The 144,179-nt window shown below is 42.2% G+C and overlaps 3 protein-coding genes and 1 long non-coding RNA gene across 5 annotated transcripts in view; 1 reads left to right on the forward strand and 3 right to left on the reverse strand.

Moving 5' to 3' along the window:
- Positions 1-12,480: 12,480 nt before the first annotated feature.
- On the reverse strand, positions 12,481-32,720 carry hspa9 (heat shock protein 9). Its single transcript, XM_072591154.1, has 17 exons — positions 32,489-32,720; positions 30,529-30,587; positions 28,972-29,059; positions 26,353-26,534; positions 26,126-26,250; positions 25,731-25,804; positions 25,221-25,327; positions 22,356-22,518; positions 17,971-18,063; positions 16,692-16,901; positions 16,221-16,448; positions 15,942-16,046; positions 14,995-15,112; positions 14,502-14,596; positions 14,059-14,151; positions 13,797-13,937; positions 12,481-13,607 (listed from the first exon to the last, which is right to left on the reverse strand). The coding sequence occupies exons 1-17, from the start codon at positions 32,552-32,554 to the stop codon at positions 13,533-13,535; spliced, it is 2,022 nt and encodes a 673-aa protein (XP_072447255.1). The 5' UTR covers positions 32,555-32,720; the 3' UTR covers positions 12,481-13,532.
- A 7-nt stretch (positions 32,721-32,727) lies between these two features.
- On the forward strand, positions 32,728-42,349 carry LOC140492240 (uncharacterized). Its single transcript, XR_011963521.1, has 2 exons — positions 32,728-32,940; positions 40,370-42,349. It is a non-coding gene; the product is annotated as an uncharacterized lncRNA (long non-coding RNA).
- sil1 (SIL1 nucleotide exchange factor) lies at positions 39,504-55,880 on the reverse strand. Its single transcript, XM_072591155.1, has 10 exons — positions 55,773-55,880; positions 53,097-53,201; positions 50,973-51,114; positions 49,577-49,697; positions 49,113-49,212; positions 47,756-47,947; positions 47,552-47,673; positions 42,515-42,611; positions 41,082-41,246; positions 39,504-40,637 (listed from the first exon to the last, which is right to left on the reverse strand). The coding sequence occupies exons 2-10, from the start codon at positions 53,181-53,183 to the stop codon at positions 40,284-40,286; spliced, it is 1,380 nt and encodes a 459-aa protein (XP_072447256.1). The 5' UTR covers positions 53,184-53,201; positions 55,773-55,880; the 3' UTR covers positions 39,504-40,283.
- A 35,851-nt stretch (positions 55,881-91,731) lies between these two features.
- The window catches only part of LOC140492241 (slit homolog 3 protein-like), a 670,939-nt gene continuing 618,491 nt past the window's right edge, over positions 91,732-144,179 (reverse strand). For both annotated transcript variants that reach the window (XM_072591156.1, XM_072591157.1), the window contains 9 exons: positions 142,880-143,019; positions 137,080-137,173; positions 134,927-135,064; positions 128,460-128,700; positions 124,229-124,359; positions 108,868-109,022; positions 102,917-103,202; positions 99,372-99,577; positions 91,732-96,939 (listed from right to left, as the gene is read on the reverse strand). In XM_072591156.1, the coding sequence (XP_072447257.1) occupies positions 96,698-96,939; positions 99,372-99,577; positions 102,917-103,202; positions 108,868-109,022; positions 124,229-124,359; positions 128,460-128,700; positions 134,927-135,064; positions 137,080-137,173; positions 142,880-143,019 (1,633 nt within the window). In that variant the 3' untranslated portion in view covers positions 91,732-96,697. The remainder of the gene's footprint in view (positions 96,940-99,371; positions 99,578-102,916; positions 103,203-108,867; positions 109,023-124,228; positions 124,360-128,459; positions 128,701-134,926; positions 135,065-137,079; positions 137,174-142,879; positions 143,020-144,179) is intronic.

The raw sequence follows: 144,179 nt of genomic DNA on the forward strand, positions 1-144,179 counted from the left end.
CAAGTAAGTACCAGGTCGAGCAGTGCCTCCTTTCTTGTTGGACTGAACATTTAGTGTGTAGGAAATTCTACCAAGCACAATCTAGGAACACTTGCCCCTTAGTGATCCTTATTTTACCACTATCCCAGTTGACTTATGAGCAATTGATCTCCCCCTGTTATAACTACTCTATAATATTTACACCCTCCACAATTTCCTCACAGATTCGGTCCTCTATATCTTTCCCACTGTTTGGTGGTCTACACAAAGGAATGTAACAGCACGTGCCTTGTTCCTTAACTCTAACCAAATTGATTCAGTCCTAGAGCTCTCTGAAACTCCATACCCTGTGCCTCGGAGTTCTTATCTTCCTGTGCTAGTTTGGAAGTTTATGCTTTTCAAAATGACTGGAATTGAAACACGCTCCCCCACGGTTGCAAACTCAGCCCCACTGTAACAGAATGTGCTCCCTTGCTGGTCTCCACATAAGAGTATTTGAAAAGCCTTGACGTTTCTTCACCTGCAGCCCAAGAACATGCTGTCTCTCAGATCCTAATCTTCTTGTCCCTGGAAGGTAAGGTGATAACAGTTAGACCATAAGACCAGTCAATTATAGCCTCAGTTGGGAGAACCAGTCTTAACATTTGCTGGAACAATAACAGAAATTGCTAGAGAAACTCAGCAGGTCCAACACAGCATCTGTGGAGAGAAAGCAGGGTTAACGTTTCGAGTCCAGTGACCCTTCTTCAGAAGTTTAGCCCTGATTAATTAAAAGACCCATTCCAGATACATTTTCACAAATTGCACAGAATTTATTTATGCTATCATAAATAAATGAAATGATACTTTATAAAAGCAGTTCTTTTTCTGTTACCAGTTTGGGGATACTTAGAACATAGAACAATACAGTGCAGAACAGGCCCTTCGGCCCTCGATGTTGTGCCGACCTGTGAACTATTCTCAGCTCATCCCCCTACACTATCCCATCATCATCCATGTGCTTATCCAAGGATTGTTTAAATCTCCCTTGCTCACACATCTCTTGCTTTTTTCTGTTGACTAAAGGTATCCTGTCCTTAGTCTCTCTTCCCTGTGCACCGAATCACAGCAAATCATCATTTATTTACCCTGTGCTAGTCACTACTCCCTGTGCATGAGCAGAGACATACTAAAGTTTAATTGGCTTGCCAATGCGTGAACATAAATGACCGATCTCAGAATGGCTAAACATTTTATGGCCAATTCCTAACTGGTTTCTTTAAAAGTGATGCCAATCATAATTACATTACTTCCTATTATTTCCTATGACATGCCAGTTGTTTTGTAAAATTGCCCCTTGATAAACAGTTGGTCTATATCAATCTACAGAAAGTAATCAAGAAGGTGAAGGGAACATTTGCCTTTATATCTGGAGGATTTGGTCGCCCAGTAAAAGGAAGGATATAATTTAGCTGAACAAGGTTCAGAAGAGATTTACCAGGGTTTTACTGGGTATTCAAGGTTTGAGTTATAAAGAAAGGCTGGATAAGCTGGGACTTCTTTCACTGGAACATGGGAGGTTGAGAAATAGCCTTATAGAAGTTTATAAAATCGTGTAGGGCATAGATTGGGTTAAAAAATAGTTGTATTTTTCCGAGGATGGGGGATTTTCAGATGAGGGGGGCATATTTTTAAGGTAAGAGGAGAGAAATTTTTAAGAGAATGAGAGGCAAACTTTATCATACAGAGGGTGGTTCACGTGTGGAATAAACTTTCTGAGGAAGTGGTGTATATGGGTATAATTACAGCATTTATTTGGAGAAGTAGAGACCTTGGAGTGCAGGCTCATAGCTCCTTGAAAGTGGAGTCGCAGGTAGATAGGATAGTAAAGAAAGCATTTGGTATGCTTTCCTTTATTGGTCAGAATATTGAGTACAGGAGCTGGGAGGTCATATTGCGGCTGTACAGGACATTGGCTAGGCCCTGTTGGAACATTGCGTGCAATTCTGGTCTCCTTCCTATCGGAAAGATGTTGTGAGACTTGAAAGGGTTCAGAAAAGATGTATAAGGATGTTGCCAAGATTGGAGGATTTGAGTTGTGGGGAGAGGTTGAACAGGCTGGGGCTGTTTTTCCTGGAGTGTCGGAGGCTGAGAGGTGACCTTATAGAGGTTTACAAAATTATGCAGGGCATGGATAGGATAAATAGACAAAGTATTTTCCCTGGGGTGGGAGAGTCCAGAACTAGAGGGCATAGGTTTAGGGTGAGAGGGGAAAGATGTAAAAAGGACCTAAGGGGCAACCTTTTCGCGCAGAGGGTGGTACGTGTATGGAATGAGCTGCCAGAGGAAGTGGTGGATTATTGCAACATTTAAAAGGCATCTGGATGGATGGGTATCTGAATAAGAAAGGTTTGGAGGGATATGGACCAGGTGGGACTAGATTGGGTTGGGATATCTGGTCGACATGGACAAGTTGGACCGAAAGGTCTGTTTCCATGCTATTGGTCTCGATGACTCTATGACTAAATGCATGAATAGGATATGGGCTCGAAGCAGGCAGCGGGGGACTAGTTTAGATTAGGATTATGTTCAGCATGAACAGGTTGAAGCAAAGGGTCCGTTTCCATTCTGTATGACGCTATGACTGGATTATAAGGATGCATATTCTGCTGCACTTTTACAAACCACAGTTAGACCCCACTTGGAGTACAGAGAGCAGATCTGGGCACCAGGACTTGGGAAGCATATTGGCCTTGGAGGAATGACAATGTACATTTACAAAAATGATATCTGGACTTGAGGAGAGGAGAGAAATCATACAAACTGGGCCTGTTTTCTCTAGAATTTAGAAGGTTAAGAGATAATCTGATTGAAGCATTCAAGATATCAACAGGTAAAAGCAACATAGGAAAATGGATTCCACTGATGGGGGATTCTAGATCCTGGGGTCATAGTCTAAACACTGGGGCCAGACCATTCAGGAGAGAGATTAGGAAGCACTTCTACACCCTAAAGTCTCTCGCACAAATGGCAGTTGATGCTCAATCAGTTGTTAATTTTAAACATGCGGTAGATTTTTTTGTTAAGCAAAGGGCAGCACAATGGCAAGGTCGGCACAGTGGTTAGCACTGCTGCTTCACAGCGCCAGGGACGCAGGTTCAATTCCACCCTCAGGTGACTGTGTCTGCATGAGTTTCCTCCCACAGTCAAAAGATGTGCAGGTCATGCTGAATTACCCATAGTGTTGGTTGCATTAGTCAGAGGGAAATAGGTCTGGGTGGATTATCCTTCGGAGAGTCGGTGTGGACTTGTTGGTCCGAAGGGCCTGTTTCCATATTGTAGGGAATCTAATCTAATATGAAGGAATATGGGCCAACGGCAGATACATGGGGTTATGCCACCGATCAGCCTTGACCTCATTGAATGGTGGATCAGGCTTGAAGGGGTGAATGGTCCCCTCCTGTTCAAATGCCCCTATGCCTACCTTTTGCATCTCGACTCATAATGTGGCGCCAGAAGAGCAATGTGTACATCTGCTCAGTGTGCATACGTCACCTCTGTGTGATTAACTATATCTCAAAAGTCTCAACTGATGTACCTAGGTACCATATCCTTTAACTAATAGGACGATGTGTGACTCCACAAAAACATGTTAATGTCTAAAACTCAAAATGACCATACGAAACTAATTAACAGAGGCATGCAACATACTTTATGTTACCAATCTAACTATTTTACAAAGTGAGCATTGGGAGACCTGCATGATTTAGAGATCACGGATACAATGCATGTACAAAGACTGACAAAAGTGGAACTGACTGGAGTCAACACGCTGTCTTATTAACAAAAGATATTTGTCCTGTGACCGTGTTTATTGGTTAACTTACCAACTGTAAATTATAGTGCATGCATTTTTTAATGAAGAGAAGGATGTTTGGTGGAATACAAGTGTATCCTGGTGTGCTAGCTGGTTTACCACAGTCATGTCGCTTCTACCTGCTGTAAGTGTCTTTGTGTGCAGCCACAAACTCACATCACTCGAGACACTCTGAAAACAGTTTGCAGAAAGTATTTCACAAGCTGACCTTCCCTATACCATGGCCTCATCACAACCGTTCTTAATCAGTGGGTATGTCTCAGGGCACAGTTAGGAAATGTTAGGCTAAAATATTCCTACTTACACGTCACTTCCTCATAGGGGAAAACCTGTTCCGGTCCAATCTGTGTAACACAGAATACACAACTAGTAAAGCAGTCTACTACTTGCTATTCAATCCAGCACTTGACATGTTTTCTTTGACCATCCATGGTCTGCAAATATGACATTGTTGTGTCAGCACTGATTGAATCAATATTAGCTGAGCAAAGATCTCACTGTTGGTGCAATCTCATTATTTTTAAACAACTGACCACCACAACGACCAGCCTTGCCTAGCTCTGAATCAAGGCTTCAATCAAAACCAGTCAAGGGGTGAAGCTCAAGGCCTCAACTGCCATTTATGCAGTACGCTGAATAAATTTCAAGCTTTTCAGACACCATCATGGGTCATAATATCTTGTTTTCTTGAGGAACATTCCTGAGATGCATAGATAGGGTTGACAGTCAGAATCTTTTACCAGAGTTGAAATGTCTAAGACTAAAGTGGCACACATTTAAGGTGAGAGGGGGAAAGTTCAAAGGAGATGTGAGGGGCAAGTTTTTGTTTTACACAGAGAGGTTGAACATGAGATGAAAAACTGTAAAAAAGTAAACAGCTTGAGAGGCTCTGGGTTTTTTTTTAATTAAAGGTTGGAACAAGTGAGGCAGCCTGGCTGGTTGTGTGGCCAGTTCTCACAGACTAGGCTTGCTAGTCTTTTTTTCGTTTTTAGGTTTAGCTTTAAGCTGCTGCAGTTGTGTGCTTGAAGAAACCGAAACTCATTTTTCCCTGCTACAGCTAGAAGCTGGGGTTTCTCCCTGCTGCTGGGTTACCTGGGAGACAAAACTAATTTTTAAAAAATTTTCCTTTCTTTTGCCAAGGGGGTATTTATGGGATGTTACTATATTGGAACATATAATTAGTAATAGTTACTGCGTCTATTATTTAGTTAAGTTTTCCAATACAGTTAAGTTCTTCAAAGTTCTGTCTTTTGCTCGTATTTGAAATAAAATTGTTTTGCTTAATGTCAAGAAGTTTGACGAGTCACATTGCATCCTGTACAAGACTTTACACATTTGTCTTAGAATTAAGAAGTTGGGGCGAGGCTACCTTTTTAAAATATTTTGAGCAAGTCTGGTCCAAAACAATAATGTAACAGAGAGGCATTTCAGATGCAAATGGTCAATCTTGGCTTGTCTACCTTCCTCTTTTTGGAGAGTATGTAGTGAGTGATGAGTCAACTGTAAAAACATTAATGCCTATTTTATCATAATAGGTTTTGAGGATTTCATTTGTCCAGCTAAAGCTGACAAAATGTAGGGAGTTAAGAAGCTTCTAGAAATTTAAAGGTGTCTTAGCCATTTTGTGAGCCTAGTAAGATTGCATATTGTTAAAAGAAACAGGATATAAGCCTGAAAAGATAAAAACACATCTGGGACTTCTCATGCCCACTAGTCCTGACCAAGTTCTCTCAACTATCTCACTCAACAACGCCCTGCCATTAATAATTCTTAGCTTTCTGTTTAGCCTTCGGCTAAAAAGTAAATGTTCTTTTGTTGATTCTTCTACATTCTTCAATCAGGTTTTGGGGAATACCTGAAGTCTTTTATTAGTCTGGACTGATTTAAACAGCTGTCCAATATGGCATGTAAAGTCTTTTTACCCCGTGATTTAGTTGCCTGACTTATTTAACCACACATTGTCTGGTGAGCTCAACTTTTGTTGCTCTCAAACCTTAAACTCTCTCATTCTGATGCTTATAACTTGGCAGGTTTCATCAAAGGTTGGTCAAGAAAATGAGCAGAAAAGACAAGCCCTAACATTTGACATTGCACAAATCACTAGCCTCACTTTTGTTACTTGGTAATAATTTTAAACATACTTGGTTAGGATATAGAGTCATAGTCATAGAGATGTATAACATGGAAATAGACCCTTCGGTCCAACTTGTCCATTCCGACCAGATATCCCAACTTAATCTAGTATCATCTGCCACGACCTGGCCCATATCCCTCCATACACTTCATATCTTCTTAAATGTTGCAATTGTACCAGCCTCCACCACTTCCTCTGGCAGCTCATTCCATACACGTACCACCCTCTGTGTGAAGAAGTTGGCCCTTTATATCTTTCCCCTCTCACCCGAAACCTATGCCCTCTAGTTCTGGACTCCCCGACCCCAGGGAAAAGACTTGGTCATTTACCCTATCCATGCCCCTCATAAAATCCTCTCATTGTCTCATAGGTCTCTCTGATGAATACTGACAAAGCAATCATTTAATATTTCCAAATTTTGCTGTTTAAGGACTTGAAAGAATTAAAGTTTCCAGTGATTGAGGGGACTAGTACAAGGGACACAGATGGAAAAGTATACGTTAGTTAGTGATTACAATATCTTGAACCTTAGCTCATGATGTTACACGTCAGCAAGAACCATTTTACAAGAATTTCAACTGTTTATAATCAGCATTTATTATAAATGTTAGAAATACCCTTTTCATGACTTGAAAAATGCAAATCAAATCTTAAACGACTCAAAAGAAACAAAAAATCAGTTCCCACTCATTAATTCAGAAGAGTTTAAACAAAAGGAAATTTGGCTGCAGAATCCGGATTTTTCTTATCTACCAACTGACTGGATTACAAATATAAAATGCTAGAGAAACCTCAGGCCTGGCAGCATCAATGAAAAAAAAGTTAATGTTGAGTCTGATGTGATTTACTCCAAATTAAAAGGGATTAGGAAATGGTAGATTTGAAACTTTTGACTGAAGCAGATGGTGTGAAGGTCCAGTTTAAGGTAAAGGAGTTGTTAATTGCAGTTAAAGAGAAATATGGATGCAATAAGAGTGTAAATTGAAGGTGCAAAAATGAGAAAATGGATTACAGAGGAACCACAATTATCCAAAGGACTCAGGTTGGGGAATATTTCGTTCAGTGAATTGAATGCTAGATAATCGAGGTTCCTCTGTATATCTGTTTACAGAAAAGTAAACAAGACACAATAAAGACAAAGCCAGAGGTGAGGCAAGGTGGGTAAGAGAGAATCCAAGAAAAATGAAGGACATCAGATGCAGGCACAGGTTGTGGAATTGAATACCAAATCCTAGACTAAAATGCCTAAATAGGAAATGTGCTAATCACAGAATCTCTAAAGTACACAGACAGGCCATTCAGCCCATCAAGTTCACACTGATCCTCCAAAGAGCATCCTACCCCATCCTCAAAATCACCCATTTCCCGTAACTAATCCTAGCCTGCAGAGCTTTGGACTGTAAGAGAAAACCAGAGCAACTAGAGGAAACCCACAGACACAAAGAAAAAGTTGCAAACTCCACACAGATAGTCACCAGAGGCTGGAATCGAGCTTGTGTCCCTGGTGGCTTGAGACAGCAGCGCTACCATGGACTGATCATGTTATTGCTCAAGCTCACATTGTACTTCATTGGAACAGTGTAGGAACCCCAAGACAGAAATATTAGTATTAGCTTTGCTTTTAACAAAATATTTTAACTGAATGGATTATATTCACTCAAATTTAGTCAAAGAGCTATTTGGCTACCAGTGCTCCTTTCAGCCATAAGACCATAAGACATAGGAGTGGAAGTAAGGCCATTCGGCCCATCGAGTCCACTCCGCCATTCAATCATGGCTGATGCGCATTTCAGCTCCACTTGCCAGCGTTCTCCCCGTAGCCCTTAATTCCTCTAGACAACAAGAACCTATCAATCTCGGCCTTGAAGACATTTAGCGTCCCGGCTTCCACTGCACTCCGTGGCAATGAATTCCACAGGCCCACCACTCTCTGGCTGAAGAAATGTCTCCGCATTTCCGTTCTGAAATGACCCCCTCTAATTCTAAGGCCGTGTCCACGGGTCCTAGTCTCCTCGCCTAACAGAAACAATTTTCTAGCATCCACCTTTTCAAAGCCATGTATTATTTTGTACGTCTCTATTAGATCTCCCCTTAATCTTCTAAACTCCAACGAATACAACCCCAGTATCCTCAGCCGTTCCTCATATGCTAGACCTGTCATTCCAGGGATCATCCGTGTGAATCTCCGCTGGACACGTTCCAGTGCCAGTATGTCCTTCCTGAGGTGTGGGGACCAAAACTGGACACAGTACTCCAAATGGGGCCTAACCAGAGCTTTATAAAGTCTTAGTAGTACATCTCTGCTTTTATATTCCAACCCTCTTGAGATAAGAGACAACATTGCATTCGCTTTCTTAATCACAGACTCAACCTGCATGTTTACCTTTAGAGAATCCTCGACTAGCACTCCCAGATCCCTTTGTGCTTTGGCTTTATTAAGTTTCTCACCATTTAGAAAGTAGTCCATTCCTATATTCTTTTTGCCAAAGTGCAAGACCTCGCACTTGCTCACATTAAATTCCATCAGCCATTTCCTGGACCACTCTCCCAACCTGTCTAGATCCTTCTGTAGCCTCCCCACTTCCTCAGTACTACCTGCCTGTCTACCTAACTTTGTATCATCGGCAAACTTCGCTAGAATGCCCCCGGTTCCCTCATCCAAATCATTAATATATAATGCGAACAGCTGTGGCCCCAGCACCGAACCCTGCGGGACACCGCTCGTCACCGGCTGCCATTCTGAAAAAGAACCTTTTATCCCAACTCTCTGCCTTCTGTTAGATAGCCAATCCTCAATCCATCCCAGCAGCTCACCTCGAACACCATGGGCCCTCACCTTGCTCAGCAGTCTCCCGTGTGGCACCTTATCAAAGGCCTTTTGAAAGTCCAGATAGACCACATCCACTGGGTTCCCCTGGTCTAACCTACTTGTTACCTCTTCAAAAAATTCCAACAGGTTTGTCAGGCATGACCTCCCTTTACTAAATCCATGTTGACTTGTTCTAATCAGACTCTGCTCTTCCAAGAATTTAGAAACCTCATCCTTAATGATGGATTCTAGAATTTTACCAACAACCGAGGTTAAGCTGATTGGCCTATAATTTTCCATCTTTTGCCTTGATCCTTTCTTGAACAAGGGGGTTACTACAGCCATCTTCCAATCGTCCGGGACCTTTCCTGACTCCAGTGACTCTTGAAAGATCTCAACCAATGCCTCTGCTATTTCCTCAGCAACCTCTCTCAGAACTCTAGGGTGTATCCCATCGGGGCCAGGAGATTTATCAATTTTAAGACTTTTTAACTTTTCTAGCACTATCTCTTTCGTAATGGCAACCATACTCAACTCAGCCCCGTGACACCCTTTAATTTTTGGGATATTACTCCTGTCTTCCACTGTGAAAACTGACGCAAAGTACTTGTTAAGTTCTCCTGCTATTTCCTTATCTCCCATCACTAGGCTCCCTGCATCAGTTTGAAGTGGCCCAATGTCTACTTTTGCCTGTCGTTTGTTTCTTATGTACTGAAAGAAACTTTTACTATTATTTCTAATATTACTGGCTAGCCTACCTTCATATTTGATCCTCTCATTTCTTATTACACTCTTTGTTATCCTCTGTTTGCTTTTGTATCCTTCCCAATCTTCTGATTTCCCACTGTTCTTAGCCACTTTATAGGATCTCTCTTTTTCTTTAATACATTTCCTGACTTCCTTTGTCAGCCAAGGTTGTCTAATCCCTCCCCGGTTAATCTTTCTTTTCTTGGGAATGAACCTCTGTACAGTGTCCTCAATTATACCTACAAACTCCTGCCATTTTTGCTCTAGTGTCTTCCCGGTTAGCCTCTGCTTCCAGTCTATTTTAGTCAGTTCCTCTCTCATGCCCTCATAATTACCTTTATTCAACTGTAACACCATTACATCAGATTTCGCCTTCTCCCTTTCAAACTCCAGACTGAACTCTACCATATTATGGTCGCTACTTCCTAAGGGTTCCCTTACTTTAAGATCTTTTATAGAGTCTGGTTCATTGCAAAGCACTAGGTCCAGAATAGCCTGCTCTCTTGTGGGCTCCATGACTAGCTGTTCCAAAAAGCCATCCTGTAAGCATTCCATGAATTCCCTTTCTTTAGATCCACTAGCAACATTATTTATCCAGTCCACCTGCATATTGAAGTCACCCATGATCAATGTAACCTTGCCTTTCTGACATGCCTTCTGTATTTCCCGGTACATGTTGCGTCCCTGGTCCTGACCACTGTTAGGAGGTCTGTACACAACTCCAATTATGGTTTTTTTGCCTTTGTGGTTCCTCAATTCCACCCACACAGACTCCACATCATCCGACGCTATGTCATTCAATACCATAGATTTAATTTTGTTCTTAACTAACAAGGCAACTCCACCCCCTCTGCCCACCTCTCTGTCTTTTCGATAAGTCGAAAAACCATGGAGGTTTAACTGCCAGTCCTGACCCCCCTGTAACCAAGTCTCTGTGATGCCTACTACATCATAATCATTCACTATTATCTGTGCCATTAATTCATCGGCTTTGTTATGAATGCTACGAGCATTCAGGTAAAGTGCCTTAATGCTAACTTCCTTATTAGAGATGTTGTAAGTCATATGTCCTAAGTTATCTTTGCTTTTTTCTGCATTCTCAGTCTGCCTCAATTTTAAATCCGCCTGGAAACATGCTATCCTGCTGCTTATCTTTCCATTTACCTCCATACTCCCTGTTGCTTTCACTTTCCCTTCCCCCCAACTCAGAAGTTTAAAGTCCTACTGACCACCCTATTTATCCTCTTCGCCAGAACATTGGTACCTGATCGGTTCAGGTGGAGACCGTCCCAACGGTACAGATCCCCCCTGTTCCAAAACTGATGCCAGTGCCCCATGAAGTGGAATCCCTCTTTCCCACACCAATCCCTTAGCCACGTGTTTACACTTCTAATTTTCTTGTCCCTATGCCAATTGGCACGTGGCTCGGGCAGTAATCCGGAGATTATGACCCTTGAGGACCTGTGCTTCAATTTCCTGCCTAGTGCTTCGTAATGCCCAAACAGGTCCTCCACCCTAGTCTTGCCTATGTTGTTGGTACCAACGTGGACCACAACAACTGGATCCTCCCCCTCCCGCTCCAATATCCTTTCAAGCCGGTCAGAGATGTCTCGCACCCTGGCACCGGGCAGGCAACACACCATGCGAGACTCCCGATCCGGCTTGCAAAGGATACTATCTGTCCCCCTAATTATAGAATCCCCTATAACCACTACCTGTCTATTAGCTCCCCCCTCTTGAATGGCCTTCTGCACCATGGTGCCTTGGTCAGTTGGCTCATCCTGTCCAGAGCCCTTTTCCTCATCCGAACAGGGAGCAAGAATCTCGTACCTGTTGGACAAGGTCAAGGGCTGAGGCTCCTCCACTCCTGAACTCTGGGTCCCCCTACCTGCCTCACTTACAGTCACACTCTTTTGTGCCTGATCACTAGCTGAGTGCGAATTAATTAATCTCCCAGGTGTGACTGCCTCCTGAAACAAAGCGTCCAGGTAACTCTCCCCCTCCCGGATATGCCGCAGTGTTTGAAGCTCAGATTCCAGATCATCAACTCTGATCCGGAGTTCTTCCAGCAACCAACACTTGCTGCAGATGTGGTCACTGCCGTTCACAATGGGATCAGCCAGCTCCCACATCATACAGCAACAGCACATCACCTGCCCAGCCATCTCTGCTTAGTTAGTTAATTACTTACTTATGTTGATGCCAACTTCTGTTCAATTGAATTACAATTCACTTTTTTTTGCGACAATGTAACACACACTAAATAATATCGGGTGTGGGGCTGAAAAAGCACAGCAAGGAGTAGGAAAATTGACATTTCGGGCAAAAGCCCTTCATCAAGAATGCAGGGCTTTTGCCCGAAACATCGATTTTCCCGATCCTCGAATGCTGCCTGACCTGCTGCACTTTTCCAGCACCATACTCTCTAATCTCCAGCATCTACAGTACTCACTTTCGCCTATGCACTAAATGCTTTCCACACACTTCCATCAAGAAACGCTGATGGACATAGATCTACAAATTAATTTCAGATTGTGGCTCCATATGGCACATCCCTGATGATGGCTGATGGAGGTAGATTTTATCCCAAGTACTGCAAATGGAGGGAGGTACAAATTCTTGTAAGTTGCTGCTTTGTTTTGGCACTTGTCTACGCAGTTTAGCAACATTGGTCTTCTCAGTTGTAGACAGCTGTGGAATGAGATGCGGTCCTTTCTCCCAATTATCACCTAGAGACTCCATATGGAGTAACTGACATCAATAAACTTCAGGTACAGATTGCAAACATCCTGGAAACAGCTTTGATTTCCTCCTGGTCTACTAAATAATATCAAGGTGATTTGGTTTAGAACATGGAAATACTGACTGTACATAAATCAGTGAAGTATCTCCATTTCAAATCAGGAAGACACCTGAATCAGAACAAATACAAAAAAAAGGTCACAAAAAGACAGATTGGACATTTCACCTTAAATTTTATTTAAAAAAGAAAAGCCCTCGGCTGAAATCATGACTGTTGTTTACTGGGGGAAATTTGGTTTAAAACGTTTCAACTCCATTAACTGGCAAGACAACCAGGAGTTCTCCTTCCCATCCAGTTTTCAACATGATTTTTATTCTGATTTATATTTTAAGTAAAATATAACTGCCAGAATGTGTCAAGAATTAGAAGTATATGCAGCTTACTGACAAGATCCATAAACTCAACTAATTGAACACATCTGCACCGTTACCATTTCAGTGCGATAAACAGGTAGCTGTTGCAACTTGGCGAGGCTTCAGTTCAAGATCCAGGTTCCACGTAACGACAGCTGCCTCCCAAAAACATCCTTCAAACAGGCCATCTAATTACCAGTAACAAATAAACAAAAACATGCTGCATCATGATATCTTCAGGTGATGACTATAGATGCAGTTTGATTCCTTTTCCTTTTTCTGTGCCTGCCAAAATCTGTTAGTTTAGCATTAGGTGGCAAAATAAGTGCTGGCAGCCATTTTACAGTTGCACTATAATCAAAGTATCACAATCACCAAAACTTCAGCTTTACACAGGAATTTACCCAGTAGAGAAAATTCACATCAGTGGATATCTTCTGTAAATTCTCTCAAACAAAGCTGAACAGAGAATTTATGATGACAACTCAGAGATAAATGAACTTCAATGTTCTTTTCAGGATCAAATACTCAATCTGAAACTTATATGTGCAATTACAATCAAATTTGGCTGCAAACCAAAAGTTTTATTTAATCGACCATAAAGTCTAGCTCTGTTGTATATCAGCAATTACACAAGGTGAATTACATTCGATGAAAGACAACAATTTCACAGAGTCTCAAATGGTAATATTTCTACTTTATAAAGAAAAACTATGTATAGAATACTGCAAAAATACAGTATGAGAACGACTATCGTGCAAATCCGCTCAGGAGAAAAACATTTCTTCTTGCTCTGCCACTCCCAAGCTTGTTATATCCCCCCCAGTTCATTAAACAATAATTGAGGCATTTTATTGTTTCTCCTCTTTCTTGTCTCCACTTTCTCCACTGTCTGTGCTGCCGGAACTCTCCCGCTCAGATGCCATCTGAAAAATCAACAAAAAACAGTTTGTTAGTGTGCATTCTTCAAGGTTCAGCTCAGAAGTCTGAACACCATTAAACCTGACCAACTACATATCTTAAGAAACAGACTGAATGTACAAGAATTACTAGATTACTGCTGAGTAGAAAATCCTCTAGCTTATTTGGCTGAATGTCATATACTAAGAATTCACCTTCTTGTATGCCATTTCAAAAAGTTTCAATGATGCCTGCTGTAAGTTGGATGCTGCTGCTTTGATGGCTTCACCCGTTTCAGTATCCTTTCGAGCCAACAGTTCCTTCAACTTTGTAACCTCATCACGCAATTTGTCACACTGGTGGAACAAAGCAAAGCAAAGAAAATGAAACTCACGTTGATGTCAAGACATCAGTTATCAATAACAAAACTGACTCCTTTCACCACCCAGAAATCATTCTTTCAACAATCTGTTATACCTCCTCTTTTGGAAGCTGATCCTTGAACTCCTCCATTTTGGACTCTGTGTCATGAATAATTCCTTCAGCACTGTTCACTGCTTCAACAGTTTCCTGTGGAGAGAGGGCAGAATTCCTTAAATCTGGCTATGCACAACACTACCCTTCAGTTAAGCAACTGCTACAATTTTAAGTATGGGAATGTGCTTTGTAAAAATAATTGCTTTAGTTACCAGAAAAATTTACAATAATAAGTTTTTAAAATGCAGTAATTCACTGCACTTTATAAATTTAAATAATTGAGAGTTGTTGCAAAGATTCTGAAATTTAAACAAAAGTGAACCATAGATTAGAAATTAAGTGCAAAACTAAGAAGTTGTTTTAAACAAAAACAAAGGCATTGAATTGGTCACATTTGTCCAATCTTTCTTTCCATGCACCTATGAATCTTATTGTTGTCATACCTTCTTCCTTCTGTCTGCTTCAGCATACTTTTCTGCATTTTTGATCATGTTCTCAATGTCATCCTTGCTCAGCCCCCCAGAAGACTGGATGACAACTAGAATTGAAAAGAATTTTCAAACCTTTGATGTTTCAATTAAATTCTAATCAGGAGCATTTAAAACAATGAAGATTCGTTTAGACAACCTAGCAGAAGTTCAAGTCAGCATTGAACCAGAGTCAATATTCCAGTTAATTAGGATCCCCCCCCCTTTATTTCTATACTCGATTCAAGTCTGCATGAAAACATTAAAATGTTTCACCTCTACACTCCTTGATAAAGTTACTAATTTTAAATCACCTGATGAAGGAGCAGTGCTCTAAAAGCTAGTGTGCATCCTACTGGACTATAACCTGCTGTTGTGTGATTTTTAACTAATTTTAAAAACTGCGATCAAATTACTTAATAAATGAGTGGAAATGCATGCAGTCACTACAGTTTAAGTCAGTACTTACTCTGCTGTTCACGACCTGTGCCTTTATCCCTTGCAGAAACATGAACAATACCATTGGCATCAATATCAAATGTAACTTCAATCTGTGGAACTCCACGGGGAGCTGGGGGCAGTCCAACCTAGCAAAGAACATAAATAACTTGAGGCTGTTTATTTATAAATCAAGTGAATGCAAGGTCACGAATCCCAACAATCCTAAAAATCCTTATTTTAAATTTTTTTATGTAATCTTACACAAAAGATTCTGATTCCAGGTGGGAACAACTCAATAGCTTTTTTTCCCCCTGCAGTTCTGTTCAGAACCTTTATAATTCTCAATCAAACTGGAGAACTTCAGAATGTCTGGCAGTACAAGTACACCCCCAATTGATTTTCACTTATATGAAAAAGATAACTGTTTCTTTACGCCATTTCTGCTTGAAAAAAATTTAATAGCAACGCTCAACTTTCGGATAGTGGGGGGAGACCTGTATCTGTTGGGAGAGAAACTGAGTTAATGTTTCAAGTTAGATATGACTTCTTCAGAATTGTTTTTTTCCTTCCACAGGTGATGTCAAACTGCCGAGATTCTCCAGCATTGTGTTTGCCTCAGGTTTTTCGCATCCATAAGATTTTGCTTTTATGACATTCAGACTTCTGGTAATGCAGCAATTACAACTTGGGTCACAGTAAAAATACACAGTATGTTTGAAATAAAATGCATACAAACTCTTGCATGAAAGTAAACTTAGAGTCAGATGTAAATCTGCACTGTATTTACAGGTATTTCAACAATTATTTTCAAAATACTATGCAAATTGGTGTGACCCATATGTTCTGGCTACAAAGTGGACATATAGAACATTTTAGTTTCATTTACTTAAGATGTTAAGATATGGATCAACGTCCCAATTAAAAAAAACAAAAATTGTGCAGTTAAGCAAGTTGATGGATTACAGCAGAACTCACCAATGTAAACTGTCCTAGAAGCTTGTTGTCAGTTGCCATCTCTCTCTCTCCTTGGAACACTTTGATTTCAACTTGCGTCTGTCCATCAGCAGCCGTAGAAAAGACCTGCCATTCATATGAGTCAATATACAATTCACCATGCATTTAAACTGGGAGCTTGATGTATTAAAGTCATGATATTAGCATAATTATCAAGAATGCCAACTTCAAAATACATTCAACATCAATTAACGAACACCATTCACGTGAAAACCTTGGTAAAATTACTGAACTCCACACCTGGCCTTTCTTTGTTGGAATTGTTGTATTTCGACCAATAAGTTTGGTGAAAACACCACCTAGGGTCTCGATACCTAGTGACAGTGGTGTAACGTCAAGAAGCAGCACATCTGTGACATCGCCAGCAAGCACTCCACCTTGAATAGCAGCACCGACAGCTACAGCCTCATCTGGATTCACCGACTTACTCGGGGAACGGCCAAATAGCTCCTGAACAGTTGCCTGGACCTACATACACAAATGCAGCAATCACGATAAAGTCACTCAAAATAAATTTTTAACTTAATTTGCATGAAACATCTGTTAAAAAGTTTGTACAAATTAAAACAACTACTCCCAAATCGTGCTCCTAGTGTTAATATCTAGAGGGATCATCTCAAACAGAACACAGCTTAACATTCTATGCTTCGTTTGTTTGCATCCTGTTTTTGCACTGCCAACACCAAAAGAGGCCAAAGCTGCACCACTTACCTTTGGCATTCTAGTCATTCCACCCACTAGGATGACCTCGCCAATGTCACTTTTGCTGACCTCTGCATCCTGCATGGCTTTCTGGCAGGGATTAATGGTCCTCTTAATGAGATCAGCAACTATGTTCTCAAACTGAGCACGAGTGATTTTCATATTCAGATGTTTTGGCCCAGAAGCATCCATTGTTAAGTAAGGAAGGTTAATGTCAGTCTGTAAAAATACAAGGTAACATTCAGCATAAGAATAAAGAACATTGCATAGTCTCATACCGTCTGTTTATCCATTATAAGATAGGTAAGTCAATGGGAAAAAATTAGGACGCAAGCCTAGCTGTAGGGCATTTTATTCCAAGGTAGATGTCAGACTACAAGTCAGAAAAGGTGCAATCAATTTTGATAGCCTTGTTTGAAGTATTAAGTGGCAAAGTAATGGTGAAAAATGGAATTCACAAACTGAACGTATATCATTGAAATAGCAACAAATATATTTTCTTATTTTGCTCTAACCAAATGTTAAAAATTCCCCCAACTCCATTTGGATGGCATTTTACACTTCCTACACCAATCAGACTGTAAACTGCTAACACAAAAGTTTGCATTACGTAGTCATGTCAACAAGATAGTTATCTTGGAAACTGAGTAGAATTTAATTCAACGTGGGAAAAACACACTCGTCAGCAAGAAAATCCGGTTTTCAAGATTATAAAAAAACTTATTCGGATCTTTGGAAGTAAACTTCACCCAATCGTTGAGTGAATATTTTTCAAGGGCATAGAAAAAGTATTGAACACATCCAAAAGCAGCATTCTGCTCTCTCATAGTTGCAAAACTGTATAGATGTCGTTCACTATTTGCAAGCTAATTCAATCCTTAACATGAGAAAGATAAGGGCTGTATTAGGTTCTGGTAATATCCACTCAAGTTTTTATCTGAGTTCTCCTTGCATTTAGAACCCTGTAAATGAGTTCCCAAAATTAACATTTCACATAATTCATATGTAAGAGACCGAATCATTATCACCCAAATGTATTAAGCCTGTATATGCAGTATAAAAATATACATTTAATTGAATTAACTTCACATCCATTAATTTGTAGATTCAAGTCATACTGTCCAGGAGGCATCTTCAAAGCCTTAGATATTTGTTATCATGCTTAACTACCAACAGCTAAGCCATCCTTTATACAATTTTGTTTGCAAAACAGATCAAAACTAGATTTAAAAAAGTAACAACTTTTGTAACAAGTCTGTATAACTATTCCACTGGAAAGCTTTCTCACCTGAAGGGATGAAGACAGTTCACACTTGGCTTTCTCAGCTGCTTCTCTCACTCGCTGTAGAGCCATGTTGTCCTTGGTAAGATCTACTCCAGACTGAAAATTAAGTTAAGACTTTAAAGAATGCAGCATTGCAGATAAGAAGCCAAACAAGTGAGATGTACAATGTTTGAATATTAAACTTTACAAACTTATGAGCGGAATATTAATAAGCCCAAAAGAACTTAAGACATGCAATAAAATTAAGACTTTTAATGCCCATACTACAGAAGATGCAGTGCTGGGTGTCTTGAAATGCATAAAAGTGGTTAAGTTCCCAGAACCTGATCAGGTGTACCCTAGAACTCTGTGGGAAGCTAGGGAAGTGATTGCTGGGCCCCTTGCTGAGATATTTGGATCATCCGACAGTCACAGACAAGGTGCCTAGGCAAAGTGAGGACTACAGATGCTAGAAAGCAGAGTCTAGATTAGAGTGATGCTGGAAAAGCAGGTCTGGGAGCATCAGAGGAGCAGGAAAATCGACATTTCGGGCAAAAGCCCTTCATTGCCTCCATTCTTGATGAAGGGCTTTTGCCCGAAACGCCAATTTTCCTGCTCCTTGGATGCTGCCTGGCCTGCGGTGCTTTTCCAGCACCACTCTAGACATAGGCAAGGTGCCAGCAGACTGGATGTTGGATAACATGGTGCCACTATTTAAGAAAGGTGGTAAGGAAAAGCCAGGGAACTACAGACCGGTGAGCCTGACATCAGTGGTGGGCAAGTTGTTGGTGGAAATCCGGAGGAGCAGGATTTACATGTATTTGGAAAGGCAAGGACTGATATGGGAGAGTCAGGATGGCTTTGCACGTGGGAAATCTGGTCTCACGAACTTGTTACTTCAAAAAATCTCAAACAAAGAATTGAGGAGGGCAGAGTAGTGGGCGTGATCTATACAGATTTCAGTAAGGCGCTCGACAAAGTTCTTCATGGGAAACTGGTTGGCAAGGTTAGATCTCATAGAATACAGGAAGAACTAGCCACTTAGAAACAGAACTGGCTCAAAAGGTAGGAAACAGGGAATGGTGGTGGTGGTGGAGAGTTGCTTTTCGGACTGGAGGCCTGTGACCAGTGGTGTGCCACAAGGATCAGTATTTTTCATCATTTATATAAAATGCTTTGGATGTGAACACAGGACGCATAATTAGTAAGTTTGCAGATGTCACCAAAATTGAAGGTGTAGTGGACAGCAAAGAAGGTTACCTCGGATTACAACAGGATCATGATCAGATGAGCCAATGGGCTGAGGCGTGGCAGATGGAGCTTAATTTAGATAAATGAGAGGTGCTATATCTTGGAAAAGCAAATCAGAATCATACGTATACACTTAATGGCAACATCATAGGGAGTGTTACTGAACAAAGAGACCTTGGAGTGCAGGCTCATAGTTCCTTAAAAGTAGTCGCAGGCAGAAAGGATAGTGAAAGCGGCATTTGGTATGCATTCCTTTATTGGTCAGAGCATTAATTATAGGAGTTGGGAGGTCATGTTGCAGCTGTACAGGACATTGGTTAGGCCATTTTTGGAATATTGCATGCAATTCTAGTCTCCTTCCTATCTGAAGGATGTTGCATAACTTTAGAGGGTTCAGAAAAGATGTACAAGGATGTTGCAAGGATTGAAGTATTAGAGCTATAGGGAGAGGCTGAATAGGCTGGGGTTTTCCCTGCAGCATCGGTGGCTGAGGGGTGACCTTAAGAGTTTTTTAAAATGAGGGGCATGGATAGGATAAATAGATACGGTCTTTTTTCTTGGGTGGGGAGTCCAGAACTAAAGGACATAGGTTTAAGGTGAGGGGGGAAAGATGTAAAAGGGACCTAAGGGGCAACTTTTTCATGCAGAAGGTGGGGTGTGTATGGAATGAGCTGCCACAGGAAGTCATGGAGACTAGTACAATTACAGCATTTAAAAGGCATCTGGATGGGTATAAGAATAGGAAGGGTTTGGAGGGATATGCGCCGAGTGCTGACAAATGGGACTAGATTAATTTAGGATATCTGGTCGGCATGGATGAGTTGGACTGAAGGGTCTGTTTCTGTGCTGTACAATTCTATGACTCTTTGTTTACAGGGAGGCACTGGGGAAAACTAGTGTCAGCACACCCATAAAAACATTAGGGAGGGAGTTACAGGATATTGACCCAATGATACTGAAGAAGCAGTGATATATTTTCAAGTCAAAATAGCTTGGAGGAAAGTCAGTGGTGATACCATGTATCTGCTGACTTTGTCCTTCTGAATGGTAGGTGTCCTGCATTTAGAAACTGCTGTCTAAGGAGCCTTGGTGAGTAATCTGAAGCGCATCTTGTAGACAAAATATACTGCTGCCACTTAGTGTTGTGATGAATGGAATTAATGTGTGTGGATACGATACCGATCAAGTGTACTGCTTTTTGATGACGTTAAGGTTAAATGTTTTTGGAACTGCACCCATTCAGAAAAGTGCAAACTATTCCGCCACAGTGACCTGTGCCTTGCAGATGGCTGAGAGCCTTTGGGGATTCAGATGGTCTTGCAGGATCCTTAGCTCAGACTTGTTTTCGTAGCATCAGTAATTATACTATTAGTTCAGTTCAGTTTCTGGTCAATGGTAACCTCCAGAATGATGGTAGTGACACCACAAGACATGGTAAAAGGCGTAGATCGTTTAGTACCCGGAGGCTGCTTTACCATTGAAGAGAATCAGGGCTGATCTGATATTCCTCATGACCTGCATTTTCCCCATAACCCTCGATTTCCCCAACTGATGAAAAATCTATGTTCTGCCCACAAAAAAAGACCGAGCTTCCAGTTGCTTGCCACTTCAAGCCACCATCCTGGTCCCCGGCCAACATCTCATCTCAGGCACGCTCCAGTGAAGCTCAGCACAAGCTGGAGAACAGTATCTTGTTTTCCACTTGGGACCGTGCAGTCCTCCAGACTTAATATCAAGTTCAATAATTTTAGGATCAGAACTCTTCCATTTCCTAGCCCCCAACTCCACACACTGGTCCTTATTATCACTGTCTGACATTACACACTAGCTATTGTTAGCCACTAAAAGTCTCCATTAACAGCTTTTCACTCCCCCAGCCAGATTACTATCCACTCCTTTGTCTAACTGTCCTTCTCGTTCTTTGGGCTCTACCCACACCTATCATTTACTCCTTACCCTCACCCTATCCTCTGTGCATAAAATGACGTTTTCCTCATTACCATCAGTTCTGAGGAAGGGTCACTGGACCAGAAATGTAAACTGATTTCTCTTTGCAAATGATGTCAGACCTGCTGAGCTTTTCCAGCAACTGCAGTTTTTGTTACTGACTTACAGCACCTACAGTTCTTTTGGTTTTTATTTAAGAATCTACCTACCTCAACCTTAAATTTACACATAGACTCTATCCCCCACAGTTCTGCTGCAATGAGTTACAAAGACTGTCAACCAGAGAAGTTCCTCCTTACTGAAGTCTTAAATTGGTGCCCCTTTATTCTGAGACTATGCCTTCAAGTTCTAGACTCACCCATAAAGGGGGGCATCCTTGCAGTATTCACCCTGTAAAGCCCCTTAATAATCCTACCCTTAATCCTTAATAATCATCTTTCATTCTTCTAGCCTTCAACAAATAGAGTCATATACCTGATGAAGGGCTTTTGCCCAAAACGTCGATTTTCCTGCTCCTCAGACGCTGCCTGACCTGCTGCGCTTTTCCAGCACCACTCTAATCTAAAAACTTTTGCCTAAAGTTGTATACTGTTTAGCCTTTGCTCATAAGGCAATCCCTCTATACCAGAGATTAGTAAATCTTTTCTACACACCTCCAATGAAATAATATCTTTCTTTAAACAAAGAGGCCAAAACTGCTCTCAGTATTCCAGATATGGTCTCACCAGTATCTTATAAAGTTACAGTCAGAATTCTCTATTCTTCAGCTCTCTTGAAATAAAGGATTAGCCTTCCTGGTTACCTGCTGCACCTGTGTGCTAGCTTTGTGTTTCACGTGCAAACCCCCCCAGTCCTTTTGTGTTGCAGCTTTCTGCAGTTTCTCTCCATATAAATAAACCTCCATGCTGAAGTGAAGGATTTGGTGATATTAATACCATTGAATGTCAAAGGATGATGGTTAGATTCTCTCTTTTGAAGATGACCATTTCTTAGCACTTGTGTGGCACTGAAGTTACTTGCTAGTTGTGAATTTAAACCTAGATATTTTCCAGGCCATGCTGTATTTTGAAATGCACTGCTTTAGTATCAGTAAAATAATTGTAATACTAGCAGTACTAATTCTTAGGTGAAAAAAATTATCGAAATTAAACAATGAAAGGCTAACTCAATCAATTTATTTTGTTAAATACCAAGGCAATGTCAATACGAACCTCTCTCTTGAATTCCTTAATGATGTGCTTGAGTAAGGCCTGGTCAAAGTCCTCACCTCCCAAGAAGGTATCGCCATTTGTGGATTTTACTTCAAAAACTCCTTTCTGAATTTCCAGCACAGAAATATCAAAGGTGCCACCACCCAGATCATAGACAGCAATGCTGTAAAGTTCAAATGAAACAAAAACTTCCCAGAGTTAGGTCTTATGATTTTACTATATGCAAATCAACAGAATTTGCAAGCATTACTTAAACTTGAGTGAGGAATAGAATGTGGAAATTTTAGCTATATTTTAACAAGATTTTAATGTAATTTACTATTTCTTTTAAAAAAAGACTGAAGTTGCATTGTATCAGCTATTCTAACACAAATTGTCTGATGTGTACCTGAGTTCCATGTATCAAAAACATTTTTCTTGTACCTTACCTAGCAAACTTCTATCCAGCCAAGTCTTGAAAGTTTAATTGACCTGATATCCACACCTTTTTTTTTGGACTGGTTTTAAATTTCCAACATCCTTTGTGAAGAAAAACTTCCTGTTTTACTCCACCAAGAACTAATACACCTCTACTTGCATAGAATTTACAGAATCAGGTGAGCTAGTGCAATAGATCAATGCAATGATCACGTAAGCTGCCTTCTACCCAAATAAATATATCCCACGTACCTTTTCTCCTTCATGTACATAACTAGTTTCTCTTCAAATGCACTAATACCATTTGCTTCAACCAATATTCCGCCTAAGCTGCGTGCATGCACAATCATAGCTGTGCAGTCAAATGATACAACAGCCACAGAATCTGTGAAGTGTTCAAGGCCAAACAAAGAAATCACCAGGTACAACACATTTACATTACAGTCTGCATGCAAGAACTTTGTATCATTGGCCTGACTTTCATATGTTAACAACAGAGTAAAGAAATTTTGTGTAATATTTTATTGTATAAGTAAACAAAAGATATTAATGGCCCATAGTTTTACACTGCCCCGAAGTCAAATAATCTTTTCCCTTATTTACCTTAACAAATTCATCATTTTACATGTCATCCCTTCTCTTGTAACAGCAAAGTATTCTAACTTGATAGTTACACTGGTGAAGGTTCGGGAATACCCAACTATAGGAGAATTTCTCTATATTTAGCCTCAACATTTTGAGGACTTCAATCCATCTCTTAATCTTCTAAGTACTTTAGGCCCTGGTAGTATTCTGGCTAATCTGCAGTGCATCCCTTTCCAAGATCATTCGCTTTTCCAGAAACTTGATGCCCAATCCAATCGAGGTGCTATGCAATTGAAATGTAATTTCCTCCCTGCTGAATCTGAAACTCCCATAATAAAAGGGCAGGACTGCATTTACTTCAAGTACGAGCATCAGTTTTTGATTGGTATATAGGGACATCTACATCTTGCTCCTCCATGACTGCTGGGCGCTTAACAATGAAAAAATATTCAGATTTGACTCTCATTCAAAGAGAACCTTCATTCACAATGAACTCCATTTCAGGCTATGTTTCTCTGCAACTTCATGTTACCTTCAATGTCAGGATTTACGACTATTTTCTCATCTAAATCTTTAATCTTTGTGCAAAACTGAAACCCCATACCAATCAGGGAATACATCCCTAATTCCTATTCTCCATCTCTACCAATTACTGCTATGTCCACAAGCTTACCTCCAATTCCGTATACAGAGGGACCCTGTATCTGTGGGTCTGGTTACCATGGTTTCACTTACCCCCAGTTTCTCACGACCCAAACATTTAAAAGGGAATATTCCGGAACCAGGAGGCTGCTGGAAAGGTGCGTTTACCATTTAAATAAATGAGTTTGCTCCTATTTGCAGTTTCAGCCTTCCACGATGGTTCTAGAACGCATCCCCGCGGGTACAGAGGAACTACTGTTTTCCCAACTTTGCTCGTAATCCCTTGTGATTAGCTAGAAGTATTTTATATCAACTTCTACAAATAACAGACCTTCTGCTAAAGCTTTTAATGTCATGCAATGAAACTAGATTAGTCAGAAATTACCTGACTTTCCTGTAATTTATATTAAACCTATCCATCCACCTGAAACACACACCTGTTAAATTATAGATAACATTTCCAATTTAACAATCCAAAAGCACAAGTATTTTGAAAGGTCATGCTGTAAAAGTATGGAAGCAAGGAGTCCATAAATCAAAATTCAAGACACATTAGCCATTTTTTCTAAAAACTAGGTATGTATTTATTCCCTTTATTAATTGTTAAGGATTGCAAAGATGACCTAATCACAAATAGTCTAAACTTTTGCCTGCTTTTTAACCCACAGTATCAATGCTGGTCAATGGACGATCCTTCAAATATGCAAAATCACTACATAATAGTATCCAGAAATGGCTCCTTTACAAGATTTCAAAGTTTTCTAGTGTGGCCTATGTTCTATCATTCTGAACTAAATGTAGAGCATCCAAAGCTTCTTCTCTATTGGCTTTCTTATCTTATATTGCCAGAAATCAAGGGAGTGGCTATAGCAGTACAACTTTGCAAGTCAATTTCCAACATTGAAAATGATAGCAAGTGGGGGGGGGGGGGGGGGGGGGGGGGGAACTAACGCCTCTGAACAAAGCCTAACCATGTCTTGTTATTGTTTTCTATGATACTGAAGTCTGCATTACTAACTGTAGTAGCTTGGACACAATTTCTGATAGTTAGGGGATTAATGGTGAGCAAGAAATGGATGCACTTGCAGTCAATATATAGCAGACACTGCAAGATTACAGTACAAGTGCAGGAGACAAATGGAAATGAGGGAAGTTGCAATCCTTTCCCTTTTATAAAGGAACAAATTTGTTTATGAATTAGAAAGTTTACTCTTTACGTACACTTTGTCTTCTGATTTATCTAATCCATACGCTAGAGCAGCTGCTGTGGGTTCATTGATGACTCGCAGAACATTTAACCCGGAGATCTGTCCAGCATCTTTTGTAGCCTAGATAGGGATAGCACCAGAATTACTGAAGGTGTAAATAAATGGTGTCAATTTTTGATGCAGGAGGTAACAAAATACTATGGTATAAACTTGGAATATTGTGAACATGCAGCTATCAGCATTTATAAGCACAATTGAAGTACCAAGGCCTGAAAGGTCATTTTTGCGAAATTACAATCTCCTTGCACTTAAAAGTTTTCCAATGTTTAACGGGCAACATTTGGCTGCGGACATCTAATAATTAAAATGCATTTACACTAATGAAGCAGAGCACATTCTTCAAGAGACAGGCTTATTTCACTTCTGAAACAAAGTGCCAAGCAATCGCTGAGCAAGAACAAGCAAGCAAGCAGTAAATTCAAAAACAGTTAAACCAATTTAAAAATTAATATTTTGTTTTTACCTGTCTTTGAGAGTCATTGAAATATGCAGGCACTGTAATAACAGCATTCTTTGCCGTTTGTCCCAAATAACTTTCTATAAACAAAAAGTTAACATCAAAATCCTTCAATGTAACTTAATCCATGTCTACTTAAATTATATTGTAATATGAAAATGCAACATCTACTGTTGTCCAAGAATACATGAGGAAATTGATCCAAGATTTGGTCAGTATTCATTAGATCATATTGATCATATACTTAAAATAAACTATACAAACTTATTGATCACACTGAAAGGTGAAAAGTATAAAGCTGGAATAGACTTAAACTGCCTGATCCTTTAATTTAGGACTGTAAAACAAATGCAAGGTTTTAAACTTGAACAGGTTCAAAGCTTCGCCTTTATTGTTCCTACCTGCTGTTTCCTTCATCTTCATGAGGACAAATGCTCCAACTTGGCTTGGAGAGTACATCTTCCCATGAGCTTCCACCCAAGCATCACCATTAGAGGCACGCACAATTTTATATGGCACATTTTTCCTACAAATAGTTTTTAAAATATAAATTATTTTTGTTGGAGAATCAAAATACTAAACTTAAGGCTGTAAAGAAACATTTTTGGCTTAAAAAGGAAAAACTTACAAATCTTTCTGTACTTCAGAGTCATCAAAACGCCTCCCAATTAATCGCTTTGTGGCATATAAAGTGTTTTTTGGGTTGGTTACAGATTGTCTTTTTGCTGGCATCCCAACCAAACGTTCACCATCAGCTGTAAAAGCAACTACTGAGGGAGTTGTTCTGGCGCCTTCTGAATTTTCAAGAACCTAGAATCCAGCACAAAATATCTCAGCAATCAAACAGGAACACAGTAATTGGGTACTGTAAGGAAAGCTGCAGACAGATTAAAATATTCCCATTCAGACGGGACTCGCAACATACAGCAAAGACAAGTGCCAATAAGCAATACACATTCAGAATTTCCTGCTATGTGATATAGCCATTACTAACTGATTTAGCTTAGGTCAGGATCTTTAACAGAAACAACCAGCAAGACAACCTCAGATGGACTCTAGTCTATTAATTTAACTTAAAGTTTACCACACTCCTGAGACACTAAAGGTTTCAAAGAAGATTAATATACATGTTTCCATTTAAGTACTAACTACTATTCACAAGTTGACAAACTATCTGTCATCATAGCCTCGATGCAAGACCTATTTATCTGCAATAGAAAGGATTACTGTTTCTCTGAGTATAAATTTTTCAACCAATGATTCAATTTCTGGAGTAAAAGAGCATGAACTGTCAAGAGTATAATGGAGTATTCAAAACTGAACATGAAACACAAGATTTAGCAGAAAAAAGATGGAGGTGGGATTAAAAAAGATGTATTTGTCCCAAGAAGTTTGATGCCAGTGACAATGTAAGGGAGGCAGAATCTTACAGCTGTGCACTATTAGAGTTGGGGAATAGTGTGCAAATTGTAGTGTACACAGACTTTGCAGGATCATGCAAATGTTGGAATAATTTTAACTAGAGCAGGAAAAACTGAAGCAAGATTTAATAACTTAAACTGATGGATAATTTTGAACAGGGTGAATAAAGCATGATGCCCCTCCTGGAAGAGTTGATGACAAGGGATTATTGGTTTCCACCCATCAGCAAAGAATGGATATTTATGCAGATCGTATGCACAATGCAACGTTTTGTTGCAAGGAATGACAGGGACCTAAATGCATCATTTGTGAAAATTGGTCAATGTGGAAATTAAAAGGCATTTCTGCTACATCCTTCACTCCAATCTCTTGCTTATTATTCATTTCATAGCATTAGCCGGGGTATTTGAATAAGAAGGGTTTAAAGGGATATGGGTCAAATGCTGGCAAATGAGACATTAATTTAGGATATCTAGTCGGCATGGACGAGTCGGACTGAAGTGTCTGTTGCTATACGACAAGATGTTTCACAAAAGGGTTAAGTTTAAGGTAGAGCCCGTGGCATTGGTATTGATATAGAATTTGTTTATGGGCAGGAAACAGAGTGGGGATAAAGGGTTGTTTCTCTGGTTGGCAACCTGTTGTGACCAGTGGGGTTCTATGGGCATCAGTGCCAGGACCCCAACTGTTTCAACACATATTTAATGACTTGGAGGAAGAAAGTAAATGTACAGTAACCAAATTGGCAGACAACACAAACATAGGTGGAAAGATAGGCTGTGAGAGGGATACAAAAAAATTTTCAGTTTGATAGTTTAAGTGGAAAATGAAGTATAATATTGTCAAACATTACATTGCTCAGTTTGGAAGGGTAAACTAAACAATGGTATTATTTAAAATAGGGAAAAATGCTGAAAGCTGCAAAAACGAATAGGGTTACTTGAAAATAAAACACAAGAGTAGTACATAGGGGCAAGTTGATAATCAGGAATGTTGGCCCTTATTTTACAGGGTTGGTGTATAAGAGTATGGATGTCTTACTGCAACAGTACAATGTGCTGGTGAGACTACATCTGAAGTACGTTAGCGGTTTGGGGCCACTTATTTAAGAGAAAGATATCATTTCATCCAAGGCAGTTAAGAGAATGTTCAGAAGGATGATCCCTGGTATAGAGTGATTGTCTTATGAACAAAGGTAAAGCTGACTGGAACTGTACTCACTGGAGATTAAATAGAATGAGGGATCTCACTGAAAAGTTCAGGATTTGTGAGAGGCTTGACAGGGTAAATGCTGAGAGGATGCTACCCCTCATGAGCATCTAGGACCACAGACACAGTCTTAGACTAAAGGGACACCAATTTAAGACTCATATGACCAGGGGTTTCTTCTCATAGAGAGAAGAGTGTTTGGAACTCATTGCCACACACCTTGTTTATATTTAAGGTCAAGATGGATAATTCTCAATCATTTAGGGAAATCAATGGTCACAGGGAAAACACAGAAAACTGGAAGTGAGGAATATTGGATCGACCATGATTCCATTGAACGGCAGAGCAGTCTCAATAAACCAAATGGCCTACTCCTTATCCTATTTCTTATGGTCTTTTTGCTCAATGCCACACTTGATGCCAGATTTCAGCAATGCTCATTTCAGTTTCAGCAACTCATCCGATGAAACCTACCACATATTCTATTAGAAAATGTTTAGAAATGCTCAGCTGGTCCATCAGAATCTTTAGAGACAGAACCTGTGAACGTTTTCAAAATACTGAAGAGTATTTCAGTACTTCACCTCAAAGACTTGGCTAAGATATAATAACCTACCTTGGCTTGTTTGCCCTCCATTATTGCAACACAGGAATTGGTTGTGCCCAGATCAATTCCAATAACAGCACCCTTAATAGCTTCAGACCTGAAAAACATCAAAGTACAAGTATGGACCTGCAGTTCTTTAATAGTTATAACCCTCGATCAAAAATGGAACAATTATTCTAAGCAAGAGCTTGGCATAGTCAACACACTGATATCCAATTATAAATGAGAACTGACCCTGCACAACTCCATCTTAGCATCATCTCCTGTTACTTAACATTGTTATGTATTTTAATTTAGCAATATCTTAAGTCATTTAATAGTCACGCTAACAAATAAATGATTCAAAGAAGGAAATTTCAAATTCCAGCACCGTTTTGACAACACTTGCACTTACTGGAAGCTAGATATAATAAATAAAGCCCTTCTGTTTTGTAGGAAGGACATGAACACACATTAGACCTGTTCCAAGTTAAAATACGCCGCAGACACTTTCGAGAGACAGATGTACAGCATGGAATCTGACCCTTCGGTCCAACTCACCCACGCCGACCAGGTATCCAGACCTAATCTAGTCTCATTTGCCAACATTTGGCCTATATCCCTCCAAACCCTTCCTTTTCATATACCCATCCAGATGCCTTTTAAACGTTGTAATTGTACAAGCCTCCACAACTTCCTCTGGCAGCTCACTCCATACACACACCACCCTTTGCATGAAAAAGTTCCTCATCACATGCCTTTTAAAATCTTTCCCCTCTCACCCTAAACCTATGCCCTCTAGTTCTGGACTCCTACACCCTAGAAAAAAGACCTGGTCTACTTAACCTATCCATACCCCTCATGATTTTATAAAGCTCAATAAAGGTCACTCTACAACCTCCTACAGTCCAATGAAAAAAAAAGGTTCAGTCTTTCCAGTCTATATTTATATCTCAAACCCTCCTGACAAAGCAATACTCTGGTAAATCTTTCCCAAACACTAATTTAATAATGTAACGGGGCAACCTGAACTGTACACAGTACTCAAGAAGAGGCCTCACCAACATCCTGAGTAACCTCAATATGACATCCCAACTCCTGTACTCAAAGATCTGAGCAAGGAAAATAAGCGTACTAAACGCCTTAACCACCTTGTCTACCCACTGCACAAATTTCAAAGAATTACGTACCCCTACCTCCATTCTACAAAATTATTGAGGGGCCTACCATTAATTATACAAGTCTGCCCTTGTTTGCATTACCAAAATGCGATCTCTTACATTTATCTAAATGAAACTCCATCTGCTAATCCTCGGTCCTAGTAGCAGACATCAGCATTTTGAAGTCAACAAACAGATAACTATAATTCAAGGCTACAAGTTGTTAAGCGTAGAATAGTGCCTGAACTGTGAGTGTGCTACTATACATTTATAACGAATTACTACACCAGTCAGAATTTTGATGTGACATATTTAATTTACTGTGATTATCTATAACACAAAATTAGAAGTGACAATAAGCTTCTAATAGTTACTAGCAGAGAGTAACAAGATCGGTTACATTATAGAGTACACAACAAAAACTCACGCATAATTGCGCTTTGACAATGATCCAAGTACACCCTGGCTCAGTCCATTCCAATGGCCCTGCAAAATAAATATTTTAGCATTAACAATTTTCAATCATTTGCTCCTATAATTTCAGACCGCAGAGACCAATTAAACCTTTCCTACAAGGAGGGGCTGTTAATTAATTCCAAACAGCATCATTTCTTGCACAACTCGGGAGCAAAGGTAAAACTATTACTCAAGATCTTTGCCAACTCAAAGTCACAATACAGTTACTTTCCCGTTTATCCCAATTCTAACGTCCCTCTCCAAAATAAGAAAGAAACCAAATGACTCCTCAAAAACATAGGTGACAGAAGAGAATGGTGTGGCTGACTATGCCATAGACAAGAGACTGGTAGAGTGCACAAGTCACAACAGATGACACTTGAGAGTTCAAAGGATGGTTAAGGACAATTGCAAATTTAAATTTATATTCCCTAGATTTCACTCTGCCACATAAGGAGCTCCTGCAGCCAGTGAGACTGTCAGTCTGGAATGATTGCCTCACTGTGTGCATTTTTTTCTCTAATATACCAACAAGGATCAGGATGAATCTACTCAAACTGACTTTGGATCTGAACAGTTAGTTGAGAGATTTATCACTTCAAGTCAGATTAAATTTAATCCTAGCTTTAATCAAGGATGTTGCATCAGACACAAAAGTAGAGATTGCTGGGAAAGCTCAGGCAAGTCTGGCAGCACTGTGCAGAGAAATCAAGAGTTAGCGTTTCCATTCGAGTGACCTTTCCTCAGAACCTTCCTCAAGGATGTTGCATCAGATTAAAATAAAATCACACAACACCAGGTTATAGTCCGACAGGTTTAACTGGAAGCACACTAGCTTTCAGAGCGACGCTCCTTCATCAGGTGATTGTGGAGGGCTCGATCGTAACACAGAATTTATAGCAAAAATTTGCAGTGTGATGTAACTGAAATCATACATTGAAAAATTGATTGCCTGTTAAGCTTTCAATGTATGATTTCAGTTACATCACACTGCGAATTTTTGCTATAAATTCTGTGTTACGATCGAGCCCTCCACAATCACCTGATGAAGGAGCATCGCTCCGAAATCTAGTGTGCTTCCAATTAAACCTGTTGGACTATAACCTGGTGTTGTGTGATTTTTAACTTTGGTCACCCCAGTCCAACACCGGCATCTCCAAACCATCAGATTATGGCCGATTCACACTTTACTTACAGTTTATTGGGGGTGGGGTGGCAGGGGGAAAGAGATTCCCACTCTACTGTGTAAAGTACCTTCACGATTTCACACAAATATCCTAAAACTAATATTTTTTCCGTGCTCTAGATTTCCCAGAGGAAGTCGTGTCGATCCTATCAAAGTATCGTCTCTGTCAATCACCAACCTTCTATATTCAAGGGCATAAACGCCAAATTTGAGCAACCGCTCCTCACAATGTGACCCTGGATGTTTAAATGGTTCTGCTTACAAGGGAAGGGGGAGACAGGGAAGGCGCTCGGGTTTAATCCAGGCCCCAGGATCAATGGTTGGTGGGGATCCACGTGCGAAGGTGAAATCGCCCGGAAACGAGGAGGTTGGCCCCGGGGGGGGGGGGGGTAAGAGGGGCAGAGGTGTCTCACGTCTCCGGGATTCAGAGAACGGCCAGGCTGAGAGGGGTGTGTTGAAGGTCAGGGGTCGTGAGCGAGGAAAAGGAGAAAAGACAAGAGAAAAAGGAGATAAATAAAAGATGAAGAGGAGAGAGGGGGGAATAAGAGGAGAGGGGAAGAGGGAAAAAAAGATAGAGGGGCCGGGTCGGATGGGAGTGAGGGGGATGGAGAGGGACAGAGGCCTAGGCCCAGAGTCAGGCCTCGGCGTCGCCCTCTCTCCCGCGCCCCGGCATCCCCCCCCCAGCGTGTACCATCTTCCCTTTCCCCCCCCTCCCCACCCCCCGCCGACTGCCTTCCATACTTACCGAGCCGGTGCCGGTGGCGGCGGCGGCGGCCAAGCGCCGAGAGGCCGAGCGCACCAGGTACAACATGGCGGCGGCGGCGGTTGCTAGGGCTGTCCGTGTGGAATGAAGGTCCGGGCGGCTCCGGCCGAGAGTGTGAGGGCGAAGGCAGGTCCGCGCGGGAATCGGCTCCGGGGGGAGGCGGGGGGCGGGGTGTCTGCGGGCTCGGGCTCGGGCTCGCGCTCCGGCAGGCTCTGGGCAGGCGCGGCGGCTCGAGCAGCTTCTGGAAGATTCCGGTCGCCCCACGTGCTCAGTGCCGCCTGGGGGCGGTCAGGGAAGGACCGGGCTGCAATGCCCTCCCCTCCGGCTCTCACCGGCAGCGCGCTTCCTTCCTCGTCCCCTCGGTGTCGAACACGAAGCGGGACCTCGGGCAGGCACAACGACTGAAACGGCTCGGGATTCGAACGTTGTGCTCGGTATGTTCAATTCTTTTTTGAAAAATAAAAAAAATATTTATCAGGCAGGCGCCGGATGGACGGCTCTGGGTCCTTGCGCATGAAGGTGACAGGACGTCAGAGCATTGCAGGGAATTTCATCAGACACCACCTGGGGGTCAAAGGTTACTACTTAGGGGTCAGAGGTCAACATCAGGTGGTCAGTACTGCAGGGAGTTTTATCAAGCACCACTTAGGGGTCAGAGGTCAACATCAAGAGATCAGTGTATTACAGGGAGTTTCATCATAAACCACCTGAGGGTCAGGGGTCAGTGATCAGCATCAGGAAGCCAGTATTGCCGGAAGTTTCATCAAGCAACACCTGAGGGTCAGAGGTCAGCATTAGGAGATCAAAGTATTGCAGGGAGGTTCTTCAGGCACCACCTGAAGTTCAGAGGTCAGCCACAGGAAGTCAGATTATTGCAGGAAGTTTCATCAGGGCTACACCAGAGGTTCAGATGTTACCACCTGGGGATTAGAGGTCAGCAATAGACAGCATCTAGGGGTCAGGTATCAGGAGATCAGAGTTTTGCAGGGACTTTCACCAGGTAGTGTCTAGGGGTGGGGGAGTCAGGGGTCAGCACCAGCAACATCTGGGGACAAGAGGTCAGCATCAGGAGGTGAGATTGTACCAGGGAGTTTCATCAGGTAGCACCAGAGAGTCAGAGGTCAGCACCAAGGGGGCACAGGTAGGTACCAGTAGCATCTGGGGTTGAGAGGTCAGCAGCTGGGGACATCAAAGATCTGCATCACTTTCGCTATGTACACAAATGCATTTACGTCCCTTCCAAGGCTGGATACACCCAAAAGGTGAACCTGTCTTATGTTTACACACAGGTCAGACATCATCTTTGTTTTTACTTGGAGACTGCCCTCATTCTTCACCATTTTAAAGTTGAAATAAATTATTGTGTCACTTAATGTGACTCTTTCCTTTCGGTTCACCCTCACATCAGATTCAGACTATTCTGGTTCAAATCCTGCACCATGACTTAAACACAGAAATCTGAGCTGGCACTCCTGTTCATGCTCTATTCCATTAGAGTTACAGTGCTATGTTTCAGATGAACTGCGAAATCAAGCCTGCAAAATATTCCTCCATGTGTATAATAAAAGACCCATGGCTCTACATCAAAAACACTGCAGTTATCTGGAGGTCAAAGTATTGCAGGGAGTATCTCCAGTGTCTTTACCAATATTTAGTCACTTCAATCAAAATACACAAAAAGACTATCATTATCATAGAATATTACAGCGCAGTATGAGCCCTTTGACCCTTGATGTTGCATCGACCTGTGAAACCAATCTAAAGGCCATCTAACCTACACTATTCCATTATCAATCATATGTCTATCCAATGACCATTTAAATGCCCTTCATGTTGGCAAGTCCACAACTGTTGCAGAAAGGGCATTCCACACCCTTACTCCTCTCCGAGTAAAGGATCCACCTCTGACATCTGTCCTATATCTATCATCCCTCAATTTAAAGCTATGTCTCCTTGTGCTAGCCATCACCATTTCAGGAAAAAGGCTCTCACTGTTCACCCTATCTAATCCTCTGATCATCTTGTACGTCTCTATTAAGTCACCTCTTAACCTCCTCTCATGAAAACAGCCTTAAGTCCCTCAGTCTTTCCTCATATGACCTTCCCTCCATACCAGGCAACATTCTGGTAAATATCCTCTGCACCCTTTCCAAAGCTTTCACGTCCTATAATGTGAAGACCAGAACTGTATGCAATACTCCCAAGTTCAGCCACACCAGAGTTTTGTACAGCTTCAACATGACCATACACTTTAAGAACCCTATTAACCTGGGTGACAACTTTCTGGGATTTACGCACACTGACAGATCTCTCTGTTCATCCATATTACCAGGAATCTTACCATTAGCCCAGTACTCTGCCTTCCTATTACTCCTTCCTAAGTGAATCACCTCACACTTTTGAGCATTAAACTCCATTTGCCATCTCTCAGCCCAGCACTGCAGCTTATCTATGTCCCTCTATGACCTCCAACATTCTTCAGCACTATTCATAAGTCCACCAACTTTAGTGTCATCTGCAAATTTACTAACCCATCCTTCTACATCCTCATCCAGGTCATCAAACAGCAGGGGCCCCAAAACAGATCCTTGCGGTGATGAACCATATCAAATGCTTTACCCTCATCCACCAGTTTGATCACCTTTTGCCCAAAACATTGATTTTCCTGTTCCTCCGATGCGGTCCAACTGCTGTGCTTTTCCAGCACCACTCTAATCTCCAGTACCCACCTCTGGCCCTAATCCTACTCTAGTCATTCTTTTATTCCTGACATACCTGTAGAAAGCTTTAGGGTTTTCCTTGATCTTACCTGCCAAAGATTTCTCCTGGTTCTTAGCTCTTTCTTTAGGTCATTCCTAGCTAACATTCAAGCACCCTAACTGAGCCTTCAAGTCTCACCTTTACATAAGCCTCCTCTCTTGACAAGAGATTCAACTTCTTTAGTAAACCAATGTTCCCTCACTTGACCACTTCCTCCGTGCCTGACAGGTACATATTTATCAAGGACACGCAGTAGCTGTTCCTTGAACAAGGTCCACATTTCAATTGTGCCCATCCTTGCAGTTTCTTTACCTATCCTGGAGATGTGGTTGAGGTACAGGACTGGAAGCTGAGTATTCAGGGATATAGAATCTTTAGTGGAGATAGGATAAGGAGGAGTGTAAAAGAGAAGGTGGTGTTGCAAGATTGGTCAAGGAGTCAAGCACTGCAGCGAAGAGGAATGATATGTTGGAAGGTTTCTCAAATTTCACCATATGGGTGGAACTTAAAAACAGAAAGTGAAATCATTTTGCTGCTAATGTAGTATAGATTCCCAGTGAGGGAGACAGAGAAAGAGAAAGATGGATACGTCGTCAAAAAGAGTATCTTGACAGGCATGAATAGGAGGCGAACAGAGAGACAGAAACCGCATCTGGGTAATAAGTAGTGGGTCTAAATAGGGATTAGGAATCAGTGCAGGTTTGGTAGGCCAAAGGACCTGTTCCTATGCTGTACTGTATCTTTTTATTTAAAAAAAAAAACTTTTAACTACTCATTATAAAAGGAGGGGATTTCAACATCCCGAATATTAACTGGGATAGACAAAGCCTGGAATATTAAGAGGGGGCAGAAATCTTAAAAAGCTCTCCTGGACACATTTTAAGTCAACATATAGAAGCTCCTATAAGATGGGTTGTGGTACTAGACTTAAATTTTGAGATAAAAATGTGTTGCTGGAAAAGCGCAGCAGGTCAGGCAGCATCCAAGGAACAGGAGAATCGACGTTTCGGGCATAAGCCCTTCTTCCCTGAAGAAGGGCTTATGCCCGAAACGTCGATTCTCCTGTTCCTTGGATGCTGCCTAACCTGCTGCGCTTTTCCAGCAACACATTTTCAGCTCTGATCTCCAGCATCTGCAGTCCTCACTTCTCCTTAAAATTTTGAGATAGGCATGTTCCTATGAAGGTGACGGGTGGGACCCACTAAACCACAGAATTGTGGATTTCAATAAATGTACAGGATCAGTTAAGGGAAAAAAATGCAATTTATGGTATATACCGAAGTCTTAGAACAGCAAATGCTCTCGAGAATTACAGAAAGTTCAGGATGAGGTTTAAAAAATATATTAGGAGAGTGAAAAGGGGACATTAAAATACACTGTTGGATAATGTTAAGAAAAATACAAAGGTGGTGTTTTAAGACTATGTTAGGGTAAAAGAATAACCCAGGGAAAGAGTAGGCCCTTTAAAAAGACCAAAGTGGCAATCAGAGTATAGCCAGAAGCTGTAGCTTTAAATGATTACTTTGCATCTGTACTTACTAGAGAAGGATAATGTAGATATAGAATTAGAGAGGGGTTCTGTGAGGTATTTGAAAATGAATTAGTATGGAGTGAGAATTATTTACGATTTTAGGCCTGAAGATGAATAAATCCTCAGGTTGCTGTGGGAGGCAGTGGAGATTGCAGAGACTTTCGACATTAATTTTCAAAGTAGGCCAAAGTAGGGATGCTACAGGGTTGCTAATGTCAAAAATCTAACATATTAATTGAGAAGGGCAATAGGGTTGCGCCAGGAAGCTACAAGCCAGTGAGTCTAATATCTGTGGAAGGGAAACATTTTGGAAAACAATTAGGGACAGAATCAATCTGCATTCGGAGTGTCAAGGATGGTCAGCATGGCTTTGGAAAGGACAGATAATGTTTAATAAAGTTGACTGAATTTTTTGATGAGGTACCTACGTGTTCAAGCAGTCCCTGGTTGTTAACAGGTTGTGTTCTTAAGTCCATTCATAAGTTGATTTGTACACAAACCAATACAATGTAGGACAACATGTAATAGTTGTTCATAAGTACAGGAAACATTTATAAGTCAGATCTTTAAAATTATACCCATATAGGATTATGTTCATAAGTAGAAGCATTTGTAAATCAGGGAACTCCTGTAGTGCAATTGATATGGTCTACGTGAACTTCAGAAAGTTTTTTGAACCAGTCTGCCATGCAAGACTTTGTAAGAAACTAACAGCCAATGGGAGCAAGGGAAATTTGGCAAATCAGATCCAAAATTGGCTTAGTGGCAGGAAGCAGAGAGTAGTGGTCAAAGACTGTTTAGTGACTGGAATCCTACGTGCAGTGGGTTCAGTGCTGGGTCCCTTGCTGTTCGTTGTCCACGTTAATTATCTAGGCACAAAAATCAGAGCTACGATCGGTGAGTTCACAGCTAATGCAAAAATTAGTGGTGCAGTAAATGGTGAGGGGGGAGTCCTTAAGACTACAGGACAATATAATCAAACACAAACACAGTCTGGTCAGATGAGCTGAAGTCCAAATAGGCTTTAATCCTGAAAAGTGTGAGGTGACACATTTTGGAAGGACCTACCAGGCAAAAAAAAAAGTACACATATGACCCTCAGAAATACAAGAGGATGAAGGGAACTTGCATGTGCATACCTATAGATCTTTAAAGACAGCAAGAGAAGTGGATAAGGTGTTTAAGAATCAGTATGGGAATATTACCTGGACTGGAATAATTCATCTATTAAGAGAAGCTTGGCTTGTTTTACGGAGACCAGAGAAGGGGAAACTGATTGAGGTGTACAAAGTTCTGATGGGCATGGACAAGTAGGTAAATGGATAGAACCTCAACTTGAGCTGCAAATCTTCTCAAAACGCGCTAGGTAGATAAAGAGAAACATTCCCCTTTAGAAGAACGTCATAATTTTAATGTAAGCAGGGGATTTGAGAAAACACTTTCACTCAGTTGCAGATACAGCTCATTCTGCTACAACACAACCGTTGTGTTCTTCTGCAACCTAGCAGTATAGGAATTGCACTACAGAAAACCACTATAGAAAACTGCGATACCCATTCAGTAGAAAGTTTGTGTTATCCAAACAACGTCCACAATTCCTCAAATCACATTATTGCCAATTCTTGCTGATGAAACATGCATATTAGGAGAACCGCCTGCATTTGGAATTTAATCATCCAAAAAGCCTGGTAAAAAGGCTAGAAACCTCAAACTATTTAGATGAACATTTGAAAAGGCAAGGTCATGGGAGAATACAGGCTACATGCTAGAAAATATGATTGGAATAGATTAATATTTGATGTGCTGAAGGACCACTTCAACTGCTAGAGAAATTCTGGCCATCTACAATTCTGCTTCTAGAGGAGTTGCAAAAATCCTCAAAGTATATAATTAAGTTTAAAACAGAAGTGTGTAATGGGCAGGACACTAAAATAGATGGATGTTTTGAAAACTACATTCAATAATTTTGAAAATTAAGCAGTGTTTCAGCCCAAAACAAAACAACATGTTGGGAATCAAATAATGATAAATGCTGGAACTTAGCTGCAAGTCTGGCAACACCTAGAGAGAAAAGTCAACTATTTATTCTCCCATAAATTCTGCTTGATTTGCTGAAAATTCCTGCATCTGCTGTTATATTCCAATTTTATCACTGCTATATATCGCCAGGAATGGCAAGTTTGAATATTAAAAAAAAACAAACTTTCCAATCGGAGACTTATTTTCACTGCAGAACAGGAGGCTGGGGTCACCGTATTGAAGTTTAAAATCATGAGGGGCATAGATACAAATTTAAAAAAAAGGACATGGGGCAATCTTTAAAAAAAGGTTCATGAGTGGAATGAACTACTAGAAAAGTGATAGATGCAGCTACAATTACAACATGTCTGGGTTTTTCTCTCTCCTTGTAGGTATAACTCCGATTGAGGAGAATAAAAAATTGGAGGTCATTACCTTGTGGCATTCTTTTCTCAATAATGCAGTCTCTGCTGCTTTCTGTAATTTGTTCAAGGCAGAGGTTATATTGATTTTGATGGATCGTAAGCAAAAGGGTTATGGGGAAACAGAAGGTGAAGATAAGACTTTAACCAGATCATTGATCTTAGTGAATAGCTACTCTTGTTCCTAAATTCCCAAACATCAGTCTGCACCAAATCAGAAGAGATTTCCAACTTCAGGAGAAAGATGCTCATTGAATGCAAGAACAACTCATTAAGATGACATTTTTATTCTGGGTACATAAAACCTGAAAGATGTACCCTAAACATTTCCACCAATGATGAAAGTCATTGTGAAATTTTAGTAGACAGGCATTTTTAAAGGCAAATAAGTTTGGAAGAATTTAAATAAAAAATGTTCCATATGTTCTTAAAACATGTATTAAACACTTCAAAACTTTTCTAAATGTTACAGTTCAGTGTAACTAGACACTAAGTCTTCATTTAAAGTTGTCACCCATTTGCTAGCTCTACATTCCTGATCCAAATCAGGAGCAATATTTACTGAACAGCAATAATGAGCAAGATCAACAGGACGACCCCTGAATGAACTAAATATCTAGAACATGTCTGGCACGGATATTTGCTGACCCCACAAAAGAAAATTTGATGGTAGTGAAATGAATATTCAAACCCAAATGCAAATGGAAGCAGCCTCAAAAATCTATTCATGCCTAACCAGGTTCATAAACGCCAAGTTTACTCCATATTTCAGGAAAAGCAAAAAAAAAATAAATATGCATAAAGTGCACAAACTTCTTAAAGACAGAGGTGAACAGAGCAACTTGGATAACAAAGGGCTTTACTAACCCAACCATGTTATTTTCACACTTCATCAAGGCATTGCAATATATTCCAAAGATAGGAAACAGGTGAATTTCCCATTGGTTTGAATTTACTGCAAATTCTTTTGCAATAATGTACTGTCACAAATTCAATGTTTAAAAAAGTTCACATTGAAATGGGTTCTAGATGCTTCTTGCACCTATTATTTCAGCTGTTTAATGATGTCGTTGGCAGAGTTTAAGAGTCCCAGGAAGTAACCATCTGTCTCACCCTCTTTCTGTTCTTCAGCAGCCAGTCCCTCATACTCTGATCGGAGCATGTCCAGCAAGGAACTCAGGCCCTGTATAGCCTGGTACTCGCTTCTACAGGATGAGATCATAAGGTTCATGGTCCGTAAAACTTTTTCCCTCGTGTCATGTTCACTGGATGTCAAGAGCTTGGGAACCATCGTGCACCAGTCCTGTTCCAGCATAAGAGGCAGCAAATTAAGCTCATCATATTGACGACATTTCTCCTGGTGTTGAACACTATCATCTTGTGTCTCTTGGATAAGTTTCTGCAAAAGAATTCAAACTAGATTGAATATTCACTCAGCTGGAGTTAATAATCAAGCTACAGTAAATTACTTGCCTTGTGCTTCAAAGTTTTGACCACATTTAAAAAGTGGAAGATTACAGTTTGCATCGGAACAAAAGATTTGTGAAAGCAAACAACTGTCCTCAACTATCTCATTATGCATCTTAACATTAACCCGCATCTACAATTTTTGTCAACAATCCAAAAGAGCAGAATTAAGAATACTAACAAAAAGCAGCAAACTGGATGTGACTTTAACATAGTTAAACTGGAAAAAAAAAATTGAAATCATTGTGGAATAAATGACTCAAAACAAGAACGGAAAGTGGCGACTGTTAGTAGTCAGAATTGTATACATGATTAAAAAGTCAGCATGATGCAAATTCCAGTTTTTCCAACACTAAAATTTAGTCTGTTTCCTCACCTTCTCCATGACCATGTCATAGAGCAAAGTCATGATTCGAAGACGCAGGGACTCTATTCCCTTTGCCTGAAACAACTGCCCAAGTATCTGCAAGCCTCCAAGTTTCAAAAACTGTTGCTGAGCAAATGGAAAATGGCGCAACAATGATGAGAACGCAAAGAGAGCCTGAAAAAAAAGCACAAATAAGGGAGACATTTTACCCATGGACACTTTTGGAAAATCTACAGTTCTTCTCCCTCCTTACTTTTCCAAATTACAATTTCCCACTGCCTGGAGGTTTTGGCTCCCTGTTAAAATAAAAAGGGCGTTATAGTTGAAAGGTTTCTTAGTAGTCTACTAACTTTTCTTTTTAAAGAGTTCAAATCAATTGTCCTACAGAATTAGCTTAACTTGAAAATGGTGTTCAGGTTAAACTATCTGTATTCCACCAATGGGCCCTTAAACTTGACAATAAAAGGGTATCATGAAGTGAATATGTAAAACTGGAACCCAGTGTGGGGAGGCTAACTGGATACCAGGTTCTACCTAAAACAAGGAGTAGGAGAGAGGAAATTGTGCTTCAGTTCTGCAAGTCAGATCAGTTCTTGAGTAATCCTTAAGTTTTGGCACCAATTTAAAAAAAGCTTTTCTGATTTCGGAGTTCAGTGAATACCTAGGAATTAAATGGCTTAAATGTTAAACTGAGGGGGTAGACAGTGAATCTGGCATATAAGTATTTAGGTATATACAGGAAAACCAATTCATCTGGTGTTTAAATCCAGAATGAGGGGCAGCATTTAGATTTGATGCAGCCATATACATATAGTGAAAATGTAGAATCCTGCAAGCCAAAATGTTGATGTCTGAAAATGTCAGCACTGTGCTAAGCAATGTCTGTCAGACATGGCTGTTAGGGGATCTGGAACAAAAACAAATTAAATGTAGTTGGAGTTACAAATTAACCGTAATCTAATTGAATGGAAGAAAAGGCACAAGGAGTTCTTTAGCCTACTTCTACACCACTCAAATCCAAATCAAAGATTGAGTAATGAGTTTTTTTTCCCCCAAATGAGTTGATAACCCAACAGTCAGAATCAATCTCATGGTCTTTCATGCTGATTGCAAGACCAAAAAGCAATACTTAAAAAATGGTGCTGTCTTATGAATGTATGTACAACTTCAAAGTAACAGGAATCAAGAGTTACTTGTGCTTAAGAAATGTACCTAACTTTGATCATTCTTTCTTTCTTTCCTTCCCACAACATAAAATGAAAATTTACATCCTTAAACAGGCTTGTGTACATTTTAACATTAAGCTGTTTCTTGGAATCAGTTTTTTTTTAAAAACTGACATTTGTCTTTGAGCAAGTAGTTCAATAAACAAGCCACAACCTTGGCCTTGCTAGAGATTCACGTTCATCAGCTGAAAATTGGAAATTTTTCTTTATCCATACCTTTTTCTTCATTGCCACTGGTTGATCCGTTGCCAACAATATCAACAATTTCTGTAAAGCCCCAGCTTCTATCGCCTCAATCTGAACTTTTGGGTTGCTAACAAAAAATCAGAAACAGTTTTAACATAAGATAGATTCTCAAATCCTGTTGCATTAAGGGAAATATTTGCATGATCAGAGTACTGAAAAGTAGACCGGAGCTCGTTTATACAAACTACATAGAAATTCTTGATAAATTTATTAGGCTGGAAAAATACAATGCGTTACAAAACAAGTTTGGTAAGAAATCCAGGGTCAAAGTAGTTAAAGGTAAGCACATAATATATAAGTGCAGAGTGATAATGCAGTCTCCACTGGTACACTTAGAAGCCTTACATTACCAGAAGAGCTAGAATATATCACCTCCACATTTTGAAAGGAAACCCAAATTTAAAAAGTTGATTTTCATTAGACATTGGCCCCTTTAAACAAAAGAGGCTGTACATTAGTTAATTTTTCATTATTTCTTGTTTACTTGAAAGAAGATGCACAAATAGTGGAATATTTATCTCAGCTTGTCTCAAAAAGGGCTTTGCAGCTCAAAATACATTTTTTAAAAAAATGTAGAGAAATGCATCTGCAAATTTGTACACTGGAAGGTTACAGAAAACAGCATTAAGAATAATAACTAGATCACTTATTTTAGTGATGTTGGTTCAGTGATAAATAAGGACCAGAATATCAGAGAAGACCATCCATCCTTCCCCAAATAGAGCACAATATATTGTACATTTGAGAGAGAATAGGCAAGCCTCTATTTGACTTTACAACCTAAAAAACAGTATTTCAGTAATTCCCCCAGTACTGAACGATCATCAACTTGATCATTTAATCAAACCTCAGGAATGAACCTCAAACTCAACCTAACGCAAGAGGGGAGAATGCTACAACTGAACCAAGGCTGACGATTTATTGGCAAAATAGTGTTTCAGTACATATATCTTAATGGTGAGGATTAATTTATTTGTGGCAAGGATAACTCTGTGAATTACTCACTGTTATAATTTGATGCAGACTTAATACCTTTGTGAACCTGCTCTCAGCTAGTCAAGCATTTGTGACATTTATATTGTTCAAGCCAATGAAAGCTGCTGTCAGTTAGGCCTGGTACGTAATGGCACAAGGAAGTTTGTAAAATGATAAACACCAAAGGAAATAAATAGTCTCACCATAGAGTCATAGAGATGTACAGCATGGAAACAGAACCTTCGGTAAACCCGTCCATGCCGACCTAGATATTCCAACCCAATCTAGTCCGACCTGCTTGCACCCAGCCCATATCCCTCCAAACCCTTGCTAACCATGTTACCATTCAAATGCTTCTTAAATGTTGCAATTGTACTAGCCTCCATTACTTCCTTTGGTAGCTCATTCCATACCCGTACCACCCTCCATGTGAAAAGGTTTCCCCTGTAGGTCTCTTATCTTTTCCCTCTCATCCTAAACCTATGCCCTCTAGTTCTGGATTCCCCGAGCCCAGGGAAAAGACTTTGCTTATTTACCCTATCCATGCCCCTCAATTTTGTAAACCTCTATAAAGGTCATGCCTCAGCCTCAGATGCTCCAGGGAAAACAGTCCCAGTCTGTTCAGCCTTTCCCTATAGCTCAAATCCTCCAACCCTGGCAACATCCTTTTAAATCTTTTCTGAACCCTTTCAAGTTTCACAACATCTTTCCGATAGGAAGGAGACCAGAATCACATGCAATATTCCAACAGTGGCCTAACCAATGTCCTGTACAGCCTCAACATGGCCTCCCAACTCTTGTACTCAATACTCTGACCAGTAAAGGAAAGCATACCAAACACCACCTTCACTATCCTATCTACCAGAGACTCCACTTTCAAGGTCTTTTTGTTCAGCAACACTCCCAAGGACTTTACCATTAAGTGTATAGGTCCTGCTAAAATTTGCTTTCCCAAAATGCAGCACCTTGCATTTATCTGAATTAAACTCCATCTGCCACTTCTCGGCCCATTGGCCCATCTGGTCAAGATCCTGTTGTAATCGAAGATAACCCTCTTCACTGTCCACTACACCCCCAATTTTGGTATCATCTGCAAACTTATTAACTGTACATCTTTGCTTCCAAATCATTTATGTAAATGACAAAAGGTAGAGGACCCAGCACCAATCCTTGTGGCACTCCACTGGTCACAGGCTTCCAGTCTGAAAAACAACCCTCCACCACCACTCTCCATCTTCTACCTTTGAGCCAGTTCTGTATCCAAATGGCTAGTTCTCCCTGTATTCCATGAGATCTAACCTTGCTAATCAGTCTCAAAACACCTTACTGAAGTCCATATAAGACCATAAGACATAGGAGTGGAAGTAAGGCCATTCGGCCCATCGAGTCCACTCCGCCATTCAATCATGGCTGATGCGCATTTCAGCTCCACTTGCCAGCGTTCTCCCCGTAGCCCTTAATTCCTCTAGACAACAAGAACCTATCAATCTTGGCCTTGAAGACATTTAGCGTCCCGGCTTCCACTGCACTCCGTGGCAATGAATTCCACAGGCCCACCACTCTCTGGCTGAAGAAATGTCTCCGCATTTCCGTTCGGAAATGACCCCCTCTAATTCTAAGGCTGTGTCCACGGGTCCTAGTCTCCTCGCCTAACAGAAACAATTTTCTAGCATCCACCTTTTCAAAGCCATGTATTATTTTGTACGTCTCTATTAGATCTCCCCTTAATCTTCTAAACTCCAACGAATACAATCCCAGTATCCTCAGCCGTTCCTCATATGCTAGACCTGTCATTCCAGGGATCATCCGTGTGAATCTCCGCTGGACACGTTCCAGTGCCAGTATGTCCTTCCTGAGGTGTGGGGACCAAAACTGGACACAGTACTCCAAATGGGGCCTAACCAGAGCTTTATAAAGTCTTAGTAGTACATCTCTGCTTTTATATTCCAACCCTCTTGAGATAAGAGACAACATTGCATTCGCTTTCTTAATCACAGACTCAACCTGCATGTTTACCTTTCGAGAATCCTCGACTAGCACTCCCAGATCCCTTTGTGCTTTGGCTTTATTAAGTTTCTCACCATTTAGAAAGTAGTCCATGCTTTTATTCTTTTTGCCAAAGTGCAAGACCTCGCACTTGCTCACGTTAAATTCCATCAGCCATTTCCTGGACCACTCTCCCAACCTGTCTAGATCCTTCTGTAGCCTCCCCACTTCCTCAGTACTACCTGCCTGTCCACCTAACTTCGTATCATCGGCAAACTTCGCTAGAATGCCCCCGGTTCCCTCATCCAAATCATTAATATATAATGCGAACAGCTGTGGCCCCAGCACCGAACCCTGCGGGACACCGCTCGTCACCGGCTGCCATTCTGAAAAAGAACCTTTTATCCCAACTCTCTGCCTTCTGTTAGATAGCCAATCCTCAATCCATCCCAGCAGCTCACCTCGAACACCATGGGCCCTCACCTTGCTCAGCAGCCTCCCATGTGGCACCTTATCAAAGGCCTTTTGAAAGTCCAGATAGACCACATCCACTGGGTTTCCCTGGTCTAACCTACTTGTTACCTCTTCAAAAAATTCCAACAGGTTTGTCAGGCATGACCTCCCTTTACTAAATCCATGATATAGATCACCTCTATCGCTCTGCCCTCATCAATCCTCTTTGTTACTTCCTCAAAACTCAATCAAGTTTGAGACATGATTTCCCACGCACAAAGCCATGTTGACTATCCCTAATCAGTCCTTGCCTTTCCAAATACATGTACATCCTGTCCCTCAGGATTCCCTCCAACAACTTGCCCACCACCGAGGTCAGACTCACTAATCTATAGTTCCTTGGCTTGTCCTTACCACCCTTCTTAAACAGTGGCATCACGTTTGCCAACCTCCAGTCTTCCGGCACCTCACCTGTGACTATTAACGATACAAATATCTCAGCAAGAGGCCCAGCAATCACTTCTCTAGCTTCCCACAGAGTTCTCAGGTACACCTGATCAGGTCCTGGGGATTTATCCACCTCTAACCGTTTCAAGACATCCAGCACTTCCTCCTCTGTAATCTGGACATTTTGCAAGATGTCACCATCTATTTCCCTATGGTCTATATCTTCCATATCCTTTTCCACAGTAAATACTGATGCAAAATACTCATTTAGTATCTCCCCCATTTTCTGCGGCTCCACACAAATGCCACCTTGCTGATCTTTGAGGGGCCGTATTCTCTCCCTAGTTTACTCTTTTGTCCTTAATATATTTGTAAAAACACAAACTAGGTTAGATTTTTTTTGAAAAGATTAAAAGAACTTTTATCAATCTCAAATTTGAAGAGTTCACTGTTTTCTTTTGTTACTACCTCCATTTTTCTCCACCTTTGAATTACACGAGTATAGAAGATAAACCTCTGGCTGTGTCAGTGTTCCCAGAGAACCCCAATGATTTCCAGCAATACTGGCTCAAAAAAATTGAAGCAGCTGAGTAAAGATTTATTTCTTATGCTGTGGGATGTCTAGTCCAACCAAATTAGCCAATATTGTTAAGCAGGAAATACTCAGATCTGGGGAGAGGAAAATAATTAACATTTTCAGGTGATGAGAAGTCCTTCATCGCAAACATCAACTAAGTTCCTTTCTTTATAAATGCTGCAACACCTGGCAAATATTTCACTTTTATGCTATTTTTAAGCTGTGAAGTCTGCTTCTAGTCGGGTTTTGCATGTTTCCCCCAGTGATGCCAATGTAAAGCTCAGAAATTGTTGAGTGTTGGAGTAAGACTACCTATGGAGAGGAAGTGGTGAACAACTGAAAAATGGGTGAAGGGGAGAGATGTAGCACTGCAGCCGTTGCTACATCTGTGCTCATGGCCCCAAAAATTTCAGCTTGCAACCCTAGCTAGGATCCTGACCGCCTCCCCCACCCAATTTGAGAAGATGACCAACAGAGGTGCTTGAATAGTTCTATTTTACATGAAGTTTGCTGCAGTTGCATTCTCTAGACAGTACGTCCCTCCAAGATTTCAACAGACAAGTCATTACCCAGAGAGTGCAGATCCCAGCACAAAGGCAGCATGCTCCTGAATACGGGGTTCGGTGGCATTTAGTGCCTTGATCACAAGTTGCAACCCCCCAATAGACATCAGATGTTGGGCATTGTCCACCTAGGAATAACCATAATACAAAATGTCAAGTCTCACTTCCAATTCCCAACAGTCATGTGACACACAAAACTTTTTCCAGTACCTGATGGACATAGTATTCCAGGTCGTATAGAGCAGCAACCTTATCCTCCAGTGTCGCACCGGAGCTGTTGAATTTGCTGACAAGTTTATTGATAATTTCCATATCAGTCTCCATTACCACATTCATGGCTTCAAAATCTGCCATCAGTTCTTCGATTGGGCGGAATGTCTCACGTAGCTTCTCCTGATGACCCTCAAAAAGAAACATGACATAAATGTGGACTTTACTGTAGCTCTAAGCACAAATTCCTCTCCCACCCCCACTCCCCTTCAAAGAAAAACCTGTTCAACTAAATTTTTAGTCAGCTGTTTCAAGGCATATTTTGGTTCACTGTAGATTTTTGTCTCAGACTGTCAAGGAGTTTAGAACACTATGTTAATGTCAGAATAATATTCAATGTTCGTTATGCATTTGGGATAAAATACAGGTTTCGTCCATTTCAGCAGTACTACTGACAGTACATTTGTTCACCCACTTCCTCATATGAACTCCTAACACTGACAGTGGCACAGCCACTTAAATGCCTAACTAAAGACCACCTTCCATATCTTCAAGCATTTTGTCCAAGTTGGGGACATCAAGCATAGCAAGCAAAAACAATAGAATCACTGGCAGCCTCCCAATAGGTTCCTGGGAAAAGGAAAGGGTCCTCCAATGTGGTTGATCCAGGGCAAGCACCTCAGCTCCATACAACTCTGTTGAAAGTGTCCTCTCCTTCATACTGCAGCCCCAGCAGTAGCCCCCTCCAACAGTGGCACTGCTGAGCATCCAGTTCAGATTAGGTTGAAGCTCTGGAGGGCACATTCAAACTCCTTTGGATGGTGACCCAAATAACAAATGCCACCTCTGCTTTCTGCTGGAAATGTGGTTAACTCCTGCTTTCAATCCCAGCAGTAAGGGTTCGCAAATGGAGAAAAATTCAGCCCATAGCATTTTTCACTCCCAAAAATCAGAAAATGGTGGCAAAGCTTCTTTCTGTTTCAACTGCAATAGCAAAATGATAAAGCTTATAGTTAGATTTGTTTTTTAAATATAGCTAATCAAGCATAAAAACAAGAGGAGGGGTGGAAAGAATTTCAGCTTGGGGAAGACATTGTGTTCAGCTCAACTGACACATAAAACATTTGGCTTTTGCAGGCGATTTGAATAAGGGCAAAGTGTGATCACAAGAATAAATGCTCAATTTCAAAGACAGACAGAAATTGTAGGCAGAATAATTGCAGAATTCACTGTTCATGAAACAAAGTGTAAGAAATTTTCAATGATGTACTCAAGTGAATTGTTTACACATACTGATGAATCGCAAGATCTTTTTGCTGGGATACTTTGGTTGAATCCATTCTAAAATGTGCCTTACCTCCTCAGTCTGTGTATTGCTTTCTAGTTTCATCAACTTCAAAGCCTTTTTCAACTCCTCGGCGGTGAAGGATTTAGAATCCAGATTAACCATTCCATGTCTGAAAAGGACAAAACTAGATGAGTGGGCAGGAGTCCTAATGCCCTGTTACACTAGCTGTAAGTAAAGTGGCATACACAATTCCTGAGGCCAAGCTGTTTCCCACCCAACTCCAGATGATTTGAGAGGATTCTGCTAAATTCAAGTGAGGCCCAGAAATGAGACCTCATGCTCAACTCACTGCAAAGGATTGGGAGAAAAATTGGGGTTTCCTCCTGGGCCATCTGTCCCAACAGCTCCTACAGCTTTGGGTCCAATTTCCCCACAAGAAAGAAAGAAAGATTGCAAGAAGTTATAGGATCCCTAATTTTACTTTTGTTCACCAAAAACAAGACTTTTATCTCTGTGCAAAGTTCCTACAGTACCTGGTTCCTTGCTTCCAGTACTTCAAACCAGTCTTTCCAGTCTCACCATCTGGTATCTTTGCCTCATTCTTTCCAGTTTCCAAGTTTAATCTAACATGTAGCCCTGCAGGAATTGCCTGACCTGTGCAGAAAAAAACCCCAAGAATATTGATTACACAAGGTGGTGTGGGGGTGGGGTGGGGAGGGGGAGAAAGAGGCAGCGGGGGGCAGGGGAAAAAAAAAGAGAAGAATTCCTGAGATTACGCACTTTCCCTGTGCTATAGTTCTAGTGGAACCCTGATGTGCAGGTTGACTGTATGGTTCTAGTTTGCAGTTTATTGTTACACTTCATTGTGATAGTGTGCTGGAAATCAAGCCCCACTATTGTGCCAAAAGAAAAGTTACAGATTTTGAGAAACGTATGCAAGAAATCCGATATTTGCCCATCTTTTACACCAGGTTGGAAAGGAAGTTTTCTGTAGTTAACACAAATTACTACATGAAGTGTACACTCTAGCTGCAGGTAAACAATTATGAATAGCTGGCATTTAATTCTAGTTGAAACTGTAATCCGTTAAAACTTGACCTTACACAAACAGACAGGAAATAAACATGCATGTTACAGATAGAGGGAAAACTCAAAAGCAGTTCAGTGGTCTGTTCACGGGCTCTGCTGAGATTATTTTTGTTCTGATCTGAACGCTGGTTCTTTTTGATCATCCTCCTTTGGAGGCCTTCACTTGTTTACAGGAAAGACTAGGCGGCTAGTTCACACTCATATGGAAAGGTCTCTGATTTATCAGTTAAATGAAAGAAACTGCTTTTTCTTTAAGCTGAGTGACTTTTACTGCAGACAGCAAAGAGCTCCTGAGCTGCTGGAGATCTGCTGGCTTCTGAAATACATGGACTACTAAGGAGAATCCTGCTGTCATTGTGGACTAGGTAAAGTCTATAAAGGGCGAATTACACCAAAATATTCTCATAACTACCTCAGGAGGTTTTAATCAAACAATCCCAACAATTGGATTTTCACAGCTGGGAAGGCTTGCTGGGCCCTATTTGGTACCAAAAGATAATTTAAGTTTATTTAAGCTTGATTTGATTTACCGTAATTATGTTCATGGTGCTTATTTTGAAGGGCTCTGTTGCAGTCCTTTTACTAGAGGCAAACAGTCCAGCTCTAGTCTTATAGGTTTATTCTGTGCGCAGTTCCACAGTAAGTAACATGATCACAAAAGGAATTATCCATTTAGCTGCCTGACACCATACAACAATGAGCTGCCCAAACAGTTGGATGTTACCCAAGTCGCAAAAAAATTGTTCATATCTGTTACTGAGGCAAGCAAAGCAAAAAAGGAAATTGGACTGGAGTAGGAGAAAGTGAGAAAGGCATCAAAAGGATTAGTAGGGGAGTTACCTGGTTTAACTACCTGCCAATCATTGGTTGGGTAAAAGACCTCCATGTCCTCAGGGTCCAGATCATCCTCCACTGTTGCTTCCTCTTTACTCTCACCAACATTTTCTTCAGTGTGTTCCAGCACAGTAAGAGCAGACACTTTCTAGAAACAAACAAAATTAGTTGGAGGTATTAGACAAGTCAGTTCTTTCTCCAGTTCTCCAAAGATGCTGCAAGAGGATTTGTTGGCAAGTATCAGGTTAAAAAGCCTCAAAATTAAGGAAAAAGAACCTGGCATCCTGCTCCTTCAGTGCCAGAGGGTTTCTCATTGGCAATCAAGCTTGGAGAGCCTACCTTCCTTTACTGAATGGGCTATGAATTTGTCATGATGTGGAAGTGCTGCTGTTGGACAAGGTCAAAAAACACTTGACACCAGGTTATAGTCCAACAGGTTTATTAGAAATCACAAATCATCCAGTTAATGAGCCAGTTCAAGGGGGAAAACAAAATTACTAATGAACGAAGGTTCCCTCTGATTCTCCATTTTAGACTAAGTCCTGAAGCCCACAGTATATCCTGCCCAAAGTCTTAATTGAGAATAAAAGCACAGGTTACAAATTCATTAGCTCAAGAGAGGATGAAACAGCATTTTCAGAAAACAAAAAATGTTCTGATTTCTTTTATTGCTTGCTTTTATACCTTCATCCATGAATTTGGATTTGAGACACAGACTAGTGAAAAGCATGGGGTTTCTTCATGAAGCACTGTTACATATAAAGGCTAAAAATACATGGTGTTCAGAGATGTAACAGATTCTAATCTTACTATTACATTATTTAAAAAGACTATTCCATAAACATCACTGCGTAATGTCAGTGGGGCCTACTCCACATTTCTCTGCACACATTTCTAACATTCACAAGGTTAGACTTCAGGTTTCTGCCCTACACTCCATGTGTTTCTCTCTCTAACTCTGCTCACTGTGTTCTATTTATGGCCCATGGAGGAACAAATTGTGCGCTATCACAAAGTTGCACTTGGCCTAAAGCCCTTACACAACATAGATATCCATAGAGGGGGAAAAAAAAGCAAAAGCATGTACAGATCTAACAGTATATCCAAGTGTGTTTTTTTTAAAAAATACTACCAGAAAAATATTAATGCCTTTCCTGGTATAACTTTCACTTTAGGTTCCCTTGCTTAAGTGGAATCTAATTAAGAGTTTACAGTGCAAAACTACAGGACCAAAAAAACAAGAGAACTATTACCATACTGAAAAAGTGGACATCATTTAACGAACTCTACTCCAACTTCACCACACAGGGATTATATTTCCGACACTCCATAGTTTGGGAGAAATACATTGATAACTCACTTAATCCTTAAATCAAAGTACAGATTGAAACTGCATGCCAGGATGTGAACATATTTTTAAGCTGACAGTTGGTGTACTTTTAAGCATGTTTTGCATTGTAGGTGTCAGTCTTCAGACAAAACTTGGAACTGTCTGTTCCAATGGAACTAAAAATATCCCAAGGTATTATTTGAAGGGGTGGTGATTTTCCTGGAGTCTTATCAAACCATTGTTCTTTTGCATTACTCTGTGCTATTAATTGGTCATGATGTGGAAGTGCTGGTGTTGGACAAGGTCAAAAAAAAAATAGCATGACACCAGGTTATAGTCCAACAGGTTTATTTGAAATCACAAGCTTTCAGAGCTTTGCCCCTTCTTCAAGTGCTAGTGTATTAACATTTGTTGTACCAGTCACTCCCCAAAAAGGAATTAGCCGGATATGTTTAAAACAAATTCACAACAAATATAACATATCACATGTATATACGGCTATTGAGCAAAATTGACTAGATAGCTAGCATGGGATCAGAACAACACTAACAATTTGGGTTTAATTTCCGTTAAAGATTTTGGACTTGCCTCAGAGTGGAAAATAGCAAAACAATGAACTAATAGCCTGCCTTCAGGGGAATGTTAGGGGATGGATGGATGGACGGATGTACTACATAGATTTGTCTATAACTTTCCAAGGCTTACATTTTTCTACACAGGAAAACCACATTCAGATCAAGCTCCATTCCAATCTAACTTTATTCCCCCAGAATCCAGCTAAATCTCATTGACTTTCTTACCTGCTGTTGCCAGTTCTCACTCCAACAGTAATTCAAAAGGTGCACAGAAATCAGGAACAAGACCAGGTTCAGACAACCAAGCTTCATTGTGAGAACTTCTGCAATCTGTTGTGCAAATAATGCAGGGTTGTGAAAACATACAAACTTAAAATTACATTAACCATGTTATCAAACCATTGACTCAAAATCACCCCTTTTCATTTAGCTACCATACAGGTTCCCTACTGCATGTTTTTCTCCAATCACATCACCACCATTCTTGCTGGCAAAACTAGCATTTTGTTCATCTCTAGTTACCCCAAAATGCAGATATAACCAAGTGTAGTAAAGTTGGTAGTTAAGAGTCAAGGGAGCTGAAAATGTGTTGCTGGAAAAGTGCAGCAGGTCAGACAGCATCCAAGGAGCAGGAGAATTGACATTTCGGGCATGAGCCCTTCTTCATGAAAGAGTCAAGCATGTTGGTATGAGATGATGAGAGTCTCATAACCAGATAAGAATAGTGGCAAACTTAAAGAATATCAATGAACACATGATTTGTAAAGAAATGATATTGCTGCCCATACAATGGGACTAGTTACCCCAGTCATAATTTCTGGACTATCAGCACGGAGAATATCGGGATTTTAAATAGAATTCAGCAGCGGAGAAGACAGAATATGGGGAAGAGAATTGGAGGGTGAGGAGAGAGAATGGAATGTTGGGGACAGAGTGGAGGGAGTGAGGAGAGACTGGGAGCGTGTGGTGGGCAAGTTGTTAGAGGATATTCTGAGAGACAAGATCTACAAACATTTGGAGGGGCAAGAACCTATTTGGGAGACTCAGCATGGCTTTGTGTGGGAAACTGTATCTCACAAATTTGATCGAGTCTTGTGAATGGGTGACCAAGTAAGGAGATGAGGGCAGTGTGGTAGATATTGTCGACATGGACTTTAGCAAGGTCTTTGACATGGTAGGTTGTTGAGGGAGGTTAAATATCACAGGATCTAGAAAGAGCTAGCCAATTCAATAAAGAAAGCTTGAAAACAGAAGGCAGAGGGTAATGGTAGATGATTGTTTTTCAGACTGGAGGTCTGTGACCAGTGGTGTGCCACAGGGATCAGTGCTGAGTCCACTATTATTAGTCATTTACGTAAATGATTTGGATGAGAATTTAAAAGTATGGTTATTAAGTTTGTGGAGGATACCAATATTGGTGGACCAGTGGACAGTGAAGAAGTTATCTGGGAATACAGCGAGATCTTGATCAACTGGGCCAGAAGGCTGAGGAACGGCAGATGGAGTTTAATTTAGATAAATTCAAGCTGTTGTATTTTGGCAGATCAAACTAGGGCAGGACTTGCGCAGTCAACAGCAGGGCCCTGGGGAGTATTATAGAACAAAGATCTACAGGAATAGATTCAAAACTTCTCAAAAGTTGAGTCACAGACAGATTTTGGCATGCTTGCTTTTATTGGTCAAAGAACGGAGTTTAGGAATTGGGATGTCTCATTGCAACTGTACAAGGCATTGGGTAAGGCCACATTTAGAGTACTGTGTGCAGTCAGCCTACTATAGAAAGAATATTATTAAAGTAGAAAGACTGCAGTAAAGAGTTAATAGGATGTTACCTGGGCTGGAAGATTTTTGAGTTATAAGCCTCCCCTTCATTCCCCACACCTCCCCCAAGCATAAGAGGTGACCTTATGCAGATTTAGAAAATCACGAGAGACATAGATACAGTTAGTAGCCAACAACTTTTCTTTGGTTTGTTTCCATGCTGTACATCTCTATGACTCTATAGGGCATAGGTTGAAGGGAAGAGATACAAAAGATTCCAGAGGGAAAATGTTTTGAGTGGAGTGTGTCTGGAGTGCCAGAGGTAATTGTGGAGCCCAATACAGTTTTGTCATTTAAGAAACATTGGGACAGATATGTGGACAGGGGCCAAATACAGGCAAATGGGACTAAAGTCATGGCATAAACTTAGCAGCATGGACAAGTTGGGCTAAAAGGGCCTGTTTTTCTGCTGTAAGACTCTATGAATCTAATCTCAATTTTATAGCATTATAATAGCTTTTATGATCACATTAAACCAAAATGAAAAGCTGTAAATTATTTCCCCCAAAAAAGCATTGTATTCTTGTTCTGTGCATTTGGCCAGAACTCTGGATTATTTGTTTAATCATTCTGTTCCAAGACACTTTTGCAGTGTGAATGATCGAACATTAAGGCAAGATTTCACACAATACAGTACAAGAGTCTGGATCACTCGAGTATAGGTAATTTTGAGTACAACGCATTCACCTTTAGCTCACGGCAAATACACGTTGAAAACAAGAAACTTTCACTTAGGAATAAGAACCACGTTTTATAACAACATCGCAGGCACCATCCAACAACCCTGCCTTGTTTACTCACCGCTATCTCCTTGACTCCCCCTCACTTTAAACCCTGTCCTCAAATCACCAGTAGGAAGGAGGTTAGTGTAATCTTGCTTTCCCCCCTCCTTCACTTTACCCTGTCCCTGTCCCTGTCCTCTCATCTCCCTCTCTGCTGCTATCTTCTCCCTCCCTCCCCTTCACTTTAACCTGCCCCTGTGCACTCATGTCTCTGTCTCTTCGCTTTCCCTTTCACTTCAGTCCATCCCTGTGCAGTCACTTCTCTCTCCCTTTACTTTATCCCGTTCTATGCACTCACCTCCCGCTGAGCTCCTGTCTCTTTACTTCCCTTCTCTCAGTTTCTCACTACCACCAGTTCCTGCTGATGACTTGGTTTCCTCTGGAACAGCCACGTCCTTTGGCATAGTTACCAGGCAGCCAATCACAGCATTTGCATGCTCGCTGATGCAATAATTTAAAGGGATAACACCTTAAAGGGACCCTGACCAGTCTGCAAACACCACTTGATGGGAGCAAATTTCCTGGGTGACCTTTGCAAGACTGCACCCACAGCCTCTCTCTCTCTCTCTCTCTCTCTCTCTATAAATACTTTTTTTCCTTTGAAAGAACTTTATTTCAGCAGATTTCAGGGAATGTTTGCAAAGAGCTGAGAAATGCAGCTTCAGAAAAGTAACATTCTGGGATCTGATTCAGAGTTTATTTCAGTCACCAGAAAAGCTGTGGCTGTGCTCTGGAAAATTTGCTTGAAGAAACAATACAATCATAGAAAGAAACCAAACAGAACTACTGATACTGGAAATCAGAAACTGGGGGGAAAAAAACTCAGCAGGTCTGACCACATCTGTGGAGAGTAAACACTGTTGGCATTTTGGGTTCAGTGACCCTTCTTCAGAATTCAAGAATAGTCACTGGACCTGAAATGTTAACTCTGATTTCTCTCCACAGATGCAACCAGACCTGCTGAGCTTTCCCAGCAATCTTTGTTTTTTGTTTCTGATACCACCACGGACTTTAATTTCTTCTGGTATTGCAGGACTATTAGTTTTCAGTGTCTTTTGTGTTCCTTTAACATTAAAGTATTAAAATAAATGGTAACTTCAAAGCAATAACACACATGGACAAGTTCAATTTCTGAAACAATAAATACATAAACAGTGCTGTGAATGCAATAAACTATTCCAAGGTGTTTTAAGATAGAATAACATAATCCAAACGAGGATAGATTAGTTCAGATAACCATAGTGTTGGTCAAAGAGCGAGGTTTTCAGGATTAATGGAGGAAAAGCAAGGTGGGGAGGCTTAAGAAGGGTATTTTAGATCTCAAGGCCAGGTAATTGAAGGCATGACCACCAATTAACATCACTGATGGTTGGAATCAGAATTCGAGGAATGCAGGAGGTTGTGAAAATGGGGAGTGGGATATGGCCACAAGGATAAAATCAGTTGGAATTTAATTAGCATACATAAAAGGCCTTAAGCATATTTGAGGTACTACTCAAGATGCATGAAAAAAATGGGCTAATCGGTAATTTTCTAGCAGCCTTTGGAGCTATGCTTCCATTTTTCAATGAGATACAAGGAAGATAATTACATCCTAGAGGTTACCTAGACAAGGTCTGTAATACTGACTATAAGAATTTAGGATGTCTAGTTTTGGAAAAATAATTTCTGATGAATAAACAAAACAAATGTGATAGTAGGATAGGGACCATTAGCTCAAGCTGCAGGCAAGTCTATGAATAAGTTTTACATCGAAAGGGATGGAATGGGCTTCTGGATAGAGCAATGGAGAGGAAATTTGTGAAGTAATTAAAGATCTAGATATAGTGGAATGAATGCTATGGGGCAGCATGGTGGCTCAGTGGTTAGTACTGCTGTCTCAGCAGCAGGAATCTGGGTCTGATTCTAACCTCTGGTGACTATCTGTGTGGGGTTTGCACATTCTTCCTGTGTCTGCATTGGTTTCCTCCCACAGTTCCAAGATGTGCAGGTTAGGGTGAATTGGTCATGCTAAATTACCCATAGTGTTGGTTAATTGCATTAATCAGAGGAAATATAGAGTTTTAGGGTTATGGGTCTGGGTGGAATACCCTTCATAAGGTTGGTATGGACTTACTGGGCCAAAGCGCCTGTTTCCACACTATGGGGATTCTCAGAAAAGAAGTTGAGTGGTATGGTGGCTCAGTGGTTAGCACTGCTGCCTGACAGCACCAGGGACCCGGGTTTGATTCCACCCTCGGGTGATTGTGCAACTCTGCACAGACATTCTCCCTGTGTCTGCATGAGTTTCCTCCCAAAGAGGGTTAGGTGGATTGACCATGGGAAATTGTCCAGGGATGTGCAGGCTAGGTTGATTAGCTGTAGGAAATGAGGGGATAGGATGGATCTGGGTGGAATGCTCTTCAGAGGGTCAGTGTAGACTTGATGGGCTCAATGGCCTGCTTCCACAATTTAGGGAACATTGATCAAATATTTGCACTCAGGAACCCTTAACATTGAAGCCTACAGGGATAAAAGTGAAAATAGTCCAGTGCCTAGAGTCAACAAATGAGATTGTTGTCGATATACCATTCCTCATCAACACCATCTGAACACACAACATCAGGATCTATTTATGTATTGACATCAGCTAACTTTCCACAACGTCTTTTGCTTCCCTCTGGCTATTATCTCTATGTTGTCAAACATGCTGCTGATACCTTGTCCTGACTTAAGTTTCAAAAGATTAAGTCATTCTCTTCATGTCCTGTCACAAAGTATGTTCCCCGACCACCGATTCCAACCGTCTCCCTGGCCAATGTCCCTTACTAAACCAAACCATTCACTGTCTAGGCATTCTACTTGGCTTAAAGATCAGAACTGAATTTTCCTTTCTCGTAGCACGTTTTCTCGCTCCATAAATTCACCCAGTGCTCTGGCAGTTAGAATTTCCCCTCTGATGTGCTGGGATTCCTGGGGAATTAAGCTAAGTGGATCCAAAACAAAGGATTAGGTTGCTGGGTTCATTAAATGAAGTGGGGGGGTGATGATCATAGGAACAGGAGGCTACTGCTGTTTTTTCTATGGGAAACTGCCATTGTGAAAGTAAACCGCACAGTCAGAAAGGAGAAGTTGCAGGTAAAGTGAGAAATAGGCCAGGCGAGTATATTGTTTGGAGAATTTGAAGGTATCATGGGAACGGTACTGAATATCTTTCTTTTTTTCTCCATTTCAAAAGCTTCAAATTCAGTAGTCTTGTTAAAGGGTCATTAAGGTCGCTGACTGAGGGACTGTCATCAGACAATCACTAGAAGCCTGTATAAGGCCTTAATAGGTGCTGATCACTATAGAAGCTTGCACAAGTGAGATAATGAGAGTTCAGAGGCTGCATGTTCCTGTTAGAGTGAAAGTTAAGAGTAGGGAACAGTGGATTTATAGAGATATTGAGGCTCTTGTCAAGAATAAGGAGGAGGCATATGAAAATACAGACAACTGAGATAAAGTGAATCTCTTGGAAAGGATAAGGGGTGTAGGGAATTCTTAAGAGAGATATCAGGAGGGTAAAAATGGTACATGAAATAGCCTTGGCAGATAAGTTTAAGGACAATCCAAAGATATCCTACAAATATTTTAAGGGCAAAAGAGCAACTTGTGAGAGAATAAGGCCAATTAAAGATTAACAAGATTGTCTTTGTGTGTGAGAAACGAAGCTCACTCACTTCAATAATTTCAGTCTGAGACAAGATCTGAATCAGTAGTGTCATTTATTTCGCTCTTGCAAGAGGGGTGTTGTGTCTACTGTGTACAAAGGCAGTCTCTCACACACACACACACACACACACTGAATTCAACTAGTACACAATATTTATGTAATTCGTTCCTATTCCCTCCTTCCATTGCTCCTCCCTTGTTTACATCTCCCACTTCTCTAAGACCGGCACCCATTACTCTTGTTCATCTCTTGCCTTGACTGTGACAAAATGCTTATTTCTGGCCTCACAAGGCCGTTTGACCACATCCTGCTGTGGTCCATTGTTAGGTATATCCTCCTTCACTACCATCTGTTTCCCTTACTTGTTATGACCTTATGACCTCATGACTTCTTGATTGTGGTTTGTTCTTGTTTTTGCAGAAGCAGGAAATAGATGCTTATAACTACTGTTTGTACAGGCATATCTAGCTTAATCCCTCCCCTCACAGCATCTTATCTATTTGTCTGTAACATCTACCATTGTTTGCAGGCACATTTCATTCTTGCATGCACATTTTAGCTAATGCAAAAACAATTATGTATTTCCTTCACATAGTTTTCATTCTTGTTGACTCATCTCTTGGCTGAAACAATTATACACTGGTGTGAGTTCATTTACCTTGCATAAGCAATTATGATTGCAGAAGTAACACTAATTTACCTATTTCCCCCTTTTTCTTTAATTACCATTTGTTACCTCCTGCATTTTTCTTATATGTCACTTCCAAATTAACGAGCATCTTACCCAAAATTTCATTTATTTTGGAAATCTCCCCGAGGTCACTTATTCCTTCATTGTTTAACAGGTACAGCCCTTCTCTCTGAATGCTCTTTAGGGGCATTTGTTTCATTAAGGCAGTCTCAATCAGTCTTTGGGTGAGTCTTCGTATACAGGGTATGATACAACAGCCAATGGCTACCAATACCCCGGCTACTACTATCAGGGAAGTAAGGATGGAGACCACCACCCCCTTCAATTTTCCAAACCATGATTCAAGCCATCCCGTGAGAGATGTGTCTACTTCTGAATTCTCAGCCAGTTCCTCTGCTAAGGTATTCAATCCCCTTATGGCCCGAGTAATTGAACCATCGGGCGCAGTGTTAATAGGAATAAAGGTACAACAGCTTCCTCCTAACATCACACACACACACACCCTTTTTCCACTAGAATCATATCAAGGGCCATTCTGTTTTCCCACGCCATCCTACTTGTCGCATCAAGCTGGTCTGATATTCCTTTAACCGCATCTCTTGTATAATTTATAAATCACTGTTGATTATAGAAAATGTAATTTATCCAATCTACATTTTTATTAATCATTACCCACCAGAAGAGAGCTGACTCAAAGCCTGCTGCAATCTGGTTGCGAGCCTTGAACTTATCAGGTACCCCCCCTTTCCCCCCACCTCACCCCCACCCCCAGGGACTCCTATAGAGTCTAGATAAATCCTGCCATCGAAAGAGGTGTCTAACAGTGATCTCTTATTCCTTCCCTTTTTCTCTACTATCTTTTCCTTCTCAAATGCCTGGGTCAATGGAATTGCCAATTGTACAATTGCACATATCCCTCTCCAATCCGGAGGGAGGGTGGGTCTCAATATTTTGCCTCCACAGTACCACCACAGATCCGCTCGGGGAACCTTTAGTGCTGAGTAGTTCCCTCCCTTGTCTGTTTCGATGACATTCTTAATCTCTGTACATAATTTCAGCTCCCCCAAGTCTCTGGACCGATTTGTACCTTACCGACACACACATGACGTGTGATTTCCAACTGCGGCTGAAAATGTAGGGGGGTGCTTTTAAGTCTTTCTTCTCCAAGGGAGGGAACATCTGAGATAGGGAGGTACAGTTCCTATCATTCCATGCAGTCTCATCCTGGTACAGGGCTATCATACATTTCATGCCCTTCCTGTCTTGCTTCCACCCGAGCGGAAAGGGAACCACCTGGGCCACTGGTCGACTGGAGGCACATGCATAGCAATTGCTCTTGTTCAGACTTCTTACAATATACTTTACCCATTCAATCCAGGCATTTGCATCCCCATATCCAGTTTCTATTTTGATGGTCTGTTTCAAGTCCTTCACCTCTATAATTTGTACTACTTTAGGGTCATCGGGAGGGGTGAAAGGTTGTATCTTATTATCCAGTAGTTCTGTCCATTTTCCCTTTCCTACGCTAATTCGAAAACAACAGCCCGAGAAATCCTTCTCGTTTGCTTTCATTTCTATCACAAGTGTTTCATTTAATTGTGCCTGACAGTGCCAACCCCCCCCCCCAGAATTGCTTCGTGCCATGTGGCTTTCTTTATCATTAGGTATATTGGGTTATGCTCTTTATCGGGACAATCGAGAGCTGATCGGAAGGGGGCCCAGTGTACTGTGACAAGACCATTATATCAAGTACCATCCCCAAAGGACTTAAGATGTATCTCTGAGCTGCTGTACTATCTCTGATTATTTACATCCCCACAATTTACTAAGCTACATGCATCAGGTCTATTACTTGCGGATGATCAGACTCAGGAACTGTTAATAACACATATGAAAATAATGTTTGACAAAATCCCAATATTAAGAGAGCTTGCATCATAACCCTAAGCATCCCCAGCATTCTAAAAATCATGTTGAAGCACCAAAAGACGTAATATACAATCCCATAGAAATAATCCCACGCTCGCATCACCACTGTATAATCGGTTGCTCAAAGTCTCTTTAGCCTGAGTTTCAGTGGTTAAATATATACTTATATATTATAAATTCATTTATTCAATACTCAATATTTAAAATGTAAAATGCATACAGTTCCCAACTTTGAAATCCACTATAATTATCCAGTTTTAGTCCCTTAATTTAAATCCAAAATTAGTTTTCTTAAGTAATCCTGACCAGTCATTGCTCAATTACAATGCTATAGGTTATGAAATAATCAGAGCTGCCTTAAAAGGATTTGTCTATTCAAGTTTAAAAAAAACTTCTAATGCATGAATAATGGCCGAATCCAAGGTCACAGATATTATCCATAGGATTTTTTTACTACAATCTAATGTTGAACTGAAACTTCAATTGTCCTCCATAAATCGCTTTTATGTAAGGATAAAATAGATTAATTAGAAACTGATAGTAAGGCAGTCATGACCTGTAAAAAGAACAGGAGGTATCATTTTATTTCATAATCACTATAGAATCCTTAACCTTAAAAGAAATCATGTTAAGCTTCCATAATAAAAATCAGATTCAAAACAGTCCTGGAGCTCAAGCTCCAGGGAATAAAGCACAAACATTCAATCACCAACAAACAAATGTGCATTCAAACCAAATCACAAAGGGTTAAACTTTCCATTAGCTGTACAGCTCTTTTCTTTCTCTCTCTCACACACACCATATCTCACAGACACTTTCTGAGCTTCCTGCAACAACACCTCTAGATGCTCCTCGCCTCACTCCTCTATCTTTTGAATATTTTTCTGGATGTACTCTCAGTAGCCCTCCAGATACTAGCCCTTCCCATTTGAAGCATAATCTGATTCCTCCTGACTGTAATGCTGTTTTTCATTGACATATAAATTCAAATATTTATAAACCCAGTCTTCGTCTAACCCGTACATTGGCCAGAAGACGGCGGGACGAAGAATGGATTTCTTAGTGCATACAAAGCAACAATCTTTAATCATCTTTTTCCTATCCTTTTCCCTTGTACAAGTATTATTTTTCCAATTCCACAACATCCTGCCCAATGGACTTTCTGGAGGTATGTTGTAAGGCACCCCGCCTCCATTTCCATTGCCTTTTTCTTTTGTTTTCTCGGAGGCTTTTTCCTTACCCACAGCACAGCCCATAATGAGTTCCTTCGTTAGTCCCTTAGTAACTACTAAAACTCAATCCTAGCCACGAAGGCAGTACTTAAAACTCAATTTTTGTACTTTGGCCTGTGCGCAGAGTTGCCCTTTTTGCCGTATTTTCTATCGACCTCCTTTCACTGTCTGATTCAGATGTCTCTCTTGTGGGATTCGTACCAGTTGCCAAAGGGAGTGGACCAAACCGGGACACGAGAGCGCTCCTCAATCGGGAACAGGACGCGTCTTCACAGTGTTGAGGGCAACCACTCCCCCAGCGATGGAAGAATATCCCGGATGAGCCCCCAATTGTGAGAAACGAAGCTCACTCACTTCAATAATTTCAGTCCGAGACAAGATCTGAATCAGTAGTGTCATTTATTTCGCTCTTGCAAGAGGGGTGTCATGTCTACTGTGTACAAAGGCAGTCACACACACACTGAATTCAACTAGTACACAATATTTATGTAATTCGTTCCTATTCCCTCCTTCCATTGCTCCTCCCTTGTTTACATCTCCCACATCTCTAAGACCGGCACCCATTACTCTTGTTCATCTCTTGCCTTGACTGTGACAAAATGCTTATTTCTGGCCTCACAAGGCCGTTTGACCACATCCTGCTGTGGTCCATTGTTAGGTATATCCTCCTTCACTACCATCTGTTTCCCTTACTTGTAATGACCTTATGACCTCATGACTTCTTGATTGTGGTTTGTTCTTGTTTTTGCAGAAGCAGGAAATAGATGCTTATAACTACTGTTTGTACAGGCATATCTAGCTTAATCGCTCCCCTCACAGCATCTTATCTATTTGTCTGTAACATCTACCATTGTTTGCAGGCACATTTCATTCTTGTATGCACATTTTAGCTAATGCAAAAACAATTATGTATTTCCTTCACATAGTTTTCATTCTTGTTGACTCAGCTCTTGGCTGAAACAATTATACACTGGTGTGAGTTCATTTACCTTGCATAAGCAATTATGATTGCAGAAGTAACACTACTTTACCTTTATCCCACATGTGGAACCACAGGAAATGGGTGAGTTAATAAGCAAATATTTTGCATCAGTTTTTACTGTGGAGAAACTAATGGAAACTAGGGAACTAAGGAATAAATATTGATGTCTTGCAGGCAGTCCACATTGCAGAAAAGAAGGTGCTGGAGACTTTAAGAAGCATAAATGTAGATAATGTCCTGGACTGTCGGAGGCAGAGGGGTGACCTTATAGAGGTTTATAAAATTTTGAGGGGCATGGATAGGAAAAATAGACAATGTCTTTTCCCTGGGTTGATGGAGTCCAGAACTAGAGGACACAACTTTAGGGTGAGAGGGGAAAGATTTAAAAGGGACCTAAGGGGCATTATATTCACGTAGAGGATGGCACGTGTATGGAATGAGCTACAGAGTACATTGTGGAGGCTGGTACAATGACAACATTTAAAAGGCATCTGGATGGGTATATGAATAGGAAGGGTTTAAAAGGATATGGGTCAAGTGCTGACAAAATGGGACTAGATTAGGTTCGGATATTTGGTTGGCAGGGACGAGTTGAACCAAATGGTCTGTTTCCGTGCTGCACATCTCTATGACTCTATAACTTATAAATATCTGTGTTAGGAGCTCCACAATTTGTTCACTAGCTTCCCATAACATCCTGGGGTATATTTAAAATCATCTACAACCACAGGTGAGATGCCGCAGGACTGGAGGGTGGCTAATGTTGTGCCTTTAATTAAGAAAGGAAGAAGCCTGAGAACTATAGACTGGTGAGCTTGCTGTCAGTGATGGGTAAGTTGTTAGAGGGTATTCTGAGCGACAGGATTTACATACATTTGAAGAGGCAAGGATTGATTAGAGTTAGTCAGCATAGCTTTGTGCATGGGAAATTGTGTCTCACTAATTTGATTGGGTGTTTTGAGGATGTGACCAAGACGATGAGGGCAGTGTGGTGGACATTGTCTATGTGGACTTTATTATGGCCTTTGACAAGGTTCAACATGGTAGAGTGGTTAGTAATGTTAGACCACATGAGATTCAGGGAGATCCTGCAAATTTTAAGATAAAATTGGCTTGATGGTAGGAGACAGAGGGTTCAAGAGTTGTTTTATGATCTGGAGGCCTGTGACTGGCAGTATTCCGCAGAGATCAGCCACTGTTGTTTGTCATTTATGTAAACAATTTGGATATGAATATAGGAAGCATCGTTAGTAAGTTTGCAGATGACATCAGATTTGGTGCTACAGCAGGCAGTGAAGAAGGTTATCTAAGATTACAAAAGTATCTTGATTAATTCAGCCAGTATGCCAAGGAGTGGCAGATAGAGTTTAAATAAATGTGAGGTGTTGCATGTTGGTAAGATTAACAGGGCAGGACATACAGTTAATGGTAAGACCCTAGGGAATGTTACTGAACATAGACCTAGGGGTTAATGTACATGGTTCTTTGAAAGTTGCATCACAAATAGACAGAGTGGTGAAGAAAGCATTTGGCCTGCTTGCTTTGATTGGTCAATCCATTGAATATAGTAGTTGGGATGTCATGTTGTCGTAGAGGATGTTGGTGAGGCCATTTTTGGAATACTGTGTACAGTTCTGGTCGCTCTGCTATAGGAAGGATATTATTAAATTGAAGAAAGTGTAGAAAAGATTTAGAAGGATGCTTCCAGGACCAGAGGGTTTGAGTTATAGGGAGAGGCTGAATAGGCTGGGACATTTTTCACTGCAGCACAAGAGGTTGAGAGGTGAGCTGATAGAGGTTTATAAAATAATGAGGGGCATAGAAAGGTGAACAGCAAAGGTCTTTTTCCTAGAGAAGGGGAGCTCAAAACCACAGGGCATAATTTTAAGGTTGGAGCAGAAAGATATGGAAGAGACCGGGGCGGGGAGGGGGGCAAGTTGTTCACATAGAGGGTGGTTCATATGTGGAATGAACTGCCAGAGGAAGTGGTAGATGCAGGTGCAGTTACAACATTGAATAAATATTTGGACAGGAACATGAATAGGAAAGGTTTAGAGGGATATGGGCCAAATGTAGGCAAATGGGACCAGTTCAGTTTGGGAAATTTGATTGGCATAAATGAGTTGGACCAAAGGGCCTGTTTCCATGTTGTATGACTCTTGGTGTGAGTCACCTCAGCTTGATTTAAGAGAGGGCCTGGTGAAAGCACATAACCGGTAAACTGTACATGGTTAGGAAAGAGAGATCATTTCTGGAGTGAGACACAGCCTGAGAGAGTATGTAGTACAGGGAATGTGAAGCAGAGGGGAAGAGGTGCTGTTTGCACACTATTTTTGGTTCAGCGTTTGTAAGGTAATTTTGTAATAGAATAAATTAATGCCCAGGATTGGGGGCCCACTACAAAAGGGTGACATCACAAGAAAACTCTACTTTCATTGGTTGGCAGTAGGCTAGTAATCTGACTATTTATTTGAGGTTACATTCACATTGATAAATTAGGGAAAGATTTACAAGTCACAAGCGAAAAGACCAGTAAGAAACTTTAAAAAAAAACAAATGAAGAACTCTGTAAATAAAATAGATATCGGGCCAGATTGTGTTGTACCTGCATGATGTTGAAGCTGGTGTACCCCATTGAGGTTCATAGTGACCACAGCTGTACCAAATGTTGCTTGTTTAAAGAACTCCAGTGCAGAGCATAGTGATACATTAGGGAGTGGGAGAATTACCTGGACTCTGTGTTTCAGGAGGTTGTCCAACCCCTTAAATGAACTATCTCAAGTTCAGTCAGTGATCATGGACAGAAGGGTGTGACTGAGCGAGCAGTTAGTGGGATCCAGGAGGTAGTGCTGGAGGAGCCTCAGCCCTTGAGTTTGTTTAACAGGTTTGAGATTTTTACTGCCTGTGTGGATGACAAGGCGGGGCTGTAGTAAGGATGAACAAACAGACCATAGTACATAGTACAGGGAGCCATTCAAGAGGGGGTAGAAAAGATAAATGTAGTTATAATCAGTGAAAGTATAATCAGGGGAATAGACACTGTTCTCCGTGGCCAGCATCGAGATTCCCAAATACTGTGTTGCCTGCTTGGTGCCTGGGTTCAGGATATCTCATCTAGGCTGCAGAGGAACTTGGTGGGGGTGGTGGGGGAGATCCAGTGGTCCGTGTCACTGTATGGACTGTGGGAGGAAACCAGAGCACCCGCTTCAATGACCCGCTTCTGCAGAACTGATTGTGGCAATGAAAATTTTGATATATTTGCTAAAGATGGGGTGGGAGGAGGAGTAAATAATTGGTGGAAAGAGACAGCAGAAAGTGAGAGAACAGCTGTGGAGCAGACAAAGGCCAGCCTGAGAGAATGTATAGCTGCTAAAGGGGACCATTAGTGGCTGACAATGGATTGATTGTGGTTGCAGTTTATGTGATGGCAAGGCCTGGTGTGAGCAGGTTAGGAAAAAAGCATGAGAGCAAGTGCTCAAGCTCAAAAGTTATTGAACTCAATATAGAATCCAGGAAGTTGCAGAGTTCCCAAGTGAAAAATGAGGTGCTTTTCTTGTTGGCCAGGGAACACAGTGTGTTAAACTGGCAGGTAACTGGAAGGTCAGGGTCATTTTTATGGACAGACCATAGGTGTTCTGCAAAGTGGTCACCCACTCTGTGATTTGTCTCCCCAGGTAGAGGAGATCACATTTTGAACAGCAAATACAGTAGATCAGCTTGAGTGAAGTTCAGGTACATTGCTGCTTCACCTGGAAGGTGTGTCTGGGGTCTTGGATAGTGAGGAAGGAGGAAGTAAATGGGCAGGTATTACACCTTCTGCAGTTGCAGGGAAAGATGCTGTGGACTTGTGGGAACATGTTGGACCATGGTATCCCAGAGAGAATGGACCCTGCAGAAGGCTGACAAGGGAGAGGAAGTGAAAGTGTGTCTGGTATGGTATCCCAATGGAGGTGGCAGAAATAGCAGTTCGTCATCTTCTAGATGTGTGTGTTGGTGAAGTGGTCGCTGAGTTCAAAGGGGATCCCCATGTCAAGGAAGGGATGGGAGGAGTCAGAAATGGACCAGGTGAAGGTGAGAGCAGGGTGGAAATTGGATGTGAAACAGATAAACCTTTCCAATTCCAGACAAGAGAGGGAAGCGGCCCCAAAAATGTCATTGGTATGCTGGAGAAAGAGGTGTGGGTTGGGACCAGAGGAGGACTTGAATAAGAAATGTTTCATGTACCCCGCAAAGAGACAGACATAACGGGGGCCATGCAGGTACCCATGGCCAGCCCTTTGAAGAAAGTGAGAGGAGTTGATGGGAAGTTGTTCAAAGTGAGGACGAGCTCGGGCAGGCAGAGGGGGATGGTGGTGGATGAGGACGGTTCAGGCCTTCGCTCCAGGAAGAAGCAGAGAGCCCTGAGACAATCCTGATGGGGGATGGACGTGTAAAGGGATTGGACATCCAGGGCAAGGAGGAGGTGGCTAGAGTCTACAACCTAGAAATTCAGAAACTGACATAAAGCTACAGAAGAATTGCAGATGTCAAGTGGGAAGGGACTGGATAAGAAGAGGAAAGAAAAACAAGTTGAGGTAGGAAGAGGGACAGGAGCAGGCAGAAACAATAGGTATGCCTGGGCAGTCCTGTTTGTGGATTCTGTGAAGGAGGTAGAAGCAGAAACAGCAGGGTTGGGGGCCAATGAGCTTTGGAGGCAGTAGTTCTGGTTTGAACTAAAGATGGAAAATTATCATGTCCATGATCTTAAAAAAAAATCCCAAGTGTAGCTAATGTGCAGCATTTGCTGGTGCTGCAACCATCTTTTCAATAGTATAAGGTCAGAAGTAGGAGTGTTCTTCGATTGCACAATGTTCAGTTCCACAGCAGCAGGACCTGAACAATGTTCCTGCTTTGGTGAAGAAATGGGAAGTAACATTTGCATCACACAAAGGCCAGGTAATGACCATCTTCAACAAGTGAGTATTCAAGTATGTCCCCATGACAATATCAAGCTTTACTATCATTGAATACCTCTAGCAAGAGCATGTGGCTGCTGGATACATCAGCTGCAGAATTTGGCACCTTTTGCTGGGAAAGTGGCATCATTTCCATGCTGATTGTTCCCAGTGCTGGTAGCAAACATTCCTGGATTGTTCGCCGCTGTTGTATAACCGGAGATTCCTGTCTGGGAAATTCAAGGGCAGAGTCGATCAAAATGTCTGTGTCTGATCAGTGTTGGAATTAGGGGCTCTATCTTACCATATTTTGACAGTGGTATTGTCAGAGCTTCAAGGAGGGTTTTTCTCACAACCATCCCACATCTCCTCATTAACTACATGCCACATTCATATGGTACCCCTTCCACCTGACACTGGCTCAATTCTCCTACTGGCAGAAGGACTTGATACTACTGGGGTATCCCAGAATCCCCAGTGTTGATGCCATTCAGTTAAGTGATCACAGTCCAGAACAGCCTTGCATGATTACAGACATTTGTCTTGTGCGCTGGCATTTTGTTATGTGGCCAGGGACCTGGAGGTTCTGGTGGATGGGTGCCATAGAGCGAGCATGTCCTCTTCCCAGGGAGGCAATGACCAGGGGAGGGCATGGCACCACACCCTGCCACGTCACTACTCAGATCAGTGCCATTGACATACTTCAGAGAAATACTTGGCAAAGCAGAACAAAGGTGAATGACCGTCTCCACTCCTGTGTCACTGTACAGTCTCTGCTTCTCTCTCTCATTCTCTCTCCCACTCTCTCACTAGCTCTTACTCTCTCTCTCACACTCTCTCTCACTCATTCACTCTCACACAGTCTCACACACTCTCACTCTGTCTCACTCTCATACTCTCTCGCTCTGTCTCACTCTGTCTCACTCTCTCACTCTCTCTCACACATTCTGACACTTTCTCACTCTCTCACACACTCTCACTCTCTCTTTATCTCTGCTATTGTGCCAACTTCCCACCACTGTAGCATGCAACATCTTCCCTCTCTTGAATATGCCACCCGAAACTCCCCAGGCAGTATTTACCCTCTGTTGCCTCTGCATTGTTACCATCTAAGGTATTCTGAAGAAAGGCCTGAGACCTTGTGCAATGAGAGAAAAGGGTGATGGATCCATTAGTTAAGAGTTAATTGGGTTAGAATTGGTTATGCAAATACAGGAAGCTAGAAATCAGTAGAGTGTATGCTTTAAGGATTGTGGTTTACTGAAATAAAGCCCTCGAAAGTGTGGGTTTTGATTATATTTATGTAGAGTTATCTTTATGAGTATAACATCCACTGTCTGCTCACTCCCCATTTGCACAAGTACTAATAGAACTACTTTCATCTCACTCAATCCATCTATTTCTCTCACTCCAGGAGGAAATGGCTCCCAATAAAGCCACAAGGGCCGAATAATTGGACTGTCAGATACATGTCTCCTCAACCCATACAATCCCACAGTGTGGAAACAGGCCATTTGGCCCAAGTCCATACTGACCCTCTCAAGAGCATATCACCCAGACTCTTCCCCCAGTACCCTAGCCCTGTAGGGGCCCATGGTGTTGCAACCAGGGACTTTGTGCACCTACATGGGCAGACACAGGAATAGCAGACAACTTTGTTGGGAAATCTGACACAAAGGTTTACAAGACTGCAGCAATAGGATTGACCATGATGCCTCTGGACTGCAAGTGCCTGGCTGCCTTCATGGGTATGTAGAACCAAGGCCAGCAGTCACAGAATCTGCTGGATCTCTACTTAGATCTGTGTGTCTCTAGCCATTGGATGTTCAACCCGAATGACAGTGACAAAGGGCCTTACGCTCTCTCCAGAGTAGTGCCAGTAAGCACCCTGCAGGAGGAGCAATCACAGACAGGCTTCCCAGATGTCTCAAACAATACTACAGTGTGGAAGCAGATCATTTGGCCCCTTGGGTTCGCACCAAAGAGCATCCCACCCAGACTGACCTCCCTACCCTATTCCTGCATTTCCTATGGCTAATCCACCTAACCTACACATACTCGGACACTATGGCCAATTTTCGGACACTAGGCAAAATCCTCCTAACCTGCACATCTTTAGACTGTGGGAGGAAACTAGATCACCCGGAGGGAACCCACATGGACACAAGAAGAAGGTGCAAACTTCACACAGCCAATCACCCAAGGATGGAATCATACCTGGGTCCCTAGCGCTGTGAGGCAGCAGTGCTAACCACTGAGCCACATTGCTGTTTCCTGTTTGGACACTCTAGAGGTGGCTGCACCTTCTACCCCACCCTATTTTCCCTCAGCCATCTGGGCACGGCAAACTTAGCACAATTTAGAAGGGGAAAAGCCCAGTCTCCCCAGTCATACCTCTAAGGTCAACAGGCTCCACGAGGCGGGCTCCCTCCAACCCAGCTGTGGAAACCAGGACTGCACTTAGACATTATGGGAGGAAAAGGAAGAGGAGCGCGTCTGACGTCTAGATAGGTGGGATGGGTGACATATCTCTGTAAATAGAGTCATAGAGGTGTACAGCATGGAAACAGATCCTTCGGTCCAACCCATCCATGCTGATCAGATATCCCAAGACAATCTAGTTCCACCTGCTAGCACCAGGCCCATATCCCTCCAAACCCTTCCTATTCATATACCCATCCAAATGCCTCTTAAATGTTGCAATTGTAACAGCGTCCACCACTTCCTCTGGCAGCTCATTCCATACATGTACTACCCTCTGCGTGAAAAAGTTGCCCCGTAGGACTCTTTTATATCTTTCCCCTCTGACCCTGAACCTATGCCTTCTAGTTCTGGACTCCCCTACCCTGGGGAAAAGACTATGCCTTCTAGTTTTGGACTCCCCCACCACAGGGAAAAGACTTTGTCTATTTATCCTATCCATGCCCCTCATAATTTTGTAAACCTCTATAATGTCACCCATCAGCCTCCAACGCTCCAGGGAAAACAGCCCCAGCCTGTTCAGCCTCTCCCTGTAGCTCAGATCCTCCAACCCTGGCAACATCCTTGTAAATCTTTTCTGAACCCTTTCAAGTTTCACAGCATCTTTCCAATAGGAAGGAGACCAGAATTGCATGTAATATTCCAAAATTGGCCTAACCAATGTCCTGTACAGCTGCAACATGACCTCCCAACTCTTGTACTCAATATGTTATCACGTTTGTGTTCTCGTTTTTGCCATCATCTGGTTGCATAAGTCTCTGCCCAGCCACAACTGCAAGGTTGAAGGTACAGGGCCCAACCCTCCTTAGTGCGTCACTGATGGACAAAGATGTGAAATGAGCAGTGGGTAAATGGAAGGTGATTGTAACTTTGCCGATAGACAAACATCACAGGCATTAAAGGGATTCAGCTGTTATTTTTAATGATATGGTCAGGAGATTTGAGGAAGAATTTAGACTGAACACCGTAGGTTAAAGCTTAAGGTTCATAAAGCATGTTGAATTTCCTGGTGTGTTTCCATTGCACTGTGTGGGTGTCTGTGTGATGCTGTTGCCTTTGGAAGGACCTTGCCTCACTTGAACTTGAATTCCCTTCCCCACAGAAGGAAACATTTGCCCTATCCTCTTGCGGCTTGGTTCCAGCCATTTTCCATCTCCATTGCACAGTGGCTATTTCCAGCCCAATGGAAGACCACAGCCTTCCCATATCAAATAGAATCTCCCACTTTGCCTTTCTGTCTTGATAACCCTTTCCTGATAGCCCACTGTTATGACACATTGGTGAACCCTTCTGTTAATTAACCCAAACACTCAGAAAAGCTCACCTCACTCTCTCATCTGCTACAGTGTGAGTGACAGAGGACTCTCAAATTCCACTATTTAAAGAAAAAAATATCAATTTATTCTTTAACCCTAAAAATGAACATTACACAACAACTTTTTACAGCACTAAACCTCCTTTCTCTTAAATGTTTGTTATCTACCTCCCAGTCTATAACAATATACCGTTCTGATAAGAACCCATATTAAAATTACATCAACTTAATTTCTAAACCACACACTGGCTGTCGTCATCGGTGTCTTCTTACTCTGACTGTATATCTCCCTGGGTCATCTTTGGTTTTTTGCTGCAAAGATGTTTCACGTGAAAAGGTAGATTTGATAGAGAGTATGCTGCTGGCAGTTGGTCTCTCTGGTTAACTCTCAAAATGTCTGCTTCTGTATATCCCAAACATCGGATTGTTTCATTGGTTCGATGTTGGCAAATTCAAAATCAATTGGATTTTAGTATCCTGGGGCATAATTCAAACTGGTTAAATTTGAATGGTTGTCAACATAGCAACCAATACTCAGGTATTTGTTTCACAGCCAAATGTTACATATTTTCAATTTCCTGGTACACTATGAGACTGCTAGTCAGTCACATGACAGGTGCCTATAAACTCTCAGTACAAAACAACTTTCATGCTCTCTTAAAGGGACAGTACACACCTTCAACTTCATAACACCAACCCCATCAACTCCAAAGGCTTTGCACTCTCCCAAATCCATCTATTGAAGTTTTCATCTGACCGCCTAAGCTCCCACCCCAGTCTTGACCCCAACCCCAGGCTTCTCAAGTAAATGTGCTAGGTCTGGTAGTGTATTATCCCCTCCCATGGTCTGTCTTCTCCCATCTCTTAGTAATTGAGGTTGTGCCTGCCATCAGTATTTTAATCCCTGCTATAATCCAGCATTCTGACTCCAATCACTACCATTACACTCTCAGCCTCCCTTCTAGACTAATGGCCCAGAATGTGGGCGGCACGGTGGCACAGTGGTTAGCACTGCTGCCTCACAGCGCCAGAGACCTGGGTTCAATTCCCGCCTCAGGTGACTGACTGTATGGAGTTTGCACGTTCTCCCCGTGTCTGCGTGGGTTTCCTCCGGGTGCTCCGGTTTCCTCCCACACTCACAAAGATGTGCAGGTCAGGTGAATTGGCCATGCTAAATTGCCCGTAGTGTTAGGTAAGGGGTAAATGTAGGGGTATGGGTGGGTTGCGCTTCGGCGGGGCAGTGTGGACTTGTTTGGCCGAAGGGCCTGTTTCCACACTGTAAGTAATCTAATCTCTCTCAAAACACTCCTTTGATTTTTAATGTGTGGACTCCATGATTGAGTGTGGCACATTGACATTGAGTAACATAACCAGACAGCCTCGACTGATGACAGACTGTGATCTGTACAGCTCCCCACCTCTCCCTGGTCTGCTGCACTGGTTCCAAAAGGCTAACAGTGGCCTCGAGCCTCTGACAGTGACTGGCTGACCATTGCCAAGTCCCCAGATTGAATGTGGACAATACCCTTGTGCCAATATGCCTGGATTGAAAGCTGCCTTCCTGGACCTGATTGAGGGTTACTCTGCTTAAACTCTGAGACATAGTCATTTGATTGAAGCACGCAGTGTTTTTGCCACATAATGTGTTGGACGTGTGAGACTGGCATAGCAGTGTGTGTGCTAAACAGCAACATATCTTTGAGTGAGTACTGCAGGTAGCCGTGGCAGCTGCCTGGCTCTGTGTCTGCATTAAACTGCGGAGCAAGACAGAATTACTGTCAACCTTTCAAGGTGTGGCTGAGTGGTCAAGTGCGAATAGACGAGGTAGCGATGCTGTGAACATCCAGGCTCTGCGTAAACAAGCGCTAGGAGAACACATGGTGTTGGATATGGCTCAAGATACAGGAACTGAGGAGAGGCTTTGCATGGGCTGTTGTGTGAGTGGCATTATGCTGAGTCATTCAGGTCTGCTGAGAGCAAAGATTGCAGGGAATCAGCAATTGCTGTCTCGACAGAAACATTCAGGATTGATCACGTGCTCGGACAATTCCAAATAAGACATATAATTGGCACAGTAACCCGTGTATAAAGCAGCCCAGGAGCTCCCTGATTTATTTTTCTGCAAAACTCTGGAGAATAACTCTACAAGAGATACCCTACATCAGGAGGTGTGGAGAACCCTTACCAATCAAGAAACTGTCTCTTCAGTCTTAAAGATACTCAATGACTTATTGTTAGGCCAACACTTTTTATTTTTTTACTTTTCACCTCCCACCTGCACACTCAGCCTCCAAAGCTAAAAGTTGCCTCCACTGGATTGTGAAAAGTCCAGCTTGAGTGAATCAGCTCTCTGTTACTTTTTCCTTGCCTATAATGAGGTCAGAGACCTGATTACCCGATTTCTACCCAAGCCTTTTTATCCCTGAAAACCTTGGGAACCTTACTCATAACCTTTTGTATTTTTGGCTGGGTTTGCTTTCCCTCGAAGTTGGGAGGTTGGGAGTGGGGTGGGGAATCTGATCGAGGAACAGAAAATTAAGAGAGGCATAAGCAGGGTAGATGATGAGAATCTTTACCCCTCTGGTGGAGGAATCTAAGACGAGAGAGCATACTCTTCAAGGTGAGGAGTAAGTGGTGGTGAGGGAATCTGAGCAAAGATTTTTCACACTCAGAGTGTGGTAGAAGTGTAGAATACACAGCCTGAGGGAGTGATGGAGGCAAGTACTCTCACAGCATTTAAGAAGCATCTCAACGAGCACTAGGGAATAGTGGGCTATGGACCAAGTGTAGGTCTGTAACATTGGTATCATTGGGTGTTTGTTGTCAGCAGAGACATGGTGGGCTGAATGGCCTGTTTCTGTGCTGCACAACTCTCTCTCAATTTGCATTATTTTGGATTCAGAGACCATAGAGTCATAGAGATGTACAGCATGGGAAGCAGACCCTTCGGTCCAACTCGTCTATGCCAACCAGATGTCCTAACCTAATGTAGTCCCATTTTCCAGCACTTGGCCAATATCCCTCTTGCAGCAAAATCGACTTTTCGGACAAAAACCCTTCATCAGGATGTCTTCATCAGGCATCTGGTTTCCAGCATCTGCAGTCATTGTTTTTACCTAATATCCCTCTTGACCCTTCCTATTCAAATACCCATCCAGATGCCTTTAAAATGTTGTAATTGTACCCACCTCCACCACTTCCTCTGGCAGTTCATTCCATACATGCACTAGCCTCTATGTGAAAAAAATGCCCCTTTGGTCCCTTTTAAATCTTTCCTCTCTCACCCTAAACCTATGACCTGAGAAGATCACTTCTCAGCCTCCAAAGCTCCAGGGAGAACAGCCCAGCCTATTCAGCCTCTCCCTATATTGAGGATGGTCTTATCCAGGAAGGGTGGTCTTGGCTTGGTGTGGCATTCTTATCTCGAGGTGGAGGTCTCATCCTGTCTTGGAGGCCTTGCTTGGCAGCTTCTGGGCTTTCCAGCAGCCCGACATGAAGTTCTAGCCCCAGCGAATGTCTCGTCCTTGCTTTGGACCTGGCTTCCAATGGCCCAGCATGAAGGTCTAGTCCTGGCATGACAGCCTTGGCCTGGTTTTCCAGTGTAAATACAGGCGTCATTAATTTCTTCGTGATGAAATTTTACTTATTTCTTCTTACTTATGACCTCCGGCATTAATTTAGGTGATGTAGTGTTGGTGACTTATAAAAGTTGTCATGTGTACTTTACAAAAAAACTTGAAAATAATTTGCTGTTCTGTCCTCTCGTATCTACGAGTAGTTGTGGGATAACACCTGTTCCTGCAGCGTGATTTGGCTGTAATATTGCTGAAGAATTAGGAACGGTATTTTCGAGAACGCTTATTTCTGTTCGCAATAGCATGATTCCAGTGGGGATTGTTTGCGCGCTTCATTCTGCGCATGCGCCAATGTCAGCTGCTGACAGAGCAGCTTTCTGTGAGAGATATTGTGCAGAGATCAGCTTTATTACATTTTTTAACGTACTGTGTTAAATTACTTTTGTTGATAAATATGATTTCAACCTTTATTCAGGCTGTGCTATACTTTTGCATTAGACTTTTGGGTGATTTTTGAGCGATCGTGAGTGCCATTTTTTGTTGGTCTACCCCTAACCCCACTTTTCTTTTAAGTAATTTTCTATTAAGCAAGGTTTCACTGGGACACAACTGTAGCGTTACAGGAGAACAACCTGTGTTCTAAGGTGCTGGGTTATGTTCAGTGCCATCTAGTGGCTATGAATTAAGTTGTACCCTCAACCTCTGGCTTGTCATTTGATTTCACTGGGACATTGCCCACTCTTGTGGCAAGAAGCAGCTTTACTACCCTTTTCTTTTGCTTGGCTTGACTTCAAAAGTTTGGAATCATGCTGTGTATGTACACAGAAAGATTGTTTTGGCAGCAGCTGCATAACCAGCCCTCTAGGATTGCCCTAAACTCTCCAGGAATTGGAAATTAATCATCAAGGCACACTGAGAACAGAAATGCTGAAAAAATCTGAGCTATCTTGAGAATGTAATTTAAAAGAAGTTCTGGGGTTTATATATCAAAGAACAGAAAGCAGCATATCCCATTATAAAAGGTGAAAGTTTTAATCTAAGCTTGTTTACTGTATCACATCTCCATGACACAGGACTCCTTTGGCTATAAATTCTGTGAGCATGATCTTAATCTCCACAACCAACTGTTGAAGAAGCAACGCTCCGAAAGCTAGTGCTTCCAAATAAACCTGTTGGACTATAACCTGGTGTTTTGTGATTTTTAACTTTGTACAACCCAGTCCAACATCGGCATCTCCAAATCATGAAGAAAGATATTGTAACACTATTATAACAATTTTGGATTCTTAAAAAATGTTCCTTTCACCGTGTTAGATTTTTAAACATTTAAAATGTTGGAGGTGGTGAGAAAAAGCCATTTTAGTAGACAGCAATGCATCTTTGAATAATCACATTACCATAGCCACTGAAAGGACTATGGCTCCAGGCATATTGAGACACAAGAGGCAGGAGTATAGGGGAAACAAGAGCTCATCATGGAAGTTCTAAAGAAAGGTCACTGGACCCAAAACGTTAACTCCGCTTTCTCTCTGCAGATGCTGCCAGACTTGCTGAGCTTCTCCATCAATTGCTATTCTTCTTGCTGATTTCCAGCATCTGCAGATCTTTCGGGATTATTTTTGTTTTGTGTGATGGAAGTGCAAGGGATGTGTTTAAGTAGAACCGGAAACTCTTGCAGTAAATCTGGATGCAGTAAATTTGGTTGACACTCAACCCAGGATTACTTCAACAATGTGGCCCTTCATTTCGCCGGTTAGACCTGTGAATTGGAGATGAGGTAGAGGGGAGGAGTTGGTGTGGATGCCTCGTCGTTGTACCATTTGCCACTGGGGGAGATTTCCCCGAACACAACATGTCATCTTGCCAACTCAATATTTTAACTTGCAAGGTCAGTTGTTTCAACCGTTACATCATGGTACAAAATCAGTTTTGGTAATCCAGTGGAGAGGTGGCCCAGTGGTTAGCACTCTTGCCTCACAGTGCCAGGGGCCAGGTTTGATTCCACCCTTGGGTGACTGGCTGTATGGAGTTGGCATGTTCTCCCTGTGTCCATATGGGTTTCCTCTGGGTGCTCCCACTTCCTCTCACAGTCCAAAGAATGTGCAGGTTAGATGGACTGGCCATGCTAATTTGTCCCTAGTGTCCAGGGATTTGCAGGCTAGGTAGGTTAGCCATGGGAATGCAGGGATTTTGGTGGGGGGGGGGGGTGGAAACTTGGGTATGGGTGGGATGCTCTTTGGAGGGTCGGTGTAGACTCAATGGGCTGAATGATTTGCTTCCAACTGTAGGGGATTCAGTGAAGTATCTCTTTTCTGTGGATGCAAATCCAGCTGCCTTTCACAACCAAGACCATGCGACTGAAGAAATCAATTCTGGTTTTGGTGGATTCTGCCATTTTATTGTTGCTTTTGAAGATCATATTACATTATTTGTTCATTAGATTTTGGGCCAAAGGTTCACAATGATTGAATGTAGCAAATTCTGCTTAAACAACGCGGATCGTGGATACCTGCAGGTCATAACATGAGACTACATGAATTTTTCATGGAATTTAGTTCTTGATAAGTTACATTTTTACAAGCCCCTAGCATAAACAGCTTCCTATCCCTCTTGATGGGAATAGGCTATCAACACTGTTATGATGAAGGGTCATAACAATCAAATTACTTTGTCATTTTGAACTTTTAAGTATAACACACTTTGTTTTTCTAAAATAAATACAAATTAGAGAAGGCTGAGAATGGAATTCATGGAATAGAACATATCAGAAAAAGTCCTGTGTGAATTCCACCCAGCATTGAGAGAGACCCTCTGAAATATTGCACTAGGCAGAATGTCAAGGAATCTCAGAGAATTTGATTTGATTTGCCACATGTACTGAGATACAATGAGAAGTATTGCTTTGTGTGCTAACCAGACAAATCATACCTTGCGTAAGTACATCAGAGTAATAGAACAGAATGCAGAATATAGTGTTGCAGCTACAGAAAGGGTGAAGAGAAAGATCAACTCTAATATGCGAGAGGTTGTTTCAAAAGTCTGATAACAGTTGGGAAGAAGCTGTTCATTAATCTGCTGGTGTGTGTTTTCAAAGTTTTGTATCTTCTGCCTGATGGAAGAAGGTGGAAGAGAGTTTCACCAAGTGGGAGGGGACTTTGATTATTTTGGTTGCTTTCCAGAGGCAACGGGATGTATAGATGGAGTCAATACGGTTATTGTGATGGACTGGGATGTGTTCACAAATCACGGTAATTTCTTGTGGATTTGGGCAGACCAGTTGCCGTACTAAGCTGTGATGCATCGGGGTAGAATGGTTTCTATGGTGCATCTTTAAAATTGGTAAGTGTCATTGTGAACATGCTGAATATCCTTTGCCTTCTGAGGAAGGAGAGATGTTGTTGTGCTTTCTTAACCATATCGTCAACATGGATGGTCCAGGACAGAATGTTGGTGATATTTCGTCGTACAAACTTGAAGCTCTCAACCATGTCCACCTCAGCACTTTCAGTACAGACAAGGGCGTGGCCTCCACTCCACTTCCTGAAGTGGATGACCATCTCCTTCATTTTGATGTTGATGGAGAGATTATTGTCTTTACACCATGTCGCTAAACTCTCAATCACTTTCCTGTACTCTGTCTTGTTGTTGTTTGAGATCCGACCTACTACAGTGACATCATCAGCAAACTTACAAATCAAGAAACACTTCAAAGGAAGAGATTTAATGGAAAAATCTGACTCATCTCTCATGAACTGCATCCTCAGGCTGGGGATGTGATGTGTGGTAAAAGAAAGCAAGTTGCATCCCACCCAAACCCACCTCCTACCCTATCACTGTAAGCCTGCCTTTACCATGATTAAACTGCACATCCCTGGGCACTATGGGCAATCTACCTAACCTGCACATCTTTGGACTGTGGAAGGAAATCAGAGCACCCGGAGGAAAACCACGCAAACACAGGGAGAATGTGCAAGCTCCACACAGACGGATGCCCTGGGGTGGAATTGAACCGCAGTCCCTGGCGTTGTAAGGCAACAGTACTAATGGATTAATAGACATCCCTGACCTGCTAGTAAAAATACATAAATCAGGGAAAACCCTATCTTTGCTGAAAGCAGGTCATGAGTTAAAAGCCCCTAGTCAATCAGGAAACCTGGACAACAAATCTGCAAAATCCAGATTCTCCAAACAAACCACTGAATTGCCAGAGTCAACCCAACTAGAATCATTGGATGTAACAGCTGCAATGTTTCACCATTTAATTCACACAAAATGGACTCTGATTTCTTTTTTAACTGTTATTTTCCTGCTCAGTTCCCATTTCCAGTCTGTGTGCATATGTTATGTTTTCTCTTTCCCCCCGCTCCATTAAATAATAAGCTCATTTTTGTTTAACTCAAAACCTGAATAAATTAACTCCTCTTAAACAAATACATTGAAACTGGGAGAAGTATCCATAAGGGCAGAGGTCCTTTGTTTTAAGTTAACCTTGTTGTGGTCAACAGAGGTGTGGTTGAACAAGGAAAGGGAGTCAACTCCACCCTCTGCATCTGGGATCAAAACAAACTGGTGAACCTTCCTGGTAATCAACTGTAATCACACAAAGGGTTAACACTTGAATAGTACCTTTAATTAGGCAAAGTTAAAAATCTCACAACACCAGGTTATAGTCCAACAGCTTTATTTGGAAGCACTAGCTTTCGGAGTGCTGCTCCTTCATCAGGTGGTTGTGGAGTATAAGATTCTAAGACACAGAATTTATACCAAAAGTTTACAGTGTGATGTAACTGAAATTTCAATTCAGGTCTTTTTCAATGTATAATTTTGATTACATCACACTGTAAACTTTTGCTGTAAATTCTGTGTCTTACAATCTTATTCTCCACAACCACCTGATGAAGGAGCAGCGCTTCGAAAGCTAGTGCTTCCAAATAAACCTGTTGGACTATAACCCGGTGTTGTGTGATCTTTAACTTTATCCACTTCAGACCAACACCGGCGTCTCCAAATCTTAATTAGGCAAGTGAGTTGTAACTTGTAACTGGCCTGTGTCAATTCTAATGGCAATGATCAGGCTTGCAAATCCGCTGTCTCCCCCTCCCCCCCCCCCCCCCCCCCCCCCCCTTTCATTTGCCCAGTTCCAATGTTGGACTGAGCAATTCCTGTGCTGTTGATTTCCTTTGCACTCGGCAGTGGTCAAGTCCCATTGTCATATGCTGCAGCCAGCCTTCTGTTCTGAACAGCAACCTGGGCCTCCTAAAAGGGAAGCTGCACTGAATGACATTAAATATTGTTATTGTAATTCTAACAAGAGGAAAACGGAATGCCAGGGTGGACAGCAGGCTCTGGGGGCACGGTTGAGGTGTTTGAAGCTTTAAGTTTGGTAATGGACAGAAGGAGAGACACTGGTTCCACAGAGTCTAGAAGGCTCTCATGCACTGAGGTGGAAGCAGGTATCCAGGTTGCCTCAGTGCTCCCATAATTCTACCAATGTTCAATGTTCAATTGAGGCATTCAAGAAGTAAGTAGATAGTTATTTGGATAGGAATAATGCTTAAAGGTATGGGGAAAATTGCAGGCAATTGGCAGCAAGTAATAATGATTATTTCAAGTGCTAGTATGAACAGGATGGGATGTCCTCCTTCTGCATTGTAATATTTCTGAGATTCTTTGATAATCCAAGCAAATTACTGTGGATGCTTAATAACTGAAACAAAAAAAAACAGGATGCTGTACAAAATTGCAGCAGATCTGGGCAGGAGTTTATATTTGACTAGAAAGTTACAGGCCTTTACAGCATCTTTCAGGCTTCAGGGCTCAATGTTGGGTTCAGCAACTTCAGACTGTGAATAATGTTGTTAATTTATTATATCATACCCCTGCCCCTCTTCCCCAACCCCTGTACAATCTTAATCTCACCCCCCCCACACGCACAAACACATCACACAGCACACATCACACACACTCCACAAAACACACACACAGCCCACACAATATACACACACACAGCCCACACAATATATGCCACATACACGCACGCACATACTCACAGCCCATACAATATATACCACACACGCGCGCGCGAACACACACACACACAGCCCACACAATATACACCCCACACATATGCACATGCACACTCCTGAGTTTGCTGTCAATTTTCTATTGGTCACACCAACAATTAATGCCTATTCTGCATCTATATCGCTCCTCTATTTCCATCAGCACTCCCTTTATCCTTTCCCATGGGCCACCTTACCATCGGTTCCAATTCTCCTCCTCCCACTTTGCTATCACCGTGAAAACCATCATTTTCCTGGCCTCTTCAATTCCAAAGCAGAGTCATATTGGACTTGAAATAGTAGCTCTGTTTCGATCTCTCAGGGCTGCTGAATTTCTCCTGCATTTTGTTTTTGTTTCAGATCTTCAACATCTACATTACTTTGCTTTTACTCAAAGCATTAATTTTGTTTCCCCGCCTCCCGCTTCTTCTAGACTTGCTGGGATTCTTCCAGCATTTTCTGTTTTCATTACCATTGTTACCTGATGTATAAGGATCTGAAGAGTTATGGAATCATAGAGTCATAGAGATGTACAGCATGAAACAGATCCTTCGGTCCAACCTGTCCATGCCGACCAGATATCCCAACCCAATCTAGTCCCACCTGCCAGCACCCGGCCCATATCCCTCCAAACTCTTCCTATTCATATACCCATCCAAATGCCTCTTAAATGTTACAATTGTACCAGCCTCCACCAGTTCCTCTGGCAGCTCATTCCATACACGTACCACCCTCTGCGTGAAAACGTTGCCTCTCAGGTCCCTTTTAAATCTTTCCCCTCTCACCTTTAAACCTATGCCCTCTAGTTCTGGACTCCCCAACTCCAGGAAAAGATACTGAGGAATGCCTTAAGCACCACTCACAATGAAGAAGTCATACAGACCTTGTCAGAGACAGCTCCAGATCCTGAAGCAGTTAGACCTGCTATCTGGGTCCTCTGTAACTATGTCTAACACATTAGTGTAACCTGTACATCATTACTACCATGCAATAATCTACGTCTTGGTTAACAGAATAGCCTATTGTTGAGGAATTATCAGTGGTTTTCCTTTATACACGATTCTGTTGGTGATCCTCACCAGGATAGGGGATTGTGATAACAAACATACCAGATAATTTATACAATAAGATAAGCAGCGGTGAGGATTCATCCTGTAACATCACCAGGCAAACATGTACATCTTCCTTCCTGCCTATAGAGCTATGACTGGCACATAACCTAACAGAGTAAAACCCAATCATTGACATTTAATAGAAAGGTCTCATGATACCAGCGCTGGACTCTTCATCCAGAAACCAGGTAACATTCTGGGGACCTGGGTTTGAATCCTGCAGATGGTGGAATTTAAATTCAATTATTTTTTAAAAATCTGGAATTGACAATCTAATGATGACCATGAATTGATTGTCGGGAAAAACCCATCTGGTTCACTAATGTCCTTTAGTGAAGGAACCTGCCACCCTTACCCGGTCTGGGCCTACATGTGACTCCAGACCCACAGCAATGTGGTTCACTCTTAACTGCCCTCTGGGCAATTCGGGATGGGCAATAAATGCTGGCCTAGTGAATGAAGATAAAACAAAATTATTTCTTTGCACTTGCAAGAGAAGGTGGCACAGTGTAGCAGGGAATAGAGACAGAATTAAGGAAATCAGGGCTATCCAGCATTGTTGACAGAATTGGGGATGACAGGATGATTGATTGTTGACACACATACTGAGATATAGTGAAAAGTGTTGTTTTGTGTGCTGTACCGACAGATTGTAGCAAGCCAGGCAGCATCAGGAGGTGCAGAAGTCGACATTTCGGGTGTAACCCTTCTTCAGGGTCCTGAAGGGTTATACTCCACCTCCTGATGCTGCCTGGCTTGCTGTGTTCTTCCAGCCTCCTGCTTGTCTACTTTGGATTCCAGCATCTGCAGTTTTTGTGTCTCTATACAGGCAGATTGTAACATACAAAGTGCTTCAGAGTAGCAGAACAGAGTGCAGAATACAGTGTTACAGCTGCACAGAAGGTGCAGAGAGAGAGATCAACATTAAGAGGTTCATTCAAAAGTCTGATAACAGCGGGTAAGAAGCTCTCGAATATGTTCACATGTGGATTCAATCTTTTATATCTTCTGCCCAATGAAAGACAGTGGAGGAGAATATAACTAGTACGAAGGGGGTCTTTGATTATGTTGACTGCCTTCCTGAGGCAGTAGGAAGTATAGATGGAGTCAATGGATGGAAGGTTGGCTTGCATGATGGACTGGGATGTGTTCACAACTCTAATTTCTCAAACCATGCTGTGATGCATCCAGATAGGAGGCTTTCTCTGCCACATTGTAAAAACTGGTTCATTGTTTTGACATGCTGCATTTCCTTAGCGTCATACCCCTTTTCAACTCTCCACTCTGCTATGTGATGCATGAGCAACCTGCAGAATGTGTGGCCATGGACCGCTTATGAATCACTGCACACCCTTCCTCTCGCCACCTCCTTCTCCTCTTGGTATTTTCCTTTCAGATACTGGGAAAACATTAGCTGGCCATCCACAATGGTCCCAAGAGGAGAAAAGAGAGAAAAGGCACAGAACTGGCAAAGAATAACCCATCTCTCAATTGAACACTCTCAACTGCCATTTCAGATACTGGCACTGCACCCAACTCAGAGGCTAGTAGTGACCTACATATAATGACTTACTAAGCTGCGGACAGGCCAGGACAAAGATTGGTTCATTCACTAAGAGTGTAAGATCACAGACCGGCCTGCTACATGGGACATGGGAATGCTGATGGGCACATGCACTGAGATCCTCAGACCCCTGTCAAGTAGCATGGAGGAACTTGGTTCCAGCTTGGCAGAAGGCACCACATAGACCTTGACCTCTCTGAAGGTTCTCTCCCTCTTATGGCTGAAACCCTGATCTTGGGGTGAGTGAAGTACAACTTTGGATCTAAGTAGTCTAAACTTTGGGAAATAGGATCTCATCAGCCATTATAGAATCACAGAATCCCCACAGTGCGCAAGCAGGCCATTTGGCCCATTGAATCCACACTGACCCTCAGAAGAGCATCCCACCTGGACTCACCCCTACCCTATCCCTGTAACCCTGCATTTCCCATGGCTAACCCACCTAGCCTGCACATGCCTAGGCACTATGCACAATTTAACATGGTGAATCCACCCTAACCTGCACATCTTTGGACTGTGGGAGGAAACTGGAGCACCCAGAGGAAACCCACGTGGACACAGGGAGAATGTGCAAACTCCACTTCAGGGTTCTGATGTCAGGAAAGTATTGACTTCCAGCAGAGCCTGTACGGGGTGGAATGGTGAACTTCACAGTGTGCATCTTCTAGGTGGAGTCCAGCTACAGACAGTGCTGTGGAGATGAAATTTATGCCTATTTATCTTAACATTAGGAACTCATTTGGTCATGTCCAAGACAAATTAGGCACCCACAGCTCCTCAAGCATCATGTTGTACACGTAAAATGGACCCAGCATTTATAGATTTTTAGGTCAGTGCTTGCTGTCATGCTGCAATTTTTAGAAATATATCAATTGTCCTCTAGTGGGAATACAATGGTATGTTAGAGAGAAGACTGAGTGCAATAATGGAATAATATGTCAGGCAAAACCATGGAAATTAAACAATTAAATTGCTTCAAACGCTGTTGGATGACAGAATGGAAAAGGTAAGCGTGCGAGATTGATGGGCTTTGATGTCAATTATCTTTTTCTCATCCTCGACCTTTTCATTCTTTGATGTTCCAATGCTTTTACAGTAGTACTCTGGTACCCTAGTGCATTCACAGGAATTGAGATTGATCATTTTTCAACTTGTAATCATTCATTCTGAATAAATGCATTCTAACTTTAGACGTCGGCTTTATTGAGTTGAATGAGTTAGAAAAACACAGATGTAGCTTCAGTTGGACACTGTTGGTCCAAAGCCAAGTTCCACACAGCTTTGGGGGTTTGGGGGGAGGGGGGGGGGGGGGTTGTGGAGGGGGGATGGTGGGCAAAGAATAAACTCCAAGCTCACATATCCCAGACATGAGACTTCTTTAGTCAGACTTCTGTTCTCCTTTCTAATTTATCTTATTCATTGTATTCTTTGTCTACAATATACCTTTCTCTTCTTAGAGCCATAGAGATGTACGGAGCGGATATGGACCCTTTGGTCCAACTCATCCATACCGACCAGATATCCTAAATTAATCTAGTCCATTTGACAGCATTTGGTCCAAATCCCTCTTAACCCTTCCTATTCATATACCCATCCAGATGCCTTTTAAATGTTGTAATTGTACCAGCCTCCACCACCACCTCTGGCAGTTCATTCCATACACGCACTACCTTATGCATGAAAACATTGTCCCTTACGTTCCTTTTATTATCTTTCCCCTCTCACCATAAACCTATGCCTTCTAGATTTGGGTTCCTCTACCCCAGGGAAAAGACCTTAACTATTTACCCTATTCATGCCCCTCATGATTTTATAAAACTTTCTACAGTCAAAGAGATCTTGGAATGCGGATTCATAGTTCCTTGAAGCTGAACTGACAGGTAGACAGGATAGTGAACAAGGTGTCTGGTAAGCTTGCCTTTATTGGTCAGTGCATTGAGTAGAGGAGTTGGGAAGTCAAGTTGCAGCCATACAGGGCATCGGTTAGGCCACTTTTGGAATACTGCATTCAGTTCTGGTCTCTCTGCTATAGGAAAGATGTTGTAACTCATGGTTTTTTTTAAACAGGCATTGCCTCTTAAACATCAAGAGTTACAGTTTCAGTATTAATCGCTGTCACTTCTTCTCTTTGTCCTTGTATAGTCAGATTTCTCACCTTTCTTTGCCAGGTCTCAACTCACTTTAACAAATTCAGTGAATACTATACAATAAGAAATGACAAAATTCAATCAGTTCTTAAACAAATTATAACAAGAACCAATATAGATTTGGTATGTGATTTAATGTCAAATATTGGAAGATATTTTATATCTTTGTGGTTTGATCTAAAACTTGTCTGATATAGTGGAAAAACAGTACTTTTTTTTTATTTCAAAAATATACTTTATTCATAAATGATTTGATGGTCTGTACATTGGATCATGCCATACATATGTCCATATTTACAAACACAGATTCGACTTTATTCTTGTCCTTTACAATCCTGTGCATTTTTTCAATCTTGTATATATACATATATTTGGCTGAGGCATCAGCAGAGCCCAAAAAAACATCTGTATGGGCCCCCTGTTCTTCTTTCGGCAGGCCGATCTTACACAGTGGTCTTTCCCCACCGCGCCTTGGCGGCAGCTGCCCCAAGCTTCAGCGCGTCCCTCAACACGTAGTCTTGGACCTTGGAATGTGCCAGTCTGCAACACTCGGTCGGGGTCAACTCCTTCAGCTGGAAGATCAACAGGTTTCGGACCGCCCAGAGAGCGTCCTTCACCGAGTTGATGATCCTCCAGGCGCAGTTAATGTTCGTCTCGGTGTGAGTCCCGGGGAACAGGCCGTAGAGCACGGAGTCCCGCGTCACGGCGCTGCTCGGGACGAACCTCGACAAGCACCACTGCATTCCTCTCCAGACTTCCTCTGCATAGGCACATTCCAGAAGGAGGTGTGTGACAGTCTCGTCCCCCCCGCAGCCACTTCGAGGGCAGCGTGCGGTGCGGCAGAGAGTCCGGGCGTGCATAAAGGATCTCACAGGCAGAGCCCTTCTCACCACCAGCCAAGCCACGTCTTGGTGCTTGTTGGAAAGTTCTGGCGATGAGGCATTCTGCCAAATGGCTTTGACAGTCTGCTCAGGGAACCGCTCGACAGGATCCGCCCTCTCCTTTTCCCGAAGGGTCTCAAGGACGCTACGTGCTGACCACTTCCTGATGGACTTGTGGTCAAAGGTGTTTTTCCTCATAAATATCTCCACGAAGGACAGGTGATACGGAACGGTCCAACTACTCGGAGCGTTCCGCGGCAGCGAGGCCAGGCCCATCCTTCGCAACACCGGGGACAGGTAGAACCTCAGTACGTAGTGACACTTGGTGTTTGCGTACCGGGGATCCACGCACAGCTTGATGCAGCCACACACAAAGGTGGCCATCAGGGTGAGGGTGGCATTGGGCGTGTTTTTTCCCCCATTGCACCGGTCTTTGTACATTGAGTCTCTTCGGACCCGGTCCATCTTTGATCTCCAAATGAATTGGAAGATGGCCCGGGTGACTGCGGCGGCACAGGTCCTGGGGATAGGCCAGACCTGTGCCACATATAGCAATACTGAGAGTACCTCACACCTGATGACCAGGTTTTTTCCCGCGATGGAGAGCGACCGTTGCCCCCATCTGCCTAGTTTCTGTCTCATCTTCCTGATCCGCTCCTCCCAGGTCTTGGCGCACGCCCCAGCCCCCCCCGAACCAAATACCAGTACTAGCACTGAGCTGACTTCCACCATCTCCTTGGTGCTCACATTAAACTGAAACAATTGGGAAGCTTCTGCTAATCAATCACAGTTCAGTCGTAATGACTGCAGGCTAACTGAGGTCAGTGTAGGATCAATGATGATAGGTTATTGACTGACAGAGCAGGATCTGTATTAATGACTACAGGCGAACCGTTGTCAGTACAGGATCAATATTAATGATATTAGGCTGATGACTGTTGGTACAGGACCAATAGGGCGGCCTGATAGCAGTACATAGAATTGTGAGACATGGATCGAGTGGATGGTTGGAGTCTTTTTCCAGGATGGAAATACCAGGGGGCATTGTTTAAGGTGGAGGGCATGGCAGAGGCAGATATGACATCAACACTTACGAGGTATTGAGACAGACACATGAACAGACACGGAATAGAGGGATACGGACCGTGTGCAGGCAAATGAGATTAGTTTTAGAATGGGTTTATGGTTGGCACAGACATGGAGGGCTGAAGGGTCTGTTCCTGTGCTGTGTGGGTTCCGTGTTTAATATTAATGATCACTTGCTAACTACCATCAATGCAGGATCTATATTGATGACTATATATTTACCAGTGTCATTGCTAGTTACTAATGACCACAGGCTAACCACTGTCAGTATAGGATCAATACTGGTGTTTACAGATTAACTCTGTCAGTACAATATTACATCAACATAGGCTTTCTATCAACGCAGCTCAGTCCCTATATTGAATGAGTATAGACTCAATTAGGCTGAGTATTGAAACAGTATAAGCACAGTACTGATGAAAATAGGTTTAAACTAGAATTAATATTTATTCAAGACTACTCGAATCTTTACAGGCTCATTCAGGCTTAATGCTGAATCAATAATGCTCAGTCCCAAACTAATCCAAATTCCTAACGGAATCAGTTCCGGCACCATTCTGAATCATGAGTGCCATCATAAATGCAAGTTGGCATTTCATATCCAACTCATTTAGACTCAATATTGAACAAATATAGATTCAAAGCCAAAGCTAAGGCAGAATTAGGATGCAAGAAACAAACTTGTACAAGAGAGACACCATGTTACACAGCATAAAAAGAGGATGCTGATTAGCTGAGCCATTAGATGCATGGAGTTGCAACAAGAACAGACAGTTACCTGTCAATATTGATTCTCAGACTGGGAATGCCAATTTTGACTGGGCAAGGTGTTGCTACAGGGATCCAGCAGAGATTGGCTGCATCCATGGCAGAGTCAGGTTTTTGTAGTGCAGCACCAGTGTCTTCTGTTTCTGAGTCAGGAGGCCTAGGTTCAAGTCCCACCTTCTCCAAAATGCACGTGATAATAGAACTTAGAATCTCTACAGTGTGGAAACAGGCCCTTTGGCCCAATATATCTATGCCAACCCTCCAAAGAATAACCCACCCAGACCCTTATTTCTCTACGTTTCCCCTGACTAATACTAAGGCAGTTTAGCATGTCCAATCCATATAAGCTGCACATCTTTGGATTGTGGGAGGAAACTGGAGCACCTGGAGGAAATCCACACAGACACAGGAAGAATATGCAAACTCCACACTGCTATCTGAGGATAGAATCAAATCCAGGTCCCTGGTGCTCTGAGGCTGCCGTGCTAACCACTGAGCCACTGTGCTGCCCTATATCTCAGAATTGGTTGATTAGGAAAATGTCTGAGAATGGTGCAAATGTATATGACTTCTTTTTGCTGCATAAAAGGGGGTCCTGTGTATGTAACTCCTCTTTCAGTTTTAGCTTTCAATCTATATTGGTTCAATATTGAGTCTAAACAAGTTTGATATTAAATGCTAACTTGCATTTATGATGGTACCAATGATTCAGAATAGAGCCTGGACTGATTCAGTTAGGAATTCGCATTAGTTTGGAACTGAGCACTATTGATTCAGCATTAAACCTGGATGAGCCTGTAAGGATTCAAGTAGTATTGAATAAACATTAAAAGCACCACATTAGCACTGTAGGTTAACCCAAAGCACATGGACATATAGTCATACAGCATGGAAACAGACCCTTCAGTTCAATTCGTCCATTCCGACCAAATTTCCCAAACTAACCCATTCCCACTTGTCTGCATGTGACCCATATCCCTCTAAACCTTTCCTATTCAACTAACTGTCCAAATATCTTTTAAATGGTGTAACTGTACTTGCATCTACCACTTCCCCTGGCAGTTCATTCCACATTCAAACCACCCTCTGTGTGAAAACGTTGCCCCTCAGGTCCCTTTTAAATCTTTCTCCTTTCATCTTACACCTAGGTTTGTGGTGTGGAGAGAAATCAGAGTTAATGTTTCAGGTCAAATGACCCTTCCTCAGAACATTCCCAAAACATTAACTTTGATTTCTCTCCACAGGTGCTGCCAGACCGACTGAGCTTTTCCACTAACTTCTGTTTTCGTTTCTGATGTAAAACATCCACCGTTCTTTTGGTTTTTAAATAATCGTGGATATATTTTTTCAGAGGTTTGCCAGCATAATTGGCATGCTGTCCACTGGGAATGGTCAATGGGATGTGTTAAATACAACATGCGTAAAGACACAGGGCCCTGTTTTATGTAGGCAAAAGGAATTTGTCCATACACTGTACCTTTTTCCAAAAAAAGTCATAGAGACCGTCAATCTCTGCTATATCTCCATAGCAACACCTTCACCAATCAATCTAAATTGATCTACATGGTCTTCACAGATATTCCAGGCCCAACCAATCAGCACTCTTCTCTCATGCTGTATAAAATGACGCTTCCTTTGTTGACATTTATTTCTTGTATCTTGTTCAAAATTAAACGCTTCAACTTCGTATCCTCTTAACTAATGTTTAAGCTCTGTAACGTCAAACAAGTAGAGCTTTAAACCAATACCAACTATCGACAAACTTGAACTGCTAACCTAAAGTAAAATAAATTAATTATCTGTCCATTTTTTTTGGTGCAAACACTTCCATTTATTGTTTTGTACAAGACATAATATTTCACAAAATATATAACATTAAAATGTACATATTTTTGTAAAACAAAGAATAAAGGGTTAAACACCTGTAAGTTGTAAACTGCTCAAGAGGTTTATTTCCTTGTGATCATTATCAGGGAGAACGAGTCAGAGTCAGACTTCCTGTATCACTTCTGCTGCGACATCTCACAGTAGACAGATAGAATAAATGGGCATGGTCTAAGGAGACAGGAATTGTTGTTTGTAGCCATTAAAGATGAAGTCTCACGTTTTGCTTCATTCTTTCTGACCATACTTCCATCCAGAATGGAAGCTGTACTGTCTGAAGCCTGTCAACACTTTGGTGATGGTTTCCAGTATGAAATATACTAAATCTCACCTCGTTTCCCTATAGTGTGTAAGCCGCAAAGGAACCCTCACTTGCTTACAGAAGTGATGTAAAGGTGTGCATTTATCACGTACCATTGGACTTATAAATCCATACACACCAGGTTGGCAATTTTGATGAGTGGTTGCAAATACTGGATTGATATGTAAAGGATTAATTGCTAAAGAAATTGGCAATCATCCGAGTGCAATAGATACTGGGTTCGCTGGGAGTAGCACATCACAGCCTTCAGTGCAGCTGAGTTAAACAACCATTACTATGAGATGCCCTTCAGAGTATTTAGGATGTTCTGTGAGAATATACTCAATGTGTAAGGCATTATTTTGACTTTTCAGCTCTTGGGTTAATATATAAGACATAAGGTTGACGGTAAGTCCTCAGTTTAATGCATAAGACATTGGGTGGATTGGCACAAGACATTGGTTTCCTGTAAGACTTTCAGGTTAATGTGTAAGGCATTGGGTTGACCTTAAGGGCTCTCAGTTTGCAGGCATTGTGTTGATGCCAATTCTCTCCCTCAGCTTAATGTACAAGTTATGAGGTCAATTGTAAGGTCCTAATGTTAAGGCATAAGGCATTGGGTTCCTGTAAGACTTTCCGATTAACATATAAGGCATTGGGTTGACTGTAAGGTTTCTCAGCTTAATTTATTAGGCATTGAATTGATGCTAGGACTTTCCCTCAGGTTAAGGTATAAGGCATTGTGTGGATTCTCAGGCACTTAGATCAATGCAGCAAAAATTGCACTTAGGTAATACTTCAGTTAATGGGCTAAATGTAAGGCACTAGGTTAATTGCAGTAGATACTGATTGGATTTTTAGGTCAATACAACAGTCAATTGTCTTCTCTCTTAGATTTCTTTATACTTTTTAATGAAGTGGGTGAGAAATCTCTAAACCTCTATAAATCCACTGTCCCACACACGCAAATCTCTTCAATAGATGAGCTCTACATGAGCAATAGGTGTGTTGTGGTGAGTTACATCAATGGGTATCATCTGATGGGGAGCACTAGATCCTGAAATCCCTGATCTCCTTGCTGACTGATCATTGTCTTACCACTGCAAGCAATGTGGTGCACAAGTCGTTAGTTCTTCCATTTATCGGAATGCAGTGTATATGTTTGGAACTCTGGGACATCAGCAAAGGAATTCCTTGCAGTTAAAGCTTTATTTTGGACCAAACTGATTTATTTCCACATTAAACTCTCGAAAGAAAATTCAACAATTGCTGTCATCCATCACTTGCATCAAAACCATATTGTGCAGCTCTTCCTCTTCGATGTTTATGCTTAATGCTCTGTAAATCATTGGCTCAAGCAGCTGAATTGTACTCAGCAAATAATAAATCTTCATCTCCTGGAAGCTTAAATGTCTGATACCCAAATCCTCAAGAGCAGATAATAAGAACAGGGATTGGCACATGTGAGACATTTGAGATAGCAGATACCTTGGGGGTAGCAATATGAGACAGAAAATCAATACGATGCTCAGACATCACATAAAACAGTTCAGTTTTACATTGCTTTGGTGTGTCACGGTAAAGAATCAAGCCCAGCGTCTGTGCAGATGTGTAATCTCCTCCTCAATTGCATGCACTATGGTTATCAGAATTAAATTTTATATGTGTTTCCTCAACAGTATGATCTAATGTCTGGCAACACTGTCTAATGGATAAAAGAGCATTACTTTCTGCTTGAGGACCATTGAGCTACGGCAGGAGCTTTGAGGTCTAGACCTTTAATCATGTTAGCCAGAGATGAAAAGCTCTTGATTAAATGGTATTAGGAGATGGGCCAAATGCAGGCAAATAGGACTAGTTGGACTGAAGGGTCTGATCCATGCTCTACAACTCTATGACTCTATAAATAGTAAACACCTCTCAGGTGATGTTTGTACAGAGTCAGCTCTGAGTGTGCAAGTGGTGCCCTATGGGCTATCTGCAAGGCTAATCTGTGTTTTTGTTTATTTCCTGATTGGTCCTGTTTTTAATCTCTGGAAGTTTTCAAAATAATCTCTTGTCTTCTTCAACCAATTGGGATACTGCATGCAGTAGTCTGACTGGGAACTGTGGAAGATTCATAGCTCTTCAGAGGGCAACACAGTGGTTAGCACTGCTGCCTCCCAGCACCATGGATTAAATTCCAGCCTTGGGTGAAACTGTCTGTGTGGAGTTTGCACTTTCTCCCCATATCTGCGTGGATTCCCTCCAAGTGCCCTGGTTTTCTCCCACAGTCCAAAGATGTGCAGGTTAGGTGGATTGGCCATGAGAAATGCTGGGTTAAAGGGATGGTGTGGGATACTCTTCACAGGGTCAGTGTGGACTCGATGGGCTGAATGGCTTGCTTCCACATTGTAGAATTTTTATGATCTGGTATTGGATGACTACACCGTACTCTATGCTCAGTAACAAAAGTGCATTCCATAGTATGTCAATTCAGTATTGGATATCTTCAATACGTTGCACAGTGTTTAGGTTATGTGTGTAAATTCAGTGTGTATATTTTCTACTTGGTTACTGGGAATCTGCAATAAACTGTATCCTACTGTCAAAGGTACTGGAAATCTAGTGTGGTCTACATGTTATTTGTTTGATTGACAATCTTTTCTCATTTTTGGATATCGGCAGAATGCTTCACATTGTGCGCATGTTGTTAGGTACCTGTAATGGATTTTACACTGTATTATGTCATTAGGTTTCTACAGTATGCTTCACAATGTTATTGTTAACAGTGGCCTGTATTTTGTGATCTGGAATGAAGAGACAGTGCTTAACACTGACCTCAAAGAAAGCTGTCATCAAAGGTTTAACTATCCCCATCTTGCCAATTCAATCTTCTCCAGCATTAACTTAATTGCAGTGCCAAATGTGCTGATGCTGTGGCTTTAAGAGGTGTGTTTTGTCCTGGTTTCTTTCAGATAGATAGATAGATAGATAGAGATAGAGAGAGAGAGAGAGAGAGAGAGAGATTGGGGAACAAGTACTGATCATCCTATGAGAAAATAAACAACTTGTGAAGCCTTGGGTCTTTTTTTTTGAAGTTGGAACAATAGAAGCAGCATGGATGGGTGTGGTCAAGCTCCCACCTACAGAACCAAGGATTTTTAGTTTTCAGTTTTCAGCAGCAGTTTCTGTTGGCGATTTGAAGAAGTGGAAGCTTTTTTTCCCTCTCTCAATTACAGCTAAAAGCTGAGGGCTATCTTCCTAGGTTACTGGATTGCATGAGTCGAAATCTGTTTTCTGAATTTGCCTTTTGCCGGGGGGGGGGGTGTTTATGCGATGTTACTATATAGGAACTGTTAATTAGTAATAGTTACTGTATCTACTATTTTGTTACATTTTCCAATAGGGTTATTATTCTAAGTTTTTCTTCCTTTTGTTGGAATTTAACTACAGTGTTTGAATAAATTGTGCTTTGCTTAATGTCGAATAGTTTGACCAATTGAATTGCATCTGGAACACAGCACCTGACATTTACCTTTAAAATAAGAAAGAATTAGGGTCTAGGCTACCTTCTTAAAATATTTTAAGGGGGTCTGGTCTGGTTCATAACACCAGGTCAAGACAACCTCCAGGTGTCCTGCACCAATGATATAATTAACTTGACCAAATAGCCAAACACATTGGAGAATTCCCATAAACATCAAGTCAGAGAGGTAAAAGCACTCTGTGATTGTTACACATAACTTCATGGAGAATGAAATAAAATTGGAGACAGATTTCCAAACATTACAGAATTGTGATACTGACAAATGGAAAAAAAGACTTGTGATTGAGGATCAGAGAAGTTGTTCAGCAATAATTTCAAACTTTAAAAAGCATTTAAAAACCCATTTAAAAATGACAACATGAAAAATAATGGAGGTCCTGATCAGTCCAATGATTTTTGTTTTGTTGGTCAGCAATAAATCTGGTCCGTAACAACTTCAACAGTGCAATCCATGGAGGAGCAGGGAACCACTGTCAACAACTCCTGGATTTCTGCGTTTAACTGTGCAAGTGTAGAAGCTGCTGGCAGTTAAACAGCTTCATCAGCATTATGGCTGTTAAATCAGAGACAGCAAGTTAGCAGGGATCTGAAGAGTATTGATTACACTGTATTGACAATCACGTGAAAGTCCCTTGGACAACAACACAGGGGTCAGCAAGGATGATGGAGGCTACAGTAAAATGAAGAGCCAATTGGTGTTCAACGACGTTCCTTTCTTCAAAAGCTTAAGTCAGTTGGACAGTAATATAACTGGTCCTTCAAACACTTTCACATTAACCAATTGAGCAAGCTTTTCCCAGAATATTTCCGTCAGGTTAATAAAACAGAAAACAAAACATCTTGCAAAGGTAACAAAGTATGATATACATACCCAGGTGATGTGATATATTTTAGTAATACCTGAAGAAAATAGTCCTTTTTTTTAATAATAAAAATAGGTTCTATTTGTTATCTTACAATATATTTCCATTTCTTTTGGTCCACTATGAGAGTTAAAGGGTTCAATACTTGTCACAGGTGCATGCTGCTGTTGAGCCTCCACTTCCTGTTTCGGGGCCCCTACAAAGAACAACTCCCACAGCCGCAGTCAACAACCCTCTCAACGTCTTCCACAAATGAGGAGCCGTCTGTGCACTGGAAGACATATTTCCGTCGCTTGCTACGTAGCGGCACACAGCACTCCCCATTGGCACAGCTTCCCTTGCATTCCAGCCGAGGGACTTTAACCGTGGTCTGGCATGAGGCGTAGCCTTGCTGCTTACGATAGACATCACGAAACATTTCCTTTTGACAGAGGAGCTCTGCAAAAATGAGAGAGGAGAGGTCACCATTAAGATTGTGTTTGCCTCACTAGCTTGCTTCAAATACTTTGATCCATGAGGATTGGGCATCGTAATTTCAAGGCAGGAAGTTGGTTAGATATTAGGATGGGATCCATTTCCTGGGGAATACTGTTTCCATGGAAAAGGCTTGGGCTGATTTCCCTAGCTTGTCCAAGTGAGGTTAAGACTTTTGGCTGGCTCAAAGATCACGTCGGACAAAACGTGAGGTAGTAGAGTCAAAGTGTTCTCCTGATCTAGTGGTCAGCAGGAGAAATGCCAACAAGATTGGTGAGGAGCATGCTGGGAGTTTTGGCCAAGCTAATTTAAACTCTGACTTCAGCTAAACTGGAGCTAGGACATGTTGGGACTGGTCCTGTAAGTTGTGAACTGCAGTTTCCTGTGTTGACTGGATAAGGGAGGTTTTATGGTGGAGAGTATGGTGATGGAAAAGCTTTTCCAGTACCATACTCTCAACTCTGATCTCCAGCATCTGCAGTCCTCATTTTCTCCAAGGTATTATGGTGGTCTACTACACATACTAGCACCACATTACTTTATATTGAGTACGGAATGTGGACGTTTACAACTTGATACAAACATTTTGGGAGTTGTTTACCAGTAAACTCCGTTGGCTGGGATTGAACAATATGATCAGGCTTGGTCAATTCATTGGTTGAGTGCTAGAGAAGTTTCTGGAAAGTGAAGACACTTCAGGATAAAAGTCACCAGACAAAGGATTTAGCAACAGCAGCCACTGAGACCAACAGCTGAGAAGCATGTGTCCCGAACTGATCTTCAGTGAAAACAAAGAACCATGAGGCAAGGTCTACATCGACAGCAAACACTAGTCACTTCACTCAGATTGGGGTAGTATTTGTTTCAAACTGTACTAATAGAGATAAAGTTATAGTTAGGACTAAATATAATTTAAGTTAAAGTAAAGTGAGGTTAAATAAAATGGGTTAAAGTTTAATTTAAGGTAGATAAACCATAGAATCCCTACAGTGGGGAAGCAGGCCCATTGAGTTCACACCGATTCTCCAAAGAGCATTCCACCCAGACTCATTCCCATACCCTACCCTTATAACCGTGCATTTCCCATGGCTAATAAACGTAGCCTGCACACCCTGGACACCATGGGGCAAGTTAACATGGCCAATCCACCTAATCTGCACATAGAATCATTGAGTCACGCAGCACAGAAACAGACCCTTTGGTCCAAACAGTCCATGCCAGAGATAATCCCAAATTAACCTAGTCCTGCCTGCCTGCTCCTGACCCATATCCCTTCAAACCTTTCCTATTCATGCACTTCTCCACATTTCTTTTAAACATTGTAATTGTACCCACATCCACTATTCCCACACGAAGTTCATTTCACACACAAACTACTCTGTGTAAGAAGTTTATTTGTCATGACTTTTTAAATCTTTCTCCTCTTACCTTAAAAATGTGCCCCCTATTCTTCACCCTATCTATACACCTCATGAATTTATAAACCTTTGTATGGGCACTTCTCAACATCTTACACTCCAATGAAAATCTCGGGACAAATGTTAGCTGCTGGCTTTGTAATTTCCAACAATAAAAATCTGGCATTGACATCAGGTGAAGGTTTGGTCAAATCACCAGATCACTATGGACCCTCCGCAGTGGTGGGTGAACAATTAATTGGCTGGAGGAAAGAGGACGAGAATTGTGCCTCTTCCCAGCCTTCATCCTGAATAAGTCCATAACAGGAAGGCTCTGCAGCCAATAGAAGCCTTCAAGTAGGTAAAGCTTGTCTGCTCAGCAACTCATTGGAATGATTCCAATAGGATAAACAAACCTTAGCATGTTTGTCCTCTGAACCCATACAGAACCTGGGGTAATGGGGGGATGGGTGGTGAAAGAGAGCAGCAAGCATCCCTCATTGTCAGGCACTTGGCATCCAATCAAGGCACATAGCATTATGAAAGGGGGACTGGGAATTATATTGCTGATAGTCACCCCTCCCATCCTTCCTACTCACCAGAACCATCCATCTGCCCAACCCCCTCTCCCACTCCACCCTACAAACCCCCTTTCTTCCATGTGCCGGGGTCCTTGAAGACTTTGGGTGGGTGATGTACTGACAGTAACCACTACCACTGCTGTGGCACCACTGAGTATAGAAGAGCTTCCACCTTTTGGCTAGTCTCTTAATTGGTTGGCAGCTCTCAATGGACTGGACCTGTATCCCTGGTGTTTTTGATGCTAGGAAAGGCCCATCACTTGTGCCAGATGGACAGAAATATGGTGGGCCTTCTCAAAAAGAGGCAACACACAGATCTCATTGGCTCCCAGTTGGGTGGTCAAGACATTCATCATCTCCAGAAGCCTCGGGAGCACAATGTGCAGCTTTAGGAGTCAAGACCCTTCTCTTTCCTTACCTGTTTGGCAGGTTTCTCCGGTAAAGTTGGTATCACACTCACAATATGGCTCCCCTTGACCAGATATCTTACAGCGGCCATGGTCGCACTTCAGATTCTGACAGTTGTCTGTCAGTTGGCCTTTGTCACAGAGCTTGCCAACATAGCCATCCTTGCACACACAGCGGTATGTGGAGTCAGACATTACACATGTTCCATGAACGCACCTGGAAGGTGACATAAGAAAAGTTACTAATGAAAAGCAGGGGGCTCTGCAAATAGATCTGGCAGCATTTATAAAATCTGGCAGCATTTAGATCTCGAGCAGTGTAAGACATAGGTAGTGGTGATTCTCAATTATAAGCTGTGTTGAACCATCACCTGAACACTGGATCATATAATCCCTACAGTGTGGAAACAGGCCGTTTGACCCACTGAGTCCATATACACCGTCATCTCACACTGACCTACTCCAACCCCATAACCATGTATTTCCCATGGCTAAACCCTAGCCTGCACATGCCTGAACACTTTGGGCAATTTAGCATGGCCAACGCACCTAACCTGCATTTCTTTGGAAACTGGAGCACCTAAAGGAAACCCACTCAGACATTGGGAGAACATGCAAATTCCACACAGAGAGTCACCTGAGGCTAGAATCAAACCTGGGTCCTTGGCAGTATAAGGCAGCAGCGCACCGTGTCACTCTTTTACATTTAGTTGCATGTCAACAGTGGGCCGTATGTTAGATTACTTGCCAAAAGATGCAGATAATCAAGATTTAGATTTAGAGGTAGGCAAAAGGTAGGTCAAGTGAATCTTGTTGAATTTTTTGATGAAATATGGAGAAGAGCAGTGCAGTGTCTGTGAGAAGTCTCTTTGGTAAAGTGCCAAAGGAGGGATGCAAAGGTCATAACATATGCAACAGGGTGATGGCAGCAGAAGGAACTGAAAGATGGCTACAAAACAGAAAACTGGGGAGAAGTGAGATGTTCCTCAGAGGTAGAAATGGGATGTGATGTCTCACAACAATCGTTGCTGAGACTGCTGCTATTCACAATTTACTTAACTCAGAAACTGGGGTATTCGTAGTAAATTATGTTGATAGTATCAAAAGGTGGTGCAGGTTCGAGGTAACAATGCAGAAGGCTGTACTGCAATGCAAGGAGATGTGAAAAAGATTTCAGAATCTGTGGATGAATGGAAAATACAGTTCAATGTATTGCAGCATAAGGTAATTTACAGGTTATTCATTTCTGGGAAGCAACAAAATGGAATGGGTGAGAGAGGAGTTTCAGAAATGCAGACATTCAGATCTCTGAAAGTGGCTTCAAAAGTTCATACGACCATGAAAAATTCAAAGTTCTTTGTATTCTAAGAGTACAGAAAGCAGAACAGCGATGCTCATCTGATGGACTCAGAACACTGTGAGCAGTCTTGCTGCTTATTTCTGCATTCCCTCTCTCCCTATAACTCTCAGTTTTCTGCGCACCTCCAATTCTGATTTCTCTCATATCCTCAATGTTCATCAGTCCACCACTGGCAGCAGTTTTTATCCTCAGTAGTTGAAACCCCTCCTCATACCTTTCACTGTCTCTTATTTTTCCTATTTTAACGGCACTTCTTAAACCTTTCACCCATGAACAGGCTTTCAATTATCAGTCCTCATATCATCTTATGTGTTCAGTTTGTTTGATAATTTGCTATGATGTGTTTTGGGTCGTTGAAGGTGCTGCATAGATAATAAATTATTTATGGTGCAACAAGAAATAATGTTGAGACATTGTAGAAAAGACATCGGTAAGGCCACTTTTGGAATACTGCATTCAATTCTGGTCTCACTGCTGTAGGAAAGATGTTACAAAACTTGAAAGGGTTCAGAAAAGAATTAGAAGGATGTTACCAGGGTTGGAGGGTTGGAGAGTAGCCTGGGCTGTTTTCCCTGGAGTGTCAGAGGCTGAGGAGTGACCTTATAAAACTTTATAAAGTCAATGATGTGCATTAATAGGTTAAGTGGTCAAGGTCTTTTCCCTAGAGGGTTTAAGGTGAGAGGGCAAAGATTTAATAGGGGCCAAAGGGATAACTTTTTCACACAGAGGGTGGTGAAGAGTATGGAATCAGCTGCCAGAGGAGGTGGTGGATGCTGATACAATTGAATGACATTTGGATGGGTATATGTAACGGAAGGGATATGGGCCAAATGTTGGCAAATGGGACTACACTAATTTAGAATATCTGGTCAACATAGACGAGTTGGACCAAAGGGTCTGTTTCCCTGCTGTATATCTCAAAGACTAAGTTGTACCAGAACTGGGGCAAGAGGATTCAACTATCATAAAATATATTTTTTCTCTGGAAAGGACAAGATTCTCATGTGATGTATGACAGGAGAATAGGTGGCCAGGCAACAGTGTAATTTTCCTCTTGAAACAAGGCAGGAGTCTCTCCCCAGCAGATGGCGCTGTTGTCTGTTGATTTGCTCACAATCAAAAACAAGTGATATACAATCCCTGTATAAAGGCAGGATGGCAGCATTTTAAAAAAAGCTGCTTGAAACGAGACAAGGAAGTCAAAGCTTACTCACGTTCAGGCAAGGGAAAGCAGGATGCAAGTTCATTTCAAGTGTGGCATGGTGACTGAGTGGTTAGCACTGCTGTCTCACAATGCTAAGGACCTGGGGTTTAATTCCAGTCTCGGGTGACTGTGTAGAGTTTGTATGTACTCCCTGTGTCTGTGTGGGATTCCTCTCACAGTCCAACGGTGTGCAAGTTAGGTGGACTGGCCATGCTAAATTGCCCATAGTGTGCAGGCTAGGTGGATTAACCATGGGAAATGCAGGGTTATGGGGTGGATATGGGTGAGATACTCTTTGAAGGGGTGGTGTGAACTCAATGGGCTGAATAGCCTGTTTCCACTATTATAGGGATTCTATCCTACAGTCAGAGTCAGAGAGCACGGAAACAGACCCTTCAGTCCATGCCGAACATAATCCCAAATGAACCTAGTCCCACCTGTCTGCACTTGGCTCATATCTCTCCAAACTTTTCCCATTCCTGTATTTATCCGTATCTTTTAAGTGTTGTAACTGTACCTGCATACACCACTACCTCTGGAAGTTCATTCCACACTTGAACCCTCTGTGTAAAAAGCTAATGCCCCCCCATGACTTTTTAAAATCTTTCTCTTCTCACCTTAAAAATGTACCCACTAAGTTTGAAATCCCGCCACCCTAGGGAAAATACACCTGCCATGCACCTTATCTATACCCCCTCATGGGGTATAAATTTCTACAAGGTCACCTCTCAAACTCCTACGCTCCAGTGAAAAAAATGTCCCAGCCTTTTCAGCCTCTCATTGCAACTCAAGCCCTCCATACCCAACAACTTCCTGGTAAATCTTTCTGAACCCTCTCCAGCTCCGTAATATCCTTCCTACAACAGGGAGACCAGAACTGGACTCAGCTTTAACCGAGAGTTTATCCAAAACAATGTGATTATGTTAGTGTTCCACGCCACAATGGAAAAGTTGTCTGACTGCACCTTCCGTAGTGGGTCTGTAACACTTACCTGTAGTTAGGACAGAGGTGCCGGGTTTCCTGGTCACACAGCGGCCCTGTCCACCCAGGATGGCAATCACAGGTGATGCTGGACTGGTCGAGCGAGTGGCACACGCCGTGTTTGCAGACGTTGCAGGACCTGCATCCCGGAGAGACGCCCAGGGGCATCTGGGCCAAGCTCCTGAAGTCCTGCAGCTCGTTGTTGATGCGCACATCGTGAATGCAGCCGTGGAAGCCATTGAGGCTGCGGTCAGGTCCCTGGCGGAGTGCTGCCATCCCCGAGACTGGGGGGATGCCTTTAACGACAAACAATGGGCACGGCTTTTAACAAGAGAGGTGGTTGGTGGTCACTGTCTGAACCACGTCGACCTTAGGACACTGGCTGACATTCTCAACTTTGAACCAGAAGATTGGAGTTGCAGCCCAAGATTTCAATGCAGTATTGAGGGAGTTTTTAAAAACTTCATTCACGGGATGAGGACATCGCTGGCCAAGCCAGCAACTACTGCCCATCCCTAATTGCCCAGAGGGCAGTTAAGAGTCAACCACATTGCTGTGGGTCATGTAGGCTAGACTGGGTAAGGATGGCAGATTCCTTCCCTAAAGGACATTAGTGAGCCAGATGGGTTTTTCCATATAATTGACAACAGTCATTATCAGACTCTTCATTCCAGATTTTACTGAGCTCAAATTACACCCATCTGCTGTGGCAGGATTCAATCATGGGTACCCAGAACGTTACCTGGGTCTCTGGATTAATAGTCTGGCGATAGTACCATTGCCTCCCTCATCACCGGCAGAGGTGCATTTTACAGATGAAATTATGAAGAGACTCACAAACTTATAAGTGGATTTATTCATCAAAATGCATGTTGTCTCTGGTACCTAGCCGATATACAGCAAACTTTTTATTAACCGGCACTCTATTGAGCCAGGTATGTGCCAGTTTATCAGATATTCCACATAATCAAGGGGTATGCATAAACGTCATAAACCCTGACAAAGCAAAGCTTCAAGACATTAACATCCCTCAGAAAACCTATTGTAACAATATCAACATACCTCAATGTAAAAACTGACAGTACTAGAAATGTAATGCAGGGGGTATACACATCACCGTTATACAGAGGAACCTCGCTATCCGACATTTAATTATCCCAATATCGGATTATCCAACAAGATCGCAAGGTCTTGATGCTTGGCTAAACTATGTTATCCGGCATTCGATTATCTGGAATTCGATTAATTGAGTGAAATACTCCCCGCCCGTATCCTTCTGGAATGAAGAGTCTGATAATGACTGTTGTCAATTATATGGAAAAACCCATCTGGCTCACTAATGTCCTTTAGGGAAGGAATCTGCCATCCTTACCCAGTCTAGCCTACATGACCCACAGCAATGTGGTTGACTCTTAACTGTGAATCGAGGTTCCTCTGTACGCTATTTACAGATCGCGGTATTTGAGTTATATCATTTTTGCCAGTTTATCAAGAGTGCTAGGTAATGAGGCAGCCGGCTAAAACAAAGTTCGCTGTCTGTCCTTTCTGATGTGGAGGTGCTGGTGTTGGACTGGGGTAGACAAAGTCATACATCACACAAAACCCAGTTATAGTCCAATAGGACTTTACAGCATCAAATGACCTGTTTGTTGCATTCCCACAGCGATCTCTGTCGAAAGTGGCCGAAAAGTGCTCATAAACGGAGTGTGTGAATAAAAAATAGATTTATTTCTTGAACGTGCAGTTCAACTTGGACAGGCAATAACTGGGCCTTCTGAAAATATGGATTGGACAATGTTGCATTTAAAGTTAATCAAAATTGTGCAGACAGAAAACAGAGGGCAATTGCACTAACGATAACCAATATACACTAAAACTATACATGACAGGCTCTTGTCACACGTGAACAAGCTCTGTTCAGCTACACTTACTAAAAAATCCACTCCTTGGATGTGGGTAAATCTGACCAGGCCAGCAGTTATTGTCCAGAGGGCAGATGACAGTTAACCACATACTGTGGGTCTGGAGTCACATGTTGGTCAGAATGACAGATTTTCTTCCCTCAAGGACATTAGTGAACCAGATGGGTTTTCCTGACAATGGATTCATGGTCATCATTAGACTCTCTTAATTCCAAATGTTAATTGAATTTAAATTCCACCATCTGCCATGGTCTTTGGATTAACAATACCACTAGGCCATTACCTCCCCAATTCTTAGAATCATAGAATCCCAACAATGTGGAATTGGCCCATTTGGCCTAACAACTCCACACTGGCCCTCCAAAGAGTTACCCACCCTTACCCAAATCCCCTACCCTATTACTTTACATTTACCCCTGACTTATGCACATAACTTGCACAATTTGGCATGGCCAATCCACCCTAACCTGCACACCTTTGGATTGTGGGAGGAAACCGGAGCACCCGGAGGAAACGCACACAGACACGGGGAGAATGTACAAACTCCACACAATCGAACCCGGCTCCCTGGCACTGTGAGGCAGCAGTGCTAACCACTGAGCTACCGTGCCACCCCGAACTGGATGGCTATATGCTCGATACTGGCCATTTCCTGAATCAGTGCCACCTCCAGACTGAGGCAACGTGTGGTGAAAAAGGCCAAAACAAAATGACAATGGAGAACTGAGAAAAATAGAGAGGGCAACAGCAATCAGGGCAGCCTGTTCCTACGTTACAGATTGTGTGTGAAGGTTGATAGAAGTGGCTGAGAATTAAATTTACAAACAGCACACTGTACATATGAACATACAAATCAGCAGGAGTAGGCCATCAGCTCCATGAATCTGTTCCACTGTTCAATACGACATGATTGATCCAATTGTAACCCCAAATCTATCGTCCCATCTATCTTTGATAACCTTTCAACTCCTGATTTGACAAGGATCTACTACCACTGCTTTAAAAACGCTCCATGACTCGACTTCCATCTCCTTTTCGGGAAGGGGATTCCAAAGGCTCATAGAGAAAATAAACCTCGCCTAATCCTGGTTTTAATGGATGACCCCGTTTTCTTAAACAGTAATCCTTAGCTCGAGGCTTTCCCAGTGGAAGAGGCACCTCTCCAGGTCCAATCTGTCAAGATCCTGCAGGATTTTGTGTGTTTCAATCAAATCACCTCTTCTTCCTCTCAATTCCAGCAGGTACACATCTAATTATAACAAGAGGAATTGAGTATAAGAGCAAAGAGGTCCTTCTGCAGCTGTAAAGGGTGCTGGTGAGACCACACCTGGAGTATTGTGTGCAGTTTTAGTCTCCAAATTTGAGGAAGGACATTCTGGCTATTGAGGGAGTGCAGCGTATGTTCACAAGGTCAATTTCCGGAACGGTGGAACTATCATATGTTGAAAGATTGGAGCGACTGAGCTTGTATACCCTTGAGTTTAGAAGGATGAGAGGGGATCTGATTGAGTTGTATAAGATTATTAAAGGATTGGGCACTTTGGAGGCAGGAAGTGTGTTTCCGCTGATGGGTGAGTCCAGAACCAGAGGACACAGTTTAAAAATAAGGGGTAGGCCAATTAGAACAGAGTTGAGGAGAAACATCTTCACCCAGAGAGCGGTGGGTGTATGGAATGCTCTGCCCCAGAAGGTAGTGGAGGCCAAATCTCTGAATACTTTCAAGAAAGAGATGGGTGGAGCTCTTAAAGACAGTGGAGTTGAGGGTTATGGGGATAAGGCAAGAACAGGATACTGATTGTGGATGATCAGCCATAATCATAATGAATGGTGGTGCTGGCTCGAAGGGCTGAATGGCCTACTCCTGCACCTAGTGTCTATTGTCTATAACACAATCTGCCCATTCCTTGTGTCAGTCTGGTGAAGTTTCGCTCAGCTTCAACCTCCCTTGAATCAGGTTACCAATATTGTGCAATGTACTACTGAATCAGTCTCACCAGTGCCCTGCATGATTGAGGCAACTTCTCTGCTTTTGCATCCAGCTCCCCCAGCAATAAACGATGACAGTCTGTTACTTTTCCTTCCTTGCAGTAGTTTCGTACTAAGGTTTTGCAATGGCAGGCGCAAGGACACCCAGGACATTGTGCATCCTCCGGGCTCTGCAACCACACCATCACCTGGAAACCTCAGGCAAAACCGTTTTGGAACAGAAGGTGGAGAAAACAATGAGCAATGAAGGACAATATGTGGTGCAGCAAACGGAATGCATTGAGCAGCTGATGGGATTGTGCTGAGCGGCTCATGGGATTGCATTGAGCAGCTGAAGGGAAAGCAAGCCCTCACTTGTTGGAACTGCATAGCACTCACCCGTATTGTCTGGAGTAGAAGCTGGCATCTTTGACCATCTGGGAAACAATAACAACTGTGTGCGCTGAAGTTAATCTGATGCTACTAGGTAGCACTACCTACCTAGTGCTTGTTCGGAAGGAGAGAGGAGAGAGACCCACCTTCCATTGGGTCCATGATCATGGTGAGAGTTAGCTGGTGAAGGGAATGACAGGAGCACAGACCCAACAGCTCTTTTTGTATAATCCCAAAGGGATGTGTGCATCACTGGCTCAGCCAGTATTTATTGCCCATTCCTAATTGCCCAGAGTCAATTGTGGGTCTGGAGTCATGTGTAAGCCAGACCAGGTAAGGATGGCAGTTTCCTTCCCTAGATGACATCAGTGAACCAGATGGGTTTTCCAAGCAATTGGCATCGGTTTCATGGTCATCTTTGGACTCATAATTCTAGACGTTTAATTGAATCTAAATTCCACCATCTGCCTTGGAGTTCCCCAGATAATTACTGGATAGAATAGTTAAGGGATAATACCACTGGGCCATTGACTCTCCACTTCAATGCAATGTTAAAGCACTCAATGACATCACATGAATAGCCAAGGTCAGCAAGTTCATCTTCAAAGCTCAAAGTTAAAAATCACACAACACCAGGTTATAGTCCAACAGGTTTAATTGGAAGCACCAGCTTTCGGAGTGACGCTCCTTCATCAGGTGATAATGGAGGATGCAATTCTAAGGCACAGAATTTACAGCAAAAGTTTACAGTGTGATGTAACTGAAATTATACATTGAAAAATACCTGGATTGTCTGTTGAGTCTTTCATCTGTTCGAATACCATGATAGTTTCACTTCTTTCATGTGTAAATCATAAAACCTTTTTTTTAAAGTTGCGTTCTCAGATTAGCTGTAACAATGGGTGTTAGCTAGACAATATTGTTACAGCTAACCTGAGAACGCAACTTTTAAAAAAAAGGTTTTGTGATTTACACATGAAAGAAGTGAAACTATCATGGTATTCGAACAGATGAAAGACTCAACAGACAATCCAGGTATTTTTCAACGGATAATTTCAGTTACATCACACTGTAAACTTTTGCTGTAAATTCTGTGCCTTAGAATTGCATCCTCCATTATCACCTGATGAAGGAGCGTCACTCCGAAAGCTGGTGCTTCCAATTAAACCTGTTGGACTATAACCTGGTGTTGTGTGATTTTTAACTTTGTACACCCTAGTCCAACACCGGCATCTTCAAATTCCAAGGTCAAATCCTACTCTAACTTCCCCACCAGCCACTGCTTCCATACCAGCAACCATTTACAAAGAATTTCTAGAATTTCAGACTTGTATTTATATCCTTTACTTCATCCTGACACACCTGGCAACCACTCTCCTACAGTTTGCAAACACTATATATTCCTGCATCATAGGGAAATCCTCCTGCCTGCTCTGTTTATGTGTCTTCTGAAATGGGATTCTTTCTTTGAACAGTGAGCTTTGGTGAGCCCTGTAATGACTGAACTTCAAGCTGTGCAATTCCACTTTAACATATAAATGCAAAGCAAACTGCTTGCAACAAGAAGTTCATTCATAACCAAAGCTCCCCATCAGAGCGAGCGGAATGACTGGCAGTAGCAGTTCACTCATCTGCTGCCCGTTTCTCTGTTGGAGATGGAGAAAGTGACGAACGAACCCACCTCCAATATACAGCGGGGAGTTCAGGCTCAGAGTCGGCTGTTTTTGTAGCTTCCCCAAGCTCCTGGGAGTTCCTTTGTCCACAACCAGGCTCAGCGACTGGTTCATCATCATCAACTCGACGGTGTGGAATTGTCCGTCGTTGATTGTCTCCACACTGAAAGGGAATGAAAAGATGTCAGCCACAGGAAAACTGACAGGGTATTGAATGTGAAATAAAAGGGATTGACTAAGCACGCGACTACAAACAGACATTATCTGGCCATTACTACGCTGTTGTTTGTGCAAACTGCTAATTGCATATTAGCTGTCGTGTTTTTCACAGCAACTACACCTGCAAAATATTTTCAGTTCTGAGGAAGGGTCAATGGCTTCGAAACGTTAACTGTGATTTCTCCCCACGGATGCTGCCGGACCTGCTGAGCTTTTCCAGCAATTTCTGTTTTTGTTTCTGATTTACAGCATCCCCAGTTCCAAAATATTTCATTGACTGGAAGTAAAATCCCGAGGTTAGAGAAGTTGTTATTGAGTTGCTTCATTCCACTGCACATGTTGGTCAGGATAGAATAGCGCAAGAGGAATTTATGACAGCAGTGGGCTGTCTGATTTCAGTCTTCCCCCATGGTAGCTATATCACACCATTTTACAATGAAACACTACTCAATATGATGACCAAAGAGCCTCTGTGACAGCAATGGTGTGGTGTCTGAGAGAATTAATCCTGCCTGTTGGAGGCAGCAGACAGGCTGAAAGGATTAAACTCCAGAGCTGGGAATGGCATCATAAGTGACAAGAGACAGGTGACTGGTTCAGGATATTTCGTTACTGCAAATTGCAGAAGTGTCTCTCTTTGAGGTTAGAGTCAGTTCAACAGTGTATACAGACACAAACTTGTCAAAGGTCAGGATACTCCCTTCCATGAACAATGTTGCACGAGAGCGGGACCACAAAGTGCAAATAATCAGTTCACGTTCCATATGAGAAACGCACAGCTGAAACAACACTCTCTGAAATGAAAAAGTTCTGTACGATTGCACGACACTGTTTTTATTTCCTTTCAGGCTCCTCACAATACTATGTATAATGGTCTGATGCAGACAATATATAGTCAATTGCAAGGAGTTGGGCAAGTTTTAAAAGCCAGACGGTACCACTTCCTAAGTGTTGGCAGCGATTTGACCACAACTAAGGTGACAACATGAAGACATGAATGGCAGCAATGTTTTTGATGACATTTTGCATGTGACAGCTGTTGTATGTTTTGGAATGAAAACCATGACCAGCCCAGGGTTGGGTTAGCTTGCTGCAGCCAAGTGAGGGAAGACTCTTGTCTTAAACAAGATGTAGTTTATTGCATGACGGCATCAGGCATGAGTTACTCAGATAGATATCATTCCTAAAATTGTGAGGAGAGTGAGTCTTTACTCTGCATGGTGGCTCAGGGGTTAGCACTACTGCCTCACAGCGCCAGGGACCTGGGTTTGATTCCACCCTCGGGCGACTGTTTGTATGGAGTTTGTATGTTCTCCACGTGTTTGTGTCAGTTTCCTCCAGTTTCCTCCCACAATCCTATGATGTGCAGGTTACATGGATTGGCCATGGGAAATTGCCAGTAGTGTCCAGGGAAGTGCAGGTTAGGTGGATTAGCCATGTGGAAATGCAGGGTATTAGAATAGAGTGGTGGGTTTGGGTGGGATGCTTTTCAGTGGGTCAGTGGGGACCCAATAGGTCGAATGGCCTGCTTCCATCTGTACCGATCGGAAGCTGCCTTGCTTTTCCCTCAGCACAGTCCATATCCCATTTACTCCAGCAGAGTACACAACAGGGTTCTAGGAAGGGTCACTTGACCTGAAACGTTAACTCTGATTTCTCACCATGGATGCTGCCAAATCTGCTGAGTGTTTCCAGGAATTTCCGTCTTTGTACCCTACACAACAGCATTGGTCCAAAAGTGTCTATCAGCAAACAATGTAGGATGGACAACTGGTGAGCATTGATACTACTGACTGTCTGAGGTTCAACTGGCTGCTGGGCATCAGGCAATCTGCTGGTCAGCTTGTTGTGATTTCGCTCTTTGTTCAGAGTGTGGAAGCTGCCTTTCTTCAATAAGGAGTCCTTTAGAAAGGAAGTGGGTGGAACTGCTCATACCCCAGCTCCTTTACAGGGAAATCACAGGATGGATTTCATTAACCAGCTCCGCCACAGCAGGGTTTCACTTAACACGAGAACACATCAGACGGAACTTGAAGATTGATAAGCTTTTCCAATTCTGGACCAGAGACACCTTCTCTGATGTCCTTACCCCCAACCTCCACACACCAGGCCTTGTTACCACATGGTCTGCTGTTGCACACAACCCATTGTTAGCCACGGATAGTTCCCATTAGTAGCTATGGGCTACTTCTAGGTCTGATCATTATCCAGCAGGCCAGGCAACATCCATGGAGAGAGATGAAGCGAACATTGCAAGTCCAGATGACTCTTCATCAGAGCTGATGTGCTTCAACTCTGACGAAGAGTCATCTAGACTCGAAATGTGTGCCTGCTCTTCCTCCATAGATGCTGCCTGACCTGCCGTGATCGCCAGTACTTTTTGTTTCCAGTATGGATTGCACCATCTGCAGTGATTTGCTCCTGATCATTATCTACTCCTTTGTCTGTCCAACTATTTCTCTCTCTTTGGGCTCTATGTCCACCTTTCGTTTACTCCTTACCCCCTCCCCCCACCCTATTTTCTGCATAAAAACCCAACATTTTCGTAGCTAGTTCTGAGGAAGGATCACAGGACCTGAAATGTTAACTTGATTCCTCTCCACCGATGCTGCCAGATTTGCTGAGCTCTTCCAGCAATTTCTGTTTTTGTTTCTGTGCTGACCTCTTTGACATAACTCCTGAAATGTGCTCCATCTTTCCAAACTATTTCACAAAACTCTACTCTGAGACAGAACACCAGTGGAGCAAGGTAAACTGGTAAAGGTATAAGACTGAACTTTGTTGAAAGGCTCCAGTTTGATATTTCATAATTTTAGATAAACAATTTATCTTTCCAGTAAAGAATTTAAGGGTTCTGGCTGCATATTAAAAGATAGTACAAAAAGGTCTATTAATGATAAATTTGTGTATTAAAACCAGAGACCAATTTGTTTATTTCACAACTAATGCAATGAGAGGCAATTATCTCAACTCTCACCCTGGTTCAATAGCCAGGGTAGGGGGGTCCTTGAAAACAGTGGCAGATGTCCTGATTACATATGTCCTTAATAGATATGAGAAGAGATTGTACAAACTTGGTTTGTTTTCAATTGAACGTCGAAGAATGAGGGACAACCTGATAGAAGTTTACAAAATTATGAGAGGCATGTATAGTCAAGAGTCTTTTTCCTAGGGTAGAAATGTCAATTACTAGCAGCTATAGAGTGAAGGTAAAAGCAGGTAAGTTTAAAAGAGATGCGAGAAGCAAGTTTATTTTTACACAGAGGGTGGTAAGTGCCTGGAATTCGCTGCCAGATGATGGGGTGCAGTCAGACACAATAGCAATGTTGACAGTTATATGAATAGGCAGGGAATTGAGGGATATGCAGAATGTAGAGGCAAAATGTTTTTAATTGCGAAAGGCATGTGTCAGCATAGTCTTGGTGGGCTGAAGGGCCTGTTCCTGTGCTGTATGTCCCTTGTTCTTTAAACACATGCCTTTATCTACATTCTTCAATCTCTCAAATATTGATGGGAATGAAGCCATTGGGTAAGCTATGTGAGAAAGATACCATATCCAGATCATACTTTGCGGAGGGTGTTGGCCCTATGACAGTACCATTGGGTTAAGCTGTTGGATGCCATGGAGGGCTGATGGACCCATTAATGTAAGATGCATAGGCCGTAGTCATAGACATGTACAGCATGGAAAAAGACCCTTCGGTCCAACTCGTCCATGCCGACCAGATATCCTAAACTGAGCTAGTCCTATTTGCCAGCATTTGGCCCAAATTCCTCTAAACCTTCCATGAGACACTTTTGAAAGCAGAGTCCAAACTTGCAATACCCAGTAAGACATCTGCTGGAGTTTTCTAGCTTAGCTTCAGCTCTGTGCTTCGTGAGACTGCAGGGTGATGGCATTGTAGTCTTTGTGCAGATGTGACAGGAAAGTCAGCAATATTAACCAAGGTCCATCAAGAAAACTCAGAGAGAGGTCAGTATCGCTGTCGAAATATATGGCAAAGAAATGTAGGGGTGGGTTGGGGAGGTAGCCTCACACCGTTTTGTGAATTATTAGTCACAAAACACAGTGCACAGATTGGACAATGGGGAATTGAATTTTAAACAAAGGAGTGAGAGTGTAGGGAATGGGTCCAGCAGTTAAAGCAGCAATGGTAGGTGAACTGCTTGCAGTTTTTCAACAATGCTAACAAGCAAGTCACAGAATCCCTTCAGTGTGGAAGCAGGCCATTCAGCCCATCGAGTCCACACTGACTCTCCAAAGACCGTCCTGTCCAGAGCCAGCCCTCTACCGTATCACTCTGCATTTCCCATGGCTCATCTGCTTGATCGAGACATCTCTCGACACGAGTAGCAATTTAGCATGGATAATCCATCCTAAACCCTACATTGTGGGAGGAAACCTACACAGAGACAGGGAGAGTGTGCAAACGCCTCAATAACAGTCATCCGAGGCTGGAATCGAACCCAGGACCCTGGCACTGTGGGGCAGCAGTGCTAAACACCATGCCACCCCACAGAATGGGGCAGGAGCCTTCATTAAATTATTGTTCTCTCCCCATGGTGAGCACTGAGAGTGAGTTATGGAAGCACAGTTTTGTTTGGCTTTTACTCTCTGGGTGATCATTAAAGCAACACTCATTTTTGGATATGGACACTGCCAGCACATTACCACTTACTGCACATTGCTGGGTGCTCTTGAGGATTCTTCCTGTGGGCTGTGTGACAAAGGGACTCACACAATGCAGTGCAAGTTCGAAGAGCATGTCCCAGCAACAATGAAAGAACAGTCATCTCAGTTCTGAGCCTTCTGCGAGGGAAGGTTAGAGGCGATACACTCTAATGGAGGGGTAGGGGGAATGTTAAAAGTTTGGGAAGTGCTGTCAAAAAGTCCTGGGGAGTGGCAACAGTACAGCTGTATGTGAAACGAAGCAGTTAACAGTCTTTCATGACTGGCATCATCTCACCGAATGCTTCAATGCTAATTTGAGAGATTGAAGGCGACAGGGTGTATAAAGCCACCATGTTCTGTTCTGATCACTGGAGGGTTATGAACTTTCAGCTGTCACACAGAGTTGCCGTACTCCTGACTACATGAGATAATGTATGCCAGTGACCGGCGCTGCTGGACACGAGAGGCTATGGGAAACAGATCCGAAACTTTTAATACCCAGTGAGAAGATACAGCCTCAGGGAGCTAAAGTATTCTAGCTCAATTGCAGCACTCTGCTGTTTGTCTGCAGTGATATTTATGAGCAGTGCACAGATGTGGGAGGTAGAACAAGTGGAAAGACAGCCAAGTTAACCACTATATTAAAAAAACACACAGGAGGTCTTTGAGAAGTCAACATCTCCTTGTCAAAATGATCCTTAAAAAAAAGAACCAGAGAGAGACAGAGAGAGAAATGCAAGGATTGCTTGAAATACAACATCCTTTTTTCAAAAAAACATGAGAATTCTTACTGAAGTTCCTCCTTTCTTAAGGCACAGAATATTAATTCCCACGGGCAGCTTAAAGGTTCCTCTGTCTTGTTTAGATGGAATGCCTTGTAGGAACTGATGATAAATCTCCGTGTTCTCAGACAGACAGAGACAGTGGCTTGGCACTGGATGAAGGGGAGTCAACCAATAGTTTGTGTCTTTATTTCATGGCGTTCACCCTGACATAATGACAGCTACGGGCGCCAAACTGTGTATCCTGCTCAGTTAAGCAGCTAAACCTGCTGTTTAAACCTTTCCAGCGACTGACTTTTCACAGAACATGCAGCTAAATTAGATCCAACACCCACAAACCAATTGGATTAAATAAAAATGATTGTTTCCCGGAAAGCTGTGGCTTTGTGTTTGTACTTTCTTGCTTTTCAGATGTAACAAGCTACCACTCTAGGTGAGTTTTCTAATATTAAAAGGTAATATGAAAATTAATATTAGAATATTAAAAATAGCCTTGGCCTATAACAATGGTAATTTATAGTTAAGCATCTGACTTCATGGCACGGTGGTTCAATGGCTAACACTGCTGCCTCACAGCACCAGGGACCCGTGTTCAATCCCACCCTTGGGTGTCTGTGTGGAGTTTGTACAGTCTCACTGTGCCTGTATTGGGTTGCTCTGGTTTCCTTCCATTGTCCGAAGACATGTAGGTTAGGTGGCCTGGCTGTGCCAAATTGTCCACAGTGTGCAGGCTAGGTAGATTAGCCATGGGAATGCAGGGTTATGGGGGTGGGATGCAATTTAGAGGGTTGGTGTGGACTTGATGGGCCAAATGGCCTGCTTCCACACTGTAGAGATTCTAGTCTCTGATTTACATTTGCTGAGATTGCCGATTTTCACCTATGTAATATCGTCTGCTTTTCCCGGTCTTTGCTCACCTGCCTTTGAACCCTCATTTACACTTCCATTACCTCTAGATTTAGCTATTTCAACAGACTCTGAGCTGCATGATCTCTCTCACTCTGAGACAGAGGTCATTCACAACTCTGCTGCCCATAACATATTTCACACCAAGTTCTGACCTCCTGTTGTTCATTGACCAGTGCTGACTGCCAGTAAAGCAATGTCTTCATTTCAAACTTCACATCCGTGTTTCCAAATTGTTCTGTGCCCTCACCCCTCCCAGTCTCTGTAAACCTCCTTCCATACTCAAACCCTCAGAGATATCAGTGTTCCTCTAATTCTGTCCTCTTGACCATGCCCCAATTTTAATTGCTTCAACATTGGTGCTGTACCTTCAGTTGTCTGGGTCCCAAACTCTGGAACTCCCTCCTCATGCATCTTCGACCCTTGCATTTTCACCTTTAGGACATTCACTAAAACCTTTCTCCAGGCTCTTTGTCATCTGACCTAATGCCTCATTCTGTGGCTCAGTGATGTTTATTGAACAACCTTTCTATGCAGTGTCATGAGATACTTTATTGTGTTCAAAGTGCAAAAGCACAAGTCATTGTAGCATTGCAGTAAGTCGTACCAACGGGGGGAGGGTGGCACTGTGGCTCAGTGGTTAGCACTGCAGCCTCATAGTGCCAGGGACCCAGGTTCAATTCCCGCCTCGGGCAACTGTCTGTGTGGAGTTTGCACATTCTCCCCGTGTCTGGGTGGGTTTCCTCCGAGTGCGCCGGTTTCCTCCCCCAGTCCAAAGATGTGCAGGTTAGGGTGGATTGGTGATGCTAAATTGCCCGTAGTGTTAGATGCATTAGTCAGGGCTAAATGTAGGGGAATGGGTCTGGGTGGGTTGCTCTTCGGAGGGTCGGTGTGGACTTGTTGGGCTGAAGGGCCTGTTTCCACACTGTAGGGAATCTAATCTAATCTAATACTCAGTTGGTTCTGAGTGAATTCATCACAAAAGGCAATCGCTAGGATGTTTCAGGACCATCCTCGCCAGTGCTGTCCTCCAAATTCATTGATGTTCACTGCCTGGGCTCGGACATGAACAGTGAAGCCATAGAGAACTGACAGGTCTCTCCCATGGGATCATTCTCTTCACCACTGTCTTTGTCGGAGTTGTCAAAGGGGAGAAAGAAAGGGGCAGAAAAGGCATTTGGGAGATTTCTGTCTCCTTTCCTCCATTGGATTACCAGTGCTCAATGTAAAGATAAAAGTAATTCTTCAGGGCTATCAGCAGCTTACTTTTAGACAGCCATCACTTTTTATACAGCACTGTCAAGTCATTTTGTGGGATCTCACTGTGTCACCATCATGTGACATTGCCGAGCTATTTTTTAATAAAATCATTGTGTCACCCCGCCATTATGAAAATTATGTTTGACCCTAACAAGATAAAAAATGAATATGCCACTCCCTCTTCTTTAACAAAACTGTTTTCTTTGTTCAGCTTGATGTGCATGCTGTTGTCATGTTGAAGCCAATATAGGTCTTGTCCTATTTTACACCTCAATGGCAGTGTTCAATGCAGCAGTATTACCCATGGCCACACAATGATGCCACTTACCTTCCATGTAGCATGTCCAGGTTATGTCAGCAGAGGATTAACTGTCCCTACCACTGCCACAACAAGAGGCTTCAGCCAAGCATCGTGATCATAGTGCAGTCCTGTTTATTGTGAACTTGTTTGTAATAATGCTGCCTTTGATTCAGCTTGTCAGTCGGCTCCACATCGAATTGAATGAGCTGCATGGAGAGTGGCGGTGATTGAGATAGACCCCAAGGGGGAGTCTCAATAAGCACCCAGCTCCTCCCACCAACAGTGTGATTGGCACCTGGGTTTAAGTCAAAGTGTTGAAGGTTTTAAGACCATAAGACCATAAGACATAGGAGCAGAAATTAGGCTATTCAGCCCATCAAGTATGTTTTGCCATTGAACCATGGCTGATAGGTCTCTCAATCCCATTCTCCTGCTTTCTCCCCATAATCCTTGATTCCCTTGACAATTGAGAACCTATCTCTCTCAGTCTTAAATATACTCAATGACCTGGCCTCCACAGCCTTCTGTGGCAGTGAATTCCATAGATTCACCACTCTCTGGCTGAAGACGTTTCTCAATATCTCCTTTCTAAAAGGGCTTCCCTTTACTCTAAGGCTATGCCCTCAGGTCCTGGTCTTTCCTACCAATGGAACCAAAATCCACTCTGTCCAGGCCATTCAGTATTCTGTAAGTTTCAATTAGATCCTCCCACCCCCTCATCCTTCTAAACTCCACCAAACATTGACCCAGAATCCTCAAACATTCCTCATATGTTAAGCTTTTCATTCCTGGGACCATTCTTATGAACCTCCTCTGGACCCACTCCAGGGCCTGTACATCCTTCCTGAGATCAGCCTCTGATGCTCTGGAAAAAACAGCCCCAGCCTGTTCAGCCTCTCCCGATAGCTCAAACCCTCCAACCCTGGCAATATCCTTGTAAATCTTTTCTGCACCCTTTCAAGTTCAACAACATCTTTCCTGTAGCAAAGAGATCAGAAATGAACACAGTATTCCCAAAGCGGCCTAACTAATGCCCTATACAGCTGTAACATGACATCCCAACTCCTATACTCAATGCACTGACCAATATATGCAACTATTCCTTTAATCCTTTTAAAACACCATTCAAATCCTATTTCGTTGGCCCGCTAATTGGGATCTACAAATGTCAACAGGTTAGACTGATTGGGGTAGGTACATACATAATGAATCCAGCAGAAACTGGACACATAATTTCCCTTGCTCAGCGAGATGGCCAGGAATCAAATGCAAATGTATGACAGAAAATATAATATACAGGAAGCAAAGCACCCCATCCAGCAGTTCGTTACCAATGACAACATAGATATCTATCATAACACTACCAAGCATCAGACATATGATGCCACACCAAGGGGTTAATAGGCATCAATTACAGAGACAAGCTGTGTTCCAGAACAGTGGAAGGAATCAATGCATTTGTTTCCCTTCCTGTCCCTCCCTCCCATTAGAAATGGTGCCAAACTCTGACTCATATATACTCAAAGGAAAATGGTCACATATCCGCTAAGGGCACAAAGTAACTAAATCACCACAATAGACAAATGTACAGCACTCAGCCACTACTGCCAACCACAGCTATCAAAACATTGGGGCTTTTCTTCCTCTGTTGAGGAACAGCTACATCCGAACAGAACCTGTTGGAAATCAGGCAAATGAGGATTTCTTGTGGTTAATCAGATGTGGACTAATTTCAAACAATTTTATAAACTCTTGCTTCAGCTCATCACCTCTCTAACCTAAATTTAGTGCATGCATGGCAGTGTAATGGTATACCAGTCTAAGACAGAACACGGTAGCTCAGTGGTTAGCACTGCTGCCTCACAGCAACAGGGACCTGAGTTCGATTCCAGCCTCAGACAACTGTCTGTATGGAGTCTGCATGTTCTCCCTGCACTTATGCGGGTTTTCTCCGGGTGCTCTGATTTCCACCCCCAGTCCAAAGATGTGCAAGTTAGGGTGGATTGCCCATGCTAAATTGCCCAGAGTGTTCAGGAATGTGTACGTTAGGTGGATTGGCCATGGGAAATGCATGGGATGCTCTTCGGACAGTCCATTGTAGACTCAATGGGGCGAATGGCCTACTTCCATACTGTAGAGATCCTATGATCTTAGAGATTGCGATAGAGTAATGGTACACCAGTCCAAGACAGATCTTAGATCCTCACAGAGTAAAGATATACCAGTCTAACACAATTCATCTCAGAATAAATGTGCACTAGTCTAACCTGGAATATTTCAAACATTACAGAGTAATGGTATACCAGTCCAACATAGAACATTGTGGATCATTAAAGAGCATGGTCAGTCTAACAGAGATTATCCCAGAGCATTACATAGTAATGTTTTACCAGCCTAATGTGGACCTTCCTGGATCATTACACAATAAGACAACAGCAGTTTCATCTGGAATATCTGGGATCATTGTGGAGCAAAGATACACCTGGTAACCTGAAACTTCTCAGTTAATTACAGTGAGGATATATCAATTTGGCATGATTAACAATTGTCATTTACTTTGCTTCGGAGAATTGGGATGACCTTTGACACCCAGTTAAGACTGGCGAGTCTCGAAGCTTATTCTAAAGGAGACTTTCAATCCCAGCTCCTTTGTAAAAGACAAAGGATTCAGATTTTCTGCATAATCTTTCTGACTCCATAGGCCTTTAAAAATTGCAGGTGGGACATTGATCCGACTTCTTTCTCTGGCAGACTCGACTGTTGTCAGTGAGGCAGGAACCTTCACTCACACAGGAAAGAAACCCAAACTCAGCAAGACCATTTGAACTTAGTGCTGAGTTTAAATAGACCCATTGTAGCTGTTGGCAGGACATAGTGTGGAAACCACAAATCAAAAGAGTCTGAATAAATGATCTTGAAGAGGATTAAGGTCTGTTCAAGTGTTATGCTCTGAATTTTCTTTTTAAAAATCCCTCAGTCTTTAAACATGACATGAAATCTTAGACTGTAAATTAAAATCCAAAAATAATCCTCTGCTTGACAACTTTGATGGACAGGCTATCTGTTGTAGGTGAGAGAATAAAATTAGCATCTGGCCATACAATCTCAATAAAAGTCTGCTGACATGTTGGCAAGGATAGACTGAATAGCCAAGGTCTTTTCCCTGGGGTAGGGGAGTCCAAAACTGGAGGGCATAGGTTTAAGATAAGAGGGGAAAGATTTAAAAGGGGCCGAAGGGGCAACATTTTCATGCAGATGGTGGCTTGTGTATGGAATGAGCTGCCAGAGGATGTGGTGGAGGCTGGTACAATTACAACATTGAAAAGCCTAGGTATATGAATAAGAAGGGTTTAGAGGGATAAGGGCCAAATGCTGGCAAATGGGACTAGATTAATTCAGGATGTCTGGTTAGAATAGATAAGTTGGACCAAAGACTCTGCTTCCTTGCTGTACATTGCAATGACTATGACATTTCCATCTGTGTTATCATTATGTCTTTATGAATGCTTTGCTGAGTTTCAAAAGCTACACTTATTTCAGTGAGAGTTCTGACTTCACAGTTTGAGTGACAATTTAAAAGGGGATCTGAACAGAAGTTTGTTTTCATAAACAGAATAATCTGTTGAAGAAATTTGGAAACACTGGGTGGGGTTCTTAAATGCAACAGCTTTTTTTCACTATCAAGAATGGATAAGTGTGAGATATATTTGACTGTCTTTTTTTTCATCTCCACTTGCCTTCTGAGATCTGCCCAAACGGGATACTGGATGAGTGACTATTTTGCTAGCATTGGGGTTAGGAAGGGAGATGGGCTGGCAGGCTTGGGAAATCAAAGTGGATGGGTGGAGGGAAAGCATCTAGGATGCAGGGGTGTGAGGGAAAGCATCTAGGATGAAGTCCCAGAGAATGAAGGTGGGCCTCTAAACCAGCTTCAGCACTCAGCCACTAAAATGGCCACCGAGGATTTGGTTCCAGAATCACAGGGCCCTGCTTTCACTTCACCAGGGCGAGGAATGAATCAGAGGAATCCTTAAACCCAAAGCCAGTCTGCTGAGATGGGAATTCAAGCTGCTCCAAAAATCTTACCCAGAGACTCCAAATCTAGATCACCTCTCAGTCCTTTGTATTAATAAGTATGATTAACTTCAAGGATCTCCTCCTCCACTTGAATATATCTGTGGAACTGGTGACTCTTTTTCTTCCAACAAAATGTTTGCTGTTTAACATAAGCATAGAATTGGTGTAGCCTAATTTAACTTGAAGGCATGACTCATCTACAAGGCACAATTCAGAAATGTGACAGAATACTCCCCACTTGCTTGAATGAGTGCAGCGTCAACCACGTTCAAGAAGCTTGACATCATCCAGGACAAAGCAGCCTGTTTGATTGGCACCACAACCACAAGCATCACTCCCTCCATTCACTTACAGCAGCATCAGTGTGGAGAAAGTGAGGACTGCAGCTGCTGGAGATCAGAGCTGAAAAATAGGTTGCTGCAAAAGCGCAGCAGGTCAGGCAGCATCCAAGGAGCAGGAGAATCGACGTTTCGGGCAAAAGCCCTTTTTCAGGAATTCCTGAAGAAGGGCTTATGCCCGAAACGTCGATTCTTATGCTCCTTGGATGCTGTCTGACCTGCTGCGCTTTTCCAGCAACATATTTTTCAGCAGCATCAGTATGTACGGTCTACAAGGTGCAATGCAAAAAATCATCAAAGCTACTTCGATAGCACTTTCCAAATTAAACGTTACAACAGTCCAGGAGGGCAATGGCACCACATACAAGGGAAAGCCACAGACTGAAGATTCCCTCCAAACACACATCATCCTGGCTTGGAAATACATTGCCTTTCCTTCAGTGTCACTGGATTGAAATTCTGGAACTCTCTCCCTAACAGCATTGTGGGTCTACACCGGATGAAATCAAGAAGACAGCTCACCGTCACTTTCTCTGTAGCAACTGGAGATGGACAATATAGATTGGCTTAGACAGTGAAGTCCATATTCTCTGAATGAATAATACTGAATAATGTTTAATAAGGACCAGATTCTGAATGGATAAGGACTGACTTGAATATGATGACAGAGGGAAGGTAGTGTCCTCTTAAGATGTCACCTGAGAGAAGGGAACAGTGGTTTAGAATGGAACATGGAGGAATTCTGAGAGACAAGGAAACTCTGACTACAAGCCACTGCTGTAATTCTAAAGAAAGATACAGAGCGCCATCCAATCCTGTGCAATAAGTGATCCAATGTTTGTCATGTACAGTTCTTTAAGAAAGTGTGCAAACCTTTACTGAATTTACAAAACCAAATTCCTCTTAGGAAGTTGGGTGCCCAAATTTAATGAGAAGCTTTGTTCGATTAGCCAGCTGGGAGTTATGTTTCCAAGACTTATTTCTAAGCTTAAGGGGATCCAAAGTTTGATTGCTTTTCTTACCAGTTCTGATTTAATTTGATGAGGATAGTTAAATCTTGTACCATCTCTCTTGCTGAGCTAACAAGATAACAGTGTGACATTTAATGAAAGGGTAGCGCATTAACCAATGGAATTAATTTCTGCGGCGAGGGCTCGACGCAGGTAGAATGGCATAAATCTTATGTTAATGAGATGTCACTGTGAGTGACGACCTCCTTCTTTATCAATATAATGTAATTAGAGCTCTTGCTGCTTTTGTTCTGCACTGAACCTTTATAGATGTAGACAATCTTTGAAAGCCATCTGATCGAGGACCAGATTGCTGCCATCATGACATTTACAAATTGACAGATGAGGGCAGGGGTCCAGGAAAACTGTCACCTTTGAGGCAGCACCTGTATAATGAGATGAAGTCTATGGTAATTCCTATTAATGGCATGCCTGTACAGTATTGCATCAAATGTCATTTTTACTCAAATATTTCATTTACTATATTTCTCAATTCAGTTCCCCTGAACAGCTAGGAACTTGAAGGTATTTTTTAAAGACAAAATTTATTCTATGCAATTGGTGCTCAATCTCAAAATGTTACATCCACACAATTATCTCTCTGGAGTTTTAATCACTTCAGGCCTTTTCTTTGGCCTGTCATGACTCAGTGATACTCTCAGCAGTGCATTCAGCTATGTCCTCAGCTCTGCTGTGTAGAATTGAGAGCTCAGAGTACAGGAATTGTGCAGTGAGTAACTCACCTCCTGACTCTCCAAAGCCTGTGCACCATCTGCAGGACATAAGTCAGGAGTCTAATGGACTAATCCTCACTTGCCTGAATGAGTGCAGCCTCAGCAACACTTGTGAAGCTTAACACCAACTAGCACAAAACAGTTTCTTGACTGGCACTACATCCACAAGCATCCATTCCCTCCACCACCAACATTCAGTAGCAGCAGCATGTACCACCTGTAAGATAAACTGCAGAAATTCACTAAGGCTCCTTAGACACACCCTTGCAAACCCACAACCACTGTTATTTAAGGGCAGCAGGCACATGGGAACACCTCAATATGCAAGTTCTCCTCCAAGCTACTCATCAAACTGACTGGGAAATATATCGCTGTTGCAGGAGTTGTGTCTGGGTCAAAATCCTGGAACTGCCTCCCTATTGGTATTGTGGGCCAATGGTCTGAAGTGATCCAAGAAAGCAGCCAGCTACTGCCTTCTCTGGGCAATGAGAGATGGACAATAAATGCTGGTCCAGCCAGCAACACCCACATCCCATGAATTAATTTTTAAAAAACGTGTGGGACCAGTTCCCTGCATTTATCCTCATGGGGTAGGCAGCCTGCACTCTGTAGTACGAAGAGATCTACATTCTTTGTGAATGAACATCAGCAGGATTTCTTAACTCTAACTATGTGCAAGGCATTGAGTGAAAGAACATATTTTGTAATGCTGGAGACTCAGGCTCCAGTTCCAGGTAAACTGATATCACCATGGCATAGTTCCCTATGCACACACTCAGTAAAGGTATAATCGACCTTTTACTCCCCACATTCACTGACATACTCATAGATCCACGATTCAGTGGCTCTAATTTGGCTTCAACCGTGAGCACATTCTGCCATTTACACTCAGGGGCTCAGGTGATGGAAGGAGAACAGCATAGCTTCATTCGTGTTGTGCAAAATCCAACGCCAGTTTTTAAACCACTCCTAATTTTGTGACTTAACATTGCCAGCTAGACGCCTCTTGAGAGTAGGTCTGCCCTCTCTAGACCAAATGAGATTGGCTACTTGACCACAAAGTGACTCACCTGTACACAGTGGTAGGGGGATAGCTTGAAGCATCATATATCAGCCGAACATGTCCTTGGTAGAGTTCTAGCGCCAGAGGATCATTGTCACCTTTGTACAGCAATAAACCATTGTCCTTGTCTGTTGCAACCTAGGTGGAAGGTATGTTAGACAATATTCAATTACATCTCCTGAAATTTACACTTTATTTTGGATCTCCAATTTTGTGTCTTCTGATCATATCCTTCGCAAGATAGAATTTCACAGAATCCTTACTCTGTAGAAGCAGGCCATTTGACCCATCAGGTCCGCACCAACCCTACGAAGAGCATTCCACCCAGACCCATCCCCTGCCCCATCCCTACATTTCCCAGGCTAACCCACCTAGTCTGCACATCCCTGGACACTATGGGTAATTTAGAATGGCTAATCCGCCATAACCTGCACATCTTTGGACTGTGGGAAGGAACTGAAACATCTGGAGGAAACCCAAGCAAACATGGAGAGAATGTGCAAACTCCACACAGACAGTTGCCCGAGCCTGGAATTGAACCCGGGTCCCTGACACTGTGAGGCAGCAGTGCTAACCACTGATTCAGTGTGTCATGTCCAGAGAATGTTTGCTTTGAGAGTGAAAAATATATATCCAGTGAACTCTTGAAAGTGGTAAGACTGAATTTCTTTATTAGATGCAAGAAAAAACTTGTTAATGATGATACTTAAACTATAAGTCAGGCTATGGATAGTTCAGAGTAGGTTATGTCATTATGGAGAAGAATGCAACTGAATATGAACCAGTGGTTTCAACTTATCTGGGTGTTTGTGGGGAGGTAAGTTAGTTCTAATTTGGAACAGGGAGAGTGCTTACACAGAACAAATGGCCACAAGCAGCACAAGTGCTGGTATTAATAGACTTCAACAGGTTAGAGCTCACAGGAAGCCCTGGCAACATTGAAATTGCCATGCAGCTGTGAGGAAGCCCACAACCTGCATTTTCTTGATGCAGCTTAGAGAAATTCTGTGGCAGCTTGATAAAGCTGGGTGCATGGTAAATACTGAAACTGTGCCAGAAATTAACGTTTGGGAGCAGTCTCAGGACTGCTGGGGAACTTTGTCTCAGAAGAAAAAAGAGATTAAATGACCAAGGTATCAGGGATTATTGAAACAATCCATGTTGGAGAGGATTCTGAAGGAGTTTCAAGGATGTATCTTCGAACGAGTTGGAATCCATTGTAAAGTGGAGAATCTTTTAATGAGATCAGTGACACACAATATCACTAATAGTTGGGGCTTGGGGATCAGAGTGACGTCCTGATCATAACTATAGACCAGTGAGCCTGACGTCGGTGGTGGGCAAGTTGTCAGAGAGAATCCTGAGGGACAGGATGGACATGTATTTGGAAAGGCAAGGAGTGATTAGGGATAGTCAACATGGCTTTGTGCGTGGGAAATCACGTCTCACAAATTTGATTGAGTTTTTTGAAGAAGTAACAAAGAAGATTGATGAGGGCAGAGTAGTGGATGTGATCTATACGGACTTCAGTAATGCATTCGATAAGGCTCCCCATGGGAGACCTGGTTAGTAAGGTTAGATCTCATGGAATACAGGGAGAATTAGCCATTTTTATATGGAACTGGCTCAATGGTAGAAGACAGAGGGTGGTGGTGGTGGAGGGTTGTTTTTCAGACTGGAGGCCTGTGACCTGTGGAGTGCCACAAGGATCAGTGCTGGGTCCACTACTTTTTGTCATTTACATAAATGATTTGAATGTAAGCATATGAGGTATAGTTAGTAAGTTTGCAGATGACACCAAAATTGGAGGTGTAGTGGACGGCGAAGAGGGCTACCTCAGATTACAACAGGATCTGGACCAGATGGGCCAATGGGCTGAGAAGTGGCAGATGGAGCTTAATTTAGATAAATGTGAGATGCTGCATTTTGGGAAAGCAAATCTTAGCAGGACTTATACACTTAATGGTAAGGTCCTAGGGAGTGTTGCTAAACAAAGAGACCTTGGAGTGCAGGTTCATGGCTCCTTGAAAGTGGAGTCTCAGGTAAATAGGATAGTGAAGACGGCATTTGGTATGCTTTCCTTTATTGGTCAGAGTATTGAGTACAGGATATGGGAGGTCATGGTGCGGCTGTACAGGACGTTGGTTAGGTCACTTTTGGAATATTGCATGCAATTCTGGTCTCCTTCCTATCGGAAGGATGTTGTGAAATATTTGAGGGTTCAGAAAAGATATACAAGGATGTTGTCAGGGTTGGAGGATTTGAGCTACAGGGAGAGGCTGAACAGGCTGGGGATGTTTTCCCTGGAGTGTCAGAGGCTGAGGGATGACCTTATAGAGATTTATAAAATCATCAGGGGCATGGATACGATAAATAGACAAAGTCTTTTCCCTGTGGTGGGGGAGTCCAGAACGAGAGGCCATAGGTTTAGGGTGAGAGGGGAAAGATATAAAAGAGACCTGAGGGGCAACGTTTTCATGCAAAGGGTGGTACGTGAATGGAATGAGCTGTCAGGGGAAGTGGTGGAGGCTGGTACAATTGCAACACTTCAAAGGCATCAGGATGGGTATATGAATAGGAAGGGTTTGGAGGGATATGGGCCAGGTGCTGGCAGGTGGGACTAGATTGGGTTAGGATATCAGCATGGACAAGTTGGACTTTTGTGGCTTTATCAGGCATTCAAACCTTATCTGCTTTAAACAGAAAAAGATTGCTGTTCCCTTCCTAGTTTGTAACATAAATTTGGCAGTTACATCTGGGCCTGTAACACAATCCCTTGATGAACAAAACATGCAAGAAAAATCCCAGAATGAATTCTGAAGTGTTTACAAATGGACACATATTATTTTTGCAAAATATTTTTGCATCAATCCTCTGTGATGTCAACTTGCTCATCATCCAAACAATCTGCAGCTTATTATTCCCATTGCTAAAGTCATTGCAGCCATTCAGTTCAGTATTTAATATTTCTTATATTTAATCCCAAAAGACATAGAATCTCTGTATTACTGGGTACAGCTAGTCCTGATGCATATGTCACAAAATACAACTCAAACACATGCCTTGTGGCCATTTATTATGCAAACTATGTGTGAGACTTAATGACCTAGAAGTTATTTCATTCAGAGGGCGAGCCTATAAAACAAAATTAAATATTCATTTGGAATGGATATTTCCAGAGAATGGGTAATTTTCTCCTCAGCATAAAATCACTTTGTATTGTAGTTTTCCAGAGGCTTTTAATGGTCAATTTCTTTAACAGGGAACTTTGAGCCACATCAGCTGCTAAAAGGGCAGCACTCACTGAGTGGAGTCATAGAGCTGTACAGCATGGAAACAGACCCTTTGGTCCAACTTTTTTCCATGCTGACCAGATATCCTAAATTAATGTAGCCCCATTTGCCAGTATTTGTCCCATACCCCTCTAAACCCTTCCTAGTCATCTACCCATCCAGATGTCTTTTAAATGTTGTAATTGTACCAGCCTCCACCACGTCCTCTGGCAGCTCATACCATACACACACCATCCTCCGCGTGAAAAAGTTGCCCCTCAGGTCCCTTGTATATCTTTCCCCTCACACCTTAAACCTACGCCCTGTAGTTTTGGGCTCCCCTAACCTGGAGAAAATACCTCAGCTATTCACCCTATCCATGCACCCTCATAATTTAATAAACCTTTATAAGGTCATCCATCAGCCTCTGATGCCTCAGGAAAAATAGCCCCAGCCTATTCAGCCTCTCCCTACAGCTCAAACCCTCCAACATCCCTGTAAATCTTGCAGGAAGCCAGCAAAAAAAGAGGGGCTGGAGATGTGAAACAAGAGCAGAAAGTGCTGGAGAAACCCAGCAAGTCTGGCAAAATCTACAGGGAGAAAAACATAGTTAACATTTTGAGTCCAGTGACACTTCATCAGAGGTTCTGAAGAAGGGCTGTCAGACTTAAAACGCTGCCTGTGTTTCGGTCTCCACACATGCTGCCAGACCTGCTGAGTTTCTCCTGCATTTTGTGTTTTTGTCCCCTTATTGTAGGAGCACAACATTCCTGCCCAATGATTCCACTTGGATTGACTTCATCAGGAACGCTGTTACATTCTGCAAACTAACTAAATCGTTAACATGGTGTGTGGTCTGCTCCACAGAACACAAACACAGACTTCAACTCTGAATCCAGGTACAGCATCTGTCATCCTAATTTACCTGGCTTGTCCAACCCTCTGTCACATCGCTGAGGCTCCTACCTGGAGTGAAATATTTGCCTGCGGCCGAACCTGGGAGGCTGGCAGCACCACGTAAGAATCCTTCCCGATAAAGTTGACGGTGACAAGTTTCTCACACCTCTGTCCTGCAAAGCCAGCCAGGCACTGGCAGATGGGTTCGTTATGTACCTCAATGCACTGAGCCTCGTTCTGGCAGTCGTAATTGTCGCAGGGACTGGTACGGGGCAGGACCATGGGTGGATGGATCTCACAGAACAACCCACTGGAGAGATAAAAACAGGGACACAAATGCCCACGCATGAGTCTACGTTTACTCTCTCTACCTTAAATAGTTTGTACAGTTTTCGATTGCTTGTTGCGTTGGTTAGACCTTTGCCATGCGATACCAATACCTATCATGTTATTCCAACCGCTTGGTATGTCACTAGCGCCATCTCATTTTTGATTATTTGCAGTTACTTCTCTGTGAGGTTGTAGATTGGTTCACCAAGCTGATGTGTTTTTCTGCAGATGTTTCTTCACCTCGCGAGGTGACATCATCAGTGAGCCTCTGGTGAAGCGTTGGTGGTCTGTCCTGCCTGGTGTTTATGTATCTTTCTCTTAGAGTCATAGAGATGTAAAGCATGGAAAAAGATCCTTCGGTCCAACCCGTCCATGCTGACCAGATATCCCAACCCAATCTAGTCTCACCTGCCAGCACGCGGCCCATATCCCTCCAAACCCTTCCTATGCATATACCCATCCAAATGCCTCTTAAATGTTGCAATTGTACCAACCTCCACTACTTCCTCTGGCAGCTCATTCCATACACGTACCACCCTCTGCGTGAAAAAGTTGCCCTGTAGGTCTCTTTTATATCTTTCCTCTCTCACCCTAAACCTATCCCCTCTAGGTCTGGACTCCCTGACCCCAGGGAAAAGACTTTGTCTATTTATCCTATCCGTGCCCCTCATAATTTTATAAACCTCTATAATGTCACCCATCAGCCTCCGACGCTCCAGGGAAAACAGCCCCAGCCTGTTCAGCCTCTCCCTATAGCGAAAATCCTCCAACCCTGGCAACATCCTTGTCAATCTTTTCTGAACCCTTGCAAGTTTCACAACATCTTTCTGATAGGAAGAAGACCAGAATTGCATGCAATATTCCAACAGTGGCCTAACCAATGTCCTGTACAGCCGCAACATGACCTCCCAACTCCTGTACTCAATACTCTGACCAATAAAGGAAAGCATAACAAATGCCTTCTTCACTATCCTGTCTACCTGTGACTCCACTTTCAAGGAGCTATGAATCTGCACTCCAAGGTCTCTTTGTTCAGTAACACTCCCGAGGACCTTACCATTAAGTGTATAAGTCCTGCTAAGATTTGCTTTCCCAAAATGCAGCACCTCGCATTTATTTGAATTAAACTCCATCTGCCACTTCCCAGCTCATTGACCATCTGGTCAAGATCCTGTTGTAATCTGAAGTAACCTTGTTCGCTGTCCACTACACATCCAATTTGGTTTCATCTGCAAACTTACTAACTGTACCTCTTATGCTCACATCCAAATCATTTATGTAAATGACCAAAAGTAGAGGACCCAGCACCAATCCTTGTGGCACTCTACTGGTCACAGGCCTCCAGTCTGAAAAACAACCCTCCAACACCACCCTCTGTCTTCTACCTTTGAGCCAGTTCTATATCCGAATGGTTAGTTCTCCCTGTATTCCGTGAGATCTAACCTTGCTAATCAGTCTCCCATGGGGAATCTTGTCGAACGCCTGACTGTCCATACAGATCACATCTACTGCTCTGCCCTCATCAATCCTCTTTGTTACTTCCTCAAAAAACTCAATCAAGTTTGTGAGACATGATTTCCCATGCACAACACCATCCTGACTCTCCCTAATTAGTCCTTGCCTTTCCAAATACATGTCCTTACCACCCTTCTTAAACAGTGGCACCATTAGCCAACCTCCAGTCTTCGAGCACCTCATCTATGACTATCGATGATACAAATATTTCAGCAAGAGGCCCAGCAATCACTTGTCACACAGAGTTCTAGGGTACACCTGATCAGGTCCTGGGGATTTATTCACCTTTACCCACTTCAAGACATCCAGCACTTCCTCCTCTGTAATATGGACATTTTGCAAGATGTCACTATCTATTTCCCTACAGTCTATATCTTCCATATCCTTTTCCACAGTAAAAAATACTCATTTAGTATCTCCCCCATTTTCTGCAGCTCCACACAAAGGCCGCCTTGCTGATCTTTGAGGGGCCCTATTCTCTCTCTAGTTACCCTTTTGTCCTTAATATATTTGTAAAAACTCTTCGGATTTTCCTTAATTCTATTTTCCAAAGCTATCTCATGTCCCCTTTTTGCCCAACTGATTTCCCTCTTAAGTATACTCCTAGTTCCTTTATACTCTTCTAAGGATTCACTCGATCTATCCTGTCTATACCTTATATATGCTTCCTTCTTTTTCATAACCAAAACCTCAATTGTTTAGTCATCCAACATTCCCTATACCTACCAGCCTTTCCTTTCACCCTGACAGGAATATACTTTCTCTGGATTCTCGTTATCTCATTTCTGAAGGCTTCCCATTTTTCAGCCATCCCTTTACCTGCGAACATCTGCCCCCAATCAACTTTCCAAAGTTCTTGCCTAATACTATCAAAATTGACCTTTCTCCAATTTAGAACTTTAACTTTTAGATCTGGTCTATCCTTTTCCATCATTATTTTAAATCTAATAGAATTATGGTTGCTGGCCCCAAAGTGGTCCCCTACTGACACCTCAGTCACCTGCCCTGCCTTATTTCCCAAGAGTAGGTCAAGTTTTGCACCTTCTCTCGTAGGTACATCAACATACTGAATCAGAAAATTGTCTTGTACACACTTAAGAAATTCCTCTCCATCTAAACCCTTAACACTATGGCAGTTCCAATCTATGTTTGGAAAGTTAAAATCTCATACCATAACCACCCTATTATTCTTAGAGATAGCTGAGACCTCCTTACAAGTTTGTTTCTCAATTTCCCTCCGACTATTAGGGGGTCTACAATACAATCGCAATAAAGGTATCATCCCTTTCTTATTTCTCAGTTCCACCAAAGTAACTTCTCCGGATATATCCTCTTTCAGCACAGCTGTAATGCTATCCCTTATCAAAAATACCAGTCCCCCTCCTCTCTTGCCTCCCTTTCTATCCTTCCTGTAGGATTTGTATCCTGGAACATTAAGCTGCCAGTCCTGCCCATCCCTGAGCCATGTTTCTGTATGTGGTATGATATCCCAGTCTTTTGGTACTTCTGCTTCTGTCTCTGATTAGTATGTATTTCGGGGGGGGGGGGGAAGAGGGAGGAATTCCTTTAAACCTGGCACTCCAACTAGAACTTAGACAACACATTGAATTGACCCCATGACCCCATGTACCAACCAATCAGATACAGAAGTGGACGTCTCAGGAAACAGAGGCATATAAATACCAGGAGGGACAAACTACCATCGCTACACTGGAGGCACACTCATGATGTCACCTAGCGAGGTGTCTGCAGAAAAGTCATCAGCTTGGTGAACAAATCTACAACTTTGCCCACAACCCGAGCTATATATCTTTTCATAAAACTACAATTATCTTGCTGTATTAATTAATCAGTTCATAGGTCATCTCTTCACTTGTTATTCAGCTGGTGACACTTTACTCACACTGTTTGACACTCTTGATCACCCGCAGAGATTTATTATTCGGCCTGTCGACACTCTACTCACACCATTTGTATTTATCTTAATTACCTGGAATTGTCTTTCCATTATCTCTCCATCTATTTATTCTGTGCCTGTGCGCCTCTCTCCACTTCATCTGATGAAGGAGCAGCGCTCTGAAAGCTTGTGATTTTAAATAACCTGTTGGACTATAGCCTGGTATCATGTGGCTCCTGACTGAGTTGAAGTAAAAATGTGGTGACAATCAAAAGGAGCAAATTGGAGAGTGCATCACAAACTCGATCTATAAATGGAGTCTTCTGTATCCCACTCTAAAGATGCTACCAGACCTACTGAGCTTTTCCAGCAATTTCTGTTTTTGTTGCTGGTACGGCTACTGTTTCCGATGTGCAGGAGGTAGTTCTGGCTGCTACAAGTTTGGGCCTGACAAGTGGTGTCCCTGTATTTATGAAGTTGAGTAATGTTTTTGCGTGAAGTTATAATATTTCCGTCACTTGCCATGTGCTCGCTATTTTTCAAGTGCTCAGTTTGTTGAATCAATGTGTTCTTCTCAGTTGTTACAGATCATTGTGCAGGACACCATCTGGTAATCCTGTCTGTGGGCTCAGACTGTGACCACGTAGCCTGGCAGTTTGGTTCCTCATCATAAACTCAAACAGGACATTATGTCAGTACCTCAATTAAATTTAAAGTAGATCAGAAATCTCAGTGCTTGTGAATATGCCGTGTTACCAACTTTGATGCTTTCCTTATGACTGCTTACTTCTACCCAAGGTAAGACTACTTAGCCCGATAAATAACAGCCTGCTACTTGGTATTTCACTGCAGGATGGAAACATCTCTGTTACTTCTAAGATTTCATCAGGGGTGCAAGCTCCCTTATTATGTGGATCACACATGAGTGTTATTGAAGATCAGTGAATGCATGAGGTGTTGTACTGCCCAGCAGCACAGATTGGTGGTGGACAGTGATCCAGTTCTTGATCCATTGACTCATGTTGAGTTGCTGCACACAGTCTATAAAATCTGGACTGGATTTGCAGATATAGCAGGTAATGAAGAAGGCAAATGGAATACTGTCCTTCATTCCTAGAGGGATGAAGCTTAAAAACAGGGAGATTATGCTGCAGCTGTATAGGGTGCGGGTGCTGGGCAGGCCATAGCTGGAGTACTCTGTACAGTTTCAATCTCCTTACTTGAGAAAGGATGTACTGGCACTCGAGGGGATGCAGAGGAGGTTCACTCGGTTGATTCTGGAATAGAGAGCGTTGGCTTGTGAGGGGAGATTGAGTAGACTGGGACTGTACTCATTGGAATTTAGAAGAATGAGGGGGGGTCTTATAGATACATCTAAAATAGTGAAGGGAATGGATAAGATCGAAGCAGGGAGGTTGTTTCCACTGGCGGGTGCAACTAGAACAAGGGGGCATTGCCTCAAAATAAAGGGGGAGCAGATTTAGGCCTGAATTAAGCAGGAACTTCTTCACCCAAAGGGCTGTGAATCTGTGGAATTCCCTGCCCAGTGAAGCAGTTGAGGTTACCTCACTGAATGTTTTTAAGGCAAAGATAGATTTTTGAGCAGTAAAGGAATTAAGGATTATGGTGAGCGGGTGGGTAAGTGGACTTGAGTCCACAAAAAGATCAGCCATGATCTTATTAAATGGGTCAATGGGTCAGGTGGCCTACTCCTGTTGCGATGTCTTAGATTTCTTATGCTCCAGTAAGCCCTAGCAAATGGGAATGGGTTTGTTGGGATGGGGGTAAAGGGGGAGCTGGTAGTGAGGTCAATCTGTATTTGGGATCAGAACAAGTTCCCGCCTTCCAAAGAAACGCACAAAATTCATTTGCAGAAAAAAATAATAAGTGACAAACATTTGGCTACAGAAGACTTCAACTGAAATTTAAAAAACGGTCCTGTCGGATTATTCTCTATTACCTAAATATCCACTCTTTGTTTATGTACTGGGAGAAACATAAGCATTGTCAAATCATGTAAACACTTAGCTGGAAGCACTGAAAGAGAGAGTGCTGGGAGATCCCGCATACAACTCCAAATTTATATTGATCAAAACCGACCAATTAAAGCATCTTTGTTCAGTCTGGTTTTGACACCCTCTCTAACTCTTGCCAAAGCCCTTAAAAATGATCTTCTTACAGAGGTCCTATAAGAAGCAATTTCTGGGAAACAATACAAAACACCAACACTCACACTTGTCCAATAACAGACGAATGAAAGATTAACTACTGTAGTTAGGATTGCAAGGGACAGAGATTGGACTGGTGTCATTTATCTAACAATTCCCAAAAGCAAGTTCCAGTAGAACAGGTACCAGTTGATCTAGATCTTGGTAGGAATGAGGACATCAGAAAACGAAACCAACCCAACAGGTTGGCATGGTGGCTCAGTGGTGAGCACTGCTGCCTCACAGCACCAAGGACCTGGTTTCAATTCCAGTCTCAGGTGACTGTCTGTGTAGAGTTTACACGTTCTCTCTGTATCTGCGTGGGTTTCCTTTGGGTGCTCTGCTTTCCTCCCACGGTCCAAAATATGTGCAGGTTAGGTGGATTGGCCAGGCTGAAGTGTACAGGCCATGTGGGTTAGCTTTGGGAAATGCAGGCTGCCAGGAATTGGATAGGATGCTCTCTGGAGACTTGATGGGCTGAATGGCTTGTTCCCTCACTCTAGGGATTCTATGAAAACAGAATTGAATACAAATCTGAAACGGCCTGAAGTTCAGTTTTTCCCTCAATAGAAAACCTCATCACTTACCTGAAGCCAGTGGGGCAGACACATGTGTAACCATTAACAGCATCAACACATCGTGCACCGTGCCGACACTTATTTTCCACACAGTCGTCATAATCAGTTTGGCAGTTTTCACCAGTGTATCCAGGCAAGCACTCACATCTGTTGGAAGTGGCAAAAATTAGAAAATTTCACTGAAGGAAAACTCCACAGCACACTGCAATCATCACAAAACCATACTGCAGTCTAATGAAGTGGCCCCCATATGGAAAATCTCTGTATAAACACCGAAGACAAAGAGGATCCAGGTCAGTTCAATAGCAAATGACCTTCTGTTACTCCCTGTCCAAGTACATAAAAGAAGAATGACCTGTTGGATGTGGTACTCGAAGGTTGGTAACATCTGTGTAACTACAGCCCAGGAAGTTGCTCCCAATGGAGTGAGAAAGGGGGATTGGAAGGGAACACAATCCTAAACTATTCTGTCCATGGGTGTAAGTGACTCAAAGTAAGGCAGCATTGACTGAGATATGTAAGGGAGACCTGCGGAAAGGACAAACGTTGGAGGGCCAGAATACAGCACCACTGGGGTTTTAACCTGTCCAGTTGCAATTCTGACTTCCTATTCTCAATCAATCCCAGAGGTAGAGGAGGGACAAAACCTTGATGGGAAATCTGCTTCAACTCCTTGAATGATCTTCTCAACAAATGACTATTCTCTAGCTTACACCGCAGTTGGGAAAATCCATAATCTTAGGGAGGACATGCAAGATTAAGAGATTGGATGGTGGGGCAGTGGGTGTGTACCCTTCATTGGAAAATATTGGAGAGAAATTGGAAAATTCTGCAGGAGATCCAACATAGATGAAAATGCTTGAGTTTCCTATTGTACCACACAACTGACATTCAATATTTATGGAGTACACAGCTAACCACTGATGTGACTGTCGATGTTTTAATCACCTTACAGGTTCAATTTCAACCCCACTGACAACATTCTGGAGATTCAGAAAGATGGAGCTGATGAAACTTGATACCTGTGTAACTTCCTGATCTCAGTCATAGCAACATGCAGAGTTTTTAAAAAATGCGTTCTTAGAGAGAGAGAGGGGAGGTCAGAGTGAAAGTCATCCTTGACAATTGTGCACTGAGTGAGGTATTTGGTACCTCTTTTAGAGGCAAGATTAAGTTGAGGTCTGCCTGTTCCCATGGCATTCCAAAGAGCCGGAGGTTTTTATGGTGCTCTGGCCAACATTTATCCCTCAATCATGTCCAGTGTGAAAACAGATTCTTGAAACTTCACCTTGTTATGGACCAGACAGCCTCAAAATATATTAAGAAGATCGCCTTTTCTTATTTCTAAGGTAAATGCAAAGTGCTGTATTCCAGATACAATTCAATTAGTCAAACTACTCATCATGAAATAAAACACAATTTATCCAAACACTATGGTTAAAATACAACAAAAGAAATAAGGAATTGGAATAACTTAACTCTATTGGAAAGCTTAACAGAATAATAGGTACACTAACTATTACTAATTGACTATTCCAATGTAGTAACATCCGTTAAACACACCCTTAGCATAAGGCAAATTCAGAAAACAGATTTGCCTTACATGCAGTTCTCCAATCCAGGAGGAAAGGACATCAACAGACAACTCAGAGAGAGAAAGTGTAGCAGCCAGGAGAGATTCACTGCCTTCCAATCCTGCTGAGACTCCAATAACAACTACCGAAACCTAACGAAAAATCCTGGATCTTTAAGAGCTTGACCACACCCACTCAGGCTGCTTCTATTGTTTCAACTTAAAAAAAATCCAAGGCCTCACAAATTGTTTATCTTCTTATAGATTGCTCATCACCTGTCCTCCAATCTCTGTCTAAAAGAAACCAGGACAAAACACACCTCTTAAAGCCACAATCTCTTTCTTGTGCATCTTGTAGTTGATCAATTTGACTGCTCTGTTTGCTCACACTTCAAAAGCATTTCACTGACAGAGAAGCACATTGGCATATCTTACCAAAGGTGTTATGTAATTCCAAGTTCTTTTTCCACAGGTTGGAAAGTTAGGAGATACCGAACAAAATAGTGAAGACATTTAACTTTTTGTTAAAGTCTATAAAATTGATAGACTGAAGTCATATGATGACTGAATGATAAATGCCTATACTCACCTGTACTTCCTGTCCTTTGAGATACATTTGGAGCCATGCTGGCAAGGATTATGGCTTGGAACACAGTAGTTTATCACCTCTTCGCATAGTTCTCCTATGGAGAGAGAAGGAGCATATCATTTAGGTGTTAAAAGCAGGAATTGTTTGGAAAAATACAGTAAAGTTTAAATATGCAAGCTATTATTAATACATAAATTTCTGGTGACAGCAGAACATTTTGTGAGTTGGGGAATCACCACAAGTTCCTGGACAATTTGCACCATTCTGCTGTTGCTGACTTCCCCTGTGAGTTTCAAGGAATTGATTTGATGTGAGTTATCATTGTCAGGATTACTGAGGTACAGTGACAAGTGTTATCTTATGTGATTTACAGGCAGATCATATAATTCTAGCAGGATAGAGTGTTAGAGCTGGTGCAGTGAAAGATCAACATTTACATGAAAGAGGTCCATTCAAAAGTTTGATAACAGCAGGGAAGAAGCTGTTCTTGAATCTGTTCATAAGTGTATTCAAACCTATATCTTCTGCCTGATGGAAGAGGGTGGAATAGAGTGTAACCGGGGTGGGAGGGGTCTTTGATTATGTTAGCCGCTTTCCTAAGGCAATGGGAAGTATAGATGAAGTCAATGGATGGGAAGTTGGTTTGCATAATGGACTGGGCTGTTTTTACAACCCTCTGCAGTTTCTTGTGGTCTTGGGAAGACCAGGCTGTGATGCATCCAGCTAAGATTCTTTCTATGGAGTAACTGTTAAAAAATTGTAATTTGAATTGCTGCATTACCACAATAATTGTCAATAAATCATCTCAGATTTGGGGCTGGTACTTAGCCTCTGGATGTTTTTAATGACGAAACTAAGGTCCTACAGCACCACTTAAGTACGAAATAATTTCTGCCAATTGTTCAAGCTCACCAGGTAGCAGCTAAGAAACCCTTTGGCCTCTCTCCCACTTACACACCACTTTTCTGTTTGAATTTAATCATAGAAAAGAGTTACTGGAAGGTGATATCATGATTTGATATTTCTTTTTTTTTAACTGATCAGATTCATTGTGAAACCAAGTAACTTAATTGGATACTGAGTTAGTTCATGACAAAACAAAACAGTGGGCATATGTCTCATTTTAAAAAAAACACGAGTGTTTGATGCAAAGAAATATGAAGTGATGCACTTTGATAGGAAAAACATTGAAAGGCAGAGACAAATAGAAGATAGAACTCTGAAGGAGGAGCAGGAGCAGGGAATCGAGATGTATGTGTGCACAGATCATTGAAGGCACAGGACAAGTGGTGAGAGCAGTTAATAAAGGAGATGATGTTTTTGGCTTTATCAATAGGGGCATTGAGTAGAAGAGCCAAGGAGGTGATGTTGAACTTGTACAAGATACTCATTAGATCTCAGCTAGAGGATGGTATACAGTCTGGTTGCCACTTCATTAGGGAAGGTGTGAAAGCATTGGAGAGAGTTCAGAAGGGATTAACATGGTTCCTGAGACGAGAAATTTCAGTTCTGAGAAATTTCAGAAAGAAACTGGTACTGTTTGCCTCAGAGGGAAGGAAGCTGAGAGGAGATGCATTTGGAGAGGCAGAGATTGGGGATAGTCAGCAGAGATCTTCCATAAAGATCAGTCCTGGGTCCACTTTTGTTTGGCATTTATATAAATAGTTTGGATGAGAACATAGGAAGCATCTAAATAAGTTTGTGGATGACACTAGGATTGGTCATGAAGTCAACAATGAAAAAGGTTATCAAACATTACAAAGGGATCTTGATCAATTGGGCCAATGGGCTGTGGAGTGGCAGATGGAGTTTAATTTGGATAAATGTGAAGTATGCACTTTGGTAAAACAAACAAGGTCAGAACTTATACAGATAATGGTGGGGCCTGGGAAGTGTTGTCGAGCAGAGAGAGACCTAGGGATTCAGATACATAATTCTTTGAAATTTGCATCACAAGTAGAAGGGTCGTTAAGAAGGCATTTGACACGCTTGCCTCCATTGCTCAGACCATTGAGTATAGGAGTTGGGACATCATATTGCAGTTGTACAGGACATTGGTGAGGCCACCTTTGGAGTACTGTGTACAATTCTGGTCACCCTGCCATAGGAAGGATACTATTAAATTGGAGAGGGTTCAGAAGAGATTCACCAGGATGTTGCTGAGACTGGTGGGTTTGAGTTGTAAGGATAGGCTGGGATATTTTCAACTGGAGCTTAGGAGGCTGAGAGATGACCTTATAGAATTTCATAAAATCATGAGGGATGAGATGAATAACAAAGGTCTTTTCCCTAAAGTGGGCGAGTTCGAAACTAGGTGGCATATTTTTAAGATGAGAGGAGAAACATTTAAAAGGGACCTAAGGGGCAACTTTTTCACAGAGACAGTGGTTTGTATGTGGAATGAACTGCCAGAGGAAGTGTTAGATGCAAGGACAGTTACAACATTTAAAATACATTGGACAGGCAGATGAGTAGGAAAAGTTTAGAGGGACATGGGCCAAAAGCAAACAAATGGGGCTAATTTCATTTGGGAAATTTGGTCAGCATGGACAAGTTGGGCTGAAGGGTCTGTTTCGGTGCTGTGTGGTGCTATGACTCTATTGGATTGTGGTTTTCAACCTCATGAGCGAGCTGGATAGAGTAGATAGGGAGATGCTGTTCTCCTCATAAAAGGAACATGAACAAGAGGGAATAGTGTAATTAAAGTAATGTGCAAAAGAAGCAAGAGTGATGTGGGAATAAACTGTTTCACACAGTGAGCAGCTCGCAGATGGAATACATTCCCTAGAGATGTAAGGGAGGCAGATTCAGTTGAGGCATTCAAAAGGGCATTAGCCGAATTTTCAGGTACAAATATATTTGAAGGATATGGGGAACATGCAGGCGCTCACCATTAGATAATGATACTTGTTTGAGGAGTTGGTGCAGGCATGATGGGCCAAATAGCCTCCACCCATTTTGCAAACATTCTATTTTCTAACATTTTAGAAATTGCTGAATAACTTTTGAAAAATTTGATTGCCTCACACAAAACAACAGAAGCAGCAATCACCCATGCCTTGCAAATCAACTCAGTCTACCTCTACAGTAGTCACATCTACCTCTATAAGTGCATTCTGGACACCACCACACATCTCACACAAATTGGCTCAATGAAAAGTTAGCTTGGCTCAAGTGTTGGCACTCTTAGTCAGAAAGCCATGGCTTCATGTACTAATCCAGCACTCAAATCTGTTTTCCGCAGTCTAGTAGAGAACTCAGTGAGGGCTGTCTGAGCCCCAGATCCAACATTCCTCTTAGCTTTAGCACAAAAGAGATGGCACTTCATCAACTACCCAGTAAATGCCCACTCGACATTCAATTTAGTTGACTTCCAACATTCAGGTGTGCCACACAATCTATGGCAATCAGCACCACAATGCTCTTCTTTGGAACTGTCCAAGTCCAATTTCTACTTGGCTCTCTCTCTGTCAGGTGAGGTGTTAATCCAAGGCTCCATTTGCCCATTAATGATTTGGTGACTTAATTTGAAGAAAAGTGGCTTTCCTCCCACAGTCAAATCTTCCTAAAAACTGATTAACCGCTCCTTTATCTCAATTATTGCATGGAACACTTTCTAATGAGCTCATCAACTGCTGCTTGCCTGCACGACAACAGTGATTGCACTTGTAAAAGTAATTCATGCATGTGAAGTGATTTGAGAAGTCCTAAAAGACATGATGTTCACTCTATGCATACACAGACTCTTAATGCTCTAAGTCTACATCAGAAATGGGCAAAACTTATAGCAAATGTACACTGTTGGATCCATTACTCACTTCAAGTGATCAGCCTAAAAGATCGGCTCTTTGTTCATTTCTGCAGGCTTTACGGTATTATACTTCCAACTTCTGTTATACTTGAGAGTTTCTGATTTTCAAAACAATGAGCAATTCAACTGAGGGAAAATACATGAGCTATTGCCTTCTTCATGTGTGTTCTTCTTCAAGGACCCTCAGCCTGCAAGCAGCCATTGTCCATCGAGATTCCAGCTCTTCCACCATCACCACCAATGTTTCCACTGATGCTTATGGTTCATAAGCACAGTACTTTCACTTGGCTCTGGCATGCATCAAAAAGAAGCAAGGCTGACCACTTCCTGAGGTCTCGAATTACCCTAACTCCCAGCATCACACTTTAAGAACTTCCATTGAGTTATGTGCATATATGGCATATAGTAGTCTGAATTAGGAACAAAATTCAGCAAGAGAAATTAGTGGGCAGCCTTATTTGTGGGCTAGAACAGTAGAGGACCATTGGAATTGAAGGCATCTCTGAAAGATCAAGGCGAGGTTACACAGGCAGGATTGCAAAGAAATGCTTTGCATGTCCTTTGAAATATCCATGTCACCATGAAAAGAGGTAATATTTGCAAGCTTTGGGCTGTTTATCATGGAATCTACATCAGCTTACCCAGGGGAGTGACTTTCTTGTGTGTGCTCTTAGGTTGAAGTGAGAAGATTCCCTGTGGATTTTGGATTGCCTCTGATCTGGTTATAAAAAGGTAAACCCCAATCTTTTGACCTCCGATTTTAATCCTCCTGATACACACCATCCTTTGTGGTTTAGATGGGAGGTAATCCTTGCCTGGGAACCACATGCCATCTCTCAAGGATGAAAAGGATATGCACATTTGGGGCACATTGTGAAAGCTTAGAAATCACAGAACGCTCTGAACGCTAATGAGCCAAATGGAAACACCCTGTGTTTTCTTTGAATGTGAATTTTATTACAGATTCTTCTTAATTGTCGTGAAGGTTTTTTCTACAAGGAGCAGGATCAGTTTAAGGGTATATTAGAAAGTTTGGTAGCTCTTGAGGAAGGGATATTTCCCGTACTGGGGCCTTCATCGAGTGGGAGTATGGATGCTGTCCTCACAAGTGCCTGAATGGATTGCAGTAGTGTTGAGTCACCCAGAGAAAAGTGATGTTGGGCTCCCAATGCAGTTTGTCAAGTGGTGGGCAAGACACCCATTGTCCTCATGAATAATGGCTTGAGAGCCTGTTAGGTTGACGAACCAGGACATCATCCCTTTGCTAGAACCTTTCCTAAATGCTACTTCCCATGTAAGGTCAAGTTCTGAGCTTGTTTCAAGACAAATAGAATGAATACTGCTCCTAATTGATGGCCACACGCTTGCACTTTCTTATGGTGCTGCTAAGCTCACATCCATAAGTTTGGGTTTGAGACAGACTGACTGAAGAGAGGGCAAAGTCAACAACTGTGTGCAAGCATGGGGCTTCTTTATAACGTTATTTATTGCAATATTAAGGCTAAATCCTACAATATACTTTAATCAGAGATATACTAGTTTCCAATCTTGCATTATTGAAAAAACTATTCCATAAATCAACCACCCCACAGCAGTCAGTCTACTCCATAGGCTTCTTTGCAAACGTTTCTAACATTCCCAAGACTAGACTTTGCCAAGTTCTGTGTAATTCTCTACAGTTTTCCCTCCTCTTCTGATTTCTGCCCATGCTCTGCCATTTGCACCCAGTGAGGAGCAGCTCTGTGACTTTTTTGCAAGACTGCTCCAGGGTCCTAAGCTTTCACACACGCTTTCAAACAAGAGATGCTCAATTGGAACCCAGTACTGGCAATGTGAGTGCTCCTCCCCTTCCCAAACTCAGGGTTGCTGAGATTAGTCTATACTAGTGGCTTCTATTTTGTGTGGCTATGGATAGGCCCTGAAAAAGACCTCAAGATTTTAGTACGGTGGTAAGGAAATCCTGTTCCTGTGATGCCATACTATCCGTACCTGTGTAGTTAGGCGGGCAAAGACAGGCGTAGTTATTGATTCCATCGACACAAGTGGCGTTATTTTCACAGTCATTATCTTCGCAGTCGTCAGGATTTATCTCGCACAGCTGCCCTTCAAAACCTGCAGGACAAAGGCATCTGGAACAAAAACGAGCAAAAAGAACTTAAAGATATATGGAAAAATAAGGCTTTATTGAATATGTGCTGTGTAGCAATAAGAAATGGGATGGTGAACATAGAACAGGAGTAGCCCATTCTAGACCATAGCCCATTGATTACTCCAATGCCATTTCCTTCGCTATCCCCATACCATCTGAATCATAGAGTCATACAGCACGGAAACCGACCCTTCAGTCCAACCAGGTCTTGCCGAACATAATCCCAAATGAAACTAGTCCCACTTCCCTGATCCTGACCCATATCCCTCCAAACTTTTCTAATTCATGTACTTATCCAAATATCTTTTAAACCTTGTAATTGTACACACATCCACCACTTCCTCAGGAAGGTCATTCTACACTTGTTACCAATCTCTTAGAGTCATAGAGATGTACAGCACGGAAACAGACCCTTCGAACCAATTCATCCATGCTGACCAGATATCCTAAATTAATCCAGTCCCATTTGCCAGCATTTGGCCCTTATCCCTCTAAACCCTTCGTATTCACACACCCATCCAGATGCCTTTTAAATGTTGTAATTGCACCAGCCTCCAGCACTTCCTCTGGCAGCTCATTCTATACACGCACCACCCTCTGTGTGAAAAAGTCGCCCTTCAGGACCCTTTGAAATCTTTCCCCTCGCACCCTAAACCTATGCCCCCTAGTTATGGAGTCTTCTTGAATTTACTTAATCAGGGAGTTCCAACAGCCCCATGGGAGAGACAATTCCAAAGATTCACCATTCCCAGTCCTAAAGAGATTTTCTTTTATTCTGAAATTGTGACTCTTGGCTCTAGAACCTAAACTGTGGAGAAACATCTCTTCTGCATCTTCCACATCTATCCCTTTAAGACTTTTGTAACTTCCAAGAGATCACTTCTCATTCTTTGAGGCTATAAATACAGTGGCAAGTAACTCCCCTCCTGACTCCCCAAAAATGTTCACAATCTACAAAACACAAGTCAGGAGTGTGATGAAATACTCCCCACTTGTCCTGGATGAGTGCAGCCCCCAACAACACTCAAGACGCTTGACACCATTCAGGACAAAGCAGCCCACTTGTTGGCATATTAAAATACGTTTGAAAGAAAGATAGGCCTATTAAACTTAAGTTTTTTTAAAATTAAATTTTCAACT

Source organism: Chiloscyllium punctatum, chromosome 20 (assembly GCF_047496795.1).
Source record: "Chiloscyllium punctatum isolate Juve2018m chromosome 20, sChiPun1.3, whole genome shotgun sequence".
NCBI lineage: Eukaryota > Metazoa > Chordata > Chondrichthyes > Orectolobiformes > Hemiscylliidae > Chiloscyllium > Chiloscyllium punctatum.

What these genes read in the sequence shown, in the direction of transcription:
- hspa9 (XM_072591154.1), bottom strand. Translation starts at nt 32,554, where the DNA reads ATGTTGTACCTGGTGCGCTCGGCCTCTCGGCGCTTGGCCGCCGCCGCC. An exon ending in TTGTCAAAGCGCAATTATGC is followed by an intron (nt 29,060 to 30,528) that starts GTGAGTTTTTGT and finishes GATGTTTTTCAG; the next exon opens with GTCTGAAGCTATTAAGGGTG. An exon ending in ATCAGCTTCCAAAAGAGGAG is followed by an intron (nt 13,938 to 14,058) that starts GTATAACAGATT and finishes TTGTTCCACCAG; the next exon opens with TGTGACAAATTGCGTGATGA.
- sil1 (XM_072591155.1), bottom strand. Translation starts at nt 53,183, where the DNA reads ATGAAGCTTGGTTGTCTGAACCTGGTCTTGTTCCTGATTTCTGTGCAC. An exon ending in TTGGCAGGTAGTTAAACCAG is followed by an intron (nt 49,698 to 50,972) that starts GTAACTCCCCTA and finishes TTTTCTGCACAG; the next exon opens with GTCAGGCAATTCCTGCAGGG. An exon ending in GCAATACACAGACTGAGGAG is followed by an intron (nt 47,948 to 49,112) that starts GTAAGGCACATT and finishes TTTCTTTTTGAG; the next exon opens with GGTCATCAGGAGAAGCTACG.